Here is a 140,950-nt window from a genome sequence, read left to right as displayed (position 1 = left end):
AGTCTTGAGTTCTGCCCTCCAGCTTAGTAGGCTCTCTCATAGCTGCAACATGGCTGCCGTACCAGCCCTCAGCAGTACACCTACCCAGCCAGGAACAAAGGCATGAAGGAAGGCAGCCACCAGCATAGTGAGAACAGTGCTAAGCCTCCCTAGACACCTCCCCTTTCAGAGCGATTGCAGGCAAGAGGAATGGAGATTGCTTTCATTTTCTTGGACCAGCCGTCTCTCCTGTCCTGGGCATGTGGCTGCTCAAACAAAATTGGGTTCTCTCAGCACAATAGGAGGGTGGGCTGGTAGGGAGGACCCAGGGTGCCTGCCACTCTCCACTTCCCAATGCCAAGCTCTTCAGCCCTAGAAGGACCAGACTTTCTCTCCTCAACAAAACAGCTGGTTAAGAAACCACTGCTGATGAATGTGTGTGAGTGTGGTTTGTGGACTGACAGGGTCCCAGGAGGAAGAGGACAGCATGCTCACATGGGATATCTCAGAGAGTTTAGTAAAGGGATCATTTGCAAAGTGGGCAGGGAACAGGGAAATCATAGGGCTGATTTGTACCTGATAAGTACCCTGAGCTGGCACCAGAGGTGAGCTGTTCCTCCCACCCTGGCCTTGAGGTGCAAGGGAGCCAAATGGAAACCAGAAGAGCCAATACTGGAGAGAGGGCTGTCCTAGGGAAGCTGTGTCCCTGGCAACTCCATAGGGGGAGAGTTGGAGGAATCCTTTCCCCCATCTTCTGTGGGGCTCCCCATTGTCAAAATCCTGGGAGCCAGGGGGCCCAGGAACCCAGATGATGCGGTCCACCCAGGTCGGTCTCCCAGGACACAGAGCAGGGAGGAAGGGGACAGAAAGGGCCTTAGGGAAAATAAAGACACCCAGCCCCGGATTTCTTCCCTAACGTGTTTTCAATGACACAGGAACCAGTTGCCCTGAAACATGCTGTTGGGCACGGAGAACTGGGCACCTGAAAGAGACAAAATGGCTCCACCTAACCATTTGCCAGCTCGTTCTTCAGTGCAACTTGCACCCTGTACTCCACGCTGGACAGATCCCAGATACTGGGCTGCCAGACCTGTGCCGGACACACCAGTCATGGCTGCACGAAATCCAACAATTGTGAGATGGAGACACTGAAAATTCCGTTTTACAGATGGGCTGACTGAAACTCCGATGCTTGCCTAACCACCTCTCAAGACTTCCTAACAACCACCCTGTTTATATGCTGCATGCTAAGCATTCTCCCCACATGATCTACATAGGCCTCTGACACAAACCAGCCAAGGGAGACACATTAGTTCTATCTTCCAGATGAAGAAACCGAGGCTTAGCAAGAAGTGACTTGTCTGGGTCTTGCTGAGGTAAAGTGGAAAAACTCTGCCTCCCTTGCTGCCCCAAATGAATGAGCAGGACTGACTCTCAGGGAATGTGAAGAAATGAAATAATGCTCCCCTCACCACCAAGCCTTTATATAGACTGTTCCCTCTGCCTGGAACACCCTCCCTTTTACCTGAAACCTTATCTTCCTTCAGGGCTCACACCCAGACAGTCATCTCTGAACCTTTAAGCTGGATCGGGAGCCTCTTCTGGGCTCCCATGAGCTCCCTGAGTTTTCTCTATTACAGTTTGGATCACTTTGCCTGTGCATTCCCCATCACAGCCTTGGTCATTCTGGGTTGTCACTGGTGGGTCTGTCTCCTTCACGGACTAAGTTATGTGCTCATTTATAACATTGAGCTAGACCTGGCCTATAGCTGGAGTTCAGGAAATTGCTGAGTGGATAAATGAGAGAAAGTAACTGCAGAGAATATTCAAAATCCTTAACCAGTGGTTAAGGGGTCAGACGATGATCAGTCTAGAACACAGACAAGACAGAGTGTTAGGGTGGGGTTCTGGGAGCCCCTGGCTGTGTCACGTGACCCCCTTTGGTTCCTGGACTGTGGGAGAGTGGGGGAGTAGTGTCCCAGGCAATCACTAGGAGCTGGACTATTAACACACCAATATTTTAATTTTTTTTTTTTAACATTTATTTATTCTCAAGACAGAGAGAGACAGAGCATGAACGGGGGAGGGGCAGAGAGAGAGGGAGACACAGAATCGGAAGCAGGCTCCAGGCTCTGAGCCATCAGCCCAGAGCCTGACTCGAGGCTCGAACTCACGGACCGCGAGATCGTGACCTGAGCCGAAGTCGGACGCTCAACCGACTGAGCCACCCAGGCGCCCCAACACACCAATATTTTAAAATCTGTTACATCTGAACAGTGTTTCTGGCTGAACGTCAGTTCTTGGCATCTAATAATCAGAGGTGGAGCTTCCTGCTGGAAGATACACAGCCCGTGTCCTCACTTTGTCCTTACCTACTGGACCCTGCTGTTCCTCCACCCTCTGGAGCAAGCAATCACAGCCACCACCCCCCTCTCCTGCTTCTCAGACAGCTGCTGTGATTTGAATAACCAAGCAGGTTGTTGGATGTCCGGTGGTGACTGATTTGCCTGGCAAACAGACCCCTCAGGTCCTTGGCCCAGCTGCTACTTTGAGAAGACAGCCTTCCTGGAGTCTCTTTTTCTTTTCCCCACATGCAGCAGCTAGCTAGGCTCTAATCTTGCCCTTGCTTGACCTTCTGGGGGGGGGGGTCCCAGCACTTGGCTGCCCCTGGTGGCTGGAGAGTGCCCTCAGGAACCTGGTGTAGGAGAAGGGGGAGGAATGGTAGGTCCCATCTGAGGCAGAGGTAACTGGAGCCAGCTAAGTCCCTGGGCTTGTCACAAAATTTGCATGGAGAGAATGCAGGTCCTCTGTGGCTCCCCCTTCCCTTCCCTCTTCCCTCCTAGTCATCCTGGGGCTGAGGTGTGACCACAGGTGGAGGAGGCAGTCGTGCGTGGAGTGCCATCTCACCATTCCGGGAGGTGATGCCCCGTGTCTTCCTGGTCAGGAGTCGGCGTCCACAGCCATCCAACTGGGGCCACTTGCCTGACCAGCTCCGGGGAGATGCCTATGTCCCAGGTGGGCCCCTCACTGGGCCTGGAGGCGAGGGGCAGGTAAGACACAAAGCATCACCGTGTCTGGCTTCTCTCCTCAGACTGCAGCAACCAGCGGGGCCCATCAGCACACCAGTCTTCTGGCCTTGGGGACTCTTGGGCAGCGGTGAGTCTGCAGCTGGACCACAAGACCCTGCTTCGTTTCATCCCTACCCACTCTCAGCCTGACTGCCTCTCACTCCCTTGAGCCCATTTGCTCATGCCCCCTTCACCCCCCCAGCCTCAGGACCTTTCCACCTGTTGTTCTCACTGCTGGAAATGCCTTTGCTTTCTTGGTAGAGATGTTAGGCTTCATCCCAGGCACCCTTTCCCTAAGCTGGGCAGCCACATTTCCTATCCCCAGAGATCTCTCTGTCCAGTGGGAGCAGAACAAGATTCAAGCCAAGTGGATGGTGATTTCCTTTATGTCAGGATCAGACAAGGTGACAGGAGCAAGGATGGGGGAAGACTAGGGACTCTCAGAAGGGATATTCAGCTGTGCATGCCCTGGAAGTAGGAAAACACTAGCCAGAAGATAAAGGTGACAGATTATTTCGGTATTTATTGAAAGCCAGGAACTGTTTTAGGCAATTGCTATTTAGCAAGAATAAGACAAAAATTCCTTCCTGGAGCTTATAATCTGTTGGGGGCTTGACAAGAAAACTAGAAAAAGGTCACGTTGGGAGATGTATAAATGGAGAAATAAAGCAAGGTAAAGGCAATGGGGGTCAGGGAAGGCCTCGGAGACAGGGTGGCATTTGCACACACAGTGTGCAAGATAGCAGGCAGTCTCTGGCCTTCCCAGACCTCCTTGGTTCCTGGTTCTAGTTTTTCCATTTGCTCCAGCCAGGGGGTCTAACTCCCATGTCCCTCCCACGGCCTATGCAGGGCAGTCTGGCCTCCACTCCCAGGGGCCCTGGGACACTTGGCTGCCCACTCTGCCCCAAGGCCTTCCCTTTGCAGCGCATGCTGACACGGCACCTCAAGTGCCACAGCCCTGCACGCCGCCACGTGTGCCGCTGCTGTGGCAAGGGCTTTCACGATGCCTTCGACCTCAAGCGCCACATGAGGACTCACACTGGTGAGGAGTGGCAGGGACAGAGAAGGGCAGCTGGGTCCCGGGAGGGTCTGGGATGAAATGAAGAGAGGTGCCCAGGATATGGAGTTTCCAGTGTTTGTGTATATGGGGTGGAGACTCAGCCATCAGGAGACTGATCCCAGTCGGGCGGGTGTACGGTGACGCGAGGGTAGAGGCGTGAACAACGAGGACAGTAGTGGATACATGGATCTAGATTGAAGGTGCAAGGTAAAGCCTCCTCCTTCGCCCCTGGGGAAGGAATATCCTGATGAGGAGGGTGGCAACACAGGTATCTGGTCCTGTTTGTAGCAGGTGGAGGTAGAAGATGGTGGGACAGACCGAGGAGTCCAGACAACTTGGAGTAGGAATGGGGGAATGCTCATGGAGGTTAAGGTGGGGAGACTTTAGCTTGGAGGCCATTGTCCTGTCTGTCCTCTCCCCCTCTGCCCACCTGTGCAGGGATCCGGCCATTCCGCTGTGGAGCTTGCGGGAAAGCATTTACTCAGCGCTGCTCACTTGAAGCTCATCTTGCTAAGGTGCACGGGCAGCCAGCCAGCTACGCTTATCGTGAGCGCCGGGAGAAGCTGCATGTGTGTGAGGACTGTGGCTTCACATGCTCGCGGCCTGACACCTATGTGCAGCATCGTGCCCTGCACTGTGTTGAGACTGTGCACCCACACAACACATGAGAGGCAAATAAATGCAGGAAATGCACGCACAGAACACAGTATTTATTACACGTGGGAAAGGATGATTCACTCGGTCCAGCGGTGGCCACAGTGTGGGGCCGTGCACACATAGTACAAGCGCATGGCGTCCTGGCAGAAAGGTTGCCCGGTTAGGAAGGGTACAACATGGAACCTCCATCCAGCAGAGCCTCACCCCAAGATAACAGGCAAAGGGGCTTTCCCCATTGGTAATGATCCAGCTCAGTATGCCAGGAAGGGCAGGGTCCCCCCAAATGTTGGTATCCCCACCCCCGGTAAGGACCAAGCTTGGGATACCCAGAAAGCCTTCCTCCTGCCACTCACCTCGGCACGGGCACTATGTGACTGGAAGAACACCGCCTCCTTGTGGCCACACCTGAGAGGGCAGTCAGCCACTCAGCCTACCATCCCCTTCCCTCCTCCCTTCACCCAGTGAGGACGAGCCACTCTCCATCCCCAATATGAACGGCGCGCTCACTTTTGGCACGGGTGGTCCTCGGTCCGCGGCAACGTGGGGTCCTGGGACACGTCAGCGATGATCTGGGTCAGTTCGCTGAGGGAACAGAGAGCGAATAATTATGCCCAGACCAGGTCTCTCAAGCCAACAACCCCTTCCCCAGACTCTGAGTCCTGCCACTCACTCCACTTCGTGCGTGATTTTGTTGACGTAGATGCAGCTGTTGTCGGCTTCCTGCTGGTAATCACAATTCCGGCACTACGAAAGGGCAAGGGTTGCGGGAAAGGGCTTTACGGGGAGGTCTCGGAAGGGTTTGGAAGGGAAGGCTGGGTCTTCCCCAGAGGGAATTACTATAGTATGGAGTTTCGAAGCTGGAATAATGGGGTATACCGAGAATCACCTCGGGGATGGACAAGACAGTGGGGGTTAACTCGTGGGACAGTCAGGAGGCAAGACCAAAACACGTAAGGGGCGTAAAAAGAAGTAAGGGTCATGTGGAGTAAGATGGGGCCACGCTGGGAACATGTGGATCCCTCTGGAAAGACCCCGGCGCTCCGTGGGCTCGTGCTCACCGCGTAGAGCAGAATGCGGTTCTCCTTGTCCTCCTTGGGGTAAAGCATGTTGTTACTGCGGGGAGGGAGGAGACAGAGGTCAGTCCTGGGGCCACTACTTGCCCCCCTTACACACTCGCAGCCCCGGCCTCACCATTCCTGGCAGAATCGAATACCCACGAAACCCGGCTCATAGGTCCCGTCCGGTTCCATAGCTACGCACCGCCCGCCAAGCCTTCCGCGCTTGCTCCACCGCGCGACCGGTCGCGGGAAGGATCAAGCCTAGTTGCTTCGCCAAGAGAGGGGCGGAGCTGCGCACATGCTCTGGCTTCCAGCTGCTTTGTGCTTGTCTCTGTGCTCCGAGGTTCGATTAATAACTTGCTTCAGTTTTTTGATATTCTGCAGTAACTGCTTCCAATTTCTGGGCCTTACTTCCCCAGTTTGTACAACAGTATGGTACGAGAGCCAAGAATACGATGCTTCACGTAATTTGCAAAGCGCCGACCATAAATGAAGCCACGGCTCTTTGCAGGCTGAAGGCCAGTGCACATGCGCGGATGGGGTACCTCCTGCCAGTCCTTCCCCTGGGCTTCACCCTTCTCCCGCCTGGGCCGTTTCCCGGGCTGCTATTGGAAGAACTGCGCACATGGAAGACCTCTCAGGATTGGCTGGGGCTACCCAAGAACACGGGAGATCCCTCTTCCTGGCGTGGAAAAGAGACGGCGGCGATTGGTGGACCCTGCTTGGGGGAGAGTATGGATTGGCTAGGTCGTGAGCAGGGGGAGGGGCTGATATCCCAGAAGCGGCGGCGGCGGCTGCGGAGCCGGTGTGAGGCGACTAACCTGGCTGCGGACCCCTGCAGGAAGCGGCGAGATGGAGGTGACGGGCTTGTCGGCGCCCACAGTGACCGTTTTCATCAGCAGCTCTCTCAACAGCTTCCGCTCTGAGAAGCGGTACAGTCGCAGCCTCACCATAGCTGAGTTCAAGGTGTGGCCGTGGGGGCGGGGCCCGGGGGCGGGGCAAGGAAGAAATGGAGGGGCTTTCCGAACGCGGGGAGGGGCCAGAGATAAACAGAGGTTGGACAGATTGGGGACGGGACCCGGCTGGGTGGGCCCAGAGGGAGTCTGAGTATTCAGAAATTGGGGACGATGCCAGGAAAATCAGAGGTTGCATAGGGCATGACCAAAGATAACCAGGTGTGTCCTAAATTGTGTCTTAGAGGAGCAAGGATGGGGTAATGGTTATTGTCACAACGGGTGGAGCCTCGGGGCTCCTGACTGGTTCAGTTGGTAGAGCCCGCGACTCTTGATCTCGGGTTCGTGAGTTCGAGCCCCGTGTTAGGCTTAGCGTTTACTTAAAAAAAAAATTTAATTTGCAAGTACGTACCTTAAAAAGGGGGGGGGGGTGGAGCCCCAGGGCAGAGGGTGGGATCGCTGACAGCCTTTCACCGACTGCTCTCTGCGCAGTGTAAACTAGAGCTGGTGGTGGGCAGTCCCGCTTCTTGCATGGAACTGGAGCTGTATGGAGCTGATGACAAGTTCTACAGCAAGCTGGATCAGGAGGATGCACTGCTGGGCTCATACCCCGTAGACGACGGCTGCCGCATCCACGTGAGGCCTCCCCGCCATTTATTTATTTGTTGAACAAATACTTGCTGTACGTTGCCCTGTGTGATAACCAAGATAGGCCCTACTTTCATTGAGCCCCCAGTCCTGCATGGAGAGAGACAGAGCCATCACGGGGCAGTGACAGCCAGAGTGGTGTGGGCAAAGCCCAGGGGACTGGGGATGCCCAGCGAGGTGCCTGACTCCTGGAAGTATGAGAAGGGGCTTCTTGAAGGAAGGGACGCCTGAGCTGAGACCTGAAGGATGAGGAAAGGTGACTTAGGGTAAGGGGTGGGAGGGGTATGCCAGGTGGGGGGAACAGTGTACAGAGGTATAGAGTGTGAGGTGGGTCAGGTGAGTGATGAGACTGGACATGTTGGGAGAAGTTGAGGACCTCTGCATTCATCAACTCACATCATTCTCTCTCCTCCCCTTATTCCTCAGACATCCCAGCATCCCAGGTGGGTTCCACTTCTGGGCCTTTGCAAGTGGTTCTTTTTTATATGGCTTCACATGGCTCACTCCTCCCTTCCAGTCTTTACTTAAATGTCACCCTCCAAGTGTGAGGGCTTCATTGACCTCAGTATAAAATTTAAATCTCTTCTCTTTTCCATTTTATTTGATTTTTGTCTTTAGCTCCTAGCACCCCGTGACATACTGTGCATTTCCTCCAGCACCTGGAATAATGCCTAGTACTGAGAAGATGCCCAGTGAATCATTGTTGAATACTGAGCTGAGTCCATAAAATAAGACTTGGAAGATGGTGTAATTAACCCCATTTTGCAGAAGACAAAACAGCTTCAGGATGGAACTTACTTTCCTAAGGATGAACTGTAGTTAGAATTTTCACCTCAGTCTGCATGACTCTGCAAGTCAGTGTGCTCAGAGAACTGGTCCATAACTTTGTGTTATGCCAGGGGTATAGCTGTGAGCCAAGTCTGAAGAGGCCTCTGTTTTAGTTCTGTACAGTGTATGAGGTAGATGTTAGCTAAATATTCATAGGAACAAATATGAAATGTCAGAGACATGAAGGCCATATAGGAAGAGATCACAGAGCTGGGAGAGCCGGTACTGGGAGGACTTCCTGGAGAGGGTGATGCCTGAGCAGAGTCCTGAAGAATAGGAAGAATTAACTGAAAAAGGGAAAAGAGCACTCCAGCAAAAGAGCACACCATGTGCAAACACTGAGGTGGAAGGGAGCACAGTTAGGTACAGGCACTGAGGAGTGGCCTCTCCTTTGGCAGGAGGAAGTGAGAGCCAGGGGAGGGCTTTGAGCCAGGAAGGTCTTAGTCTGACCCAGGTGCTCACAGGCTCCCTTTGACTGTGTGTGGGAAGACAGGAAGAGTAGGGAGACCAGGGAGGAGGCTGCTTCCATAGTCCAGGTGGTGTGGTAGGTACTGGATCATAGTGGGAACTGGTCAGGGTAGTGCTGGGCCCACGGACTGAGACTTTGGGCTGACGCAGGCAGCCTCAGCCCCCAGATGCTAGTGGGTCAGGCATAGGATGGCATAGGGCCATCCTCAAACAGGAGGTTTTCACACATGGGTTCAGGTGTAGACAGGCCTCTAACTTCTGAGGTCATTTAAGAAAGGTTTCCCAGGGGCACCTGGGTGGCTCAGCTGGTTGAGCGTCCGACTTCGGCTCAGGTCATGATCTCGCAGTTTGTGAGTTCGGGCCCCGCGTTGGGCTCTGTGCTGACAGCTGGGAGCCTGCAGCCTGCAGCCTGCTTAGAGTTCTGTGTCTCCCTCTCTCTCTGTGCCCCTCCCCTGCTCATACTCTGCCTCTCTCTGTCTCTCAAAAATAAGTAAATGTTTAAAAAAAATTTTTTTTTAAAAGAAAGGTTTCCCAGAAGTGGAGCCTCTAGAGAATTTGTTTTGCACTATTTTCCTCTTTATGAATATTACCTGTATTTGAAATGCCTGGCTGGCTCGGTCGGTAGAGCATATGATTCTTGATTTCAGGGTTGTAAGTTCAAGCCCCACATTGGGCATAAAGTTTACTTAGAAAAAAATTATATGTTTAACATATATGTGTTGTTTAAAATAATAGTAACCTCAAACTTACAAAATCCTTAATACACAAAGTAGAAATTCATAGTGATCCTGACCAGAGATAAGGGCCATTTCTATTTTGCTATGTTAGGCCAATGGCTCAGGCCAAACTACCTTAGAGTCTTTGCTGACCCCTCTGTTTACCTCACACCCACATCCCATCCAACAGCAAATCCTGTGGACTCCACCTACAAAATCTGTCTAGAGTCTACACTCGTCTCCCCCACAACCCCTGCCCTGACCCAGCCTCCATCCTCCCTCTCCTGGACACCACAGCAGCCTGTCCCTGGCCCCGCTCAGTCTGCTACCCACCTGCAGCCAGAGGGAGCCTGTGATGCCCTGAATCAGGTCAGGCTCTCCTGGCCCAGAGCCTCCCCTGGGTAAAATGCCCCATGGCTTTTCTCATTACTCAAAGCCAGATGCCCCTGGCTTTTACTTATTCTGGGTAAAAGCCAAAGTCTGTAGTGATCTGTTGTGTCTCCACTGTTCCCTGTCTGTCTCCGCTTCAGCCGTGATGGCTTCCATGAAGCCATCCTTCCTGAAAAGGGTTAAGGACATTTCTGCACCCGAGACTTGGTGCCATATGTTCCTTCTTAGCCTTTAGGCCTTGGCTCAGACATCCCCTCCTTTCAGAAGCCTTCTCTGACCACCTTCTCATGCTCCTTAAACCTCTTTGTGGTATTTATCTACATAGGACCTTGTCGTCATCTGGTGTAATGCATGCACATGTTTGTTTATGGTTGGTGTCCCAGCAGAATGAGCACTCCTTGAGGGCAAGTGTTTATCTGTTTTTGCACTGTGTCCCTAGCACCCAGCACAGAGCCCAGCTGGGTGCTGTGGAAGAGCTTAGCAAGCAATGAGTGAATGAATATTGGGGGTGGTACAGGAAGAGATGCTTCAGAGTCTGGAGGTTGGGGCCAGCTTAGGAGGGTCCCAGAGGCCCAGAGAGGACAGATGTGCTGCCTAAAAGTCTTGTGAGGAAGACCTGAGCTCTGCCCTTCAGTTCCAGTGACTTAGAGATCATCACTGATGGTGGTGGCACCATGTGGGGATTGTCTGGGGGACGATCCAGCCTCTTAAGGAGGGGTGGGGGTGAAGAACGGGAGATGGCCAGTGTGGACACTTGTTCTCATTCCTTCTGCTAGGCTCAGGAGAGGGGAGAAGGTCTGGGTAAAGGTGAGGGTAAAGGAGTAAAGGAATGTGGTTTTTCCGAGACAGAGAGACTTAAATCTAGGGAATACTCCAATGTACAGCCCCCTGCCCCCAGCATCCCAAGCCTCCCAGTCCAGACCTTATCCCCACTGACCTCCCTCCCCTCACTATAGGTCATTGACCACAGTGGTGCCCGCCTTGGGGAGTATGAGGATGTGTCCAAGGTGGAGAAATACCAGATCTCACAAGAAGCCTATGACCAGAGGCAAGGTACAGGCACATAACGATGGATGAGGGCATACGGGGGCCAGAGGGAGTGTGTGCAGGTGGGCAGAGGTTGGGGGGCAGACAGGGACACTGGGAGGAGGTCGGTGGTGTGATCAGTGCAGGCACACAGACCTGGGCGAGTAGAGGGCATGGATAAGGTTGGTGTGTGGACAGATGGGGTTTGGGGAACAGCTGTAGGGACACAAGTGTGGGGTATGAATAGGTGCTGGGAGATGTGAGGGAATGTAGGCAGGCAGACGGCCTGAGAGGGAAGTCTGGGAGGGAGGGTTAATGTGGGGGGAGGTAGTGAGTTATCACATGGGGGCATGAGCAGAACAGATCAGAATGTGTAGACACTGGTAAGAATGGTAAGACAAGGAGAGGCTGGGCAGAGGGAATGTAATACTGAAGGGACATGGGAAGAAGGGGTGATACCATGACTGGAAGCAGGCATCTTCCTTTTAGGTTCTGGATTATGGGGAGGCCCCAGGGGTTCTGGGGAGAAGCCAGGGCTATAGTGGGAGATTTGGGGGGCTTGGGCAGTAGCCCTCCAACACAGAGCAGAGGAGTTTCTCTCTGAATGTTGGTTCTGTGTGGGTGGAAGGTTATCTCATCAGGCCAGGGGCCACACCAGGAAAACCATGTCTAACCCTGTCCCCCACCCCACTCTCAGACTCCGTCCGCTCCTTCCTGAAGCGCAGCAAGCTAGGCCGATACAATGAAGAGGAGCGGGCACAGCAAGAGGCGGAGGCCACCCAGCGCCTGAACGAGGAGAAGACCCAGGCCAGTGCCATCTCTGTGGGCAGCCGCTGTGAAGTGCGGGCGCCTGGGCAGCCCCCTCGCCGGGGCACCGTCATGTATGTAGGTACGTGGCCCACTGAGGCCTTCTGCCCTGGCCTGGGATGGACAGTGCTGGGGACCCAGCCCTCGAGGAGATCCCAGTGCAGTGGGGGAGACTGACCCAGCAATGACAGTGACAGCCCAGAGTGTTCATGGCAGGGAAGTGGGAAGCAGAGGCAGAACAATGTGGGTTGTGATGGCGGAGGCAGAGGCCAGAGGGATTAGTTCTGAGGTGAAAGCACAGGGCACAGTGTCAGGGCTGAGATGGGGAAGGCACGGGCCAAAGTGATGAGGGCAGGGATGTGGGAAGCTTGGGGGGGCTGTGTGAGCTGAGAGGCAGTACCAGAACCTTCCTCGAGAGTGATCCAGCAGGCTTCCTAGGGGAAGGATTGTCTGAAGGAAAGGGTGAAAGGGGGAAGAGTGTTCCAGCCAGAGGGCATGGTGAGTGCAAAGGGCATGAGCAAGAATAGGCTGGGCCTGTCTGAGGCAGCATGGCTAGTGGGGAGGAAATGAGGTGAGACGTAATAAGTGAGGTCTGGACATGGGCAAGGCCGGACCGTGCAGGGCCTTGAAGACAGTGGAGAGCAGTGTGGGGTTTTTTTTTCTTAGAACAGCTTTATTGAGATATAATTCACATACCATAAAACTTATCCCCTTAAAGTACACAATTCATTGGTTTTAAGTGTGTTCACAGAATTGTTCAGCCATCATCCCAGAAAGAAACTCCATAACCATTATTAGCCACTCCCCATTTCTGAAACTCCGATGCCCCCCCCCCCCACCCAGTCCTAGGCAGATCTTGTCTCTATAGATCTGCCTATTTTGGACGTTTCCTATAAATGGAATCATATAATATGTGTAATCCATATAAATGGAATCATGTAAACCATGTAATCCATGGTCTTTTGTGACTGGCTTGTTTCACTTAGCATAATGTTCTCAAAATTCATCTGTGTTGTAGCGTGTGTCAATGCTTCACTTCTTTTTATAGTCAGATACTACCACATTGATTGGCTCTGCCACATCTTACATACTTGTTCTTCAGTGGATGGATGTTTGGGTCCTTTCCACTTTTTGTCTATTATGAAAAATACTGCTGTGGACTTTCTTGTATAAGTTTTTGTGTGGACACATATTTTCATGTTTCTACACAAAGGAGTGGAATTGTTGGTCCCATGGTAACTCTGTTTAACCTTTTGAGGAACTACCACATTGTTTTCCACAGCAGCTACACCATGTGTATTCCCACCATGTGTATTCCCACCATGTGTATTCCCACCATGTGTATTCCCACCAGCAGTGTGTGAGGGCTCCAGTTTCTCAAATCCTCGCCAACACTTACTGTGTGTCTTTTTAATTACTAGCCATTTTAGTGGCTATGACATGGGACAGCATTGTGGGCTTGATTTGCATTTCTTTGATGGCTAATGATATTAACCATATTTATTTTATTTTGAGAACTGTCCAGATCCTTTGCCCATTTTTTAATTGGGTTGTTTGTTTTTAGTTTTTTGTAATAATATTTATTCATTTTTGAGAGAGAGAGAGGGAGAGAGAGACAGAATGTGAGTGAGGGAGGAACAGAGAGACAGGGAGACACAGAATCCAAAGCAGGTTCCAGGCTCTGAGCTGCCAGCACAGAGCCCGACGCGGGACTCCAACTCATGAACCCTGAGTTCATGACCTGAGCCAAAATCAGATGCTTAACCTACTGAGCCACCCAGGCGCCCCAAGGATTGTTTAGTTTTTGTTGTTGGTGTATTTTCTGGCGCTGCCATAACAAAGTAACCACACACCGGGTGGCTTAAACAACAAAAATTTATGTCTCTCATTTCTGGACGCTGAAGTCCCAATATCAAGGCGTTGGCAGGTTTGGGTTCTTCCGAGGCCTCTCTGCTTGGCTTGCAGATGGCTGCCTTCTTGCCGTGGCTTCACATAGTCTTCCCTCTGGGTGCGGGCACATCCCTGGTGTCTCTTTGTGTGTCCAAATGTTTCCTCCTCTTACAAAGACACCAATCAGATCAGATTCACTTAATCTTAATTAACTTAATCACCTTTTTAAAGGCCCAGTCTCCAAATACAGTCACATTCTGAGGTACTGAAGGTTAGGGTGCCAACAGTGAATTTTGGCACAGTTCAGCCCATAAGTTCTAAGAGTTCTTTACGTATTCTACATACAATTCCCTTATCAAATACATGATTTGAAAATATTTTCTCGCATTCTGGGGATCTGTTGCCTTTTTACTTTTCTTGATAGTGTCCTTTGAAACATAACATTTTTTAATTTTTTTGAAGCCCAATTCATTTTTTCTTTTGTCGCTTATGCTTTTGGTATTGTATCTAAGAAACCAGTGCCTAATGTAAGGTCACAAAGGTTTACTCCTGTATTTTCTTCTAGGAGTTTTATAGTGTTATGTTTTACATACAGGTCTTAGGCCCATTTTGAGTTAATTGTATGTAATGTGAGATAGGAGTCCAACTTCCTTCACTTGCGTGTGGATATCTAGTCGTCCCAGAACTACTTGTTGAAAAGCCTATTCTTTCCTCGTTGAATAGTCTTGGCACCCTTGTCAAAAATCATTTGTGGGGCGCCAGAGTGGCTCAGCCAGTTAAGTGTCTGACTTTTGATTTCGGCTCAGGTCACGATCTCATGATTTGTGAGTTTGATCCCCACATCTTGCTCTGTGCTGACAGTCCAGAGCCTCCTTGGGATTCTCTAACTCCCCTCTCTCTCTGTCCCTACCCCTCTTGTTCTCTAAGTTAAATAAATAACTTAAAAAAAAAAAAAAAAAACTTAAAAAAATAGTTTGTTCATAAGCAGTGTGGATTTTATGCTGAGTGGGATGGGCAGCCTTTGAGGAATTTAGGGCAAGGTAGCAGTGCTGTTTCCTTTAGATTTTTAGAAAGACTCCTCTGACTGGGGGTATTGAGTAAATAGGGGATCCGGGCTAGGAACAGCAAGACCAGTGAAGGGGGCTACTGTGTTAGTTTGGGCAGGAGATGGAGATGGTCCTGGGTGGTAGCAAGGAGTGTTTTTTGCCAGGACAGGTTTTATACTCAGTGGGTAGGCATGAATCTGGAGTGATTCAGAGGTTTTGTTGGAATTTCCTCCCTGGGCAGGACTCACAGATTTCAAGCGTGGCTACTGGATTGGCGTCCGCTATGATGAGCCACTAGGGAAAAACGATGGCAGGTAATGAGTGGTCTGGTTCAGCCATCTGTGTGTGTGTCTGTGCCCATGTCTGTACATGCGTATGTGTGCTTCTGTGTCTAAGTGCATATGGTGAGCCTGTCCATCTTAGCATCTGGGGTGGGAGCCGTGTTGGGGCCCCTCTGACAACTGCCTCACTCCTCATGCCCTGCAGCGTGAATGGGAAACGCTACTTCGAATGCCAGGCCAAGTACGGTGCCTTCGTCAAGCCTTCGGTTGTGACAGTGGGGGACTTTCCCGAGGAAGACTACGGGTTGGATGAGATGTGACACCCAAGGAAAGGCATCCCCCTGCTCCAACTAACTCGACTTCTTCTTGCCCTTCCCTGTGTGTGCCCATGGCCCTATTTCCTGAGCCCATTTTTATTTTATTCACCTTGTCATTGACTTTTGAGACTCATGCATTAAATTTGCTGGAAACCAGGAAGTGTTGGAGGACTTAATGATAATAGGAGGGATTGGAGGTGGCTGTCTAGGTGAGGGTGAAATAGGAGGTGGGTAAAGTAGAGGTTGGGCAGGATGAAGCTTTATCCCTTAGCTAGTAGCTGGGGGCCCATGAGACTATTTTTCGTCCTAATAACTTACTATAATGTTTTGTTGCTATAACAAAGGGGCCCAAAATATAATAGTAGCTTAAACAAGGTAGTTTTGGTTTTTTTTTTTAAATAGGCTCCACACCCATTGAGGTGCTTTAACTCATGACCCTGAGATTAAGACCTGAGCTGAGATCAAGAGTTGGACACTTAACCAACTGAGCCACCCAGGTACTTCTTATTCAAGGTAGTTTATTTCTCCTGTAAAGTCTCATGTAATCACCAGCACTGGTATGGTGATCCTTCTGTGTCAGAGGCCAGTCTCCATCTATATATCTTGTTGCTGTCCCATCTCCTTCTCATGATTCCCACATCATCTGCTACAGGCACCAGGGAGAGGGGAAGGGGAAGGATACCTCTTGCCTTTAAGGACTACGTGTGACTCAGGGTGCCTGGGTGGCTCAGTCGGTTAAGCACCCAATTCTTCATTTCAGCTCAGGTCATGATCTTGTCATTGGTGGGATCGAGCCCCACATTAGGCTTTGTGCTGGTAGTGTAGAGCCTGTTTGGGATTCTCTCTCCCTTTGTCTCTGCCGCTCTGCCTGCTTGTGCACATGCACTTGCTCACTCTCTAAATACACATTAAAAAAAAAAAAAAAAAGGAATATGTGCAACTCAAAACTTGTTTCTATTTCCAGGGCACTTGGGTGGTTCAATTGGTTAAGCATCTGACTCTGATTTCAGCTCAGGTCCTGATCTCACAGTTGTGAGATTGAGCCCCACATCAGGTTCCACACCGAGTGTGGAGTCTGCTTGAGAGTCTCTCTCAAAATAAATAAATAAATAAATCCAAAAAACTAAAAACAAAACAAATAACTTGTTTCTATTTCATTGGCCAGAATTTTGTCTCATGGCCACTTGTAGTTGCAAAGGTGACTGGGAAATGTAGTTTTTATTCTGGGCAGCATGTTCCTAGCCAAGTATCAGAAGTTCCTATATTACAGAAGATGGGGAGAAGGCATGTTGGGGTCAATAAGTAGTTCTACCACAGTTTCTGTGGGTGGGAGATCCTAATTATTCACTTAATAATACTTCTATTGTACATGCAGAAGCCCCTTGTTAGCTCCTTGAAGTAATTCCTGGTGGGGTGCCTATCTGGGGGATTCTACTTAATTGTTGCAATTACTTAATTATAACTTCTAGAGAAAGAGTTGGCAGCAGCAGGCATAACCACAGTGAGAAGAATGAGGTTGAACTGTTTAAGAGTTGAGGGGATCCTCAGGGAAAACTGCTGACATCCACAAACAGCTTGTTATATACATACTTTGATGCCCACCATAATGGACACAGACACTTACATACACAGACAACACACACCTGGACTCACAAACACTGGAGACATACTCAAAACACAGAGACTCATACTCAAACATGAGAGGTTATAGTGCACACAGATTCTCTCACACATGGGGAAGCCACACAGGAAACATTGAGACTCACATCAGACACCCACCAGTTATAGATCTGCACCTATACATACACACACATCACTGAAATGGTCAATGTACAAAAAAAAGAACCAAAAAAACATCAGTTTAGAAAAAGATCCCAAGGCTTAGGCCCCTGTGGTGTCAGGGAATTGTCAGAGTGAGGAGCCTTAGAGGGGGTGTCCCCCAACTTCCCAACCAGTACCTACCAGCTTGAGTTCAGCCAGAGTCCGTGAACCTTGGTTTCATAAGACCTCAGTTCATTGCAAATGAAAGACAGTAAATATCCAATATTCTACATTTTTTGAGCCTCCACTGTATGTCAGGCCTGATATGGAGAACATATTCATTAATTGGACACAGTCCTTGCTTGGGAGTTAAAGACAGACAAATAGATAATTACAAAGCATTGTCTCTTTTTTTAAACTGTGATACTTAACAATGAATAAGGTTGAAAAAAAAAATAATGAATAAGGTTGCTGGCAGTGGGGGAAGGAGAACAAAATCACTAAATCCCCCAGGTGGTCCTGGTATGAGAGAAAGAATGGGGTAGGGACATTTGAATAGAAATCACCTGAACAAAAAGGGATTGGGCTTTGTAGGCCTGATATAACCCCTTTGGTGATTCATGTCCATCAGGAACCTGATCACTGTGCTCAACACAAACTTAGGCTGAATGCAACCTTTGTCCTGGAGCTGAGCTACATCAGTAACTGAACATGCTTAATGGCCTGCGGGAGTTGATTCATGTACCAGTTACAAATTTGGATTATTCAGTAGGTTAAGAGAGGTGGTATAACCTTACTGAGGAAGAGCACAGGCTCTGAAGCCAGGAAGCCTGGATTCAAACCCCAGCTCTTTCACGCAGCCACTGGGTGACTGAACAGGTATTCCTCTGTGGGTTTGAGCTTCATTCCTATAAAGTGGGTCTGAATACATTACTTCCCCGAAACGATTGGTTGTGAGCATTAAATGAGCTAATATATATTAAGCGCTTAAATCAACTCCAGCCATATAGGTAAATGCTTAGTATTAGCTGTAAATATTATAATAACTACATGCATCCAACATTAGTAATGCTGACTTTATTTAATCCTCAAAGCGGGACCTGCCACTAATTTCTTCACCTTAATTTCTTACTTCACCCCATCTTTCCACGTCTGGCGTCATCCTCTCTGGAAGGGATTCCCAGAGGTTCCCAGACCCACACTAGCTTCCCAAGTCCCTGCAACCTCAGGCGTCCCTAGCTTCGGCACCATCCCAGACACGGGCAATAACCACTCAGCCGCCACGTGGGGGCAGCAGTGCACCGCTCAGCGAACTTCATTTCCCAGAAAACCATGCGACAACCTTAGCCTCATTTTGCTCCTGTCTGGAAGCGCAAGTCTTGCTCCCTCCCAGCTGCGCGAGGAATTGAGGGGCGAAGGGATTTGGGCTTTTCCGTGGAGGACGATGTTGCGCAGGCGTGGAGGGCTGCAGAGCCCGTCTGAGTTTAATCGCAGAATGGGAACCGATGTCCCGGTGGGGGCGCCAGAGCTGACTTTCTGGCTTCTTGGAAGAACCAAGAACAGGTCACTTTGTGGCTGGGAGTTGGCTGGGCCATCTTCCCTCCTTCCTGCTTTCCTGCATCTCGACCGGTTGGTCATTCACTCTCCAGGCTTGTGGTCGGCAATCAAGCCAGGTGAAGGCGCTCATATCTTAAATGAAACAATATCCCCTTTACCTTCTTTTCTCTCTCCCAAACAGTTAAATCTTTTCCCCCAACATATTAAGGGATTTTAAATTAGAATGGTTAAGGATTTCTCAAGTACCCATCACCCAGCTGTATGTTTGTCAAACATATGGCCGTGTTTTATTTACTCGGCTTTCTCTTCTCCTCTCCCATTTTAAAGCAAATCTCACGCAATATATCATCTCATTTGGAAGTGTTTCTGTATGTATCTCTCTAAAAGATAGTTTCAATTACACCAAAATTATCTAATATAATTATTTAATATTGTGTAATATAAATAATTATTTAATATCTAATATAGGTCAGTATTCAGAAGTCCCTGGTTGTTTCATAAATCTTTTTTTTTTAATGTTTATTTATTTTTGAGAGAGAGAGAGAGAAAAAGAGAGACAGGGCATGAGTGGGGGAGGGGCAGAGAGAGGGAGCCACAGAATCCAAAGCAGGCTCCAGGCTCTGAGCTGTCAGTACAGAGACCATCCTGGGGCTAGAACCCATGAAAGGTAAGATTGTGACCTGAGCCAAAGTCCCATGCTTAACCGGCTGAGCCACCTGGTTGCCCCATTCATAAATGTCTTTTTACTGTTGATTTGTTCAAATCAGAATCCAGACAAGGTTCACACACAGCATTTGATTGACATCTAAGTCTCTTGTTCTATAACATTTCCTCCTCCCTCTCAATCTTCTTGTGGGATTTCTTACAGTCTGATTTGGCTGGTTGTACCTCTTGGTATCCTTCCATATGTTCTTCTATTCCGGTGTGTTCTATAAACTGCTTGGTTCGAAAACTGGGTTAGATGCAGGTTCAATTTTCCAGGTAAATACACTTCCTGGATGGTGTTTGAGTTCTTCCATCAGGAGGTACCTACGTGCCTCTTGAGTTTGCAACTCCTGTTGTGTTGGTCCTAAAATATGTTTACAGGGGTGTCTGGGTGGCTCAGATGGTTAAGCGTCCTACTCTTGATTGCAGCTCAGGTCACAACCTCATGGTTTGTGAGTTTTAGCCCGGCCTCTGGCTCTGCGCTGACATCACAGAGCCTTCTTGGGATTCGCTCTCTCCCTCTCTGTCTGCCTCTCCCCTGTTCACACACTCTCTCTCTCAAAATAACTAAAGTTTTTTTAAAAAGTTTTTAAAAATCTTAAAGTAAAATATGTTCATAAGTTCTTTGGCACTTCTCTTTTTTTTAATTTTTTTTTAACATTTTTATCTTTCTGTGAGAGACAGAGAGCAGGAGTGGGGTAGGGGCAAAGAGAGAGAGACACACAGAATCCAAAGCAGGTCCAGGCTCTGAGCTGTCAGCACAGGGCCCCACACAGGGCTCAAACTCACAAACCGATCATGACCTGAGCTGAAGTCGGATGCTCAAACGACTGAGCCACCCAGGCGCCCCTTGACACTTGTCTTTTTAAGAGCCCTCCCCTTGAGTGTGGATTGGACTTAGTGCCCCACTTCTAAGGAAGAGAGCATGGCAGAAGTAATGGTGTATGACTTTCATGTTTTTTTGTTTTTTGTTTCTTGTTTTTTGAGAGCTAGAGAACAAGCAGGGGAGGGGCAAAGAGAGAGGGAGACAGAGAATCCCAAACAGGTCCCACGCCTGTCAGCGCAGAGCCTGACACCGGGCTTAAACCCAGCAACCGGGAGATCACAACCTGAGCCAAAATCAAGAGTCAGACGCCTAACCTACTGAGCCACCCAGGCATCCCAGTGCATGACTTCTAAGACCAGGTCATAAAAGCCATTGTATCAGGATCACTTGCTTGGGGAGAAGCCAGCTGCCCATAATTGTGATGACACTTATGCAGCCCTATAGGGAAGTCCATGTGGCAAGGAACCGAGGTCTGTGAAGGGTCTGCAAGGAATTGAGGCCCCGTCTTGGAAGCTGATCTTCCACACTAGTCAAGCCAAGAGGTAACTGCAGTCCTGACCAACAACCCAACTGCATCCCATGAGAGATCCCGAGCCAGAATCACCCAGTTATGCCACTCCTGAATTCGTGACCCAAAGAAAATGAGATCATAGGTTGTTTTAAGCTGTTAAATTTTCAGGGTACCTGGATGACTCAGTTGGAAGAGCCTGCAGCTCTGGATCTCAGGGTTGTGAGTTCAAGCCCCATATTGGGTGAAGAGATTACATATATACGTAAGCTTTAAGCCTTTAAATTTTGGTTTTAATTTGTTAGCAGCAATAGGTACTTAATGCACCTGTGTTCTAATTACCTATTGTTGGATTAAGTATTACCTAAACCTCAGCAACTTAAAACAGACATTATGTTTTTCCTACATTTTTGCAGATGACAAATTTAGGAAGGGGGTGCCTTGATGGCTCAGGAGGTTAAGCATCTTGCTATCGATTTCAGCTCAGGTCATGATCTCGTGACTGGTAGGATTGACCCCCCACATCAGGCCCTGCACTGATAGTGCAGAGCCTGCTTGGGATTCTCTCTCTCACTCTCTCTCTCTCTCTCTCTCTCTCTCTGCCCTTCCCCCATGCACACACGTGCATGCGTGCCTGCATGCTCTCTCTCTCAAAATACATAACATCTAAAAATAAAGAATTTATGAGGCACCTGGGTGGCTCAGTCGGTTAGGCATCCAACTTCGGCTTAGGTCATGATCTCACAGTTTGTGGGTTCAAGCCCCGCTTCAGGCTCTGTGCTGACAGCTCATAGCCTGGAGCCTGTTTCAGATTCTGTGTCTCCCTCTCTCTCTGCCCCTCCCCCACTTGTGCTCTGTCTCTCTCACTCTCAAAAATAAATAAACATTAAAAATTAAAAAAAAAAAAGAATTTAGGAGGGGCTTGACTTAAGATCTCTCATGTATTTGAGTCAGAAGTTGGCTGGGATTGGAGTCATCTCAAGGCTTGACTAAGCTGGATGTCCAAAGTGACTCAGCAACTTGGCCGACAGTGACACTGGCTGTTGGCAGGGAGCTCAGCAGGAACTAAAAACAGAGCACCTCTATACCAAAGCACCTCTACATGGCCTTCCAGCACTGCAGTCTCAGGGTAGGTGGATTTTTACATGGTAGCTGGCTTTCTTCAGAGTGTTCTAGGAGAACCAGGCAAAGCTGCATGGTCTTTTCTGACCTTAGAAGTCACATAGTGTCACTCTGCTGCTATCTCTTGATCTAAGTGAACACAAACCCACCCAGATTCAAGAGGAAGCCACGTAGTTTCCAATTCTTGATGCAAGGAATGTGAAGGCTTTGGTGGTCAAGTTTTTAAAACAGTTTCACCTTGCTATACAGAACTTTTTTTTTTTTTGGTAATGTCTATACCCAACATGGGGCTGGAACTCACAACCCTGAGATCAAGAGTCACATCCTCTTCTGACTGAGTCAGCCAGGTTCCCCTATAAAAAACATTCTTTAAGGCACTAACTTGGGTCCTTTTCTCTCCTCATTCTACACATTCTTCTCTGATCTATTCTTGTGACTTTGATCGCCATCTACATGCAATTCCCAGGTCTGTCTCCAGCCTAGATACTTTCCTGATGTACATAGTGGTTGCCAACAGGACAGCTCCCTGCTCCTGCATTAGATGTTGCTTAGATACCTTAAAGACCAGGCTGTGCCAGTGTAAGTTCCTGAGCCACAGAATCATGAAAAATAACAAAAAAATTATTGTTGCTTTTTTTTTAATGTCTATTTATTTTTGAGAGAGAGAGAGAGAGCATGAGCAGGGGAAAGGGAGAGAGAGAGGGAGACACAGAATCTGAAGCAGGCTACAGGCTCTGAGCTGTCAGCACAGAGTCCGATGTGGGGCTTGAACTCACGAACTATGAGGTCATGACCTGAGCTGAATTCAGATGCTCAACTGACTGAACCATCCAGGTGCCCCTAAAATTATTGTTGCTTTAAGCTACTAATTTTGGGTAATTTGTTATGCAGCAAAGGCTAACTGATACACGATTAAGGAAATGTTTCCTGTCTACCTGTGGGTTTTGCAAAAGGGACTATATGTTTTTCACAACATAAACAATCACAATGCCAGCACAGGGCCTGGCATATTGTATTCATTCACCCATCCATCTACTCATTCAATCATGTATTCATTTATTCATTCATTCAACACATATTTATTGAGATCCTGCCATGTTGCAGGAACCTTACTAGGTACTGTTGCTACGGCAGTACCAAAACAGACAAAGTCCCTGTCCTCATGGAGTTCACATAACTTAAAGCGTTTATTTGGGGGAAAATAGCAGTTTGGAATCCCATTTTACATGCTATGACAAAATAGATTCCAATTGGATTTGAGCAATATGTGTGTGGGGTAATTGCATGAAAATGTAAAGGTTTTTAACAGCAAATACTGAATGACCTCCGTATGGAGAAAGATGTTCTGAACTTCAACATAGTGGGGGAACAGACCATCAAGGAAAAGACTGATGAATTTGGCTATACAAAGAGCTGAATATTTTATATGTCCAAAAAAGGCATAGGCAAAATTAAAGTAAATATGCATTAGAGAAGTATATTTGCAACAAAAGTGATAGGCAATTGATTAACACCCTTAATGAATGGAGATATTAACAAAGTAATGTGAAATTAACATGAAAAGCCAATAAATGAAAATGGGCATAGAATATGAAAAGACAATTTGTAAAAGAAATATCAATGGCCAAAAAAATCATGAAAGCCATGTTCACCCAAAAATGTTACTTAAAAATACTGGGACACCTCTTTTTTTAAAAGATTTTATTTTTTTAAGTAATCTGTATACCCAATGTGGGGCTCAAACTTAAAACCCCAAGATCAAGAGTCACATGCTCCACTGACTGAGCTAGCCAGGTGCCCTGAAGGACACCTTTTTTTGTCTGACAAATCAGCAAAGATGCTTAAACTATGGTTCCGCAAGGCTGAAGACAATTCAGGGCAATAAGAAATTCCATCCACCAAGGTTGGGATGTGAGTGGCAACAACCTTTCTGGAGAATGACAGAGATGAATCCAAAGCCTGAAAATATGGACATCTATTGATCCATCACTGACATTCCTAGGAATTTAGCCCCTGAAAATAATGAGGGAAGTGGGTAAATATTTTACTGAAAGGATTTTCATGGCACCATATATATAATTTTATTATTATAAAAAAGAAAGAGGGGTGCATGGATGGCTTAGTCAGTTGAGCATCTGACTTTGGTTCGGGTCATGATCTCACAGTTTGGTTCATGAGTTCAAGCCTCACATTGGGCTCTCTGCTGCCAGCACAGAGCCTGCTCTGGATCCTCTGTCTCCCTCTCTCTCTGCCCCTCCCCAGCTCACACGTTTTTGTTTTTTGTTTTCTCTCTCTCTCTCTCTCTCTCTCTCAAAAATAAGTAAATATAAAAGAAGGAAGGAAGGAAAGAAAGAAAGAAAGAAAGAAAGAAAGAAAGAAAGAAAGAAAGAAAGAAATTCTGTTTAAGCAGAATTTAACAATGTTATAGGAAGTGTTACAAATGCTCAAATATTAAAGGGTTCCTTGATAAAAGAAATGTGGATTTTGCTGGCTTAAACAAAGATGAGCTGCCTTATTATAAGAATTTTCATTAATATGATAGATTCCATGATAATATACGAGAGGGAATATCCTAGGCATTATTTTCTGAATTTATTTGGTCATGGAGCCTGTAACAGCTACTGCTGTGTAACAAACCACACCCAAATTTCGTGGCTCAAAACAATAACCATTTATTATTCTCACAAATCTATGCTGAGTGGTTCTGCTGATCTGGGTCTGGCATAGTTGATCTTGGCTGAGCCTTCTTGTCGACCTGTTTTCATGGAGGAGCTAGAATCCAGACAGTGAAAGAGAGGGAAAACATAGGCTTCTTGAGGCCTAGGCTGGGAAGTATTACACTGTTCTTTCACCTCACTCTGTTGGTCAATGACAAGGCCAGTGTAGCTTCAAGGCGTTGGGAAATAGACTTCAGCCCTTGACATGAGAAGCTACAGAGTCATTTTGTACAAGGTAAGGGGGGAGGGGGGCGGTGAGGAATGGAAAATGAGGCAGTTTTTGCAGTCTACCACAGAGCCCTTTCTTCATGCACTACATTAATTAAATTCAATAAAGCTAGCTGCTGTTAACTGAAGAACCTCCAAAACTCAGTGGCTTAATAAATTAATTTTTTTAATTCACACCATAGTCCAATGCAAGTCAGTGGGGTCACTCTGCTCCACAGAGTCTTTTAGAGACCCAGCCTCTTTCTATCTTTTGTCTTGGCCCCCCTCTAGGTTCTCAGAGTCCTTCCTGTTGAGCCAGTGGGTATTTTTGTTTGTTGTTTTTTTTTAATGTTTATTTTTGAGAGAAAGAGACAGAATGCCAGTGGGTTAAGAGCAGAGAAGGGGAGACACAGAAGCAGAAGCCGGCTCCAGGCTCCGAGCTGTCAGCACAGAGCCTGAAGCAGGGCTCGAACTCACGAGCTGCGAGATCATGACCTGAGCCGAAGTTGGATGCTCAACCGACTGAGCCACCCAGGCGCCCCTGTTTGTTTGGTTTTTAAGTAGGCTCCACACCCAACATAGGGCTTGAACTCATGACCCTGAGATCAAGGGGCACCTGGGTGGCTCAGTTTGTTGGGTGTCTGACTTCGGCTCAGGTCACAATCTCACAGCTTGTGAGTTTGAGCCCTACATCAGGCTCTGTGCCAACAGCTCAGAGCCTGCACCCTGCTTGGGATTCTTTGGCTCCCTTTCTCTCTGCCCCTCCCCCGCTCACGTTTTGTCTCTCTCCTTCAAAAATAGATAAACATTAAAAAAAATTAAAAAGAAAAAAAGAAGAGTCACATGGTCTAGGTCTCAGCCAGCCGGGAACCACCCCCCACCCCCAATGTGGGAGGTTTTTAAGGTCAGGCCTGGAGATTGAACACCACACATGCCATTGGCTAGAAGTCAGTTATAGGTCCATATAAAATTGCAAGGGACAATAGGAAATATAGTTCAGCTGTGTGTGAAAAAACAAAGGGAAGCAGTTTTGGTGAGCATTTAGCTAATCTCTGCCACACGTTTTGGGACATGCTATATCTGAAAATAGAGATGGGTTATGTTTGTTTCCTTGTTCATTGCCTGTCTCCCTCTATTAGGATATGACCATTACATCCCCATCACTTATCCAGGGGTATGGGCATGGATATAGTAAGCACTCAATGAACATGTGTAGAATAAATGAATGAAAAAAATTCTAGTAATTTTCAGATGATGCAATATTTTGGACACACTAAAAATGATATTTTTAGGAACATGGGAATTGCTCAGGGTATAATGGGCACTGTGGATTAGATAGAATTTAATATAAGCCCTCTAACAGAACTCAGTAGGGCAGCAGAGGCTTAAATAAAATTAAGTGTTCTTTCTTTCCCATGGTAGCCTGATGTAAGCAGTCCTGGGCTGATAACAAAGCTTAGTATCAGATACCCAGACAGCTTCAATCGATGGCCCTGCCATCCCTAGGGGAGTGCCCTGGCCTGCATGGTCCAAGATGGCTCCCACCACATCCACATTCCAGGCAGTGAGAAAGAGAAAGAGGAAATGAAAACTCACTCTGATGCTTCTTCAGAGCACAACCAAGAAATGAAATCCTAGTTTTAGTGTTTAATTTATTCTGCCTTATGGAGTATGACAGTCATCTCCTTGGTTACTTTTCAGGGCAAAAGCTGTTAGAGCTGATGTCTAACAATGAGGTCGGGTCACGGGTGAGCAATCGAAGGGAACATAGCTGCAAGCTCCAGGTTAATACAAGTTGTTTGCAAGTTGATGAGCAGGATGCAAATTGCATATGCAAATTTTTTACATTATTAGAAATATATAAAAATAATTCCAGGACAAAAAATCAAATGAGAAATATAACTACATAGAAGTTGTCTTTGAGGGGCATCTGGGTGGCTCAGTCGTTAAGCATCTGACTTCAGCTCAGGTCATGATCTCACAGTTCTTGAGCTTGAGTCCTACATCGGGTTGAGCTTCAGCCCCCCTTTGGGTGAGCCTGCTTCTCTCTCTGTCTCTGTCTCTCTCTCTCTCTCTCTCTCTCTCTCCCCCCCCCCCCCTTTCTCCCTCTGCCCCTCCTCGGATTCTCTCTCTCTCTCTCTCTCTGCCCCTTGCTCACTTGCAGCCTCCCCTCTCTTAAATAAATAAATAAATAAATAAATAAATAAATAAATAAATAAAACAAAACAAAAAAATGTTGTCTTTGAAAAGTGGGTGAATTTTTCCTTTTAATTTTTCTCTTGCTGTATTTTGTACATTTTCTACAATGGGCAGGCATGACCAGGTATTTTAAATATTTTTAATTATGAAATATAGCACACCTACAGAGAAAAAATAAGGATGCACAGTGTACAGGATCATTTTAACGTGAACACCCAAGTATCAGAGTGATCAGGCTGGATAGGGGTGGAAAGCCGGAGAAAGTACCTGCTTTAGCTGGAGCAGGAGGTAGGAGGGAATTACCAAGGAAAGCTTTAGGGAGGGGAGCCATCTGAACCATGAGGAAGCCTCAAAGATGAGGAAGGTTTGTTGTGCAACCATGAAAGCACCTACTCTATTGACTGGTTTTCATTCTAATGAGGAAGTCTGAATTATATAAATAATCCCCCAAAGGATGATGATGATGATGATGAATAGCTAAGAATTATTGGGGCGCCTGGGTGGCTCAGTTGGTTAAGCGGCCGACTTCGGCTCAGGTCATGATCTCACGGTCCATGAGTTCGAGCCCCGCGTCGGGCTTTGCGCTGACAGCTCAGAGCCTGGAGCCTGTTTCAGATTCTGTGTCTCCCTCTCTCTGACCCTCCCCCATTCATGCTCTGTCTCTCTCTGTCTCAAAAATAAATAAACGTTAAAAAAAAAAATTAAAAAAAGAATTATTGACCATGTGTCCCATGCCTAGCTTTGAGCTGGGTGATGCTGGGGACATAGTGGTCCCTAAGATAGCCCTGCCCTCCATCATAAAGCCTTCAATCCAGTCCAGGAAACAAACATTGATCACTACTGATTTTAATTTGTTATGATGTCTGGGGGAAGAAGTTTGGGGAATCTTAGGAGCATATAACAGGCAACCTGCTCCAGTCTGCGATAGGGGAGGTCAAGAAAGACTTCTTTGATGAAGTGCAATCACCGAAACAACTCCAAAGCAAAAAGGGTAGGAGAGCAGTCCCTGGGTGGCTCAGTTGGTTAAGCATCCAACTCTTGGTTTTGGCTCAGGTCATGATCTCACGGTTTCATGGGTTCAAGCCCTACGTCGAGCTCTGTGCTGGCATTGTGGAGCTTGCTTGGGATCCTCTCTCTCCCTCTCTCTGCCCCTCCCCCACTCACACTGTCTCTGTCTCTCTCAAATAAACAAACAAACAAACTTACAAAAAGGGGAGGGGTGGTACGAGAAACGTTCCTGCAGGGACACAGCCTATGCAAGAGCCTGGGAGCAGGGAGTCTGGGAAGAAGAGTGGGGATAGAATGATGGTTAATTTTTTCTGTCTGGCATACAGAGTTCCTCCATATTTGCTGTGTCTGTGAGGGTGTTTCCAAGCAAGATTATCATCTGAATCGGTAGACTGACTAAAGCAAACTGCCCTCCCCAATGCTTGGAGGCATACTCTAAATCTTTGAGGGTCTGAGTAGAACCAGAGACTGCTGAAGGAATAAGTTGAGTTCTGCCTGACTGTGGCACTGGAACATTGGTCTTCTGCACTCAGACTGGGATTTATACCATTGGCTCCCCGGGTTTGTGGACCTCCAGACTTGGACCAGGACTTAAACCACTGGCTGTCCTGGGTCTCCAGCTTGTAGACAGCAGACTGTGGGACTTCTCAGCCACCGTAATAGTGTGCCGATTCCTTATAATAAATCTCTTTCTCCTATTTGTTCTATATATTCTGTTTCTCTGGAGAATCCTAATACACCATTAAACAAAGGGCAACGGAGGGACATTAGTCTGGATTAGTCATCACATAACTATTTGGCATCAACCATGCTTGGGTTTAGACTCTGCCATCCCCTCAGGCGGGTGACACCACCTCTCTGAACCTCCACTTCCTCCTGCTCGTTCCTTCAGCAGAGTTGTGAGCAGCCCTCCAATACCTGCCTGCACAGCAGTTACCCCAGCTGGGTCATCAAGGCCTCAGGAGGTATTAGCTGGGTTATGGCTATTGTCCGTTTATTCACTGGTGGCATCGTAACACGAACATCGTTAAGGCAGCAAATTGTGAGGATTAAAAGCATGAGCTACAGAGCCAGCCTTCCTGAGTTCAGATCTTTTTTTTTTTTTAAATAGGCTGTACACCCAGCGAGGCTTGAACTCACAACCCCAAGATCAAGAGTCACATGCTCTAGCAACTGAGCCAGACAGGCACCCTGCTGAGTTCAAATCTTGACTCTGGCACTCACTAGCTGTGTGATCTTGGGCAAGTAATCCCATCTCTCCCCTCATTGACATGATATAGTAACACTTCTACCTGGATCAGTCAGAATAGGCTGGAATATGCTGTGGTAAGAAATGAGCCCTAGACCTTAGTGGACTAACTCCTCAAATTTTATTTCTTGCACATAGAAACAGGCATGTCCTCCATGCCATGGCTTAGTGACCCAGTTAGCTTCCTTCATGTGGCACCTCTGTGCTTGCCTGACTCCCAGTGTTGCCTAGGCAGGAGATGAGAGCATAGAGTATCCTGTATTGGCTTTTAGATTTATTTATTTATTTATTATTATATTATTATTATTATTATTATTATTATTATTATTTTACATCAGACAAGTAATGTGCCAACATTGTAACAAGGTTTAAGGGTGGCTGGCACATGTCACATAACAGCATGAACATCCAATCATCACACCTATGAACTACAAAAGGATCTAAATGCTACATTTAAAAGTGACATTCCTGGGGCACCTGGCTGGCTTAGTCTGTAGAGCATGTGAGTCTGCGCTGTTTGCTCTCTGGGCCATGAGTACGAGCCCCACACTGGGTACAGAGATTACTTAAAAAATCAAATAAGGGGTGCTTGGCTGGCTTAGTGGGTGGAGCACGTGACTCTTGATCTCAGGGATGTAAATATAAGCCCCATGTTGGGTATAGAGATTACTTAAAAATAAAATCTTTAAATATTAAATAAAGGCACCTGGGTGGCTCAGTTGGTTAAGCATCCGACTCTTGATTTCGGCTCAGGTTGTAATCTCAAGGTCATGAGATCGGACTCTGCATTCGGCTCCATGCTAACCATGGAGCCTGCTTGGGATTCTCTCTCTTCCACTCTCTCTGCCCTTCTCCCACTTGCATTTTTTCTCTCTCTGTAAAAAATAAATAGGCATTTAAAGAAAATAAAAATAAAACAAAATTAAAAAATAAGTAAAAGTGACACTCCCAATATTTCCATTCATATTTTATTGGCCAAAACAAGTCACATAACCATGCCTAAGGTCAAAGAAATCTGGAAGATGGTGGAAGACTTTAGTAACGCTTGCTGTACTATCTCATTGATGGTGCTGAAATTCAATGAGAAAACTCACACAAAACATTTCATTCTTCAACAAATATTTACTGAGTACCAAAGACGTGCCAGGCACTGTTCTAGGAACCAGGTACACAGCAGTGAGCAAGAGACAGAAATCCTTTGAGGAGCTAATATTCTAGTGGGAGAGAAAGACAAGGAACAGGATAAATAAGTAAACTATACACTATGTTAGCAGATGATAAATGATAAAGGCAGTGGGGGGTGGGATGGGGAGTGTGGGGGGGGGGTGAAATCAGAGATCTGAAAGGACCTTCCTGAGACCACTATGTGTGCAGACTTGAGGCACTGAGAGGTGAGGCACTTAAGGTGCAGCTAGAGAGGGCCTTGGTAATGGGGTAGCAGCCCTCAAGTGCACCAGGAAACAGGCTGTTTGGATATGGCTGCACTCACTTGCCGAGCCTCCCTGTCTGTGTTCAGCTGGGAACATCCAGGGTAAGCTGTCAGTAGGGCTTCTTCTCACTTTCTTAAGAGAGGTAACAGGACAGATCACTAGCATGAGGACTTTGACTTTTACCAGGAGAGAGGTACAGCCAGAGGAGGACTCAGTCAGGAGGGCCCAGTCAGGTCAGGGCCTGACTCAGGGTGTCACAGGCTCCGTCTGGCTCTGGGTGGGATGGCCACTGTGAGGGCAGGCATGGAAGCAGGGAGCCTGGGGAGGGGCTACTGTGGTGACCAGGAAGGGGAGGGTGGAGGCCTAGCCAGGGCAGGGGCAGTGCAGGGGAAAAGAGTTTAGATTCTGTTGGTGGAGTCAACAAGGTTTCCTGACAGGGTGGAGTAGGTGTGAAAGAGAGGTCAGGGATGATCTGGGGGTGTCTAGTCTCAGTCACTGGAAGGACAGGGAAGGTGGGGAGGGAGTATATTTGGGAGGAAGTCAGAAGCTTAGTTTAGGATGTGTGCAGTTTGAGACAATTATAAGACAGCACCCCCCACCACCACCCCCCCACACCCCCCCGGAAGGTGAGTAGCATGCAGGTTGTAGGAGCCTGATGTCTGGGTTGAAGACAGAAATTTGGATATTAATAGCCTAGAGATGGAATTTAAACCATGCATGTGGGGCAGATCCTCTATGACATGAGTGGGATCCAGAGGAGCAAGGCCTGAGACTTGGAACTTGCCAGGATTAAGAGGTCAGGGAGACAGACCTAGGTGACAACAAATGGGATAAGATGGCAGTGTATGTTACAAGGAAGTATAAGTTACAAGCAGGTGACAGCAAGCCTCACCTAGTCATGGGTGGGGGTGGAGACTGGGAGTGCTTCCTAGAAGAGGTGACTCCTGAGCCGACACCAAAGCCTGAGTACATACATCACCGGGCAAAAAAGGCAGGAGTGTTCCAAGTAGAGGTCACAGCCCATGCAAAGGCTGGCAGCAAGTGAGCCGCTGGAGAGGGCAGAGAACGGAAGCTTTCCAGTCTGGCAGGGAAGGGTGCGGTGAGAAGGGAATCCGGATTAGTCATCATCAAGTTTTGGCATTAGCCAAGCCCAGGTTCACACCTGGTCCTGCCATCCTCTGTGACCCGAGGCAAGTGACCCGGCCTCTATGTTCTCTCCAAGTTCCTGCCTCATAGGCAAGTCTTGTATAGCAATTCTTTGGCTTGGCTGCAACTGCATTTTTGTCTGTTGTGATCTTGTTATCTGAGATATTATCCTATTAATTACATTATTTATTTTTTTTTTTTTTAGTAATCTCTACACCCAGTGTGGGGCTCAAACTCATGACCCCGAGATCAAGAGTTACAGGCTCTTCCAACTCAGCCAGCTAGGCGCCCCAATATTAATTATATTACAGAAGAGTCAAATACATTAAGGTAGTGGTTAAGGTTACAGGCTAGGGAGTTTATGCTCAGTTTATTTCTTTGTAAAATGGAAATACTGAATTCACCCATTCCATAGGACTGTTGTGAAGGCATATGAAGATATACATAAAGTGCTTAGGAGAGTGCTTGGCCTGTATTTTTATCAGTGTTGTCTAAAGATGAGTCAGTCAACCACCTGAGGAATCCAGGTGGGCTACAGGAGGGAACAGCATGGGTACAGACACACAAAATTACTCTTTACTAAGCGTTTAGCCACTTAATTCTGAAGGGAGCTTGGGAACACTTTTACTCATTTTAAAGATTAAAGACTTTAAATCATTAAAGATTTTAAATATTAAAAAAATCCTTAAAAAAAATAAAATCCTTGCTCAGAGCCCAAAGGATCCGTTAGGAAATGGCAGAGTCAGGATTCAAACTCAAGCTAAGCCAGACTCCAGGGGAGATTCTAAACGCTAGACGTGGGATTAAACTCCATCTGAGTAGCCCTGAAATTTGGAGGTTGGAGCCTGAGAAAGGTCACCAAAGGAGACTTCAGTCGCTATTTTCCCGGCCAGCTTCTGCATTCCCCCCACCTCTCACTCTTAACCCGCTCTTGGGAACATCTAGCCTCAAAAGCCAAGACGTGGCCAGAGGGACTCTTCCTGTGCCCGGGCCCCTCTTTAGAGATGGGAAGAATGAGGCGACACTTGGTGACCCTGACTCGGGATAAGAGGGTGCGGGGTTGGAGGAGGCAGAGGCAGCTTTTGCAGGCGGCAAAGTCCTACCCGCACCGACTGACCGCCATCCGGGCTGCTGCAGGGTCCCGGGCGAGCCTTAGCCCCTACCCCAAATGCGGGCGCTTGTCCCCGGGCTGTGGGTCATACAAAATTCAGGGTCTCCGGATGTTTTGTCGCGACAAGGCTAGGAGCCGAGGACTAGAGTCCCTTTTCCAGCGGACCGAAAATCGCACCCGTGGCCGCGTGGAGGCTGGCTTTGGGATGAAAACTCACACTGCAACACTAGGGTGTGATCTCGGGCACGGTGACTGCAATCCCCCCGGATTTCTTCAACAGAGCCGGAGACTAGGGTAAGACCTCACAGCTGTGAAGCCAGGGCGGGGACGGAACCCACCGTCCTGGAAACTAGCAGGGCGGAGCTGTGGCCGCCGCATCTCGTTACGTGAGGCGGATCCGGATCACGCACGCGCAGCTTCAATGCCGGCGCTAGGACCGCGCGGATGCATGCTTGGCCAAGCCGCAGTGCTTAACCCGGTCCAGGCCGCCTGAGTCACGAGCCCCGCCCTACGGAGCCGGACGCGGCCGGAGGCCCGGGAGCAGCACAGGCGAACGGACCCGCGGACGTGTGAGCTAGGCGGTGAGCGCCCGATTTGGATTATCCCTGTGCTCTGTAATCCCGGCCCTTGCGGCCTCAGATTCCACGAGACCCTTAAATCTCGGCATCAGGGGTCTTCCAGACCCATGATCTCAGACTTGAAGCCCCAGTCTGTCCGATCCCTATCCCGCCCCGGGGACTTTTCCACCCTCAGTTTTAGGGTGGAAATTCTGATCAGGGTGGGATCTCCAGAACCACGATCCTTACTTAGATCCGTGCTCCCAATTCTAATGGGAACCCTGTTATCCCGGGCCCCGGGATTCACGTCCACAATTTTGACCCGAGCCCACAGAACCAGCGGTGACACTGTAATCCCTCTCCTGGGAATACCTAAACCCTCAAGCCCACATTCTGGATATCCTAAACCCTGACCCGGAAGCCTCCGGGTCGGGAATCTCTGATCCGCGCCCCTGACCCGCCCAAGATCCCGAAGTCCAGTTCTGAGGCTCAAGTCTCAGATTCGAGTGGCCAGACACGTCAAACTTGTGGCCCTCATCTTGAGAACCCCACCAGAACCGGGACCTCTACCCTTAATGATGCCTATGCATAGACTCAGTCCAGGGTCCTTCAAGCCAGACAGAGATCCTTTGGACCCCGAGGGGATTTCATGATCCTCCTTCCCTATCCCACTCCTCCGAGAACTACCTTCCTCCGGAAGCCCAGACCCCATCCCAAATGGACCTTCAAGTCCCAGCGGGAGGATAAGTTCCCGCCCGGAGGCCTCATATTACTACCCCAAGTGCAGCTGCCAGAAATGCCTATTTTTATGGGGAGGGAGCGGGCTCAATGGCGATGCGGCCTTTTGACCCTTTTTTTCTCCCTCAGGAATCTAAATTCGCAGCCATGTTCCTGGTTAACTCGTTCTTGAAGGGAGGCGGCGGCGGGGGAGGTGGGGGCCTGGGCGGAGGCCTGGGGAATGTGATCGGAGGCCTGATCAGCGGGGCCGGAGGAGGAGGCGGCGGCGGCGGCGGCGGCGGCGGCGGCGGAGGAGGCGGTGGCGGTGGCGGAACTGCCATGCGCATCCTGGGCGGGGTTATTAGTGCCATCAGGTAAGGGGGGGGCCTGAGGAGGGGAGGGGCCTGGCGGAGGAGCATGTCCCACCGGCATAGATTGAGGTAGTCTGGAGACTGACCTGCATCCTTAATTAGGCTGGGCGGGGCCTGGGCTGGGGTTAGAGGAGGGCCCCTCCCGAGGGGGCGGGCCGTAGTGAGGCTAATGGCAGTTCAGGAGGCGGGGCTTGGCATGGGCGGAGTCTGACAGTTGAGGGGATACTGTGATGGGACGCGGCTGGGTTTTGGGAGGTGGGGCTTAGTGGGTCTGGGCGAGGCCCGCTTCCCGCTAGCCTGGAAATGAACGTTAAGAGGGTGGAGCCAATGAGGCTGGGAGTGGCTTCATGGGGGCAAGGCTTGTCTTAGGTTTGCGGCAAGGCCGTCGTAGGTGTGTCAGTGAGGAAGTAGACGCAGAAGAGGCCGAGGCCTGATGGGATAGGGGAAATGTTCTTGAAGGGGCTGGGTCCGTCTGGGAACTGGCTGGATTAAAACAGAAATACGTCCTGGTGGAGGTAGAGCAGGTTGTCGTTAGGTGCCATTAGGCCCCTAACCTTGGCCACCCCTCGAAGGGGTGGGAACTCGTGGAGCTGGGGTGGGATGTTGGGAAGACACGGGGGTTTAGGAAGCCAGGGGATGGAGTAGGTTCCTAGACAGAAAGGACCTGAGGAGGTTGGCTAACCCGGGAAGCTGGGTTAGCGCTTCTGTGAAGCAGCCCTCAAAGGGGCTGGGTCTATTGAGGTATCTGCTATAGGGCAGTGTGCTCTGGCAGGAGCGGGACCTACTGTGGGGGGCGGGCCTGTAGGTTTCCTGCCAGGTGCAACCAGGGTAGCAAAGACAGGGGTAGATGAAGACAAGGACAGATGAGGCAGGCAGAGGGGGCAGGTATGGAGAGTGGTGGTAGGGAGGTTGAAGGGTTGGGGCGTGGGGTCTGGCACTGTCTATGGAGGCCCCGCCCCCTGGTGCTAACTCCCTTACTCCTCTCTCCAGTGAGGCAGCTGCACAATACAACCCAGAGCCTCCGGTAAGTCACCCTCCACAATCAAAGACCTTGCTTCTCACTCCAAGGCCTTTTTCATCACCCATCCTTGTCCCCTTTGTCTTATAAAATTCTTCTCATTTAGTTTCTCCCTTGTTGTGTCCCCGAATTTAGTCATGGGTCTTAGCTATATCCACTCCCTCTTCACTGACCACCTCTCATTCCTTTGATCATCCAGTCACCCAGCCCACTCTGACTTTCCCACCTAGGGCTGTTCTGGCCAGGGCACCCCTCCCCCACTTGCTCTGAGATCTCCTCCCTCTACAGCCTCCACGCACCCATTACTCCAACATTGAGGCCAATGAGAGTGAGGAGGTCCGGCAGTTCCGGAGGCTCTTTGCCCAGCTGGCTGGAGATGTAAGTAACCCTGGGCTCCCATCCTTGTCCTAACTCCCATGCCTTCCTTTGGGCTGCCCTTGCATGCACACTCAACAACTGCAATATCCAAAGAATCCCCATTCTGCCTCATGACACTCTTCCCTTTTAACCATCCCCGGCTTCTCCCTACAGGACATGGAGGTCAGTGCTACAGAACTCATGAACATTCTCAACAAGGTCGTAACCCGACGTGAGTGATTGGGGTCAACACACAGGGCAGGTTTAAAGTCATGGGTGCTGGCTGGGGTAGCTGTGTCCTCTGGCCTCTGACTTTCAACCTGTCTCCCACAGACCCTGATCTGAAAACTGATGGTTTTGGCATTGACACATGTCGCAGCATGGTGGCCGTGATGGATGTATCCTTGGGGCAATCTAGAGGAAGTTTTGGATGAAGAAGGAGTTTTGTGGGAGCACAGTTGGGACAGTCAGGGTGTAGCTTTCATACCCACAATGTGGACATGCATATATATCAGAACACACATCCACTACCACACATCCACACATGTGGCAATAAATAGTAACATCACCTGTCACAGCTGGCACTTCACAGCCATCCTGTTAAACAGGCAGAATTGTTATAGTCCATTTTATAGATGAAGAAACTGAGACTCAGAGAGAGGCAATCATTTGTCTGAAGTTATAAGTAAAGGGTAAGTGCCAGGATAGGAATTTGGACTCAGGTCTTTTAGGCTTGAGGATCCAAGCTTATTTCTTGCCTTCCTGCCTTCCTTCCTTTTTTCATTTTTATTTATTTTAGAGAGAGAGAGAGAGCAGGGGAGATGGGCAGAGGGAGAGAGAAAATCCCAAGCAGACTCTGCACTCAGTGCATAGCCTGGGATTGTGGCCTGAGCCAAAACCAAGAGTCAGACATTCAACTGATTGAGCCACCCAGGCGCCCCTCTTTTTTTTTTTTTTTTTTTAAAGTAAGCACTATACCCAGTGTGGGGCTTGAACTCATGACTCTGAGATCAAGAGTAGCATGCTCTACCGACTGAGCCAGCCAGGTGTCCCAAGAACCCAAGCTTATAACTGTTATAGTTGTGCCCATATACATGTACATGTATACAAGGGCATACCCGTATACATGAAGATATGTGAAGGCATGGTCACAGGAACACATGCATGTTTACACATGGGCCAGTCATTAGCTGATCTTGGATATGTGCACGCTCAGCTCATAGGGAAAATGTAAACACACGTCCTGTCATGTGATCACATACATGTGTTGCACAGTTACATAATCTTGGCTGTGCCATTTAACAAGGTTACTGAGCCTCTCTGTGCCTCAGTCTGCTTGTCTATAAAATGAGGTAAATGATTATGGTGACACCTGATTTGGAGCGCCACCCAAAGGTTTAGCACACTGCATAGCACTTAGTACTAAATGGTCTGTACACATTAGCTGCTACTGTGATCTTCTGTAGATTTTCATCTCTGAATCTGTTTCTTTCTCTGTGACTGGGGAATAATACTAGTAGGCCAGTGTCTTAAGAATTTAGTGAGAAAAGTAATGTTCCTGAGAAGCTTAGCACTGCCTGGCATGTGTTAGGTAACTTGATAAAGTCTTGGCTGTCATTGTTATTGAGAGTTTATCAAATACTAGCCTCTGAGCTAAGGGCTTTATCTCATTCTGTTTTTATCACAAACCCAGCGGGTGTTTATTATCACCTTTCCTTAGAATTCTAAGACCCTTGTTTTTCACATGTCCTGACATTTATGAAATTGAATTGCTATTACGAATTTTATAAATGAGGAGTTAGCAACTATTTTCAGGTAAGGAATTTATAGTTTAGAGAAGTTCAATATAATTCCCCATGGTTATGTTTAAATTAGAAATATAGGGGCACCTGGCTAGATCAGTTAGTGGAGCATGTGACTTTTGATCTTGGGGTTGTAAATTCGAGCCCCATGTTAGGTGTAGAGATGACTTAAAAGTAAAATCTTGAGGCACCTGGGTGGCTCAGTTGGTTAAGTGTCTGACTTGCTCAGATCACGATCTCACAATTTGTGAGTTCGAGCCCCATGTCGGGCTCTGTGCTAACAGCTCAGAGCCTGGAGCCTTCTTCAGATTCTGTGTCTCCCTCCCTCTGCCCCTCCCCCACTCACATTCTGTTTCTGTCTCTCTCTCTCTCTCTCTCTCTCTCAAAAAATAAATAAACATTAAAAAAATAAAAAATAAAATCTTAAAAAATATATGAACTAAACTACGTATGGATAAAAAGAAAAGTAAAACCATATCCAGGGTGACATGACTGGGGTGGGATGGGAGCTAGGGTTTTAGCCCAGGTCCCCCTGCTTGGTCATTATTCCATTGCATACAGTGCATGCCTCTGGGTACAACCATCACACTATTCTTAACACCCTTCTACCAGAGTGACACCACAGGCAAGCTGGGCTTCCAGGAATTCAAGTACTTGTGGAACAACATCAAAAAGTGGCAGGTGCGTGGTAACCTCACACTCCTAGCATAGAGACCCTCAAGCCATGAAGATGCCATGCCCCACGATGTTCAGTTGACTTCTTCCCTCCCTGTCCCCACAGGCCATATATAAACAGTTTGATGTTGACCGTTCAGGTACCATTGGCAGCAGTGAACTCCCAGCAGCCTTTGAGGCAGCAGGTATGGCTGGCAGGGACATGGTTGGACTGGGTGGGGGGATGGGTAAGACAGCCCCTAGTGCGCTGGTCTGAGGGTGAGTCCCAGGGGTCACACCTTGTGGGCCTCACACCTGAGAAATGAAACCATTCTCAGGGTTCCACCTGAATGAACATCTCTACAACATGATCATCCGGCGCTACTCAGATGAAGGAGGGAACATGGATTTTGACAACTTCATCAGCTGCCTGGTCAGGCTGGATGCTATGTTCCGTGAGTGGTATACCCCAGCTCTCTTCCTGGGTGGGGATTTGTTCTACCTCCTATGGGCGAGGTCTTCTCTGAGTCTGGCCCTGAGGCAAGCAGCTCCAGTGAGCGAAACACCCCCAGTTCCCACCCTCACGTCACTCACAGTCCACTGGAGGAGAGGCAAATCACCAGACAGTGACAGCTCAGAATGGTTACATTTGGGGTAGGGAAGCTCAGGGCAGAGTGATGGAGCGTGAGAGGAGAAGCTCAGGGCCAAGTGGGTTTATAGATTTATGAATGGGGAAGGCCAGTGGACTATTTGAACCTAGGAGGTACCCGATGCAGACTAAGGGATCAAGAGAGCTTCCTGGAGGAAGACACATGTGAATTGGGGCCTGAGGGACAAGGAATAACTCTAGGGGTAGAGGGGAGACAAGTGTTGCTCTTGGAATAACTCATGCAAAGGCCAACAAGGGAAGGTGCTTTTGGTGTTTTTTGTTGAATTCCATTCTCAATGCTGGAAAGGGGGTAGGGTGCAGAGGCAAAGGCTGGGAGGGGTTAGCAGGGGCTAGATTGTGAGGGCTCTTATGACCATGATTGCATTGAATCCTTAAGACTATCCTGAGAAATGGGAGTTACTGGCCCCATTTTCTGGAGGAGGAACCTGGGGTTCAAGGAGGCAAAACTGCTTGCTCACAGCCACTCAGCTAGGAAGTTGCAAAGCCAAAATTTGAACTTGGATCTGAGAGAACTGAGTGAAAGGAAGTAGAGCAGTGGGCATGGTCAGGCCATGCAGGGCTGTGAGTGTCACGTTCAGGGGTGTTCAGACATTACTGGGGGGCATTGGAGAGCTATAACAGGTTCTAGACAGAGGAAGGACAGGGCCAGATTTGGTTTTAGGAAGATCCTCTAGCCTCATGAGAGCCCAGGAAGGGCAAAGCATTAAAACCTTGGGCAGAGAAAAAGGGGCAGGTATGTCAGGGACATGAAGGGGAAGGTGGGAATGGACAATAAGGGCAGATGATTCCAAAAGTCACATATGAGAAGGCTTAAGAAATGGCTATTGGCAGTAGTAACTGTAGTGAGTGCAGTGTCTGGGATACTACGTGTGTGGACACCTGAGGGTATAACTGAGTGGTGAATGAGAGAGGGAGCACAGACAGTGTAGGCTCAGGATTGCTTAGGTTTGGCTATGGGTGGGGAACATGAGTCAGGTTTCAGGGCAGGAGTGGGGACCATACCAGACTGTAAGAGCAGGAAGAGGAGGAGAGCTAGGCCCTTAGAGGTTTATGCAAGGCTGGGGCTTGGGCAGAGGTGGGGCACAGGTCATATGGAGGCCATTATTGAGGGGGCTCACCACCTGGGTTCCAATCCTGATGTTCCTAGGGTGCATTACTTCACACATCTCTGGCCCTGTTAGAAAATGACAATCTGGGCACCTGGGTGGTTCAGTCAGTTGAGCATCTGACTTTGGCTCATCATGATCTCTGGGTTGGTGACTTTGAGCCCCACATCAGGCTCTCTGCTGTCAGCCTGTCAGTGCAGAGCCTGCTTTTGAATCCTCTGTCCTTCCTCCACTCATGCTCTTTCTCTCAAAAAATAAATAAAACAAAAAAAATGACACCTCAGAAAATTTAATTAAATGAATTAATACATGGAAAGCACTTTATGCAGTGCTTGGCACAGAGTAAGAACTCAATAAGTGCTTGCCATTATTTTTTTCACGTGTGTGTGTGTGTGTGTATTATTGAGTAAATGACATCCAATGTGGGGGCTTGAACTCATGCCCCTGAAATGCTGCAGTCAAGAGTCAAATGCTCCACCAACTGAACCAGCCAGGGGCCCCAAGTGCTAGTATCATCATCTCATATATTAGTATATTTTTATCCTTTTTTTTAAAGATTTTGTTATTTTTCTAATGTTTATTTACTTTTTGAGAGAGACAGCAAGAGAGCATGCAAGTGGGGGAGGGGCAGAGAGAGAAGGAGACAGATAATCTGAAGTAGGCTCCACACTATCAGCGCAGAGCCTGACTCAGGGCTCCAGCTCACGAGCCGTGAGAGCATGACCCGAGCCAAACACAACTGACTGAGCCACCCAGCCACTCCTAAGATTTTACTTTTTATTTATTTATTTATTTTTTTAAATTTTTTTCTTAATGTTTTTATTTATTTTTGAGACAGAGCATGAGCAGGGAAGGGGCAGAGAGAGAGGGAGACACAGAATCGGAAGCAGGCTCCAGGCTCTGAGCCATCAGCACAGAGCTCGATATGGGGCTCGAACTCACAGACTGTGAGATCATGACCTGAGCCGAAGTCGGACGCTCAACTGACTGAGCCACCCAGGCGCCCCACCTAAGATTTTATTTTTAAGTTATCTCCACACCCAACATGGGGCTCGAACTCAGAATCCCAAGATCAAGAGTCGCGTGCTCTACTGACCGACCCAGGCTGTATATTTTTATCCTAAAAGCCAAATTCCCATCCCTTTCCTTCTCTAGGTGCCTTCAAATCTCTTGACAAGGATGGCACTGGACAAATTCAAGTGAACATCCAGGAGGTAAGAACCCCCATTCTGGGATGTGGGTGTCTGGCAGGGGACTCCCTCTTCTCAACCCCATGTACCAGCTCTGAGCTTGGACTCCCGCCCTCCTATTTTCCCAACAACCCCAGGGTCAAACCAGAGAATGTGTCTGCTAGTATTCCGTTCTCTGCTCCTCACTCTGCCTTTCTCTCCCCAGTGGCTGCAGCTGACGATGTATTCCTGAATGAGAACCCCAGACCTGCCCCCTCATTGCCTTGCTATAGGAGTCCCCTTGGATTCTTCCGTCTCTCCCAGGGCTGAGCCAGTCTGCAGTGTCGCCTTCATGGGTCCTACTGGCCCACAGGTCTTTCGGTTCCCCCAGCCCTTGGCACTCGGCTTTTCAGTCAACAGCCAGGGCCCGACATGCCCCGACGTGCCATGCCCTGAGTTACCCCTGGCTCTGAGACACTCTAACACACCCTGCTCCAAGGGTTACCCCACGCCTAGCACACCCATCCCACACCCACTCCATAACCCCTCTCATGTACATGTGCCAAACCCAACAGTTATGTTGCTTCCACACCCCAAGGGCCCTTCCCTCAGTTCTGGGAGGCTCCCTCCAGTCCTTACACACTCTGGCACACCTGTTCACAGTTACTACCCCGGCCGAACTCCAGGCCATAATAGGCCCAGGCGCCCCTGTGCCTTTGTCTCTACTCTGCTCTCAGCCTGCCAGGCCCAGGAGGAAATAAAAGCACCCCAGTTGCTGCTGTCTCTGAGATCTGCCTCCTGTTTTGAGAGTTGAGTGGTGGCTCTGTCTCTATCAGGGGCAGAGGGAAGTCTAGGTCCTAGGAGGCAGGGGTGGTTTTGTCTGTCTCCCATGTCTGTCCCCAGGCCTGGATCTGCATGTTTCCTAGTCCTTTTCTTATCTATGTCTTTTTTCTCATACTGGATTCTAGTTGAGCCGGAGCCTCATTCTTGCTGAGATCTCTCACAGATCCTGTGGAGACTGAGACTGGGACCCATAAGCCTGGGCAATCTCTGCTTCTGCTGCAAGAGCCAGGCTCTTGGGAGGTCTCAGTACCACCCCTGGCTCTGTCCCCCAAGGCCATGTTTGCCCCCTCTCTGCTCTGTCCTGAGTGAGTCTGCCCTCAGTTGCCTCTGCCTCTGTTGTGTCATGGGCCAAACTCAGTATCTTCCTTCCCACCCTCAAGCCTCTGCAGGGAGAGGGGCTGCCATCCCAGAATCCAGAGGCCCTGTCGAACAGGGGACACAACCCCAGACTCCCAGGTCCGGAGAGGCAGCCCAGGGGTGCTGTTTGGGGTCCCCAGCCCCTCAGGAGGGCTGAGAGGCGGCGACATCATAGGAGTAGGCTTGTAGTAGCAGTAATCCTCTAGCATGAGGGACTCCAGGCTGGGACAATGTGCTGTCCACAGTGTAGAGATTCCTTGCTGGTGGGAAAATGGGTATGGGGGGCATACAAACAGAGGCCACGGTTGGGCTGGGTTCCCCAAGAAGCCAGCACATTTATTGATGCTTGTTCAGGTCCTGCAGGCTTCTTGTCTCACTTGTTGTGAGGGAAGGAGGCCCAGCCAAGGCAGTACAGGCTATAGACGGTGCCTAGAGAGGGAGTATGGTGACAAAGAGTGAGATCCTCATTGCTTCCCTGAACCCCATCTCAGGCTTTGAAGGCCCTATGTAGGCTCCTTATCACCAGCCTGGATCCTATCCCCAGATCAGGCTCCAGCTCTCTTCCTAAACTGCACTTCAGGTACAGAATCCCCTAGCCTTGATCCAGACCAGGCTTCCAGCTTTCTCCACAATTCCTGCCTTGCCCCCCCCCCTCCCCAACACCCGCTCCTGGGACAGGAGCCCAAGCTCTAGGTGCTACCTTCCTATATGCCAGCGTGGACTCCTGGACAATCCCCAAACCTGGCCAGCCCAGAACCCAATCCCCCTCCCTAAGCCCCTGCCCAGTCACACCGAAACCAGCCCGTTTCTCACTCCAGCTCAAGCCCCGCGCCCTTCCCCCCGCCCATCCCTCCTTGCGCAGTTCAGGCCCACAAGGCCCTGCACTCACCCCCTAGACACAGGCCCATGGTCAGTCGATACAGGATGTTGTCTGTTGCCCCGCCCTTCAAGTGTACTGGGAGGTCATTGTCCGCCTGGGTGGTGGGAGCGACCAATGAGGAAGGGGTGCACGTTGCTCTGTGGACTGTATTCCCCGGCTGCCCCTACTCGGCTCAAGGACCGAGCTTGGGGGTCAGGGTTCTTCCCTTCGCCCGCCCCCGCTCCGCCTACCTGGAAGACTTTCTGTTTCTCAGCCACTCGGTTCTCAAAGCGGTTCCGGGCGGTTGAGCTGAAAGAGCGAACCAGTGCTTGGGAGACCTGGCAGGGGAGGGAGTGGATGGGTATTGGAAACACCTGAAAGGGCGCCCCGAAGGGGTCCAGCTGTTGGGGGGTGGGGTGAAGAGTCGGGCTTTCAAGAGGCCCGACACTGGGACGGCTCTATTCCTTGCGAGAGTCTCAAAAGCTAGATGAGAACCGCCAGCACGAGGAAAGGAAGGGGTCCCGTCAAGAAAGCCCAGAAAAAAGGGCTCGCGCCTAGAGGGTCTGACTGAGAGGTTTCCGGATTGTTTAGAGGGTCCTGGAAGAGGGGGGAGGGGGGCAGATGGGAGACTTGTTCTGCGTGTCCAAGTCCGGGGGTGTTTTTGGGGGCGAGGGTTTCCTGGATTAATGGGAGGAGCCCAGGTCCCAGGAATGATCCACTCCTGGATCTGGGTGCCTAGTGGGGATTCCATACTGCCTAAGAAGTGAGGGGGAGGGGAAGCGGTGTTAAGTTCCCAGGGCCTAGGTCCGAGATGTTAAAGGAAGCCTAGACGAAGGAAAGAAGCTCAAACGGGGGCATTGGGCCATGTTGGGGGTTCCCGGTTGTCTCAGAACCCCTTGGATTAGAAGTTGAGGGTCCCAGACTGTTTAGGAGGTAGTCCCAAAGTCTGAAGGGGGCTCACGTTCCAACGCCCCAGATCCCGGGATGTTCAGTGAGTCTCGTTATAGGGGCGAGGGCTTTCGGGTTGGGGTCCCCGGCCCAGCTCTTGGGGGCCCTCACCCGCAGGGCCCTCATTCTGCGTCCTTCTCTTCGGCCGGAGTCACCTCCCCTCTCAGCCCAAGGACACACAGGGCCCTCCCCTCCCCGGGAATTGCAGGCCACGCCCTCGGCACGCCGCGGGACTGCTGGTCCCGGGGTCAGAGGTGGCGGGCGGGGTGTGGGAGAAGTCGAACAAATCCGGCAGCCAGATTCGCCTTTGTCCAACAGACGGTCGGAGAAGAGGCTCCAATCCCGCCCCGTACCAAAATGTTTAAAGCATTCTCTGTTCCTTGGAATTTCTACTGGTCCAAGTGGAGAGGAAAACGGAATGTGTTTTTGGTTTGTTTCTTCGGAGATACTCGTCCAGGGCAAGTGCAATTCCTCCCCCAGGGTCTCTCAGATCCATCCTAATTGGGTGATGGCACCTCAGAGCCTTACTTAGCCTATCTGTAAAATGGGGACTAAGTCTGGATCTTCCTCAAAGGTTTGTCAAGATCATTAAATGAACTCCTAGAACAGCGTAACTGAGCTAACAGTTATAATTGAGGTAATAACTTGCAAAATTATTGCATAACTGGACTAATAACTATTGCACAGAAACAAATAAGACCTTACTCTTACTATTTTCTAGCGGTAAGCTTGTTAAAAAATTTAACCTCGTAAATTTGAAGATCTGAAAGACTTTCATTAAACGATTCATGAATTGGGCAGCATCCTAACAGGTTTATGTATCAAATATTTTTATACTTAGCTAATTTTCATTTTACCATGGAAAATTTCAAACAGAAAAAAGCAGAGAGAAAGGTACAATGAACCTCCATTTGGACCCATCACCTGCTTCAACAATTACCACCATTATGTATTTGCCCCATTCACCTCCTTTTTTCCCTTTCTTGAAGTATTTTAAAGCAAATTTCAAGATTCAAGATCATATTTCATATTTACATATGCATCTCTAACAGCTAAGGGCTTGAAAAAAAGGAAAAACCTGACAATCCACAATTTATGGGTTGAATGTTGGATTAGGAAAAATCATTTAAATTGTTTTCTTTTTATTTGTGGGACTGTGGGTAAATTTTCAAAAAGGTCTGTGGATTAAACAATAATATTGTGTCAGTGTTAATTTCCTGATTTTGATAATTGTGCAGCAGTTATAGGATGTCCTTGTTTTTAGGAAATACATGCTGAAGTATTTGGGAGTAAAGGGTTTCATATCTAACTTATTACCCTAAGATGGTTAAGAAGCAAATTATATGTCTATATTCATATCTATTTGACCCTGATGTGCTGCCAGAGTTAACTACAGTTGCCCTAATGGTTTTAGTCATTGATGAAGGTTTGGGGTGATGGTGGGGTGGTCCAGAGCCAACGACCAACAAAGAATTCTTGAAGACATTTTTCCTGCCAAAAAAGGTGATCGTAATAAAGCATGGGGACAGGACCCATAGGTAGGAAGAGCTGAACTGGGGTTGTGACAGGTAAGTCATTATATACCCTCAGGTTGGGAGGGGGTCAGAGATAGAGTAAGTTTCTAAGGAATTTTGGAAGCAAGGTTTCCAGGACCTTGAGGGACTAGCTGTTGCTAGGGAAACACCATTTATTACTGTTTAATAAAACTTCAGTCCTGAGACCCTTTAGATGCATGGGGAGGGACATAAGTTTGGAGTCTGATTGCCAGCATATATCTTGGGGCAACTGAGATAAAGGAAGTAGATTTACAGGATCCTCAAGGTTGGGATAATGTTAAGCCAAGGTTCTCTTTTGCCCCCAGCAAAGTGTCATCCTTGAGGCGGCTGAGCTCCTAGAGGGAGGTCACTCTGCTGGTCTCAAGGACTTGTCAGTGGGCAGTAAAGGAATTTAATTTTTCATTTGCCTTTGTTTCCCACATCACCATGGCAAGCTCTTAAAAACCCTTTCCTTTGTTTTTGGCTAACCAGGGGTGTCTGAGGATTATCGCACGTATTCCACTTGGGGCGTGCACGTGTGCTCTTGTTCCAGCCTATAATTTGCCCTCAGCTTGCCCGGAGCTCCCTCATCAGTCATGATTGTGGTATAGTCTAAAAGGGTTTAACACTGGGGCGCCTGGGTGGCGCAGTCGTTAAGCGTCCGACTTCAGCCAGGTCACGATCTCGCGGTCCGTGAGTTCGAGCCCCGCGTCGGGCTCTGGGCTGATGGCCCGGAGCCTGGAGCCTGTTTCCGATTCTGTGTCTCCCTCTCTTTCTGCCCCTCCCCCGTTCATGCTCTGTCTCTCTCTGTCCCAAAAATAAATAAAAAACGTTGAAAAAAAATTAAAAAAAAAAAAAAAAAGGGTTTAACAACCTCTTTTAAAGAACACCTTTACAACAATTAAATTCCCTTAACATTTTCAAACGAGGCTTGTAAATTTAATACGTTAGATGTTTCCATTTAAGAGCCACAGTAGGCTAATTTACCAGATGAAGCTTTGCTCAATACTTAATATAAGCTTTATGACTTTAGAATTATAAACTTATAAATGTGTTAAATATTATATTCCATTAATCATTCCAATAGTGTATGTAAACAGTAAGGTTTCAACTAAAAGTCAGTCTTAGACATTAACTGGATTCCATATTTTAAGTTGGAATTATAAAGCTGACCTGTTATTTGAATAGGCCAATTTATCTTAGTATTATAAATACTTAAAATACTAAATATTAACAGATTACCTAAAACAAAACAATTTAATACCATGGTTTTGACTGTCTTCAATATTTCTTTTTTTTAAGTGTTTCTTAAAGTAACATTTATTTATTTATTTATTTATTTATTTAAAGTTTATTTATTTTTGAGAGAGAGAGGGAAATAGGGAGAGAGAAGGGGAGGGGCGGAGAGAGCAGGGGAGAGAGAGAGAGAGAATCCTTAGCAGTCTCCTGACAGTGTGGAGCCTGATGCAGGGCTTGAACTCACGAACCTCGAGATCTTGACCTGAGCTGAAATCAAGAATTGGAGGTTTAACCAACTGAGGCACCAGGTGCCCTAAAAGTAACACTTAAAAAAAAAAAAAAGCTGGGGTACCTGGTGGCTCAGTTGGTTAAGCGTCTGACTTTGGCTCAGGTCATGATCTCACAGTTTGTGAGTTTGAGCCCCACATCAAGCTCTGTGCTGACAGCTCAGAGCCTGGAACCTGATTGAGATTCTGTGTCTCCCTCTCTTTCTCCCTCTCTCTCCCCTGCTCACACTCTGTCTCTCTCTGTCTCCCAATAACAAACATTTAAAAAAAATTTTTTAAAAGCATATTTATTTATTGAGGGAAAGAGCACAGGGGAGGGGCCAAGAGAAAGGGAGAGAGAATCTCAAGCAGGCTCCATGCTGTCAGCACAGAGCCCAATTTGGGGCTTGATTTCCTAAACTGTGTGATCATGACCAGAGCAGAGATCAAGAGTTGGACACTTAACCGACTGAGCTACCCAGGCACTCCATTAAATATTTCTTTACATAATATTTCTATACCTATTTTTTATTAATTCAAAATCTTCCCAAGGTTAGACAATGCTTACCTACATTGTAAGATGCTTGATATCACACTATCATGCATCATAAGGGAAATGCAAATTAAAGTTTATTTATTTTGAAAGAGAGAGTGTGAGCAGGGGAGGGGCAGGGAGAGAGAGGATCCTAAGCAGGCTCTGTGCTACCAGCATAGACCCCAACACAGGCTCGAACCTAGGAACCGTGAGATCATGACGTGAGCCAAAGCCAAGAGTCAGACGCTCAACTGACTGAACCACCCAGGTGCCCTGGGAAATGCAAATTAAAACCACAATGGGATACCACCACATACCTACTGGATGGCCAAGATGAAAAAGACTGATGATACCAAATGCTAATGAGGATGTGGAACAATTTTAATTCTCATGCGTTGCTGTCCATTCAGGACATTAATTCACTAGGTTAAAAAGGGAAATTTAATATAAAGAATTATTGGGGCGCCTGAGTGGCTCAGTTGAGCATCTGACTTTGGCTCAGGTCATGATCTCATGGTTTGTGAGTTCGAGCCCCACATTGGGCTCTCTGCTGTCAGTGAAGAACCCGCTTCAGATCCTCTGTCTCCCTCTCTCTCTGCCACTCTCTCACTCATGCTCTCTCTCTCAAAAATAAATAAACATTAAAAAAAATTTTAAAGAATTATTAACTATGATAAAAGAGTATATGATCTAAGGAAACCCTATATGGTACCCTAGAAATGGAGGAAGAGTAACCAAAGAAAGAGAAAGTCAGAAGGAGAAGTCTTGTGGGAGAAGGCATGATTTGGCCATGGGATGGATGGTGGAGAAGTTTGCCAGCTCATATCTAAGGAGTGGTTGGCTGGCTCAGTAGAGCACAAGACTCTTAATCTCAGGGTTGTGAGTTTAAGCCCTGAGGTTAAGGTTGGGCATGGAACCTACTTAAAATAAAATAACTCATATCTAAAAGTATTTTTAAAAGGGAGGGGGGTGGTGTCTGGGTGGCTCAGTGGTTTGTCTTAGGTCATGATCCCAGGGTGTGGGATCGAGTCCCACATCTGGCTCCTCACTGAGTGTGGAGTCTACGTAAGATTCTCTCCCTTTCCCTCTGCCCCCTCTCCCTGATTTGATCTCTCTTCCTCTAAAAAAAAATTAAGAGGGAGGGGAGCAGAAGAAGAGAATGGTTAGAATAAAAACCTTCATGTCACACGTGTAGAGGAAATATGCAAAGTTTTCCTTTCTGTAGTTGGTCAGATGATGAGAGTTGATGTCCAAAGCTTTCTTCTTTTATTTTAAATGTTTACTTATTTGTTTTTGAGAGAGAGAGAGAGAGAGAGAGCAGGGAAGGGGCAGAGGGAGAGGGAGAGAGAATCCCACGGGTCTTGAACCCATGAACTGTGAGACTATGACCTGAGCCAAAACCAAGAGTCAGATGCTTAACCAACTGAGCCACCCAGGTGCCCCTCAAAACTTTTTTCTTTACTTATCCTTTCCATCTTTCCCTGGCCCTGAGCAACAACCTCAACTGCTCTGGGTTCTTTAAAAATTTTTTTTTAACCTTTTATTTTTTTTAAGAGACAGAGAGGGACAGAGCATGAGTAGGGGAGGGGCAGAGAGAGAGGGAGACACAGATTCCAAAGCAGGCTCCAGGCTCTGAGACGTCAGCACAGAGCCCGATGCGGGGCTGGAACCCACTAACTGTGAGTGTTACCTGAGCCGAAGTCAGATGCTCAACTGACTGAGCGACCCAGGCGCCTCAGTCAACTGCTCTGGGGTCTTTACATGGTAGAGCTGAAGTTGACCCAAACTTTCATTCCCAAAGGATTTGAGCGTCCTGTTTTTTCAGTTGTAATTTTACATTAACCTTTACTATTGGGCATGGAAGTACTAAGAGGCCCCAGAGAATCCCCTGGAATCCAGACATAGTCTTCCTTGCCTCCGTTGTGTAGAAGCAGCCCAGTTTCACCTGGGTAATTGGGATCAATCATTCCAGCCAATAGATTAGCCACCTTCCTCTCTTTTTGTTTTTGCCCACTGGTTCAGTGGCACAGGGTCCCAAAATGTCCAGGTGGCAGTCTTATCTTCTAACTCAGTGAATCCACTGTGGGCACAGCATGACTCCCTGTGGGGACTAAGATCTCCAAACTAGCAGAGCTTGAAGTTGTAGAGGAGAGAAGCAAACATTCTTCTCTTCAAGTGAGTTCTTACTTACCATTGTGAGAGGAGCCTTTCCAATTCACTTCCTCCACTTGATTCCCAGACCCATAGATTCTGGCTGTGGGACAAACAGCACCATGCGGCGGTCTCTGATTCAAAGCATGCAGTGCTTCCTGTAAGACGGACAGGGTAGTGTTTCCCACTTGGCTCTGTCGCTGAGTCATTAAGTCATTCCACTTTTCTTTTTTGTTTTTAAGTTTATTTATTTTGAGAGAGAGGGAGAGGGAGAGGGAGAGAAGCACACATGACCCGGGAGGCGCAGAGAGAAAGGGAGAAAGAGAATCCCAAGCAAATCCCACAAACTGTGGGATCCTGACCCAAGCTGAAATCAACAGTCAGATGCTCAACTGACTGAGCCACCCAGGGGCCCCAAATCATTGTACTTTTCAGTTAGGCAAGTTGCAACTGGGAGTAGGGGTATCTATAAGACCAGTTTGTTCCATGGGCATGAGCCTGTTGCTGCATTTCCTTCATTTTTTTTTTAAGTTTATTTATTTATTTATTTTGAGAGAGAACCAGTGTGGAAAGGACAGAGAGAGAGGGGGACAGAGGATCCAAAGCAGGCTCGTATTCTGAGAAGTCCATCCATACGCTTCATCCCCAAACTTCCTTGTCCCTAATCTTTCAATCTTGTCCCTTCTAAGTTCTGACCATCCATCCAAACCATTGGTAAATGCCCATAAATTAGTACACATCCATAATCCCGGCCACTTCTCATTCCGGACAATGAACAAGCAAATGTACTCTTTCACGTTTTGCTCTCTGTCCTTCAGGTTCATCCCTGAGTGAGCCTAGCCTGCTGCAGCTGTCCCCTTTCCGGTGGTACCAGCATCTTGTGAAGACAGTAAACCAGGTTCACATTGGTTCCTCAGTTAGCTGGTCACCAGGGACACACCAGAGGACAAGGCTTGGGTTCAGGAAGAGGAGGCAATGCAATAAGAGTTAGTGTTGAAGTAATAGAACAATTTGTACTACATACTGTTGACAACAGAGCGGGGAGAGGGGCACAGGGAGAAAGAGAATCTTTTTTTAAAATTTTATTTTTTTTAATTTTTTAATTTAAAAAAATTTTTTTTTCAACATTTTTTATTTATTTTTGGGACAGAGAGAGACAGAGCATGAACGGGGGAGGGGCAGAGAGAGAGGGAGACACAGAATCGGAAACGGGCTCCAGGCTCCGAGCCGTCAGCCCAGAGCCTGACGCGGGGCTCGAACTCACGGACCGCGAGATCGTGACCTGGCTGAAGTCGGACGCTTAACCGACTGCGCCACCCAGGCGCCCCTAAAATTTTATTTTTAACATTTATTCGTTTTTGAGAGTGAGAGAGACAGACCATGAGCGGGGGAGGGACAGAGAGAGAGGGAGACACAGAATCCGAAGCAGGCTCCAGGCTCTGAGCTCTCAGCACAGAGCCCAATGCGGTACTTGAGTAGTTGACAACATAGTGCTTTGACAATTCTATACATTGCTTGATGCTCACCTTTTTTTTTTTTTTTTTCCTCAGAGCTGGGGGAGGCATAGAAGGAGAGACAGAGAATGTTGTTGGTTTTTTTTTTTTTTAATGTTTATTTTATTTTTGAACAAGCATGGGAGAGGCAGCGAGGGAGGCAGAATATGAAGCAGGCTCCACACCTGAGCTGTCAGCACAGAGCCCGACGCGGGGCTCAAATTTACAAACCATGAGATCATGACTTGAGCCCGAAGTCAGGTGCTTAACCGAATGAACCAACCAGGTGCATGCATTTCCACCTCCCTGAAGTCCCCACCAGCCCCTTATGCCTATTTCACTTGTTCATATTCTTTGCCCTGTCCTCATAGGTATGTGAATTTGCCCCTCAGGGGATAGGGCTTGGCGTGGCTGCTTCCAACTTTAGGGTTGCTTCCTGCTTCTCCATTCATAATTCCTGAGGAGGAATCCTGGGTCTCCCTTCCATCCACCTCTTTTCCCCAGCACCTTCACCTTGGTCCAGGCCACCATGTCATCTCCCTCCTGGTTCATTGCACCGGTCCCCCGGCATTGATCTGTAGGCACAGAGCTGCCTCTTTCTCATTTTTAAGCAGAGAAAAATTTTTCTTTGTCTCTTGCCCATGGGCTGTCCAGCTGCTCCCATAGGACAACTGACCTGGTTTCATCACATCACCCTAAGAGTAAGGACTAGGGCAAAGGGAGCTGATGTACTTATTTACTTTGAGGTATTTAATAAGAAATCTATCTCTGACCCATCATACTCATATGCACATTCACAATAAAATTAATAAAGATGAATATTAAAAACCCAACAATGTGATTCAGTCACATTCTACATTATCTGCTTCTTTCTGTCCTGAAACCAACAAGGTCTGCTTATTTCTCATTTCTGCTGTCCTCTAATGTTGGCTTGCAGTTATCTCTTTAGTGACCCTTGTGGCATGATCTGTTAAGTTTCAGATTATAATAGTCTACTGACCAGCCTTTCCTACAGTTTTTGTTCAAAATGCTGAGAGAGAGGACTTGATTGTTTCAGACTATCTTTCTGTGTGAGGCCTTGTCATTGGTCTCCAGCAGCCTAGGAATGGCTAACTCCAGTCAGCACTGACAGGATGTCTCAACTACTAGGCAGCAGGAAAGGTGGGAGTGGGGGTGGGGTGCAAAGCAAGCAATGATTGGCTCCTTTAGCACAGTGGAGTCTCCTTTTACCTGGATTTGTTCACATCAGTGCCTGAGGTGAAAATAGTGTATAGTTAACACTTCCTTGAAAATATCTAGGGACACCTGGGTGGCTCAGCTGGTTGAGTGTCCAACTCTTGATCTCAGCTCAGGTCATGATCCCAGGGGTTGTGGAATCCAGAGCCCCATCGGGCTCTCCGGTGAGCGTGGAGCCTGCGTAAGATTCTCTCTCTTTTGGGGCGCTGGGTGGCTCATTCAGTTGAGTATCCAACTTCGGCTCAGGTCACGATCTCACAGTTTGTGGATTTAAGTGCCATGTCAGGCTCTGTGCTGACAGTTCAGAGCCTGGAGCCTGCTTCAGATTCTCTGTCTCCCTCTCTGCTGCTCAGCTGTTCACACTTTCTCTTTCTCTCTCTCTCTCTCTCAAAAATAAATAAAACATTAAAAAAAAAAAAAGATTCTCTCTCTTTATCCCCGTGCCTCTCTCCCCGGCTCGTGTTTTCTCTCTAAAATAATTTAAGAATCGGGGCGCCTAGGTGGCTCCGTTGGTTAAGGGTCCGACTTCAGCTCAGGTCACCATCTCTCAGTCCATGAGTTCGAGCCCCGTGTCGGGCTCTGGGCTGATGGCTCGGAGCCTGGAGCCTGTTTCCGATTGTGTGTCTCCCTCTCTCTCTGCCCCTCCCCCGTTCATGCTCTGTCTCTCTCTGTCTCAAAAATAAATAAAAACATTAAAAAAAATAATGGAGCCTGGGTGGCTCCGTCGGTTGGGCGTCCGACTTCGGCTTAGGTCATGATCTTGCAGTTTGTGAGTTCGAGCCCCGTATCGGGCTCTGTGCTGACAGACAGCTCGGAGCCTGGAGCCTGCTTCGGATTCTGTGTCTCTCCTCTCAGTCCCTCCCCTGCTCATGCTCTGTGTCTTTCTCTCAATAATGAATAAACATTAAAAAAAATTTTTTTAATAAAATAAAATAATTTAAGAATAAAATAAAAATTTTAAAAAGAAAGAAAGAAAATACCTTAAGATAACACCATATTGGGGTGCCTGGGTGGCTTAGTCGGTTAAGCGTCCAACTTCGGCTCAGGTCATGATCTCACAGTTCGTGGGTTTGAGGCCCTGCATCGGGCTCTGTGCTGACAGCTCAGAGCCTGGAGCCTGCTTCAGATTCTGTGTCTCCCTCTCTCTCTGCCCCTCCCCCACTTGCACTCTGTCTCTCAAAAATAAATAAACGTTAAAAAAATATATATATGATACCATATTGGAAGGTAAGATACCATTTTTATTGTGTCAAGCACAGTCCTTTTTTTATTGTGTCAAGCAACATGGGAGGCCATGGTGAAACAGATTGCTGTGACTTTGGCTAACCATCAGTGTCAGGTTTGGATTTAGGGACCATGTTGTATGAAAAATATACTCAACTCACACTCATCCGGGTGAGATATGGGAACCAAGAAAACAGTAGATTATGTCCATATCTTATACTCACTCGGGAGTATATGCTGTTCACTCACTGACTGGAATGGAGGTCAGCATAATTTTTCTTGTTTAATTGGGTATTCTTTTTTTTTTTACATTTATTTTTGAGAAACAGAGTGAGACAAAGCGTGAGCAGCAGAGGGGCAGAGAGAGGAGACGCAGAATCTGAAGCCGGCTCTAGGCTCCAAGCTGTCAGCACAGAGCCCAACGTGGGGCTCGAACCCACAAACCGTGAGATCATGACCTGAGCTGAAGTCGGGTGCTCAACCGACTAAGCCACCCAGGCGCCCCTAAACGGGTATTCTTTTATGATTTTTTGGTTTATTGTGAATCCATATTGTTGACCCCACACTTGTCAAACATGCATACAAAATTACTCAGCTTCATAGCAACTGTCTTTGCTGCTTCCTATCTTACCCCCGTCTCTGAGCTCAATTTGTCCCCCTGGAAAACAGTGTAGTTGTTCTATTTATCTATCTGTTGACTTTAGACTCCGTTGCATCCCCAGCATCTGGCACATGGGTGAACTTGGTAAATATTTGTTGAAGGAAATATAATCCAAATGTTCTCTAATTTGATCACTCCCACCCATTCAATAAAGAAGGCCCTCTCTGCCTCTCTTTCAGCTGTCTCCTAGATATTCCTGGGTGTCCCCAGGGAGTGGCCACATTTGTGCCACTCACCCAGCTGTCCACTGTCATCTGCAGCTGTAGTGTCAGTGTTCAGGAAAGAAAATAGAAATTGATGTAGGGTTGGGGCGCCTGGGTGGCTCAGTTGGCTGTGCGTCTGACTTCGGCTGAGGTCATGATCTCTTGATTCGTGAGTTCGAGCCCTGAGTTGGGCTCTGTGCTGACAGCTCAGAGCCTGGAGCCTGCTTCAGATTCTGTGTCTCCCTCTCTCTCTGCCCCTCCGCTGCTCATGCTCTGTCTCTCTCTCTCTCTCAAAAATAAATACATGTTTAAAAAAATTAAAAAAAAAAAAAGAAATTGATGTAGGGGCTGACTACCAGAAAGGTTGGATACACTGAGGAGTGTCTTCTACTCAGGATTCCTGCCTAATTTGTGGAGACTCTGCAAAATGAAAATATGGGACCCTTTGAAACAGCAGGAAGAAATTAAAATACGAATAATATTTTAGTATTAAAATAAAAATATTAAAATACCATTAAAAATACTAATACATAGGGGCGCCTGGGTGGCTCAGTCGAATGAGTGTCAGACTCTTAATTTTGGCTCAGGTTATAATCTTGTGCTCATGTGGTTGTGGGATTGAGTCCCATGTTGGGCTCTGCGCAGACAGCATGGAGCCTGCTTGGGATTCTGTCTCCCTCTCTCTGCCTCTCCCCTGCTCATTCTCTCTCTCTCTTAAAAATAAACATTTAAGGGGCGCCTGGGTGGCGCAGTCGGTTAAGCGTCCGACTTCAGCCAGGTCACGATCTCGCGGTCCGTGAGTTCGAGCCCCGCGTCAGGCTCTGGGCTGGGCTGATGGCCCAGAGCCTGGAGCTCGTTTCCGATTCTGTGTCTCCCTCTCTCTCTGACCCTTCCCCGTTCATGCTATGTCTCTCTCTGTCCCAAAAAAAATAAATTAAAAAGTTGAAAAAAAAAATAAAAAAAAAAAAATAAATAAACATTTAAAAAATAGTAATATATAAAGCTTTTTTCTTTCTTCCATGATCTCTGTCAACCTGTGGTGGTCTTTTAAATTTGCTATTTAGGGGCGCCTGGGTGACTCAGTCAGTTGCGCGTCTGACTTTGACTCAGGTCATGATCTTACAGTTCGTGAGTTCACGTCCCGCATCGGGCTCTATGCTGACAGCTCGGAGACTGCTTTGGATTCTGTGTCTTCCTCTCTCTGCCCTACCCCGACTTGTGCATGCACATGCTCTTTGTCTCTCTCTCTCAAAAATAAAATAAAATAAAAATAAAAATCAACAGGGAAGTAAATAAATAGTAACTAAGTAAGTAAGTAAATTTGCTACTTAATGCTGTGGTCCATAGGGCAGTGGATACTCCTGGGGTGAGCACAAACACAGGCATCTGGGGCATCTGCCGTGCAGCTTTATGTATGCCTACAAATGTGCCTAATGACAGCATTTGTCATTAACCAGACTGCCCACTGGCTTCTGGTTTCCCTCCTCCCCACCAGCCACTGGACCAGCTCCTTGTGGACTTGGCCAGAGATGAAGTCGAACCAGGCATCTCTCCTTCCCATGGGCTTGGTGTCCAGGGTAATGCAACTTGTGTGCCAAGAAGAGCCAGGGATCAAGGTGGACCAAACATCCCTTCCTGCTGGGTTACCTGCTGAATGTGTGCCATGGCATGCTGACTGCAGAGAGGGGAGCTGTCACCCTGCCCTGCCCTCAAAGGTTATAGACAATGGATGGTATTGGACCTTGATTTTCCCTATGCCCTTGCATGGGCCCTCAGGCCCCCGGGCCCAGGGAGGCAGAACAGGCCAAGAGCCTGACTCAGGGAGAGTGGTGGGAGGAGAGCACACACAGGAGTCAGGCCCCAGGTCCCCGGTGCAGGCTCTACGGTCCCATCAGATTTCACTTACAAACATATTTAAAGATGCCATTATTCAGAACTTCAAAACAGCAACTTCAGAGCATTAACCCCCCAAGCACGGAGCCCTTCTGAGTGTGGGGCCCTGTGCAACTGCCCTGAACACGTCTTGTTTCCAGGCTAGCGACCTGGGAATGACTCGACATCTAAAAGCTGACCTTGGAAAGCTGCTGCTGTAAAGTGGCCCCTGCAGGGATGAGGTTGAGAACACACCCCTGTAGCCCTCACCTGGAGTCAGGAAGTCCAGATCAAGAAGCTGTCACTGCTGCCCTTGCTCAGATCTCCTTCAGGAATGGTTTTGTCAACTTGAAGTCCAACTCCTGGTTTTGGCTCAGGTCATGATCTCACAGTTCATGAGTTCAAGCCCCCATTCAGGCTCTGCTGGTGGGGAGCCTGCTTGGGATTCTCTCCTTCTCCCTCTCTGCCCCTCCGCCCACCCTCTTAAATAAATAAACTTTAAAAAAAAAAGGGGGGGGGGGCTCAAACTCTGGATAAAGAGCCAGCTGGGGATATAAACTATGCTGCCCTGTATTAGCTAGCATGAAGACTTTGTTTCTAATCCTGTGGTTTAAAGCACGCAACTTAATATACCAGCCAAACTCCGTATGTAGACCTTATTTGGATCTTGATATGAACAAACAGTAAAAGAAAAAATTGTGGCATTTTTGAGACAATTGGAAACTTGAACAATGATTGACTTTCCCCTCAACATTTTATTACCCCAAATTTCAAAGATACAGAAAGGGTGAGGCATCTTAGAGTGAACACTCATATATTTACCACCTAGATTCTACAACAAACATTTTGCTACATTTGCTTTATCATACAACTAGCCATCTATACCTCTATCAATCCATAGCTTTTTTGATGTATTTCAAAGTAGATTGCAGATATCAGTATTCTTTCCCCAAATACTTCAGCGTGTATCACCAACTGGACTGCCTGGATATTTCATCATAGAAATAATTTGAAATTTTTATATGTGTTAGGGTTACTGTGGTTATGTTTTTTAAAAAGTCTGTATTTTAGAAATATATACTTCGGGGTGCCTGGCTGGCTCTATTAGTGGAGCATGTGAGTCTTGGTCTCCAGGTTGTGAGTTTGAGCCCCGCATTGGGTGTAGAGATGACTTAAAAAAATAAAAATCTTAAAAAAAAATACTGAAATATTTTTTGGTACCCCAAAATGTAGCAGCTTCAAACAACACTTATTATCTTACAGTTTTTATGGATCAGGAATCTGGGGATGGTTTAGCCAAGCCATAGTCAACTGCTCAGGGTAAAGATGGGCCAGGAACCCACCAGTATTTGCCAGTTGTGGGTGGGGAAGGAGACTGACCCACACTTTCCAGGGTCCAGAAATAATCTTTGGTGTCATTCTGCTGCCATCTTGTGGCAGACCTGGAACCATCGCCCCTCCCTTCTAGACCTTCCCACACTAATCCTGTTGGATGCAGTTTTAGGACTTGATTCTTGAAACCTGTAACTTTTAGGTGCGCCTGGCTGGCTCGGTTGGTAGAGCATGTGGCTCTTGATCTCGGGATTGTGAGCTCAAGCCCCCCATTGGGTGTAGAGATTACTTAAAAATAAAATCTTGGGGCGCCTGGGTGGCTCAGTCGGTTAGGCATCCGGCTTCGGCTCAGGTCATGATCTCACGGTCCATGAGTTCAAGCCCCGTGTCAGGCTCTGTGCTGACAGCTCAGAGCCTGGAGCCTGTTTCAGATTCTGTGTCTCCCTCTCTCTCTGCCCCTCCCCTGTTCATGTTCTGTCTCTCTCTGTCTCAAAAATAAATAAACGTTAAAAAATAAATAAATAAAATAAAAATAAAATAAAATCTTTCAGGGGGCACTTGGGTGGCTCAATCGTTAAACATCAGACTCTCGGTTTCGGCTCAGGTCATGATCTCAGTTTTGTGAATTTGAGCCCCACATGAGGTTCTGCGCTGGCAGCGTGGAGCCTGCTTGGGATTCTCTTTCTCTACCCCTCCCTCACTTGCACTGTCTTTCTCAAAATAAATAAATACACTTAAAAAAATAATATCTTTAGGGGCACCTTTTGGCTCAGGTCATGATCTCGCAGTTAGGAGACTGAGCCCCACATTGGGCTCTGTGCTGACAGTGTGGAGCCTGCTTGGGATTCTCTTTCTCTCCATCTCTTCTCTGCCCCTCACATAGGCACACTCTCTCCCCAAATAGATAAACTTTAAAAAATCTTTTAAGGGGCACCTGGGTGTCTCGGTTGTGCATCTGACTTCGGCTCAGGTCATGATCTCATGGTTTGTGAGTTGGAGCCCCGCATCAGGCTCTGTACTGACAGCTCAGAGCCTGGAGCCTACTTCAGATTCTGTGTCTCCCCCTCTCTGCCTCTCCCCCACTCACTCTCTGTCTCTCCCAAAAATAAACAAACATTTATTTTTTATTTTTATCCCCCCCACCAAATAAACAAACATTTAAAAAAATCTTTTAAAAAATAAAAATAAATCTTTAGAAAAAAACACTTTTAACTTTTATTTACCCAATTGCTGAATAGATCATAAATTCACATGGCTTAAAAAAAATAAGGGTGAATAGGGAGAGAAATATTTTTCTCCTGAGAACTCCTGAGTTCCTCTCCAGGTGGACAATTCCATGTTATTTGTATCTCGTATCTCCTCCCAGGGAAATTTTATGTGTATATGAAAAACAGAAGCAAAAAAAAAAAAAAAGAAAATCCAGCACCCCCCAAAAACACAATAACGACACCCCCAAAATATACTCAGCCTTCCCAAGCATAAAAGAATACTTCATTCCTAAAATCAGCAGATTCATTCAACAATATTAGTGCTGATTTGAACAAACAATATGCATATGTTTTCAACTAACAAAAAACAGAAAAATACATGTGATCCGATGAGGAAATGTGAACATTGCCTGGATATTTTATTGTATTAACAAATTAATGTTAATCGTTTAGGTGCGATAGGGAGTTATCGCTTAAAGATGCAATCTGAAGTACTTATGGATGAAATGGTATGATGTCTTGGTTTGATCTGAAACCCATCATGGGGGAAAAGTGAGTGGGAGTGTAGATGAAGCAAGTTTGCTGAGGCTGGGTAATAGAAATGGGGAAGGGGTGTTCATTATTCTGTTTGCTCTAGGTTTGTGTATGTTTGAAATTTTCCACGATGAAAAATTGAAGTATATTTCCTGACTGCCTACTGTGTGCTGGGCACTGTTGTAGACACAGCAGTGAAGAAAACAGAAAAAAAACCCATCATTCACGTAGCTTACATTCTGGTGGGATAATGATAGCTAACATTCATTGAGGACTTACCAAACGCTAGACTGTTGTAAACTTGTTGGAGTACCTATCAGTACATAAATACCTTCCTCACTCCTGGTGTTGCTTTACAAGGTGCCTTGTATTCAGTGTATGGATCCTCCACAATTCATTTTGCTAAGATTAGGTGGACAGACAGGATTTTAAACAATATTTGCTGTTGTATTTCATTCAAACTACCTTAACATTGTTCTTTTCCATATATTGCAATAAAGCTGGTGATTGCTGTTGTTTTGCTTGTCATAATAATTTCCTTTGGAGTCCTTGACTATATTGCACATGTTGAAACATATCATTTCCCCTTGTACTTTCAGTGCAATCCATTAAGAATGCCAAGAGTAGGGGTGCCTGGGTGGCTCAGTCAGTTAAGCCTCCGACTCTTGATTTCGGCTCAGGTCATGACCTCAGGGTTCATGAGTTCCAGCCCCGAATCAGGCTCTCTGCTGTCAGCACAGAGACTGCTTCAGATCCTCTGTCCCTCTCTTTCTCTGCCCGTCCCCTGCTCTCTTTCTCCCTCTCAAAAATAAATAAACTTAAAAAAAATGCCAAGAGTAACAGTTAAATGTGCCAATTTTGTTTGCCAAACAGCAGCTTTGAAAATATTTGTCAAATGAAATTACTTTTAAAAAAATGTTTTTTTAACATTTATTCATATTTTGAGAGGCAGAGTATGAGTGGGGGAGGGGCAAAGAGAGAGGGAGACAGAATCCAAAGAAGGCTCCAGGCTCTGAACTGACAGCACAGAGCCCGACGCAGGGCTCGAACTCACAGACTGTGAGATCATGACCTGAGCTGAAGTTGGACTCTTAACCGACTGAGGCACCCAGTAATTTCATGGTCCCATGAAATTACTCTTCAAGTAGGAAAATGTGTAACTCATTACTGAGTTCAGTTCACCTACTTTGTATTGTCCCTCATGACAATTATATTCAGGAGGGTGGTAGCTCCAATCTTTGAACAAAATACATTATTTCAAAAATTCAGCTCTTTGATGAGCTTTATTTGAGCAATTCTTGCTGAATTTTCAAAGCCATTAATGAGATTCAATAGAATCTCTTTGGGTGCCAAAGCCTTGTTATATGAAGAATTGAGACTACAATTCTTCCAACAATTTAATACTTCCACTGTGTTTTCTGGTTATGCTTGTAGGTCCGTCCCTTGTAATTCTTTTACAAATTTGCCAGTTTAATGTATACTGATTAACAATGTCTTTTCTAATCCTATTTAAGTATATTCAGTCTTGTGAATATGAGGTTAAATTTAAATACAATTAAACTTCCATCAAATTTATCTTGCCTGATATGTTACATTAGTGGAAGGTATTGTGAAGTGTGGAGTGTTAGTGCTCTAAGGAGACTCTAAGTGTTCTAAGACTATCAAATCAGACTAAGACTATCAGACTTCATTGCCTAAAAAGAATTGTGTATATTCACAAGAATTGGGATGCTGGCTTATTATCAAATGGTAGCCTAGAGATGATAGATACAGTCATCACTGAGAGGTAGAGTTTTATCAGTTGATTTATCACTGAAAAATTATACACATCATTAAATATACCAAAATCGGGGTGCCTGAGTGGCTCAGTTAGTTAAGCGTACATCTGACTTCGACTCAGGTCATGATCTCACGGTTTGTGAATTCAAGCCCCACATCGGGCTCTCTGCTGTCAGCACGGAGCCCGCTTCAGATCCTCTGTCCACTTCTCTCTTTGCTCCTCCCCCACTCATGCTCTCACTCTCTCAAAATAAATAAACTTTATTAAGGGCTTTAAAAGTAAATAAATGAATAAACAAACAAGCCAAAATACTGACTAATAATAAATAAATATTGACTGGTATCTTGCCATGCCAAATGCAAATAAATACAATAAAAACAAGACTTTTTTCATTAACAGTCATAACACAATTAAAATATTGAGCTTAGGGGCACCTGGGTGGCTCAGTTGGGTTAAGCATCTGACTCTTCATTTCTGCTCAGGTCATGGTCTCACGGTTTGTGAGTTTGAGCCCCACCCACACCGGGCTCTGTGCTGGCAGTGTGGAGGCTGCTTGGGATTCTCTCTCTCCCCACCTCTCTCTCTCTCTCTCTCTCAAAATAAATACATAGCTTTTTAAAAAATTAAAAAATAAAATTAAAAAAAATTGAGCTGAGAACGTTGATCTTTTTCTTCCTCTGAAAATATTATTGGAAAGGCTCATGGTCCACAGAAAGCAGACTTTAAGAGGTCTACATTCAGGATGTTTGACAGGTAGTGCCACAGAATCGGCATCTGTTGGGAGAATGAAGGCAACAGAACTGGGTGGGGGCAGAAGTCCAGTTGCAATGCAACAGCCACAAGGCCTTAGTAACCCCCCACAAGTCTCCGTGGAACTGGGATGGGATGGCCCTGCAGAGCTGCCCATGGGCAGTAGGGCTGAGCCTTTACATCTGTACCCATGGGATGAGGGCCATTATTGCAGGAAGGGCTAAGTGGAAGTTCCCACAACTTCTATTCCCTTCCAAGACAGTAAATGGCAAGCAATACTGCACCCTTGAGGGAATTATAGAAAGTAATCCTGCAATTAAAGACCTGAGAGAATGGGTCGCCTAGGTGGCTCAGTCGTTGGGCATCTGTTTTCAATTCAGGTCATGATCTCACAGTTGGTGAGTTCCAGCCCCATGTCAGGCTCTGTGCTGACAGCTCAGAACCTGGAGCCTGCTACAGATTCTGTGTCTCCCTCTCTTTCTGCTCCTCCCCCACTCACCCTCTGTCTCTCTCTCTCTCTCTCTCAAAAATTAAATAAATGTTAAGAAAATTAAAAAAATCAAAAAGACCTGAGAGAAGCAAGGGTGGTGATACCTATCACATCTTCATTTAATTCACCAGTTTGGCTGCATTGTCAACTTAACCTGATGGTGGCTCCAACGGTAGCTCCTGGCCCACACGCAGTATTTTTACTAGAAAAAAAAAAAGTCAACATATCCCCAGGTACTTGGGCTGCAGCTATTGACCTGGCTAATGCCTTTTTCTCTATACCAATTTGGAAGAACTACCAGAAGCAATTTTCTTTTACCTTTATAATACCTTCACAGCGTTGCCTCAGGGTTATGTCAACTCTCCTGCTCTTTGACATAAAATAGTTTGCAGAACTTGATCATCCTGACATTCCACAAAAGATCATCCAGGTGCCCTCCATAGTAACTTTTTAGTCAGTCAGTATTTATTTATTTATTTATGTCAGTTAGTAATTTTTTAAGTAGACTTCATGCCCAGTGCAGAGTCCAATGCAGGGCTTGAATTCAGGACCCTGAGGTCAAGACTTGAGCTGAGATCAAGAGTTGGATGCTCAACTAACTGAGCCACCCAGGTGCCCTTCCAAGTGTGGAATTTTATGTCTGTAACTAGCTTAAAAATTGTGGGGGGGGGGGGGTTTGGTAAAGTGAAGGTTTCCCACCTGGATATTCCCACAAAAATATTCTATCATTTGCTTAATTTATTAATTCAAATTTTCTACCTATTATTATTATTTGTTCAACAAATATCTGACTGCCTCTTAGGAGCAAAGTAGCAGATACAATTCTCAACACATCAATGATTTAGAATTATGGTAAGAGTTGTGCGAATTCAGTCAACTTTTAAAAAATACAAACAGGGGCACCTGGGTGGCTCAGTCGACTTCGGCTTGGGTCATCATCTTGCGGTTTGTGAGTTTGAGCCCTGCTTTGGGCTCTGTGCTGACAGCTCAGAGCCTGGAGCCTGCTTTGGATTCTGTCTTCCTCTCTTTGTCCCTCCCCCATTCACACTGTGTCTGTCTCTCTCTCAAAAATAAACATTAAAAAAAAATTTTTTTTTAACTTATAAGCTAAGAGGAAACATGCAAAAATGATAACATTCATGTTTGAGTGAAGGTACTAAAAATGTTTTCTCCTTATAGTTTTCTATACTCTCTGTATTCTTCTATTGAGCATTTTTACTTTTTATAAGGACAAGACAAAAAATTGTTTTAAAGATTCCTATTAAGAAAAAAAACGATTCTTAAAACCTTTCATACTTTTGTTCCTAGCATTGCCACTTTTTGTGTTAGGACCATGCATTTTACAGATTACCTGAAAAAACACGATTTTTCCTTTTCACAGCCACACATTTGTGAAGTTGTACGGGCACATGAAACTCTGCCCTATCTTGCCCTTGTAATTTAGGATTCTTCATTTATGAGGCCTTGGACAAGCTACTTAATTTCTTTGACTCTCAATTTCTTTATCTTTTAAAGTAGGGGGGAAAAAAAGAAGTGAAGCCAGAGACATAAATGACAATGTATCCAAATAACAAGGCAGGGAACACTTGGTGAATTTCAGGCACTGTGCTAGGAACTTTACACACATTTGTTCATCTCAAAAATAGCTCTTTTAAGTAAGAAGAATATGGCCAGTCCATTATTAAATGAACAAAGGATATGAACATACAATTTATTTATTTAACAAATATTTATTGAGCAGCTACTATGTTTCAGGCACCATGGAAAAAGCAATACTAATGGTCAGTAAATACATGAACAAATGGTCATCTATCTTAATCATAGTGAATGGAATACAAGTGAAAACCAAGGTAACTTACATTTTTCACCCATCAAATGGTCTACACATTTAAAATAAAATGTTTTCTCCAGGATTAGATGAATGTGGTGTTTTGGGATCTCTGCTACTGTGGGCAGATGCATGGAGGCATAATTTTCTTGAAGGCACTTAAGCAATGTGTCTAAACCAGCTGTCTAAAAATGTCCAACCAGAGAATGAAGCACTCCTAGTCATTTGTGGCTTCTGTATATCACTTGGGAATGTACCAAAACAAAACCAAAACAAAACAAAACAAAATAACAACAACAACACAAAAATGACTCCTTGGAAAATGGCTACTTCAAGGTGGGAGGTAGGGTATGAACAAGGTGAGCCTGGAACATTTGTAGCAGACTGCAAGCAAGTGATCAAAGACTACTGCGGTCATATCAAAAGGACAGAGGAGCCAGGGGAAGGCGCTCCCACATTCCAAACATGGAACAATTTGAGTATCAATGAGAGTACAACCTAATTGTATTTAAATATATTAAATATGCTACACACACAGACCTAAACTCATAGGTTATCATGGCAGAATGCTAGGGAACCAACTTATTATTTTGAAACCAGCAAAGAGAAAGAAAGAAGCGTTTATCTCGCCTTTACTTACGGTAATAGGGAAAATCACGTAGCAGTTAAAGGGGAGTTTTTCTTCATAAAAATATCCTGGCTAATAAAAGAAGAAATAGGATACCATTCTGTAATCCTTAGTGGATTAATAGATCAATTGAACAATGGTTCTAACATCATAAAAAGACACCTCAATGTTGTGTCTCAATACTAACCACCTGTAAATAGTCTTAGCCAAACACCACAGAACACCTCTTCAATCTGATCAAGCCTCTAGATACCAACTACCAATTTATAGGCAATACCAATAATAGAGGAGCATGTTAAACTACACCAGGGATTCAGTCAGCAAAAACTAGGCTCTGAGAAAATCTACAAGGCAAATGATCTAGTTTCTTCATAAAATAAATTACCAGGGGGGTAAAAAAGGATAAGGAAGAATGCACTGACAGAGACTTAAGAGATGTAACAACTGCAATTTGTAGACATAACTTGGACCTCAATTAACTTAAAAAAATTTTTGTTTTTACATTTATTTATTTTCGAGAGACAGAGACAGAACGTGAGCAGGGGAGGGGTAAAGAGAAAAGGAGATGCAGAATCTGAAGCAGGCTCCAGCCTCTGAGCAAGCTGTCAGCACAGAACCTGACGTGGGGCTCAAACCCACGAACTGTGAGATCATGACCTGAGCCGAAGTTGAACACTTGACTGACTGAGCCACCCAGGTGCCCCTCAATTAACTTTAAAAAAAAAATTGACATTTATGAAACAATTAGAAATGGGAACACTGACCATCATCGTATGTGTAATGACAGTATTGCCATTTTTTTTAAGGAGTGAAAATCGTCTCTCGAGTTGTGATATACTGTAGATACATACTGAAATATTTATAGATTAAATGATGTTGCCGGGATTTACTTCAAAACTAACATGAGGGTGGAGGAGTGGGTGGAGATACAGACACAACAAGATGGGCCATGGGCTAATAATTACTGAAGCTGGTGATGGGGGCACTGGAGGTACATTATAAGATTTTGTGTAAACAGAGAGTTTTAAAAATGTATATACATTTTGATCGAGCACTTCCACTTTCAGGAATGTATCTTAAAGAGATATCACACATATAGAAAATAATTTATGTGCAAGGATATTTATTATACAATTGTTTGAAAGCAAAAATAATGGAAAAAACTAAATTGACAGGATAAATTATGAAACACATATACTATGCAGCTGTTAAGGAAGAATAAGGCAGCTATATATGTATCAATATGATCCAATTTCAAGGTGTATGGATAAGCAAAAATAACAAGTATAGAAATTTGCTACCATTTATGTAAAAATCTTTTTTATAAAGAGTGTTATGTGTATGTCTACACTTAGGCAAACATAAAAATCAGGCAGTACACACAAGAACTTGACAGCAGTGATAGGTACATAGAGTAACAGCAGAGATGGAGTAGAGATTATATACCAAATTGTAACTTTAAGATATTTATCCTATGAGTGTGCTGTTACTATTCAAAGCGACACTTTTTAACGTCATAGCTTTGAACTCCTCCAAATGTACACTGTAATCGTTAAACCACTTAAAGTAAAATGACATACAGAACACTACTTCCTAATCCTGTGTAGGCAGTGACACACGCAGAAAATACAGGTGCTTTAGTCAACAGTCTGGATGACTGAGAAGATGGATGGCATCGGGACACAACAGGCCCTGTGCCCCAGCCACTGCCTGGACTGAGGGGATGTTTCCTTAAGATTCCCCAGATTCATTCACAGGCTCTGATCCATTTACCACTAGGGTTGGATCAGGGCTCTCTCCCCTACCATTGTCATCTCCTGGAGTTATATCAAAATTCTGAAAACATAATTAATCCACGACAGGTGAAATTCTAGACATTCTATTTAAAATTAGCTTCTAACTTTAGCCCCATGTCAGGCTCTGTGCTGACAGCTCAGATCCTGGAGCCTGCTTCAGATTCTCTCTCTCTCTCTCTCTCTCTGTCCCTTCTCCACTCGCACTCTTTCTCAAAAATAAACATTAATTTTTTTAAATTAGCTTCTAACTTTGAAGAGATTGGATTCAATTAGCAGCAATTTTATTTATATTTATTTTCACAAATGATGATCATCTACAATTTGTTTCTTGGGAGCTATCCTTTTTTTTTTTTTTTATCATAGTTTTATTTAGCCTTGGAAATGAACTGGCAAGCTTCTCTCAGGGATTATCTATCTGTTCCTTGAAGTTTTAGTAGGCTAAACTGTTTTTAAAGGGAAGAGCTTTGATGTCTTTTTATGTCCTTCTACAATCATTCAGGTATTCCATGTCTTCTTAAACCAGTTTTGATACTTTTGTAAAAATCCATTCTCTTTAAATTTCCAAATACATTAAAGCCAGGCATAGTAGCTATTTAAAAGAAATACCCACCCCTTCCTTACTCATAAGGCTAAATGTTTTTCTTCTAGTTCAGAGTTGTCAGTCTTCCATCTTATAATATTGTTAAATAAACAACCTTCAGATTCAGCCTACTGTTGTTTTTTACTTCTTATTTTTAATTATCATTCTTACTATTGATACGGGTTTATGTGGTAATTTCCCTCTAATTTTTAGAGTTGACCATTCATCCATTCAATAGGCTTAGTATGTGACTGGCAATGAGTAAGTGCTGGAGATCTACATTTGGAGAACAAAGCCCTTACCTTCAATCCTGGGGTGACAGGAACATAGCTTTGGCTGTACGGAACTGGTTTTGATGTATAGAATTTTTTGACTGCTCTTGAGTTATACTTGGAAGTGGCTTTAGATTTCTAAGTGGGTCGATTTCTTTTGGCTACTCTTCTGTTAATTTCTAATCTTGTGACTTCCTAGCTTTCAATATCATGAAGACCTTCTTATGCTAATTATACTTTACTACTGTTTTCCAGAATGAATTATTGTTAGCAAGTGGTTATGAAGGCTTTTTGTTATTTGGCACATTCATAAGGCCCTTCTCTTACATGAACTCCTTAACAGTAATACTGTTATAAATTAACAACAATAACTAATATTTATTGAACTATATATAGGGTTTATAAAAAATATCTGATAGTCCTCAGGAGAACTCTATCAGGTAAGTATAATGATTACTGCTTAAAAATAAGTAAACTGAGAAACAGGAAGATTGCATAATTTGTTCAATGCTATACAGTCGGTAACTGGTGGAACTGAGATAATACTAAATAATATGTATATCATGGTAAAAGGCACATTCAGAAAATACCTTAATAGGGTCATTTTCTCTTAGGAATTCTCAGAAGTTTAACACATTTTGTGTGGCAACAGAAAGGTTTTCTATAGTCACATTAATATTTTTTTCAGCATAAGTTTTCTGATGCTTAGTAAGCAGTGAGTGTGAGGCAAAAAGAATTCCTGCATTTATTGAATTTTCTTCTGGTAGGAATAATCCCATGTTCCGTAATGGAAATGACAAGTGAGGGTTTTCTGACATTAATCACATTACATTACACATTACCTAATATTGAGTCAGGTGTGAAATCCATGTAAAGGCTTTCCTATACCCTTAACATTCAAGGCTTTCTAACCAGTATGGATCCTGTAGTGTTCGATGAGCTGCGAGCCAAGAATAAAGGCCTGCCCACATTCTCTACATTCATAAGGTTTGATACCAGGATGAATTCTCTGATGTTCAGTAAGTTGTGAACTACGAATAAAGGCCATTCCACATTCCCTACACTGATAGGGTTTCTCACAAGTATGAATTCGTTGATGATGAGTCAGTTGTGAAACACGGATAAAGGCTTTCCCACATTCCTTACATTCATAGGGTTTGTCACCTGTATGAATTCTTTGATGTTGAATAAGGTATGAACTACGACTAAAGGCCTTCCCACAGTCCTTACATTCATAGGGTCTGTCACCAGTATGAACCCTCTGATGTCGTGTAAGCTGTGCATGTTGTCTAAAAGCCTTCCCACATTCCTTACATTCGTAGGGTTTCTCCCCAGAATGAATTCTTTGATGTCGAGTAACTTCTGAGCTATGAATAAAGCCCTTCCCACATTCCTTACACTCATAGGGTTTCTCACCAGTATGAATCCTCTGGTGGACAGTAAGCTGTGAATGCTGTCTGAAGGCTTTCCCACATTCTTTACACTGATAGGGTCTTGCACCCGTATGAATTCTCCGATGAACAGTAAGTTGTGAGCCACGAATAAAAGCCTTCCCACAGTCTTTACACACATAGGGTTTCTCACCTGTGTGAGTTCTTTGATGCAGAATAAGTTGTGAATGCTGTCTAAAGGTCTTTCCACATTCTTTACATTCATAGGGTTTGACACCAGTATGAAGTCTTTGATGTAGAATAAGTTCTGAAGTACGACCAAAGGCCTTCCCACATTCCTTACAATCATAAGGTTTCTCACCTGTATGAATTCTCTGATGTTGAACAAGGTGTGAGGCACGACTAAAGGCCTTCCCACATTCCTTACAGTCAAATGGTTTTTCACCAGTATGAGTTTTCTGATGCTGAATAAGGTGTGAGCCACGGCTAAATGCTTTCCCACACTCATTACATTCGATCAGTTTCTCACCAATCTCATTGTTCTGATGTAAAGGGAGGGATGTATGATGCTCAAAAGTGGGCATGTTTTCATATGTGATTTTTACTTGCTTGAAACAGCATTCCTGAGTTACTCGTTGTCTTTCAAATTGGCCTTTGCATTCCCAGTCATCTCCAAAACTGGAGCCCTCAAAATCACAGCATTTAAGGCTTTCCATGATCTCCCAATTGAATGACTCTACTTCAAAAATATCTTTTTGTGGAAATTTCTCACACCTGGACTCCAGCTCTGAAAAAGAAAAAAAGAAAGAAAGAAAAGAAAAGAAAAGAAAAAAAAGAAAAGAAAATACAAGCAAGCTTCATTAAGAGAAACAAAAAATTTTATAGCTGACTAGAGAGACAAAATGAAAATAACCTTAAAAAGTGAATGGCTTATGTAAGTCTCAAATATTGCTGTGCAATTTCCAAAGAGTACATGAAAGCACAAATATGATGAGGTGCCAGAAGGGAGCAAAAGAAATTAAGCTGGGTGTTCTTAATTTTTATATAGGTCTCTCTTCCACATCTTGCACCTGCCTTCATAATACTTTTATCAGTTGTAATTAGATTTTCATTTACTTATTCATCTGTTGATCTTTTTGTTTTGTTCCTCCTAAATATCCCCAAAGGTAAAAATACAGCCTTTCTCACTAGCTTTTGTAACCAAACCCTAGTATATAATAAACTTTTAATAATGGGTTATTTGATGAACAAATACTGCATTCTAGAGACAGATAAGTAGAACACAATAGAAAGCCAGAAAGAGACTGGAGTTTATATGGAAATTGAATTTATTATAAAGGTGGTATTTCAAAGGGGAAAAGGATAATTTTTGTAATAAATAAAGTTGGACAACAGGATACTCATTTGGAAAAAGATAAAAGTGTATCCATCACCAAAAACCATAAAATACCTAAGAATAAACCTAACCAAAGAGGTGAAAAATCTATACACTGAAAACTATAGAAAGCTTATGAAAGAAATTGAAGAAGACACACACAAAAAAAGGAAAAACATTCCATGCTCATGGGTGGGAAGAACAAATATTGTTAAAATGCCAATACAAAGCAAACTACATATCCAATGCAATCCCTATCAAAATAACACCAGCATTCTTCACAGAGCTAGAACAGACATCCTAAAATTTGCATGGAATCAGAAAATACCCCGAATAGTCAAAGCGATCCTGAAAAAGAAAACCAAATCTGGAGGCATCACAATCCCGGACTTCAAGCTGTATTACAAAGCTTGACAAGTACCATCAAGTACCATCAAGACAGTATGGAACTGGCACAAGAACAGACACATAGACCAATGAAGTACATAGATCTCTACAGAACAGAGAACCCAGAAATGGACCCACAAACATTTGGCCAACTAATCTTTGACAAAGCAGGGAAGAATATCCAATGGAAAAGAGACACTCTCTTCAGCAAATGGTGTTGGGAAAACTGGAGAGCAACATGCAGAAGAATGAACAAGGGCCACTTTCTTACACCATACACAAAAATAAACTCAAAATGGAGGAAAGACCTAAACATAAGACAGGAAGCCATCAAAATCCTAGAGGAGAAAACAGGCAACAACCTGTTTGACCTCAGCCACAGCAACTTCTTTTTTTTTTTTTTTTTTTAATTTTTTTTTTTCCAACGTTTTTTTTTTTTATTTATTTTTGGGACAGAGAGAGACAGAGCATGAACGGGGGAGGGGCAGAGAGAGAGGGAGACACAGAATCGGAAACAGGCTCCAGGCTCCGAGCCATCAGCCCAGAGCCTGACGCGGGGCTCGAACTCACGGACCGCGAGATCGTGACCTGGCTGAAGTCGGACGCTTAACCGACTGCGCCACCCAGGCGCCCCAACACAGCAACTTCTTATGTGACATGTCTACAGAGACAAGGGAAATGAAAGCAAAAATGAACTGTTGGGGCCTCATCAAGACAAAAAGCTTCTGCACAGTGAAGGAAACAATCAGCAAAACTAAAAGGCAAACAATGGAATGGGAGAAGATATTTGCAAATGACATATCAAATAAAGGGTTATTATCCAAAATCTATAAAGAATTTATCAAACTCAACACCCAAAAAACAAATAATCCAGTAAAGAAATAGGCAAAAGACATGAATAGACACTTTTCCAAAGAAGACATCCAGAGGGCTAATAGACACATTAAAAGATGCTCAACATCACTCATCATCAGGGAAATAAAAATCAAAACCACAATTAGATATCACCTCACACCTGTCAGAATGGCCAAAATTAACAACTCAGGCAACAACAGATGTTGGTGAGGATACAGAGAAAAAGGAACCCTTTTGCACTGCTGGTGGGGATGCAAACTGGTGCAGCTACTTTGGAAAACAGTATGGAGGTTCCTCAAAAAATTAAAAATAGAACTACCCTATGACCCAGCAATTACACTACTAGGTGCTTATCCAAAGGATACAGGAGTGCTGTTCCAAAGGGGCACATGCACCATCGACAATAGCCAAAGTATGGAAAGAACCCAAATGTCCACTGACTGATGAATGGATAAAGAAGATGTGGTGTGTATACACAATGGAATATTACTCGGCAATCAAAAAAAAAAAAAAAAAAGAAAAGAAATCTTGCCATTTGCAACAATGTGGATGGAGCTAGAGTGTATTTTAAAAAAACTTTTTTTTTTTAACATTTATTTATTATTGAGAAACAGAGAGAGACAGAGCATGAGTATGGGAGGGGCAGAGAGAAGGGGAGACAGAATCTGAAGCAGGCTCCAAGCTCTGAGCTGTCAGCACAGAGCCTGACGCGGAGCTTGAACTTGCGAACTGCGAGATCATGACCTGAGCTGAAGTCAGATACTTAACTGACTGAGCCACCCAGGTGCCCTAGAGTATATTATGTTAAGCAAAATAAGTCAGTTAGAGAAAGACAAATATCATATGATTTCACTCATATGTGGAATTTAAGATATAAAACAGATGAACATAAAGGAAGGGAAGCAAAAATAATATAAAAACAGGAGAGAGACAAACCATAAGAGACAAATGCAGAGAACAAACTGAGGGTTGCTAGAGGGGTTTTGGGTGGGGGGATGGGCTAAATGGGCTAAGGAGGATGAGAACTGGGTGTTATATGTAAGTGATGAATCACTAAATTCTATTCCTGAAATAATTATTACACTATAAGTTAACTTGGATGTAAATTTAAAAAAATAAAAATAAATAAATTGGATACAAATTTGTCATTAAAAAAAAAAATGTATCCATATGTTATGCCACCATATACCAGAACAAACTTCCAAGTAGAGTTTTAATGTTAAAAGAAAATGGAAACCATACAAATACTAGGAGGAAACAAAGTAGATACTTTATAACCTAGGTATGGGGAAACCTAACAATGAAACGACTCAAAATTCAAAAGGAACCAAAGCAAAGACTAGTAAATTCCATATGTAAAGGTGAAAAACAAAAGAAAAAAACTTGCACATGAACAAAAAACACCAAAAGTAAAATCAAAAAACAAGTGACAGGAAAATACTTAAAACTTAAAAAAAATTTTTTTTAAATGTTTATTTATTTTTGAGAGATAGAGTGAAGTAGAGGAGGGGCAGAGAGAGAGGGAGACTGAAGCAGGCTCTAGGCTCTGAGCTGTCAGCACAGAGCCCAACATGGGGCTCGAACCCATGAACCATGAGATCATGACCTGAGCCAAAGTCGGACGCTCAACCAACTGAGCTATCCAGGTACCCCCTTAAACTTATATGGCAGGTAATGGGATAATCTTTATGATTTATGAAAAGTTCTTTAAAAATTGAGAAAATATTCCCAAAAAAGTTAATCATACAATTATCATCTGATCCAACAATCCCACTCTTAGGTATATACCCAAAAGAAGTGAAAACAGGCACTTAAATACTTGTATATCCATGGTCACAGGAACATTATTCACAATAGCCAAAAGGTGGAAAGAACCCAAGCATCCATCAACAGACAAATGGATAAACAGAATGTGGTATATACACACAATGGAAAACACTCAGCTTTTCTAAAAATTCTGGTAAGTGTTACAACACGGATGAACCTTGAAAACATTATGCTACATGAAATACATGAGATAACCTAGAATAGTCACATTTATAAAGACAGGAAGTAGAACAGAGGTAACTAGGGGCTGGGAGAAAGGGAAAATAGACAGTCATTGTTTCATGGATTGAGTTTTTATTTGGGATAATGAGTAAGTTCTGGGGTAGTGGTGATGGGTGCCCAACACTGGGAATGTAATTAATGCTACTGGATTGTATACTTAAAAATGGCTAGGGAAGCCTGGGTGGCTCAGTTGGTTAAGCATCTGACTCTTTGATTTCGTCTCAGGTCATGATCTCATGGTTTGTGGGTTCAAGCCTCATGCTGGGCTCTGCGCTGTCAGCATGGAGCCTGCTTGGGATTCTCTCTCCCTCTCTCTCTGCCCCTCCCCTGCTTGCGCATGTGCATGCTCTGTCTCTCTCTCAAAATAAATAAATAGGGGTGCCTGGGTGCCCCAGCTGGTTAAACATCTGACTTCGGCTCAGGTCATGATCTCACGGTTCATGGGTTTGAGCCCCGAATCAGGCTCTGTGCTGACAGCTCAGAGCCTGGAGCCTGCTGTGGATTCTTGGTCTCCCTCTCTCTCTGCTCCCACCAGGTTCTCCCTCTCCCTCCCTCCCTCCCTCCCTCTCTCTCTCTCTCTCAAAAATAAAAAAATAAAACATTAAAAAAAATAATAAATTTATGAAATATAAGAACAACAATAGTATGAAACTAGAATTCCAGATCATTAAAACAAAATCAGAATGGGGTGAGGGTGAGGATGAATCTAGGCAAGGGCCAACAAACTTTTTCTGGAAAGGACCAGATAGTAAATGTTTTAGGCCTTGTGGACCACATAAGGTGTCTGTAGCATATGCATGCATGGTGTGTGTGTGTCCCTCTGTCTATCTATCTTTAAGCCCTATCTATCTATCTATCTATCTATCTCTCTATCTAACTATCTATCTACCTACCTACCTACCTTTAAGCCCTTTCAAAATGTAGAAACTATTCTTAGTTTGTAGGTGGTACAAGAAGTGGCCACGGGTTGGATCTGACCCACTGATTGTAGTCTGCCAAACCCTGGTAAGGCACAGGGAAGTAAAATATGGTAAAAGTCTTACTTTGCTCAGAAAAGACATTCAAAGATGCTATTCCATACCATTCTCCAATAAAAGAAACCAGGGCTTCTTTGAGGAATGGCTGGGGCAGGAAAAATACAAGATAAACCTGAAACATGCTGTGGTAAAATAAGGAAGTCCTCAAAACAGAATGAGGACATGTCAAGAGAACCCAGGAACAACCTGAAGGTGTTCCCAATGGCCAAAGCTTGCATAATTTGAACAACAAGATAAATAATGTATTTATTTATTTAATAATAAATAAATATTTATTTATTTAATAATAAATACATTATTTATTTTGTTCAATTGTACTGGGCTACAACCCATAGAATAAATACCCATGAGCCCATATTAATAAAAATAAATCACTGAATAAATAAATGAATGGGAGAGGGAGAAGGGACAGCTTTTTCTTACAGGAGAATTCCAATTAATAAATTTAGAAGGAATAAGGTACAAAGAAAATCAACACGAGGCAACACTATTGTAATGACTGCTACAGAGAAGATCCACCAATGGATGCTAAAATCAGTAGGCAAAATGTATATTCTCAAAGTATCTCCCCCCAAGATAATTACCAATTACAGATGGAAAAATAGTAACTTTATAGGGACAAACACGAGAGACACTACCTTAACCAAGTGATCAAGTTTAACACTACCAGTATTAAATCATGTTAATACCAAGTACTCTCCACAATAGTACTCATCAAAAGTATCAAGGTCACGAAAGACTGAAGAACTATCACAGATTAGAAGATGCTAAGGAGACACAATAACTAAATGTAACAGGGGATCTGGGACTGGATCCTAGGACAGAAAGAGAACATTAGGGGAAAATCTGACAAAATTCTAATAACATCTATATTGGTTAATACTACTGTACCAATGGTAATTTCCTAGTTTTGATAACTGTACTATGGTTATGTAAAATGTTAACATTCGTGGAAGCTGGGGGAAAGGCATATGGGAATTCTAACAATTTTGCTAGTTTTCTATAAGCCTAAAAATTATTCAAAATAAAAAAGTTAAACACTTTACTAAAAAGAAAAAAATTCTATTTCAGTCTTGAGGTAAAGAAACACAGTTTTAAGTACATTTTAAATTTATTATTATTTATTTATTTATTTATTTAGTGAGCGCTCATACATGCAAGTGGGGCAGGGGCAGAGAGAGAGGGAGAGAAAGAACCCCAAGCAGGCTCTACACACAGCAAGGAGCCCTAAGCAGGGCTCAATCTCACTACTGGGATGTCACGGCCTGAGACAGTATCAAGAGTCAGATGCTTAACCTACGGAACCACCAAGGTACCCCAATTTTTAAAAGTCCTATTAAAGACTATTCTTTCAAAGCAATACGAAGTACAACTTTAAAATCATTTGAGGGTAGAAAGAGGGATAATCAAAGGTGAGCAGAATGGAAATAGCCAGAAATAGAAGTGAAGAACAGAACATATGAAATAAAATGACAGGAATAAGAATAGACACATTAGTCATTACAATAATGAGAATAGATTGAATCCCCTTATTAAAGTGCAAGAATCTTGGATTGATTCAAAGAAGAAACTCTAACAGAATCTTGAGTACATGGACACACTTCAAGTGGCTGTGACTTTTTAAAAAAAGGATACGCAAAGATATGTCATAATTTTTAGACCAAAAAAAGAGGGCATTTGATGGAATATCAGAAAAAATATAATTCAAGTTTTACAAAAATGTAAAATACAATAACATTACATATAATACAAGAAACAGTTCTTAGAACTTCATCGCACCAGTACAGAGAAAGTTAAAAGGACATGCAGATTTGAGCGCCTAAGTGGCTCAGTTGGTTAAGTGTCTGACTTCGGCTCAGGTCATTATCTCACAGTTTGTGGGTTCAAGCCCTGCATTAGGCTCTCTGCTGTCAGCACAGAGCCCTCTTTGAATCCTCTTCACCCTCCCTTTGTGCCCTTCCCCAGCATAAATAAACATTAAAAAAAAAAAAAAAAAAAGGACATGCAGATTCTAAATCATATAATCAAAACGATGAGAGATAAACAGAGAGGCATTTCCTTTCCAAGTAACACTAGTTTTAAATATATGTAGGGGTGCCTGGGTGGCTCAGTTGGTGAAGCGTCTGACTTCGGCTCAGTTCACGACCTTGCAGCTTGTGAGTTCGAGTCCTGCGTCGGGCTCTGTGCTGACACCTCAGAGCCTGGAGCCTGCTTCCAATTCTGGGTGTCCCTCTCTCACTACCCCTCCCCCACTCTCTTACTCTCTTTCAAAAATAAATAAACATTAAAAATTAAAAAAATAAATAAATATATGTAGAGAACATTTTCCAAAATTGGAACAACTTGACCTAGTGATGACATTGGAAGAGAAAAGTCAGTGGTAGGATTTCTTCTTTGGAAAATTCCTGCTAACACATTAATTCCATTCTCATTTAAAATATCCTACTGGCTGGTTCAGTCAGTATAGCATGGGAATCTTGATCTCAGGGTTGTGATTCCAGCCCTATGTTGAGGGTAGAGATTACTTAAAAATTAAATCTTTAAAATGAAACAAACAAATACATAAAATATCCTATGAGAAAGAAGGTAAAGACCTTTTTTGTTTTGTTTTGTTTTGAGGGAGAGTATGAACACAAGTGAGGAGGGGCAGAGAGACAGGGAGAGAGAAAAAAATCTGTGCTGTCACAACAAAGCCTGATGTGGGGCTCGATCCCACAAACTGTGAGATCATGACCAGAGTTGAGATCAAGAGTCAGACACTTAACCCACTGAACCACCCAGTCTCCCCAAAGACATTTTCATATGGTCAAAAACAGAATTTATTGAACAGACCTACATAAAAGGAAATTTTTAGGTGTTCTTTAGATAGAGAAAAAAATAATCCCAATGAAAATAAATAAATAACAACAACAGAGGAGTTGGGGGGGGGGGGTTAACTGATAAGTATTCAAAGATACCAGTATTGCCCAGCAAGTGTCAATTAATAATACTTGATAACTTTTATTTAATGGTCACTACTGCCTGGCATTGTTCTGGGCATTTCACATTATTAACTCCTATAACAACCATAATAATTACACGAAGGGGGCTCTATTTTTATCTCATTTGCAAAGGAGAAAACTGAAGCACAGAGATTTTAAGCAATTTACCTAAACTCACAGATCCAGTAATTGGCAGAGCTAAGATTTAAACTCAATCTGATTCCCAAGTCGGTCCCTTAGCCATTACATGACCTTATCTCTCAAACATTTAGAGAATGAATTGCTGAATTGGGTAAAATGAGCTGTTTTAAGAAAATAAGTATTTTTAAAAATTTTTTAATGTTTCTTTTTGAAAGAAAGAGAATGAGAGTGGGGGAGGGGCAGAGAGAGAGGGAGACACAGAATCTGAAGCAGGTTCCAGGCTCTGAGCTGTCAGCACAGATCCCAACCCTGAGCTCGAAACCACAAACCGGGAGATCATGACCTGAGCTGAAGTTGGACGCTTAGCCGACTGAGCCACCCAGGCGCCCCGAAAGTATTTTTTAAGGGAGGAAGATGCTTGCAGGAAAAAGAATCCAAAGTACAGGTAAAAGTGGAGCAAAAGGGGAAAAAGGGAGCATGTTCTTTTTGAAGTGGGAGGAAAATATGCAAGAAGAAAGGATAATGGGGGTAAGGGCAAGGTTCCCTTGGGAGCTGAGGCTGACACAATCTCTGCTCTTTGTGTCTTCATGTCTCAGGCTGTTCTACAGTTTTCAGTACACCTTGGAGGGGAGCCTCTCAGTAATGACTTAAGTTACTGCTGTCAGTTGACTCACCTACTGGCTATTATCATTCCCAATGACCTCCCCCACTAGATCACCCCTCACTCACCTGGACACCATGGTCCTGTCTTATCATTTGCAGTCATCCAGGGTTCTCTCCCTTGCTCCAGTAAGGAAATGAGGTCAGGCTTAGAAATGGAAAGTCCTGTTAATAGGAAAAGAAATGGAGCATAATTGTCCTGTTCCAAAATTCAAACACAGTCCCTTGGTCACCAAGGAAAGAGACAATTATGAAGGAAGGAATGAAGGAAGGTGTAAAGTTTGTCCAAAGGACAGGAAGACAGAGGTGCTAATGGAACTACCCGTTTGCACATCCATAAACCACAAAGAATTCCCTTGGAAACAGAGAGCAGAAATTTAGCCAGAAACCTATAGGTCTCCCTAGAAATTCACTGTGAAGAAACCAGAAATTCCAGAAGGCTAGTCCTGAGTTATTTAGAGTAGATAGCTATGGTGGTCATTCTCCATTTGCCCTCTCCTCCCCACTCAATCCATTCCTTGCTCTGTGCCCCACACAGCTTACCTGGAGGGACTGTACTATCCTGGCTCTGTGGTTTCTCCTTGGGTTTGGCATATGGAAGCATCAGCAGAAGGCCAGTGGGTAGGATGAGAGAGCTCAGGGTATTTATCCTTCTCCCTCTCTCCTCTGACCCAGGAGTTTTGGAGGCAGCTACAGTTGCTGCCAGCCAGGCCCTTCTCCATGACTCTAGCTCTCACCGTTGTCCAGGGGCAGTTTCCTCCCTTTACCTTTTCCTGCCAGAGGTGATAACAACCTACCACTGTTACAGTCCTTGGAAGCTTCGTTTCCTGTCTGGCCCTAGATTATATAACATCCTTACCTAGTGACACCAAGTTACTGAAGTTCTCCAGAGTCACATCCCTGTACAAGTTTCTCTGGGCAGGTTCCAGGCACTTCCATTCTTCCTGAGAAAACTCTATGGCCACATCCCTGAATGTTACCAACCCCTGAAATAATAAACCCATGCATTACTAGTAAATGAGAGGGCTTTTATTTTTTACATTTATTACAAAATTTTTCAAAAAATGTACCAAAGTATACAGAGTGGTATGACCCCCATGAATCCATTGCTCTGCTTCAACAATTAGTAAGACTTTGCAAGACTTTTCAAATCTTGTTTTATTTCCTTTTTTTTTTTAACCCCTCATGTATTTTGAGGCAGATCTTACATACCAAATACCAAACATCATAGTATTTTATCCATAAATACTTTAGTACCTAGCAGATTAGCCCTTTTTTTTAAAAAAAGCATAACAACCAGAATATCGTTATTATACTTAATAAAATTAACAATAACTTCCTAATAACCAGATCAAGTTTCAAATTGCCCCAATCTTCTCAAAAGTAATTTTTTTTTTTTTTTTTAATTTTTTTTTTCAACATTTTTTATTTTATTTTTGGGACAGAGAGAGACAGAGCATGAACGGGGGAGGGGCAGAGAGAGAGGGAGACACAGAATCGGAAACAGGCTCCAGGCTCCGAGCCGTCAGCCCAGAGCCTGACGCGGGGCTCGAACTCACGGACCGCGAGATCGTGACCTGGCTGAAGTCGGACGCTTAACCGACTGCGCCACCCAGGCGCCCCTCAAAAGTAATTTTTTACAGTTGGTTTGTTCAAATCAAGATTCAAATTAAATCCACACATTGCATTTAGTGAGTAGGTTTCCTTAAGTCTCTAGAATCTATAAGAGCCCCTAGAAACCCTTCAAAAATTTTTATTGCTATTTATTTATTAATTAAAGAAACATTTGAATCAGTAGAATCTCCCACATTCTTGGCTGATTGCATCTTCATGGAACAGTTTAAAATGTTGCTTTACTTCCATACTATCTGTGAAAAGGTAGTTAGATCTGGAGGCCTGATTCACATTGTTTTTGGGAGGGGCAGGAATATGTCAGAGGTGGTGCTGGGTACTTCCTATAGCTTCCATCAGGAGGCACATAATAACTGTACCATTTTTAATGAGGTTAAAATTGATGAGTAGGTTCAGGTATTGACAACCTGACTCATCCAGGAAAACGTCTGTAGGATAGAGAAGATATGGAGAAGAGCACTGTAGGAAGGAGGTGATCAAGCAAGCAAGCTATGGAGGAGTGCCTATGCCATGAAGGTAGTATAATAAGCACATTTATTTGGCTAGAGGCCTACATTCATTTCAATATTCCTGTAACTGGAACTAAAACCTCTTTCATACAGTAGGACTCTTCTATAGTCTACAAGGGCCTGGGAACGAACAAAATCTAGCTAAGTGGGATCTTACAAATAAACAAAATAGCATATACAAAATACACAGCAAACAAAAGCCTTGCCAATAATAAAGGCTTTTAAAAATGAATCCTTGGGGCGCCTGGGTGGCTCAGTCGGTTAAGCGGCCGACTTCGGCTCAGGTCATGATCTCGCGGTCCGGGAGTTCGAGCCCCGTGTCGGGCTCTGTGCTGACAGCTCAGAGCCTGGAGCCTGTTTCAGATTCTGTGTCTCCCTCTCTCTGACCCTCCCCTGTTCATGCTCTGTCTCTCCCTGTCTCAAAAATAAATAAAACGTTAAAAAAAAAAAATTTAAAAAAAAAAAATAAATAAATAAATAAAAAATAAAAATGAATCCTTTACCCTTTCTCCATGGAGAGAGAGAAAAAAAAAAAGATAGGATCCAAAATGTCTTATAAATCTCTATCTTAAAATATAGGACTGGGATGCAGATTACTTAAAAAAAAAAAAAAAAAAAGTAAAAATCCAAACCACAAAATTGGGAGAAAATATTTACAAATCTTATAATTGATAAGGATCCAGTATATATAAAGAAGTCTTACAATTCAACAATAAAAAAAAATATTAAAAACTAAGCAAAGAATTTGATTTCTCCAAAGAAGATATACAGATGGCCAATAAGCATATGAAAAGATGTTCAATACCACTAATCATTAGGGAAATGAAAATCAAAATAACAATAAGATGCCACTTCATGTCCTTTAGGATGGCTATTACCAAAAAAGACAAAAGAACACATGTTGGTGAGGATGTGGAGAAATCAGAACACATTGCTGACAGGTATGTAAAATGCGGCAGCCACTTTGGAAAAGTTTTGGCAGTTTCTCAAAATGTTAAACATAGAATGATGTAGGTATAGAGAAACGAAAACGTTATGTCCACCCCAAAACCCTGGTATACACCAATGTTCACAGCAGCGTTATTCATGATAGCCAAAAAGCAGAAATAACCCAAATGTCCATAAACTGATGAACTAAAGAAAAAAGTAAACTAAATAAACTAAAGAATAAAATTTGGTATAAAAATGAATGAAGTACTGATAAATGTTACAACATGGATGAAGCTTGAAAACATACTACATGAAAAAAGCCAGACACAAAAGAGCAAATACTGTAAGATTCTACTCATAGGAAATCTCCCGAATAGGCAAATCCATAGAGATAGAAAAGTAAATTAGCAGTTGCCAGTGGATGAGGAGGAGTGGTTGAGAGGGACTAATGCAAATGGGATTTCTTTTGGGGGTAATAAAAATGTTCTAAAATGGATTGTGCTGATGGTTGTAGAACTCTGTAAATACACTAAACAGCACAGAACTTTACACTTACATGGGTGAATTTCCTTGTACAAAATTATATATACAATAAATAAAACTGTTAGGGGCAGAGAAAGAGGGAGAGAGAGAGAATCCTAAGCAGACTCTGTGCTGACAGCAGGGCTCAATCCAATGAACTGTGAGATCATGACCTGAGCTGATACCAAGAGTCGGATGTTTAACCGCCTGAGCCACCCAGGGACCCCTCAGAGAACTCTGTTAATGCTGGCTATATTTATCGATAATTACCAGGTTAGAAATTAAAAGTGAGAAATTTAAAAATATTAATTTATTAATTTATTTAAGTAACCAATAATAAACCTGTTACATGTTAACATAACATACAATTTATGAAAAAAAAATTATTGTCAAAAAAACTTAATAGCTTTGTTTTACATTTTTGCAATCTCTTTAATGACTGGCTGAATAAAAGACACTTGGATTTTCACATCTACTTCTGCATTCAGTCTGTTGGGATAACATATATCATATAGCTTCTAAGAAACTCCATTGTACAGTAATTGGAGAGTATGAGTCAGAAAGGCAAATAACATGTTGGTATTATCTCTTGAGAGGGTGTCAGAGTCTTCCTGGACCATGCTTGGAGAACTGCTAATCTAGTGCTACACAATTTAACACGAATGATTTGAAAGCACATTGTGTTGAATGAAAAAAATCTGGTCAAAAACATAGAGTAAGATAACTTCACAAAAATTTGAAAACAGAACACTCAACAGTATATTGCTTAGTATGCATTCATATGTGGTAAAACTATTATAAAAATCAAAGGACTGGGGGCGCCTGGGTGGCTCGGTCGGTTAAGCGTCCGACTTCAGCTCAGGTCATGATCTCGCAGTCCGTGAGTTCGAGCCCCGCATCGGGCTCTGTGCTGACAGCTCAGAGCCTGGAGCCTGCTTCCAATTCTGTGTCTCCCTCTCTCTCTGACCCTCCCCCGTTCATGCTCTGTCTCTCTCTGTCTCAAAAATAAATAAACGTTAAAAAAAAAAATTAAAAAAAAAAAAAAAGGACTGATAAACACAAAATCGAAGGCAAGCATAACCATTGGTAGGAACAGTAATGCAGTGTGGAAAGGAATACGATCTGGGAAGGGAATATGGGATGCTTAGATAGTACATTAGTCTAAGTAATGAGTACATCAATACTTTTTTTATTACTTTTAAGGTTTATCTATTTTGAGAGAGAGAGAGAGAGAGAGAGTGCATTAGCAAGTGGGGGAGGGACAGAAAGAGGAGGAGAGAGAGGATCCCAAGCAGGCTCTGTGCTGACAGGGCTCGAACCCACAAGCTGGGAGATCACAACCTGAGCCAAAGATGGATGCTTAATCAACTGAGCTACCCAGGCACCCCAATACTTTATTATTTTTTATTATTTTTTACACCATATACATGTTATATGTTTTTATATATATTCTTATGTTTTTATATATATTCTTTGGTAGTATGAAATATCTATGACATTTATTTATTTATTTTTATGATTTTTAAAGATGTAACATTTAAAAATAAAGGAAACCACCTAGATTAATGGAAAAGATCAAAGTTATCTCATCTTTGGCCCTACTCAGCCAGGGTTCTGATAAAGGGGGCTCTCACATTTCTTATAAGACAATATATTTCTGCTCCACTGTTGCTCTGGTAAGAGCCATGTGTCCATATGTCTACACTGTTGGAGAAGAGAGAGCCACTAAGGGAAGTGGAACACCATCACCCATCCCTGGAATGGAGGAACTGGGAACAAGAATGGGGCTCAGTGAGATAGGGAAGTTTCAGGATAAAGAACACAAATCATGTTCACATGATTTGAAAGGAAGAGAGATTATTTCAAGGATAGAGGAAATTTCAGCTTACCTGTGCCATGGCTTTCAGAACTACCTGGGCTGCTCTGATTTCTTTAGATTCTTCTCTTGGACAAGTGCAGAGTCCTGAAAAAGCAGCGTAGGGGGGAAAAAGGGGAAATCTCTCATAAACTAAGCTTGCCTGAGACTCCTAAATAGACGACCTTAACACAACTGTACTTCCAATGTCCTGTTCTGCTTGCCTTGTCCTCCCCCTTGTCCCACCACACAACACTAATATCAAGAACTACAGAGTTAACAAAACCCAGCCCCTCCCTAAACTCCAGGGAAACTAAAAAATGGATTCAAAGAAGATACGCTCCAGCACTCACATAGAATCCAACCACCTCAGCAGGAGGGATTCCAGCCTGAACATTCCCCCATCTTGCTGATGCTAATCTATACCCTACACGGGGACTAGTTGGCTCCCACCTGTTCCAAGCTGATCTTCCTCTACAGCTGCTGCAAAGAGTGTCAAGACTCAGACTTGCTTACTTTATCCTCTAAAGATGAGGACAGTACCCACAGGTTACAAACATAGCATACCTGTGCAGGCCAAACCTTGAGAAAAAGATATCCCTAAAACTAAGTCTTCCTGCTTCTCTGAGCTCAACAGGCAAAACCTCTTGGGTACTTCTTTGGCTCTACTTCCTCCTTCTAAGTCTAGAAAGGAACACCACCTACACCAGAGGCCTCATCAAAGACTCCAGCCCTGCCCAGACTCACCAGACAGGAGGAAGAAAATCATAGTAAACAGGTATCTGACAAGCACACCTGCATATCCAGAGTATTGACCTAAATGGGAGCTCAATTTATAGAAGCCTCTTGGGCCAGCACCCCTAATCTTCCATCTAAGCCTTCCCTACTGCTTTCCTGCAGAATATCACCTCTAGTATTTGTTAAGGGTGGAGTTCTATGGAAAATGGCCTGTACCTCAAAGTAATGAGAACTCAGGTTTTTTTTTTTAAGTTTATTTATTTTGAGAGAGAGAGAGAGAGAGAGAGCACACGTGCAAGCGAGCACGGGGGAGGGGCAGAGAGACAGGAAGAGAGAGAGAATCTTAAGCATGTTCCAAGTTGTTAGTGCAGAGCTGGATATGGGGCTCGATCTCGCAAACTGTGACATCATGACCTGAACTGAGATCGAGTTGGACACTTAACCAACTGAATCTCCCAGGTACCCTGAGAACTCAGGGGTTTTAAGGAGGATAGTAATGCTGGTTCTAATCAGAGGTGCAAAAAGCTTCCCATGGTTTGTGGGTGGGGTGGGTGAGAAGGAAGACTAATTTTCTCAATGCAGTGGGGTCAAGGAAAATGTCCTCTACGTTGTAGAATGTGAATTGGGACTTCAAAATCAGAGAATTTTAATAGGCAGAAGAGGTACAGAAGAGTATTCTGATCTATGAATAAAAGTGACAAAAATAGTGGACCAAAAGTATATGGTGTATTTGGGGAGCAGAGAATAATTTGGAATGACTTGTGTAGTTTGGGGAAAGGTCTAGACTAGTGCTGTCCACCAAATCTTTCTGTGATGATGGAAATCTTCACATCTGTACCCTCAATAATTTGGCATTAGCCACATGCACTAAGTATGTAAAAAGTGCCTAGTAGGACTGAGGAACTGGATTTTTCTCTAAATTTTTAATTATATTTAAATTTAATTAGTTTTAGAATCTAGAGGAAGTTTATGCTGGAGATGACATCAGGGGTTGGAAAATGAAGGCGAATGAGTGAAATAAGATAACAATGAGGACGAAGACCAGGCATCATCATCACTGTGACTGGCACCTGCCATGCTGTCTGGAGGAGAAGGGTCCAATGACTACTAACTGAATATATAAATGTTTGTTTTTCACCCATTAATGAATGGAAGGCCACTGAAGAATTTAAAGAGGGAAATGATAGGGTCAATATGGCCAGAATATTTTATTGGAGAGGAGTAAAACTGGATACAGAGAGATCAACTGAGAGGTGCTTATACTTTTGCAAGCAAACAAAGGACCTGATGAAGGATAATGGCAGTGAAGATAAAAAGGAAGGTATAATTTCAAGGTGTACAGAAGTAAAATCAACAAGCTCTGGCATCTGATTAGATATGGAGATGGAGAAAGAGGAGTCAAAAATTCTTTCAGATTTACTGAGCTCCTACCTCAATTGGCATGGTTCTAGGTGTGAGGAAGATAATAAATCCAGTCCCTGTCCCAGTGGATCTCACATTCTAATGGAAAGAGACAATAACAAATATTGATATACTGACATTGATACTCGTATTTATGTCAGGTGGCCCAAATTCTATGTAAAAAAATTAAGAAGCGTTAGAGGATAGGGAGCTTTGGGGAAATGGAAGGTGGCCTGAGAAGGCTTTTCATTGAGAAGGTGATATGTAAGCACCGAGTGAGTGGAGTGATAAATGCAGGCAGGTATCTAAGAGTATAGGGAACAGTAACTGCAAAGGCCTCAAGGCAGGAGCAGACTTTCTTTGATTAATAAAGGGGATTAGGGTGGCTGGAATGGAGTGTGCAAGAGAAAGTCAGCAGCTCATTTGGGTGACAGAGGTGTCTGGAAGCTGATCACGTGGGGCTTGTGGGCCACTGTAAGAACTTTGCTTTTTATTCTTGAATAAGACAGGAAGCCATTAAAGATTTAAGACAAGGAATGGCATACTCTGATTTACATTTAAAGGGATCATGCAAAGAAAGTGAAGGAAGAAGACAAGGGGAGGGAAGCAGGGGGACCAGTGAGAAGGTAGGTAACTGCAGTAATCCAGGCAAGGGGTGAGGGTGGCTTGCATTAGGGATGGTGGTGGGGGGGGAGTGATGAGACCTGATCAGATTAGACATTCTCTGAAGGTAGAGCTGATGGGATTTGTTGATTTTAGGTATAAAAGGGGGGGAAAAAAAAAGGAGGAAGAAGCCATAATGATGCTAAGGTATTTGGCTTGAGGAAATGGAAGTATGAAGTTGTCATTTTTTAACACAAAGAACCCTGAGAGGAGCAGGTCTGAATAAACCAATTATGAGTTCCGTTTCAGACTCTAATACTTGAGATTATTATAACATATCACAGACACAGTGGGCTCTAGCTGTGTAAACTTCCAACAAGGCAATGTTAACAGAAATTAAACTATGTATGTCCTCTGATGAAGCAATTCCACAGCTGAGACTATCCAAAAGATGTATGTGGGCTACATGATGGAGACACTGCTGACACTGGAAACAACTTGGAAAAGAACTTAAAAAGGAGGATTGGTTAAATAAATAAGTTACAGTATATCCACACAGTGGGAACACTGTTGCCACAAAATGAACACATATATTTGTTGGTGTTAAGATGTTAAACAATGCTGGACAAAAAAGGTAGTTAATGAAGTAGTATGTGTAGTGTAATCCTATTTTTATAGGAAAAATATACATATGTTCTATATATGCATGTGTGTGTGCACAGAAGATGGACTGAAAGAATTTTCAATTACGTTTTTACATTTGTCTCTGTGTGTATAATTACAGGGGGAATCTTGTTTTTTTTCTATATTTTCAAGTTTTCCCTTAAGCATATGTTTTATAATCATAAATAATTTATACCTTCCTCTTTGTTCAGGGGGGTGAATTATAAAAGGAAATATGAATGGAATGATTCATGAGTGACAGTGAGGTGTTTTGGGGAACTTATATGCTGAAGGAGATTGATTTTCTCTATAGTTCTACGGCCTTTTAGGGGCTTGTTCTCAAACAATAACTTAAAGCTCCTGACTGCCCACAGAAGTGAGCTTTCATATGAAAGCCTTCCATTTTTGTTAGTCTGCTCACTCACCTGTGCACAGACCTCTTGTCAACCCTCAATCCAGGATATCCTCCTTGCTCCAAAGAGAAATCACATTTAATTTACAGAAGCAACTTCCTACACACACAAAAAGAAATGGGTCTTAGTCAGTGTGGCAGACATTAATTTAATTACTATTATTTCCCCATTATTCAGTTTTCCTCTCCTTCTGGGTACATAGATGACATGTTCCAGACTCTTGCAGTTAGGCAAGGCCAATAACTGGTTTTGGCCAATGGAATCTGAGCTGCGGTGATGTGTGTCACTTCAATCTGAGGCACTGGCAGGATTGCATAATTCTCTAGTTTTTCTATTCCCTGATGTGTGGCCAGGGGGACCATGTGTTTCAGATGGTATAACTATAGATTGGTGGAATCTACTTTGGTCTGGGACTCTGCCTACATGGATGCATGTGGACATCCATGGGGACGCCTGAGTGGCTCAGTCAGTTAGGTGTCCAACTTTGGCTCAGGTCATGATCTCACAGTTCATAGGTTTGAGCCCCGCATTGGGCTCTGTGCTGACAGCCCAGATCCTGGAGCCTGCTTCAGATTCTGTGTTTCCCCCTCTCTCTGCCCCTCCCTCGCTTATGCTCTGTCTCTCTCTCGAAAGTAAATAAACGTTACCAAAAAAAAAAAAAAAAAAAAAAAAAGTCAGAGGAAACTTCAGAAATAACAGAGCAGAGCTGTTAATTTCCAACTCCATACACCTCAAAGGGATTTTTCACAAACATATAATGTGAAACACAAGGCCCCAAAGAGAGAGATTATGAGTTATAGGCTAAGTTGATCTTGACCTAGCAAAACCATGCTTCTCCAGATCCTACCATCAAATCTTTGTACAATTCTTCTGAGCAAAGTTTAGCCATCCATATACCACTTGGTGAAGCTTGAAGCTACATCCCTGGATTTTCTCTATCTAAATTGATAGACATTCTTATTCTTTAGAGGCCAGAGGTCCCACATCACACAGGGACTGGGAGAAGTTGCCAGGTCATGAGAATTAGACATATAGAGGTATCTCCACCTTAACATTAGTAATCTATTCCTAAAAAGCAATCATTCTGTGCAAGAACTCTAACCAGAGCCTTTTTCCCACTATTTAAAATGTGAAAAATATAATGCATCACATTTTAACACAAAGCACAAATAATTTCCTAAAACATAATTGAACACACAAAAAAATCTACATATAATAAAGTACTGTATTAGGGGCGCCTGGGTGGCTCAGTCGGTTAAGCGTCCAACTTCAGCTCAGGTCATGATCTTGGGGTCTGTGAGTTCGAGCCCCACATTAGCCTCTGTGCTGACAGCTCAGAGCCTGGAGCCTGCTTCAGATTCTGTGTCTCCCTGTCTCTCTGCCCCTCCCTGGCTCAACTCTGTCTCTCTCTCTCTCAAAAATAAATAAACATTAAAAAAATTAAAAAAAAATATTGTATTAGATTGTAATTTTAAAACATTACTTCTTGATCACCAATTATTAACAACTAGTTGCTCTGAGCATCATGAACATCAGCATATCCCTTTTGTTAACACACCAATATATGTACCTGTCAAAATATTTGCATGATTGATGTTTTATTAATTGTATTTCTTTTTTTCTTTAATGTTTATTTTATTTTTGAGAGAGAGAGAGAGAGCATGAGTAGGGGAGGGATAGAGAGAGAGGGGGACAGAATCCCAAGCAGGCTCCAGGTTCTGAGCTGTTAGCACAGAGCCTGACACAGGGCTCTAACCCACGAACTGCAAGATTGTGACCTGAGCTGAAGTCAAACGTCCAACTGATCGAGCTGCCCAGGCACACCCTTATATGCTATATTTTAAATGATGTATTGAATTTTATTGATGTAAACATACATTTCCCCAGTATAAACATCAACCAAAAATCATGACAATGAGATGTATACATTTTCAGGCAATATTCAGTTTTCTGAGTAAGACAAGAGCAGGGAGTTTAACTAAATGAAAGATTTCTATGAAACAGTAATTCTAAGTACTCACAAATTTAGTAGTAATATAATAGCTAATAACGACATAAAAATGTTGCAGGTATGGTTAAATGGAAAAAAAAAGGTTACAAATGTGCTCATGTGCTCCTATCTGTAAAATACACAGATACATCAATACGGACAATATAGACAGACAAATTACATGAAAAATGTCTAGGAAGTTTTGTCTTTAAAGATTACTTTGGTTATTTCGGGCTGTGATCTTCAATGTTCTTCATTTTACTAAAGTGTATGTTTTTTCAATAATTATGTATTAGTTTTTAAATTATTTTTAAGTTCTGTTAAATGTAAGCTATCCCTAAGTAGCAGATAAAAAAGAAAATACTTACCTTTTTTTTTAAGCAATCTTCCCTTGAACATAAAATAATAGCTTAGGATATTCTAAAAATAGTTGTATTTTCACAGAATCGCTTTTGTTTTTGCTTTGTCAGCTCCCAGTAGTTGCAAACTTCTTGATTTGGTAACTATATTCATGTATGCTGTAGTCCTGCGTGGAAAAGAATGAAAAGTCATTAGTATATTACATACATATATATATTATGTATAATGGTATATAACAGTGTGTAACAGTGCTTCCTTTCAGCTCTTCTTGCCAGATGAGTCTATTATGCTTCTGTACCTGCCCCACTGTTCTCTAAACAGCTACAAACTTAGCTTGCCCCATTGGTCATACTTTGGATTTCTGACGATTAGAATGATGAAAACTACAAGTCTTGGGGTGCCTGGGTGGCTCAGTTGGTGAAGTGTCTGACTTCGGCTCAGGTCATGATCTCATGGCTTGTGGGTTTGAGTCCTGCATTGGGCTCTGCACCGACAGAATGAAAAGCTTGCTTTGGATCCTCTCTCTCCCTTTCTCTCTGCCCCTCCCCTGCTCACTCATGCTTGTTCTCTCTCTCTCTCTCAAAATAAATATTAAAAAAAAATTTTTTTAAATAAAAAAACTGCACGTCTTGTATAGGACTCAAGAAAACTAATTTACCTCCACAGAGCTCTTACGAGATCAGTTTGACTTAGACATGGTTAATATGACAATGGTCAATAATATGGTCATGGTCATGGTCAATAAGACAATGACTGTTCTGGTCATACAAGTTATCTCCCTCTTATGAATTATACAGCATTACTATCAGGATAAAATAGTGCTCTTTATCATCCTTTACTTTGAATATCTGTATACTACTTTTGTCTCACCTATTATGTTATTTGCACTTTAAAAGTAAATAAAGACTATAACTTTTATTTTTTCCCTTAAGTAATCTCCACACCCAACATGGTGCTCGAACTCACAGCCCTGAGATCAAGAGTCGAATGCTCCACCAACTAAGCTAGCCAGGCACACAGAGACTACGACTTAAAAAAAAAAAAAAAAAAAAAAAAAAAAATTTTAAGTTTATTTATTTTGAGAGAAAGAGTGAGAGAGCGAGAGAGAGAGAGTGGTGTCTGGGAGAGGCAGAGAGAGAAGCCCAAGTAGGCTTCATGCTGTTGGTGAGGAGCCCAACACAGGATTGCAACTCTCAAACCATGAGAGTATGACCTGAGCCGAAATCAAGAGTCAGATGCTTAACCAACTGAGCCACCCAGGAGCCCCGAGACTATAACTTTTAAAAAGCAATTTGTCTCCCTGAGTTCTAGATTAGGATTTTGCACCTTTGAAAATTCTTAATAAATTTCTAATGTCCCAAAGGAATCCATTATAAAAATATGTGAGTGGTAGGGGCACCTGGGTGGCTCAGTTGGTTGAGCGTCTGACTTGCTCAGGTCATGATCTTGTGGTCCGTGAGTTTAAGCCCCTCATTGGGCTCTGTGCTGACAGCTCAGAGCCTGGAGCCTGCTTCAGAATCTGTGTCTCCCTCTCTCTGCCCCTCCCTCACTCATGCTCTGTCTCTCTCTCTCTCTGTGAAAAAGAAATAAACTTGAAAACTATGTGAGTGGCATGCACAAAAACACTTTTGGGAATAGCTCATAACTAAATTATAGAAATACAAATTCTCTTTAGTAGGCAAAAATGAAAAAATTAGGGTTATCTTGATAATGAAATACTAACGTTTATTTACTTTTGAGAGACAGAGCTCAAGCGGGGAGGGGGAGAGAGAGGGAGACACAGAATCTGAAGCAGGCTCCAGGTTCTGAGCTGTCAGCACATGTCCCGACGTGGGGCTCAAACTCACAGACTGTGAGATCATGACCTGAGCCGAAGTTGGACACTTAACCGACTGAGCCACCCAGGTTCCCCCATGTAATGAAATACTACATAGTGACTATAAAATACAACATTACCATGTAATACATTATTAAATAATAAAGGCAGGTTACAGAATTTATACACAAGTGATACCCCTCTATAAAATCCCACAGAAAAATATTTGAAGTATATCCACCAAAATATTAAGAATATTTATTTCTGGATGAAGGAATTTTTAGCAAATTTCTATTTTTACATTCACCTTATATTTTTCACAAGAAAAATCATAAAAATATTGTTTCCATTGAAAAATAAATAACCAGGGGCGCCTGGGTGGCTCAGCCACTTAAGCTTCAGACACTTGATTTCGGCTCAAGTCATGATCTCACAGTTTTGAGACTGAGCTCTGTGTGGGGCCCCTGCATTGAGCTCTGGCACTGGGTACAGAGCATGTTTAAGATTCTCCTTCTCCCTCCGCCCTTCCCCACCGTGTCTCTCTCTCTCTCTCTCTCTCTCTCTCTCAAAAAAAAAAAACAAAAAACAAAAAAACCCCACCAAACCAAACCAAAAATAAATAACCATAGTTGTAGATAGTATTTATTTTCCTGGTAGTAGAAAAAATTAGGAAATATTGAGACAACGTTTATGACATGAATGGGATCAAGGAAAGAAATTAGTGTGATTGAAACCAATAACAACTAAAAGTTCTTTAACGGTCCTTTAAATGTTGATTCATATTTCTTGATACATTGGTAGAGCTTCATTATCAAAAATATTCTGTGAATGACCAATTTTCAAGAAATTCAAATCAAATAAAACAGCATATGTAAAGTAGAAAGAATGGTGCCAGACACACAGCGAGCTTCTCCATTCAATCACTAATTAGAAGATTTTTGGGTAGGATCTTTGCAAAACCTGAGCACTTTGTAATTTATCATTTTGTTTATGACATCCTTTTCATTGTTCTCATTAAAGCTTTGTAAGCACATTGTTTATTAGCTGGATGAATATAATAGATGATGGAACATTCCTCTTCTCTTTCCCTACTGTTGGGTGCAAATTTGAGACATCTCAAAGGCTATTATCAGGTATTATTATCCTTGGTTTTAAATTTTCAGGGGTCATGAGTATCTTTGAAAATCTTCTGGAATATGGCACCTAGGTGGTTCAGTTGGTTGGGCGTCCAATTCTTGATTTCGGCTCAGGTCATGATCTCAGGGTTATGGGATTGAGCCCCTCATTGGGTTCCATGCTGAGTGTGGAGCCTGTCTAAGATTTCCCCCTCCCCACCAGAATTGAGTCATCCACCCCCAATTCATGTGTTGAAGTCCTAACCCCTAATGTCACTGTATTCGAAGACAGGGCCATTGTGGAAGACACACCAGAGCTTGTTTTTTCTCTTTCTCTGTGAAGATACAGCAAGATGGTGGACAACTGTAAGCCAAAAAGAGAGCCCAACTAGAAACTATCTATGCTGACATCCTGATCTCAGAATTCCAGCTTCCATAACTGTGAACAGTCTCAGCTGATCAAGATAGATGTCAATATTGCCTAACGTGATACACAGAGTCAATGGAATCCTTATCAAAACCCAATGATATTATTTTTTGCAGAAATAGAAAAATTCATCATAAAATACACACAGAATCTGAAGGAGCAGTCTTTTTTGGTTTTGTTTTTGAGAAAGAGTGGGCGCAAGTGAACAAGAGGCAGAGAAAGAGGGAGAGAGAGAGGGAGAGAGAGAGAGAGAATCCCATGAGGGTCAGAGAGAGAATCCCACGCTGACAGCACAGAGCCTGAAGTGAGGCTCCTTCGAGCTTACCCAAAGTGGGGCTCCTCTGAGCCCACCTGAAGTGGGGCCTGAACTCACGAACTGTGAGATCATGACCTGATCCAAAGTTGGATACTTAATGGACTGAGCCACCTATATGCCCTTGAAGGTACAGTCTTGAAAAACAACAAAGTTGGAGGTCTCTCCTGATTTCAAAACTTATTACAAAGCTATGGTATTCAAAACAGTGTGGTACTGCCACGAAGTCAGATACCTAGACCAGTGACATAGAATGGAAACCCTCACATATATGGTCAAATAGTTTTCAACAAGAAGACCCAAGACCATTCAATGGGAAAAAGGACAGTCTTTTCAACAAATAGTATTGGGAAAACTGGATATCCGTATGCAAAAGAATGAAGTTGGATCCCTACCTAATACCATATACAAAAACTAACTCAAAATGTATAACAGTTCCAAACATAAGAACTAAAACTATAAAACTCTTTGAAGAAACATAAGGAAAAATTTTCACAATATTGGATTTAATTAATTAATTTAATGATTTATTGGGTATGACAAAGAAAGCACAGACAACAAAAGAAAAAATAGATATATTGTGGACTTTATCAAAATTAAAAAACTTCTGTGCATCAAAGGACACTATTAAGAGTAAAAAGGCAATCCATGGACTGGGAACAAATGTCTATAAGTCATGTATCTAAAAAGGGATTGATACTTACAATTGATACTTACTTACAAAACTCCTACAATGTAGCAAGGAAATGAAATCTGATTACAATTAAATCTTTCTCCAAAGATATTCAAATGACCGATAAACACATAAAAAGATCACCAACATCATCAATTGTTAGGAAAAGGCACATCAAAACCACAGTGAGGGGGGCACCTGGGTGGCTCAGTTGGTTAAGCCTCAGAGTTCCACTCAGGTCATGATCTCACGGTGGAGTTTGAGTGCTGAGTGCTGTGTGCTGACAGCTCGGAGCCTGGAGCTCACTTCTGATTCTCTGTCTCTCTCTCTCAAAAATAAATAAAAATTAAAAAACAAAAAACACTGCAATGATGGGTGACTGGCTGGCCTAGTCACAGAGCACGGGACTCTTGATCTTAGGATCGTGAGTTTGAGCCCCACACTGGATGTAGAGACAGTTAAAAAAAAATAAGTGACTGTAAGCAAACTGAGTGACTGCGTAGATCTTTTGTCTAATTATGGCTTTTAGAACCATGGTAATGTTTCATGCACTCAAAAAATAATTACAATCAACCAGGATGTATGTGTGTGTGTAAATCCAAAATAAAATACAAAAAGTAACAAATGAATTTATCTATGTTATGAATGAGTAACGTCACCATGCAGAAAGGTGTAGGGAAAGGTGTCCTTTTACCATATACTGTAAGACTAAAAATAAAAAGAGGTATATGAGGTATGGGAGTGTAGATTAGCAATCTTTTAAAAATGTTTTATATACTTTTGAGTGTGCGAGAGAGAGAGAGAGAGAGAGAGAGAGAGAGAGAGAACACAAGCAGGCCAGGGGCAGAGAGAGAGGGGAACAGAGGATCCAAAGCAGACTCCATGCTGACAGAAGACAGCCTGACAAGGGGCTCAAACTCATGAAATCATGACTGTGAAATCATGACCTGAGCTGAAATCAAGAGTAGGATGCTAAACCAAGCCACCCAGGCACCCCTCTAAATATGATTTTCTAATAAAAGGAGCCAGTTTTCTCTGGGAAATGTGCATGTTCCAGAACTGGGGCTGGGACAGTATAAGCAGAAAGAGTTAGGGGTCCCTGGGGAAAAAAGAGACAGACATAGCTTCTTTGCTATAAGAAAAGTCATTTCAGGCTCCTGGCCATCTTGTGAAAGAACAGCCACTATCAGGCCAGGAGATAACTTAATCATATCAGGGACAACAAATTGGCTGGTAAAACTAACAGTGCTCATTCAAAAGTGAAGAAAACTAACTTGATGTATACATTCTTGGGTTATATTTTCAGGATTTAAACCCTTTTGAGAACTCAGATACCAGACCAATTGATGATGCCGTCCTTTGCCAGCCCTCACGACTTTGACCTACACTCTTTGTTTTTAATGTTTGTTTATTTTTGAGACAGAGAGAGACATACAGAGTGGGAGCACAGGAGGGCCAGAGAGAGAGGGACACAGAATCCAAAGCAGGCTCTAGGCTCTGAGCTGTCAGCACAGAGCCTAACGTAGGGCTTGAACTCACAAACCGGGATTCATGACCTGAGCCAATCAGATGCTCACCCGACCGAACCACCCAGGTGCCCCTGGACTCAGTCATTTTTTTTTTTTTTAATTTTTTTTTTAACATTTATTTATTTTTGAGACAGAGAGAGAGAGAGAGAGAGAGAGAGAGAGAGAGACAATGAACGGGGGAGGGGCAGAGAGAGAGGGAGACACAGAATCGGAAGCAGGCTCCAGGCTGTGAGCCATCAGCCCAGAGCCCGATGTAGGGCTCGAACTCACGGACCGCAAGATCGTGACCTGAGCTGAAGTCGGACGCTTAACCGACTGAGCCACCCAGGCGCCCCTGGACTCAGTCATTTTAAGATGACTTTTACCCCAATTCCATGCTATATTCCCCATTGTACAAGGCCCTTAAGATGTATGCACCCTTAGTGTAAAACTTCCCCCGGGGGACACTGCTTTGGGGAAGATCCCTGGTGTTCTCCTTTACTTAGCAGAAGTAAAACTCTTCCTTCTCCTATTTTTTGGCTGGTTGTGTGTTTTGGCCTGACACCCACCAACAGGTAAACCCAGTTTCGGATACCAAAATAGCCTGCAACATCTTGTGGTACCAGAAAATATGGCAGTACTAAAAAAAAACAATAAAGGGAACACACTGAAAGGACACACTAAAAAGTCAACTTGAAGGAGCTCCCAGTGGCCAAATCTCGAGTTATTTAAGGAATAAAATAGTGATAGTAATGAAATGCAACCTACAGAATTAAAAAAAAAAAATCCAATCTATACTTACATAAATAATTTAGTAAATAAATAAGTCAGGGAGAAGGAATATCTCCTTCTGACAGTAGTATTCTACTTGGCAAATGTAGAAGGAAGGATGGAAATTTGGGGGGCACCTGGGTGGCTCAGTCGGTTAAGCATCTGACTTTGGCTCAGGTTTGTGGGTTTGAGTACCACAACAGGCTCTGTGCTGACAACTTAGAGCCTGTCTTGGATTCCGTGTCTCCCTCTCTCTGCCCCACTCCTGCTCATGCGCTCTCTCCCTCTCTCTCTCTCTCTCAAAAATAAATAAACATTAAAAATTTTTTTCTTAAATTTTTTTGGTGTTTATTTATTTTTGAGACAGAGACAGAGCACAAGCAGGGGAGGGACAGAGAGAGAGGGAGACATAGAATCTGAAGCAGGCTCCAGGCTGAGCTGTCAGCACAGAGCCCGACGTGGGGCTTGAACTCACAAACCTGCAAGATCATGACGTGAGCCGAAGCCAGATGCTTAACTGACTGAGCCACCCAGGCACCCCAAAAAATTTTTTTAAGTCACCATTTGGCAAATAGCCGGTAATGACATTTTCAGGGGAAAATTATCAATGAGTTTTAAGATTTGCAGGTGGAAGTAGGATGAGAAACAGGATATTTATATAGGCTTAAGGTATTTCTCAAGACACATATTAATTACAATGGGAAAAATGGCAACTTTGCAGTGGAGAAATCAGGCAGAAACCACTTTAACCAAGTGATTAAAGTTACCACTCACTAGTAATGAGGCAAATTGATCTCTTAGGTCTCCCAATAGGATGTCTTGAGAACACATCACTTTTGGGGTATGCTTGTCCCAAAAGCATAACCTGAATTTAATTACAAGGAAGCATGTGACAACCTCAAATAGGGGAACATTCTATGTTGCATAATTTATAAAACAAATGGCCAATACCTTTTAAGTGTCAAGGTCAAGTGAGACAAAGACTGAGGAACTGTGCCAGAACAAAGAAGACTAAGAAGACTTATCGACTAGCTGCAACATATGATCCTGGATTGGATCCTTGTGCAGAAAAAGGACACTAAGGGACACTGATGAAATTTGAATAAAGTTTGTAGATGAGTTAGTAGTAATGTATCAATGTTAATCTCCTGGTTTTTATCATATATTGTGATTATGTAAAATGGTAATGATGTAGAGAACAAAGGCAAAAGAAATGTAGATAAAATTAAATTTCCTTATAACTTGCAGCCCATTGACAAATACCTGAGGCGGGTGGGTATAACATTCCTCCAGGAAACTCCTGATCTTAATGTTAATGCCTTGCTGGAGAGAAAAACCACCTTAGTTTGACAATAGTCAGGTTTCCATGATCCTGTAAGTCTTAACATATGAAAATCCTTTCGGAAACTTCCTTTGTCTTTACCTTCCCCAACTCCACAGTGTATAATCAATTGCTCCTCACAATCCCAGTGCAGCTCTTTCTACCCATGGGTCCTATCTCTGTGCTATAATAAAACCACCTTTTTGTACTTCATGTTTCAAGAATTCTTTCTTGACCATTCCCTCATGAACCCCCTTCAAATGGAGAAGTAGGTTAAGAGTATGTGGGAATTCTATTTTTGCAACAGTTTTAAGTCTAAAACTAATTCAAAATGAAAAGTTAAAAAAATGTTTAATGAACATTAGGTGTGCAGGGAATAGGGGGTATATGAACCTTTCAGTTCATTTCGAAGGCTCCCAATAATTTACTCCAATGGCATATACTGGAGACCAGGTCACTTTGTGGGGGGGGTGGGGGTGGGGGTGGGAAGTTAGGCAAGAAGTTTCAGAACAAAAAAAGAATGTCATGAAAAACAAGGGTCTCAGGGAAAGAAGAACACCTAATGCACCTTGAACTTCGCTTTTGGATGTTCAATAGCAATTTTTTCCTTTTCCTCTCAACATCTCTCTTGGAGAAGACTTAGAAAAAAAAAGGGGGGGGGGGATAATGAGTAAGCAGGACATTTTGACCTCCACACAAGAGACAGAAGTCGGGTAAGACTGGATAACTGTCCAATACCAGTGTCACTGGGAGAGGCTGAGGCAATCACTGTCCAGGGCCACAATCTGTTCTAACTTCACAGGTTCTGCAAGGGTCAGAACGCTGGAGTTACAGGCACCTCCTGCCAGCACATTTGGTGCTACACAAATGGTGTCACACAAACACACATCCACTCTTGAAACATACAAGACACAACCACACAATCACAGACATCTCCATGCCCTTATTCTCACCCACTAAAAAGACACACACAGTCACACAATCTATTAACCACCATGACACACAGTCACTCATATAGTCACAGCTTGCCCACACCATTACTCGCAAATGTCTCACACAATCACATACCCCCTTGGGGGATATGCATAATCACTGGCACTCCGGCCCAACCAACGTCATAATTGAACATTCACTCCGGAGACACAGTCACATTCACACAGGCAAACACACGTTACCCTCAAACACACAGCACCACACACTGCCACCGTTTCATAGACACACTCCATGGGACACAAGAGGGATACACACACGCGTTGTCACCACACAGTCACAGACACACAACTACACAAACTACCACACGTGGCTACAATATCATGCAACCAAAACCATACGATCACCTTGGAGACATATAATCATAACCGCACAGACGCCTTCACCTGTCTCAGTCACAACCACACTCACATCCCCCCAAGAACAAGGCGTACAGTCACAAGCAGTTATCACCCCCCACAGTCGCAAGGACCCCACACCCCAACACACAGTATCACACATGGTTACACAAACACCAGACTTACACCCTGGAGACAGGCGGCCACAGCCACACAATCACAGTCACCCACCCCTGGTCACGCAGCCCCAAAGACTCATTCTCAATCCGGCATTCTCAACCCGCTCCCGCCAGCGCGCACAGACCAGAGGCTCTGGACACGCCCCGTCCCCGCCCCGGACTCCCAGACCCCTCACCTTCTGCCTCCCCTTGGTCGCGTCCGGGTCCCTGCGGAGCTAACGATCTCGCCACGACGTCAAGGAAAGCGTAACGTCGGCCGCTTTGGACTCTGGGAAACGTAGTCCAAAGCCAGACCAGACACATGCAAGATGGTGTCCTCATACCTCAGGGCCTGAGTTTGGCCCGTTTGATACTGCGCTCGCGGAGCTTCAAAGACGGACTCCCTCCTCCAAACCTCCCACCAGGCTTGAACTGATTTTTTTCCAAAGCGGGACTACTCACCCCGCGAACCCCATAATCACAGGAAAAGGCAGCCAAGTTCATGTGGGACAGAGTGCTGACCAGCAAAGCCTTAAGGGAAATGTAGTTCAAGGCCGGAAAAGCGGCCTTGCTGTTAACAGAAGGTAATCAAATACCAGCCTGGGCCAGGCCGCGGTGACCGTGTGGGCCGCGTCGCGGAGACTTCTGGGAGCTCTTGCTCGCCATCGGAGTGCGCAGGCGCAGCGCGCCGAGTGGACATTTTGGTCTTTGTCCGCGGGTCAGTCCGGCCCCTGGGTCCACGTGGCGCGAAAGTAGGAGGTGGGATGTGGGCGTCTTGGGCCGGTCGGGTCGGGGAGGTTGAAGGGGAGGTTTCTGAATCTATTGGGGCGCGGCGCGGGGATGGGGAGTGGGTTTTAGAGCTTCTGGCCTACATGTGGGGTGGGGGTGGGGGTCTCTGAGGAGGGTTCGAGCGTGTGTGACCCTGAGTTTGTCCGCAAGTTTGACTGGATGTTGGGATTATTGAGAAACTGTGGGTGCAGGATTGTATATGGCTGCATCTGAGGGGGAGATATAGACCACCATTGAGGTAATACTGAGTCGCACTTCCCTTGTCGAAAGTGCTGGTAAATACGGTGCCATCTTCGCGGAGTATGTTTATTTGAATGTTTAAAGGGGGAAAAAAACTAAGTGGTAAATTAAAAGTGAGTTTTTACATAAAAAGGCATTTACTTTTAATTGGAGCAGAATGTAGATCACCGTGATTTCTTATTTTTTAAGCAAACAAGAATATTTCAAAGGCACTTTTTGTTGTGAGGGAGCTGCAGGCGATCTCAAATCCTCTGATCTTCAGGTTATTTTAATAGGGCTACTATTAAGTACTAGACTAAATATCGACGTTACACTTTGAGCAGCAGTGTCGTATGATACAGAAAGCCTAGGATTAGAGTCAAGGGTTTGGAGTTCTAGGCTAGCCACAGTTATCCTCATTCTTTGAGGAAAATTTAGTTGTTGCAATGTTTATCCGTTAGTCTGACCTAGATTCGAAGTGTCAACTCCTAAATGAATCGAGGTGTTCCCAGATTGAGTGGATTCTGTAAAGAAATAAAGACAATTCGATCTGCAAAGATGCTTTTTCTAAGGAATCCCCACGGTCCTCCTTAGCGTAATAATAAATGAGATTTAAAGTTATTGGGCACCAATTTAATATCTACAAATCGATAGTATTCAAATAGACAACAGCCAGTTAGAAGACCTAATAGAAGAAAACTATTTACAATAGCAATAAAAAAATTGAGAAATAATGTGCAAGGCTATTAGAACTCTAAAAAGTGCTAAGAGGCATAACATGTGATGTTATTTAATAGATACATCGTGTGTTTCAACAGGAAGATGTCCTAAAGAAGCGTGTGTAGATTTAAGTGAATGTATTAATTCAGTGTGATCCTAATAATAGTATCTATGGCTTTTTGGGGGGTGGGGGAGAACTAGATAAGCTGATTCTGTACTTCACGTGGAAAAATAAAGTAGAATAGAGAGTAAAACTCTGAAAAAGAAAAGCAGGGTGTGGGGAGGCAGGAGTCCAGTGCTAATGTATTTTTATTTTTAATTCCAGTATAGTTAACATACAGTGTTACATGTTTCAGGTGTACAATATAGTGATTCAGTAATTCTGTGTATTACTCAGTGCTCATCAAGATAAGTGTACTCTTAATCCCTTTCAGTTATTTCACCCATCCCCCACCCACCCACCTCCCCTCTGGTAACCATCTGTTTGTTCTCTATAGTTAAGAATCTGTTTTTTGGTTTGTCTCTTTTTTTTCCCCTTTGTTCCTTTGTTTTGTTTCTTAAATTCCACAGATAAGTGAAATCATATGGTATTTGTCTTTCTCTGACTTATTTGGCTTAGCATTATACTCTCAAAATCCATCCATCTAATGGTAATGTATTTTAAGATATAAATCCTCAGAAATTAAAATCGTGTTGGTGTTAGCATGAAGCAGGCCGATGAAGGGAAATTCGGCAACATCTATACTAACTACAAATGTATTTTCTTTTTGACGTGTCTATTTCACATCTGGAAATTAATCCTACAAGTATACATACCTGCATTTGCTTAAAATGATACAGGTACAATCTTGCTCATTGCTGCAGTGTTTGGTATAGGAAAAGATGAGCGAGCCATCACTAAGAGATTGGTTTGAAAAATTAGATCCACCTATACAATAGAATAATACACAGGTATACGAAAGAATAAGGAGGAAGCTTTCTGTATACTGACACTGAAGTAACTAAGATGCCTGATGTATGGTATGCTTCATCTGAAGTAAGAAGGGGCAGAAATAAGAATATATATTTGTATTTGTTTCCATTAGAAAACTCAAAAGATACACAAGAAACTAATAAATGGCTATCTCTGTTTGGGGTAGTAGTACTGGGATAGATGGGGCAAGGGCAAATACCCTTTTATGTTTGTTTTCTAAGTATATGAATTTAGTATTTAAAAGTTAAAGTCTTTCTTTTTTTTTTCCTTTAAAGGAGGACATAGGCTGTAGAGCCAGACTGTTAGTTCTTTCCTGTGCCACTTTGCACCTCGGTTTACTTAAGCCTGTGCCTGTTTGTCATTTGATAATATAGAGAAAAATAATAGTATCTGATTCACAGGGTGGTTGGTTGTGCAGATTGAGGAGTTCTGAGTGCCTGGTGTGTAGTAAGCAATGGCTAAGGGTTAAATAGCAGTATTATTACTATCTGCAAAATAATAGTTCCTTAGAAATAGTACAGCCACTGGTACTATTTCTGGTAGGAATTTCTTAAAGATTCTGATATATAGATGTTCTTTTTTTATTTCCATGTTTATTTAATTTTATTTAAAAAAATTTTTTAATGTTTATTCATTTTTGAGAGAGACACACCACTGCAAGTGGGGGAGGGGCAGAGGGAGAGGGAGACATAAAATCGAAGCAGGCTCCAGGCTCTGAGCTATCAGCACAGAACCCAACATGGGGCCTGAGTCGAACCTGAACCCACGAGGCATGAGCGGAAGTCGGACGCTCAAACTGACTGAGGCACTCCAGGGGCCCTTTATTTTTTAAATGTTTATTTTTGAGAGTGAGAGTTCATGCGAAAGAGTGTGGGGGAGGGGCACGGAGAGAGAGGGACAGAGGATCCCCTGCGATCTGTGCTGACGGCAGACAGCTCGATAGGGGCTGGAACTCAAGAACTGTGAGATCATGACCGAAGTTGGATCCTTAACCTACTGAGCCACTCAGGTGCCCCTGTTTTATTTTTTTAATGTTTATTTTTGAGAGAGAGAGAGAGAGTTCCTGCACACAAATGGGGAAGGGGCAGAGAGAGAGAGAGGGAGACAGAATCTGATGCAGGCTCCAGGCTCCCTGTCACCTTGGCTGGAACTCACGAATCTTGAGATCATGACCTGAACCAAAGTCGACCGCTTAACTGACTGAGCTACCCGGGAGCCCCTATTTCCGTGTTTAAACTTTTTTTTTTTTTAACATTTCAATTTACAACTGGAATGAAGAAGTTAGATTTCTGTGTTCAAGTTATATTCATCTGTAGAAAACCATCATTATTTTTTTCATGAGAATGTTCTTTGATTTCTGTGATGGTTACTTTCTCATGGTTCTAATTCAGAATCTGTGATGATATTTATTAAAAATCGCAATTGTGACATTTTTGGCCAGAGTGTATCAGAGATGATCTTCAAATTGCATAACATCAGGAGAGACATAGGATATGACGACTGGTCCATCATTAGTGATTGCATTTTCCCCCAACTGTAATCTGTATGGATTTACTTTGGTACCATACTAATGTTCATTTCCCATCAATTTAGTAGATAGGTTTTACTCTGATAAATAATCCTTGGTTAAATCAGTTTCTTCAGGGGTTGAAAAGTGATGATTTTCTAGTTTTTTTAAATTTCTTTTAGGGGCGCCTGGGTGGCGCAGTCGGTTAAGCGTCCGACTTCAGCCGGGTCACGATCTCGCGGTCCGTGAGTTCGAGCCCCGCGTCAGGCTCTGTCTGGGCTGATGGCTCGGAGCCTGCAGCCTGTTTCCGATTCTGTGTCTCCCTCTCTCTCTGCCCCTCCCCCGTTCATGCTCTGTCTCTCTCTGTCCCAAAAATAAATAAAAAACGTTGAAAAAAAAATAAATTTCTTTTCCATTTATTTGCTGACCTCAAATTGTTTCAAATTTTTCTGACCTTTAAGCATCATTACAAAGTGTTGTAGTAACTGCAACGAATTTTCTTTCTGATACTCCTATTACCACAGTTTTAGCTGATGGGCGGTCCTCCAAGCTCCTGCTGGTTCATTTTGACTTGTTGCTGTTTAACTTTGAAACTTTTATGCACTCCAAGCCCACTTTGTACCTTCCCTGTTACATTTGGAATTGGCCATTTCTCACAAGGAGCTCTCGTTCCCTTTATTAGAGGATGGTATTAGAGATGTTCTCATTTCTGCAGGGGTAATGTTCCAAGGCATTTCAGTGATGGAGCTAGAAAATCCATTTGTAAAAATACAGGTTTGTATAAGTTTCTAATTCAAGTTAAATTGTATGATATTTTTACCTAATAATTAGCTCCTAATTGTATTGTATAATAAAAATTTTGAAACATGTTAACATAATTTCTTATTTTCTTTGTTTTATCTTGCAGTAAAAGAAACATGGTTTCAAAATAACATTACTGGTAGTAGTAGTAACCATGAATAACATACTTCATCACATGAAAAATTTCTTTGTAGCTATTTTTGTCCCTAGACTGTATTCCATTAAAGATGTATAGTTAGTTTTTTGTTCTAAAGCCTTTTGAAATAAATTCTTTCTTTGAGGAACTATTTTACCAAGTTAATGTATAGTTGGGTTCATTTGTTTCAATTTGCCTTCCTGTTCAGGGACTGCTTTTTATTTATTTTTTTAAGTTTAATTTTTTTTTAATGTTTATTCATTTTTGAGACAGAGAGACAATGTGAGCAGGGGAGGGGCAGAGAGAGGGAGACACAGAACTTGAAGCAGGCTCCAGGTTCTGCCCTGTCAGCACAGAGCCCAACATGGGGCTCGAACTCAGGAACCGTGAGATTATGACCCGAGCTAAATAAAGTCGGATGTTTAACCCACTGGAGCCACCCAGGCACCCCCAGGGACTGCCTTTTAAAAAATGGATTTATTTTAAAAAGTAACTAATGGCTAAAGCCAGTAACTACCTGGCTGGCTCAGTAGAGCATGTGACCCTTGATCTTGGAATTGTGAGTATGAACCCTACTCTGGGTGTAGAGATTACATTTTTTAAAATCTTAAATAAATAAAAACTAAAAATAAAAAGAAACTAATGTGTTTCTGTGATTCAACAAAAAAATAAATCTCACAGAGATACCTCATCTATTCTGCCCTCCCCCATCACATTCTTCTTTGTCTCATTCAAGTATAGTTTCTTGTTTATCCTTTAAGTGGATTTTTTGTTTGTTGAGCCACTAGTTCCCTCCTACCCGCACCCTCCTTTCATAAAAGATAGCATACTATATGCATCTTACTCCTCACTTAACCACATGTCTTGGAGATCTTTCTTAATCACGTGGTTTCTTTGTGTTTTTGTTTTTTCATTTTAACTGCTATATAAATAAGATACCATTTGTGCATTTACCATGGTTAATTCAGTTGTTGGACATCTGTTCAACATTAGGGTTGTTTTCAATCTTTTGCTGTTACTAACTGCAATAATGAATAATTTTGCTGTGTCATTTTGTACTTAATGCAGGAGTATCTCTAAACTAGATTGCTGTTAAGTGGAATACCATATAGCTAGGTATTTACACTGCCACTAGCAATGTACAAGAGCACCTTCTCTGCTAGAACCTTACCATTGGAGTGTAGTGTTGAATACTTTTTGCCAAAGGCATAACTGAAAATTGGTATCTCAGTATAGGTCTTATTATATCCTTTATGAGGGAGGCTGAATATCTTCCATATGCTTAATAAGGGTTTCATGTATTTTTCTGGGAAGTGTCTGTTCATATCCTTTTCCTCATTTTTCTGTGGGGGTCCCATTTTCTTCTAGTAGCTGTACATTAGATAGGTTAGCCCTATGTTGAATGAGTTGTAATTTTCAAGTTAAAAAATTTGTTTTGACATTGTTCATTTATTTTTTAAAAGATTTTATTTTTTTAATGTTTATTCATTTATTTTTGAGAGAGAGAGCACAAGCGGGGGAGGGACAGAGAGAGAGACGCAGAATGTGAAGTAGGCTCCAGGCTCTGAGCTGAGCCAGGAACCGTGAGATCATGACCTGAGTGGAAGTCAGACACTGAGCTACCCAGGTGCACTTTAAAGATTTTATTTTTAAGTAATCTCTACACCCAATGTGGGGCTCAAACTCACAACTCTGAAATCAAGAGTTGTATACTCTACTGACTGATCCCGCCAGGTGCCCCAAGATGTCCATTCTTAATTCTGCTTTCTTTTCATTCCCTCCTTTTGAGTGACCTTTTCGTTACTCAGTGTCTCTTTTAATTATTTTCTTTTTTTAAATTTTTTGTAATTTCAAGATATTATTTAAATTCCAGACTTCACCACTTTAATATATAACATCCAGTGCTCATCACAGTAAGTGCCCACCTTAATAGCCATCACCCATTTAACCCATTCTCCCCCCTCCTCTCCAGCAACCTTCACTCTGTTCTCTATAGTTGAGTTTTTTGTTTTTTGGTTTTTTTTTTAAATTTTTTTTCAACGTTTTTTATTTATTTTTTGGGACAGAGAGAGACAGAGCATGAACGGGGGAGGGGCAGAGAGAGAGGGAGACACAGAATCGGAAACAGGCTCCAGGCTCTGAGCCATCAGCCCAGAGCCTGACGCGGGGCTCGAACTCACGGACCGCGAGATCGTGACCTGGCTGAAGTCGGACGCTTAACCGACTGCTCCACCCAGGCGCCCCAATGTTTTTTGGTTTTTTAATGTTTATTTTTGAGAGAGAGAGAGTGCACACGGGAGGGGCCGGGGGGGGGGGGGGACAGAATCCAAAGTGGGCTCTGCGCTGACAGTGGTGAGCCCGATGTGGGATTTGAACTCAAAAACCATGAGATCATGACCTGAGCCAAAGTCGAATGCTTAACCGGCGAACCGCCCAGGCGCCCCAAGAGTCTATTTTTGTTGTTGTGTTCTTTATATAGCTTTGTTAGCTTATTTTATTTTAGAGTGTGAGCAGGGGAGAGTGGCAGAGATAGAGAATATTAAGTGGGCTCCATGCTCAGTGTGGAGCCCAACATGGGGCTCAATCCCATGACCCTGGCATGACCTGAGCCAAAATCAAGAGTCGGACGCCCAACTGACTGAGCCACCCAGGTGGCCCAGCTTTGCTTCCTTTTTAAAGTTTTTGTCTTTTGGAAAAATTCATTTTGTTTTCATTTCTTAATTGCTTTGTGGCAGTTATTTTTCAGGTGAGTTTGCTCAACTGTTGGAAATTGTGCTGTTTGTTTTCCCTCTTTTTGTTATAGTATCCTTATATGGATACAATTATTTTGTTTACTTATGTTTGTGAGAAATTTTCTGAGACCAGTACCAGGAAAAAGGAAGCATAGGAGCATTTTATGCTTCAGAGCTCACCTGCCTCTTTTAGTGTTAAAAACAAAGGAGTTCCTTACCTCCTCTGGCTCAATGACCCTAACCTGGTCTGCCTCTTTCCCATAATTCTTCACAGTATTTGCCTTCTAGGATGATATATTCACCTTTAGAAGTTGCTAAATCTGGGGATGCCCTACTCCCAAGTATTTTTTAAGCCTACTCCTTTCCCCACAGTCGTTTTCTGTTTAATCTAGGTCTTGCTTTCATCAGTTTCCTTTAGGGTGAGGCCTTACTCATTCAGTAAAGAATTACTAGCTGAAGATTTCTGAGCTTTTTAAGTTCTTGGAATCCCCTGAAGAATTCCCAGTTTTTCCTAGGCTTCTTTGCAACTTCCTATGTAAGCTTCTTTTTTGGTTCTACATGGAATTGCGAGGGGTTTTTTGGTCCCTGGTTTTGTTGTTCATTATTAGACTGAGTTGTAACAGTTCTCACTGCCATTCTGAGAATGAGTATTTGCTAATTATTTCTGAGATCTTTTCTCTCAAAGATTTCTTACCATTGTGTAGTCTTTTTTGCTGTACCTACCATGGTGTTGTAGTTCCTGTACCATATTTGTTATTTTGGGTGTTTGGGGCTACACATATATAATTTGGAGTGAAGAGATTCTACTAGTTTTACAGCCCCATTATTCTTGATATATTGTATGGTTTTCAGGAGAAGCACTTGAAAGACTCAAAACTAATCAGCTACCATGCTCTTTGAAAACCTTTCTTTGCCTCCTCCATTGTTGGTGTTCATAGGATTCTGTCCTTGACTATCTTTTTCATATACTGTGTATATTCTCTAAGCAGTCACAGTCACATTCTACCTCTGTCTTCAGCAGCACTGGTATTCTGACAGCTGATAAATTGCCATTTCCTTCCTCAGCCTATCTGAGCTCCTTATGTATGTGTGCAGTTGCCTAATGGATATACCTGCCTGCATGTTGCTTAGAAACCTGACACTCTGGATGTCCAGAATATCAAACTTGATCTCCTTTCTCCTGCAAGGTTGTCTTCAGCCAACTCACCTTCTCCTATTTCTCTCTGTGTACATTAATGTTTAAATCACTTTCTTGGGGCGCCTGGGTGGCGCAGTCGGTTAAGCGTCCGACTTCAGCCAGGTCACGATCTCACGGTCTGTGAGTTCGAGCCCCGCGTCAGGCTCTGGGCTGAGGGCTCGGAGCCTGGAGCCTGTTTCCGATTCTGTGTCTCCCTCTCTCTCTGCCCCTCCCCCGTTCATGCTCTGTCTCTCTCTGTCCCCCAAAAAAAAAAAAAAAAAAAAAATCACTTTCTTAGCCTTCCATCTCTGCCACAACCCAGCACAAATTGGTGACCAAGCCTTTTCAACATACATAGTAATAGTGTGTATGTGTGTAAGTAGTAACTTACGTTTTTTAGGATTTTGTCTTTTTAAAAAAATGTTTATTTATTTTGAGAGAGAGAGCAGGGGAGGGGCAGAGAGAGAGGGGGAGAGAGAATCCTAAGCAAGCTGTGCAGTGTGTGCGCAGAGCCTGACTCGGGGCTTGAATCCATGAACTGTGAGATCATGACCTGAGCTGAAAGCAAGAGTCTGACGCTTAACTAAGTCACCCAGGTGCCCCTGCCTTTTTTTTTTTTTTTTTTTTTAACTTATTTTGAGAGACAGTGCATGAGTGGGGAGAAGAGTAGAGAGAGAGAGAATCCCAAGCGGGCTCCAGGCTCTGTGTGAAGCTCGATGTGGGGCTAGATCCCATAACTGTGAGATCACGACCTGAGCCAACATCAAGAGTTGGCTCCTTATCCAACTGAGCCACCCAGGTGCTTCAGGATTTTGCTTTTTTTTTTTTATATGATTTCAACTCTATAGAAAAGTTGGATTAGTTCAGAAAGTCCCATATACTCTCCCCAGATTTACCATTCACTTTTCAGTTTTTTGCTTTATTTGTCCTTCTCTCTCAAAATATGTGTGTATAATTTTTTTAACCATTTGAGACTAAATTGCACACGTGCTTCCTTTGTAAGTACTTCAGCAAGAATTTGCTAAGACCAAGGACATTGTTTTTCGTAACCACGGTGTAGTAACCAAAATTAGAAAATTTTAACATAGACACATTGCTATTACTTAATCCAAAGTCATGTTCAAATTTTGTCAGTTGTCTTAATGTTCTTAAAAATGTTTTTTTGAATGAATGGATGAACATCTATAGGACATTTCTAATATATGGTTTTACTCAGATTATAACACAAAGTAAATATTAGGACTCTAGGAAAACTTTCTGCAACCTTATTCTTGAATAGTGTAAGAACAATTTCCTACATATTGTATCCTGATGATTTAGTTCTAATAGGCATTCGCTGCTGTTGTCATAGAGATGAGTGTTAAATTCATGCAGGAATAAGGGCCGTGGTTAAAATCCACTCAGGAGCCCATGTGGGAATGTGGTGCAACAGAACAATAGCAACCAGTCATATAAAGTGTGAACAGCTTTTCTTTGTAAGTAAAATTCTGAGAAATAATTCTGTCTTTTGTGTCCCATTTCTGGATGTGTGGAAACTGAAATGGTTTAATGAGTATCGCTTTGAAATTCAGGATTCAAATAGTCTTAGTCCCTTTGCTTATATAATCGTGTGCGCTTTAATCTCTAAGGCAAAAGGTCATTACTTCGTTCTTTTTCACAGGGCCGCTTCCTTGTGCATCCCTGGAGACTGCACCTTTTTCATCATTCAGAAGGCCTGGAGGCCCCAGGGCTGAGTTCTAGGATGGTACTTTGGCCCCCAGCATTAATATTCTAGTGCTGTGTCATTTCCCCAATAGCAGGTTATAAACCAACTACACCGTATGTGATCCTCTGTTGGAACAAGAAGACAAACTCTGGATGGTGGAGAACAAAGTGGAAAGGAAATTTGTTCAGGTGAGTGAATGACAAGGCAGGTCACAGTTGTTCAGGCAGCACTGACACCTCTGAAATACTCTTAAGATGTTTTCTTACACGCCCTAGACTTTAAGTATTTACTTGGTATGAATTCTTTAGAGACCTGAGTTGCATTTACAGTCATCATTTTTTTTTTGCTTCAATACTCTATTTAATTAGATTCTAAAGGGCCAGATGCCCCGCTTATCTCTATTCTGGATGTCAGCACTTCATACTTTATTTGTACTGCGTCTGTGATTGTTCTCTCTTTCATTGATACCCTCAGTTTCATACCTCCTAATGTGTATAGACTCCTTTCCTCATGCAGTGTCTTTTATAGGTCTTAAGTCTTTATGTATTGTCTGACATTTAGGTTCCTTTTTCTTATTTCCCATCTTCTTTCATTCTTTCAGTGGTTAAGTGCCTCCAAATTATATTTTACATCTGTAGTCATGCTTCCTATTGTCTTCTTTTCCACTTCCCCCATTATGTATCAACAAACTCCTGCCTCCCTTTCTTCTGCCCCCATATACCTCTTTCAGAAGTTGTTGCCTTAGAAATCACTTCTTTTTGGCTGTGTGTGTGTATGTGTGCATATGAATGTGATGAGTCTGTTTTTAATGTAATACATGAGCTTTCAAAAATTTTGAACATCCGGGTATACAATGGAAAGGTCGTCTCTTACCTTTGACCTTCAGTCTTAAGTTTTTTTTCAAAGATGCAGTTATAAGAGTTTCACGTGTATCCTTCTTGAGGTAATCTATGAATAAACTAGCATGTATTATATATCTGTGCTGTAAATATGAATATATATGTATATAAGCCCTTAGTTTTCCTTTTCATACAAATGGTGGTATGTATTCTATTGTGTCCATAGTTTTGTTTTGTTTTGTTTTGTTTTGTTTTTTCTGGGAGAGATTCTCTATCAACACATTTATTTAACCTGTCTCCTATTTATGGACATTTAGGTCGTTTCCAGACTTATGCTTTTGAACACACAAGTGTTCCTGAGGAAGGAAGAGGAAGACAGACTTGTGAGTAAATAAGTAAAAATATATATTCTATTAGATGGTGGTGAGTGCTTGGAGAAAATTAAAGTAAGGAAAACCAGCGTAGACCAGGCTAGTTGGCCATTATAATTTTAAATCTGTTGGTCAGGGAAAGGTCTCTAAGAGGGTGACATTTGAAAAAAAGATCTGGAGAATGTGCAAAGGGGGCATGCAGTATTTGATGGGAGAGCATTCATCCAGAAAGAATCAAAAGTGTTAAAAGCACTGAGGCTGGAGCTTGCTATTCAAGAAATTGACCAGGGCAGAGTACCTGGCACAGAGTGAGCAAAAGGGAAAAGGAATATGTTTGGTTAAGTAACAGGCTAAGTCTTAGACTTTGGCTTTTATTTTGAGTGATTTGGGAGACCATCAAAGGGTCTTGAGCAGAGGAGTAATAAGATCAGAATTATATTTTGGCTGCTGTATAGAGAAAATAAGGTATAGGGGGGCCAAGGCTAGGAGATTAATCAGAGGCTATTGCAGAAATCTAGCTAGGAAAATACTAGTAGTTGAGCTAGTGACAAGGCAGATTCTTGAGATACTTTAAAGAAAGAGCTGACAGGATTGGCTGATAAAGTGTGTTGGTTATAAGAGGAAGAGGAATCACTGATAACTCCCAAGGTTTTATCTAGAAGAGAATGAGTTAACATTTACTGAGATAGGAAGACTTCAGGAATTTTGGCAGATCAAGAGGTTTCTTGTTGATTTTGACGTGTCTTCTGATCATCTAAGTCCATATTCATATAGGCAGTTAGATACACAAGTCAGGAATTTAGGGACATAGAAAGTTGTGACCTTCTGTTTTGCTGTACTAATAAGCTACTTTATTCACTGATGGTATGTCTGTATTGTCCTGCTGAGTCCTACTTTTCCTACCATTTTTTGATGCTGGTGGGTCCACCAAATCTTCTGCATTCAGCCTATGTTCCTGGATTCTGTTAAAAACAAGGTGATGATTTGCCCTTGAGGCTGTTCCTTATGTTTTCAGAGAGCATTGTACAAGAGAGCTCTTCCTAAAAACAGCAATGGCAGCTGCCTGCTAACATCCTTTCTCATAAGACATTAGAATTATACCTGTTTCCTACTCTTATCAACAATGCAGTTTCCCCCTTTTTTCCTGTTTTTCTTTATCCTTCACAGATGTCAAAAGTGGGCAGAAATGTTCTTATTTTACCATTTAGAAGAAAGGATCTATTTATGCCATGTTTGAGTCACCCTTGTAGGAATTCTCTCCTACTTCTTGATTGGTACTGTGATGACCTGAGATACTACTTTATCTAAGTGTTTTTCTTGTCTTTGCTTTTTTTTTCTTTTCCCTCTTACTGGAGGTGGCTCCTAGAACACAGCATTCTGCTTTTCCTCCTCCTCTCTTTTTTTGTTTTTTAAAGTTTATTTTATTTTTGAGAGAGAGAACGTGCACCCACGTGCGGGCAGAGAGAGGAAGACAGAGGATCCAAAGTGGGCTCTGCACTGGCAGCAGAGAGCCAATTGTGGGGCTTGAACTCACAAACCGTGAGATCATGACCTGAGCCAGAGTCCAAAGCTTAACCGACTGAGCCATCAGGTGCCCCTAAAGTTTATTTTGAGACAGAGATAGAGCCGGGAAGGGGCAGAGAGAGGGTAAGAGAGAGACACTCAAACAGGCTTCCCACTGTCAGTGCAGAGCCCCATGTGGGGCTCAACCCCATGAACTGTGAGATCATATGACCTGAGCTGAAATCAAGAATTGGACACTTAACCCACTGAGCCACCCAGGCGCCCCTCAGGGCTCCTCCTCTTTATAAATTAAATCCCAGTGAAGACTCATTCTGAAGTTAGAAGTAGCTCTATAGTATCAGTTTTTATTTTGGCACCTCCAGCCTTTTTGTCTTTCCCACCGTAATTTTACCTATTTATAGGATAAACAACTGTCTAACTTGCTTCATTCTTTTTGTGTCAGACAGTGAATTCATTAATATAATACCCAAATTGGAGATTTCAATTCATTATTTTAAGGTCCAAATATTACCTAAAACCAATTTCATAAAATGTCTTGATTGTTTCTTTGCTCATGGTCCTTGAGATAGGGTCAGCCAAGACTTTAAAAAGATACACTTCAATATAATCAAGAGAGGACATATTAACTAACCGTAAATGTAAATGTGAACACATTTTCTCCTCTTTATAAAATGCTTTGAATCTTGGCTTTTGATTATGAAATGTTTTACCTCTTCAGGTCTTACTTATCATTTAAACGTGTTCCCCTTTTATTGACCTTCCCTTTGTCCATCCTATCTCACATTTTCATGGAAATTCAAAAGTCCTGAGTAAATTCTTAGATATTTTTATATTTTGATGTCTGGAGTCTGTATTATAAACGTGTCGAGGGGTGCCTGGGTGGCTCAGTCAGTTAAGTGTCCACCTTCAGCTCAGGTCATGATCTCGCGGTTCATGAGTTTGAGCCCCATGTCAGGATCTGTGCTGACAGCTTGGTGCCTGGAGCCTGCTTCGGATTCTGTGACTTCTCTCTCTCTGCCCCTCCCTTGCTCACACTCTGTCTCTGTCTCTCAAAAAATAAATAAACGTTAAAAAAAATGTTTTTAAATGTGTTGAAAGGAAGGCCCATGTTCTTTCTGTTTCCAGTTTTGATTAAATATGAGATACTTGTTAAACCTGTGAATTGTGGGAGGGTTGTTACTATTTATCAATTCTTTTTCAGTTTTTTGTCTTAATAAATATTTTCAAATATTAAAAACTTTTAAAGAGGAGTTCATCATTCTCTTATATACCCACTATGTAGATTCAGTAATTATTTTGCCATGTCTGTTGTATATGTGTGTCTATATTCCTATGTATGCATATTTACATATGCTGAAACATATGACCCTTCACCTCTAAAAAATTATGTATTTTCTAAAAAGAATGTTATCTGTCTACATAACCAAAATATCATTACTCCTTAGATGGATTAACCATAATGCCCTAAAATTATGTAATAATCAGTCCATATTTAGATTTCCCCAGGATCTCTAAAATACTTTTTGTTTGTTTATTTTTTGAGAGGGAGAGGGAGAGAGAGACAGAATGTGAGCAGGGGAGGGGCAGAAAAAGGAGGCACAGAATCTGAAGCAGGTTCCAGGCTCTGAGCTGTCAGCACAGAGCCCCTTCCACTCTGTGAGATCGTGACCTGAGCTAAAAGTTGGCTGCCAGTTGAACCACCCAGGAGCTCCTGAGGCCATTCTATTTAAAATTGAAACTCAGGGCGCCTGGGTGGCTCAGTCAGTTGAGCATCCGACTTCGGCTCAGGTCATGATCTCATGGTCCGTGCATTTGAGTCCCGTGTCGGGCTCTGTGCTGACAGCTCAGAGCCTGAAGCCTGCTTCCGATTCTGTGTCTCCCTCTCTCTCTGACCCTCCCCCGTTCATGCTCTGTCTCTCTGTGTCTCAAAAATAAATAAAACATTAAAAAAAATTTTTTTTTTTGTAAATTGAAACTCTACCCTGTTCCCTGATTTTTTTTTTTTTTTCTCCCTAGCACTTAAAGCTTTTTAACAAACCAACTCCTTTATCTGTCCACTAGAATGTAATCTTGATGAGGATAGCAAATTTTTTCAGTTTTGGTCAGTACTGTTTATCCCTAGAGCTTAGTAATGGGCCAGAAAGAAAAAGGTATTTGTCGAATGAGTAATGAGAAATGTTTGGAGTAGCAGTTCTCAAAATTTCACTTTTTTTAAAATAACAGCTTATTTACATAAAATTCACATAATACAAAATCCATCCTTTTTCAGAGTGTACAATTCAGTGGTTTTAAGTAATATTTGTAAGTTGTACAGTCATCACTACTAATTCCAGAACATTTTCATCCCTACAGAAGGAATCCTGCTACCCATTAGTAGTCACCTTTACACTCTTACAACTTGAAGACCACCTGAATCTTAAAATTTCTCATAGCAAGAAAAAGATCTATGTATGTGTATGGTGACAGAGGTTAACTAGACTTATTGTGATCATTTTGCAATATATACAAATATCTAATCATGTTGTACATCTGAACCTAATGTTATGTCAATTATACCTCAGTTTTAAAAATTAAAAAAAAGGTTAGTGGTAAATTTTATGTCATGTGAGTTTTGCCACAATTGGAATAATAAATAGACTTGAGGACCTTATGGTTTATGAGGATTTTAGTGATATTTACCTTATTTAAAAGTAAAATTGGGAGGCAAAGCTGGTTAAGTGCCCAACTTTGGCTCAGGTCATGTTTCCGGGCCAATGAGTTTGAGCCCCGTGTTGGGCTCTGTGCTTACAGCTCAGAGCCTGAAGCCTGCTTCAGATTCTGTCTCTCTCTCTCTCTCTTTCTGCCCCTCCCTCATTCATGCGCGCGCGCGCTCTCTCTCTCTCTCTCTCTCTCTCTCTCTCTCAAAAATAAACATTTAAAAAAACAGTAAAATTGAGAAGCTTTAAAAAATGTATTTATTTAAAAATAATCTCATTACATATAAACCTAAATTATATTTCTTAATAAAAATAATTTTCCAAAGTGAAAAAAGTTGAGTGAGAAGAGTGACAGATGTTTTTCATATCTGTAAGTATCTTTAATGTCTGGTTTATAGAAGATAGCTAGATTCTCATTTCTGCTCTTATAACATGTTATTTTGGTTAAAGTGTACAACAGAATTGTGGCTTCACACAAATGAAGTTAGAAAGGAAGAAATACTTCAGTAGGCATCTTTTCAAATAATTGTGGATATTCTTTGGTACTATGCCAATATGTGACAAATAATTTTTCAAGATTAGCTACAATATGGAATTTGAAACTCTATATTTTTTTGTTCTCTTAGATAGTCTTTTAGTCTGTGTTAAAATTTGAGTGGATCTCTTACCCTTGCATGACTTCTGTAACATCATGCATTTGTCAATTGAGTTATACAGATCTTTGAAATATTTGATATTATCTTACCGAATATTTGATATATGGTGTCTCACCATATAATATCAAAACATATTTGTTAACATCACCACCAGTTTCATTAGAAAAGTCTTTTAAATATTGGGAAGCTATCGATCTCATGGTGGAGAATACAGGTTTTCCAAAATTCTAATGAAAAAAATGTTTATTTTTGAGAGAGAGAGAGAGAGAGAGTAGGAACAGGGGAGACAGGCAGAGAGGGGAGGACGGAGGATCCAAAGCAGGCTCTGTGCTGACAGCAGAGAGCCCGATGCAGGGCTCGAATTCACAAACAGTAAGATCATGACCCGAGCTGAAATCAGACGCTTAACTGACTGAGCCACCCAGGCTTTACAAATTTCTCATTTTGGTTGAAAATTCAAATTTTGTTGTGCTGTCAGTTGTTTTCCTTGAAATGGTTGTCTCAATTGGTTCTGTCTCAAGAAAGTACCTGCTGAATAATACCCAAGTCTGAATAACCGTACTTTGTAAGGCAGTCATTAATTTATTAAAGTTAATTAATGGTGCTCTATGAAAAAAGTGCCCGGTGAAATAAAGTAAAAATGGTGCTCCATGAAACAAGTGCCTAGTTTACTCATAACTTAAATAACTTTAAGACATCACCTTCAGGGGCACCTGGGTGGCTCAGTCCGTTAAGTGTCTGACTTTGGCTCAGGTCAAGCCCCGTGCTGGGCTTTGTGCTGACAGCTTGGAGCCTGGAGCCTGCTTCATATTCTGTCTCCATCTCTCTTTCTGCCCCTCCCCTGCCTGTGCACTGTCTCACTCTCTCTCTCAAATATAAATAAACATTAAAAAAAATTTTTTAAAGACATCATCCTGAGACCACTATCATCCTTTCATGTACAACAGAAGTATATGTGCACATGTATAGAATGTTATTTATCATTATACTTTGTTTCTTTTCATGGAATTTATATTTGTCATACTTTTGTTTGCTTGGTTTTCTGTACTTAGCACAGACTCCTTTGGAGACCTTAGAATAGTTAAAAAGCCTTCTAAAACCTAGTTTCCACATGGCCAAATGCATGGAGAAATTTCTTTCCATTTTTTTCCCATGGAGATTTACTTGTAGAATTTTTGTCCTCCTTCTCGAGGCTGAACTGGCTGTACTTTGACCTGATAGCTCTTATCTTGTTTTTCGTCACCATTATCAAAGACCTTTTTTCATTGTTTTTCCCGTATTATAACCCCTCTTTTATGGATTCTGTATCTATTGCCTTCTGTGTATACTTTTAGTGGAGCACATCTAGCAAGATCCTCAGGAAAGGTGCATTGAGGTAAAATTTTTTAACATTTGCATATCTGAAAAAATGCCTTTTCCCCTTTAGATTGGTAGACTAAGCTTAGAATTTTCCTTCAGAATTTTGTCTTGTAGCTTCTTGTGTTTCTGTTGAGATATTTGGTGCCATTCTATTCGTGTTCCTTTGGGTGATAATATATGTGTGTGTAGTTGGGTGATATGTGTACCTATATATTGTAGTTTGGTTTCTTTTAATTTATGTTCCCTTTTTCTTTTGAAAAGTCTTGGTGCTATGTCTAGGTATGTGCATCTTTTATTATTCATCATGCAAGATACTAAGTGTGTCCTTTATTTTTTATTTACTTAAAAAAAATTTTTTTAATGTTTATTTTCAAGAGAGAGAGAGAGTGAGCGAGGGAGGGGCAGAGAGAGGGAGACCCAGAATCTGAAGCAGGCTCCAGGCTCTGAGCTGTATGCACAGAGCCTGACACGGAGCTCGAACCCACAAACTGTGAGATCATGACCTGAGCCAAAGTTGGACGTTTAACCGACTGAGCCACCCAAGCGCCCATAAGTGTGCCCTTTAAGTCTAGAGATTCATGACTTAGAAGAGAGGAAGTTTTTTTGTTGTTTTTTTTAATGTTTCCCTCTAATCAGTTTTCTCCTTTTTTTTTTTTTCTGGAACTTACTTCACTCAGCTAATATATTGCCTTGGTTTACGCTCTGAATTTGTCTTTTTAAAAAAAATTTCTTAAAGTGTAATTGGCATACATTATATTAGTTTTAGGTGTATATAACAATAATTTGATATTCGTATATACTATGAAATGACCATCAGAGTAAGTTTAAGCCATACAGTAGTTCCCATGCTGTACATTACATTCTCATGACTTATTTTATAACTGAAAATTGTACTTTTGACCTTTTTCACCTATTTTGCCCACCCCATCTCTGGCAACCATCAGTCTGTTCTCTGTCTATGATCTTGTTTTGTTGTTTGTTGGTTTGTTTAAGAATCCACATATAAATGAGATCATACATTATTTGTCTTTCTCTGACTGACTTCTTTCACTTACCATAATGCCCTCAAGTTCCATCCAGGCTGTTGCAAATGGCAAGACTTCATTCTTTTTTTTTTTTTTTTTTTTTTAATGGCTGAATAATACTCCATTGTATATAGGTACCATATTTGTCTATTTGTTCATCTATTGATGGACATTTAGATTGTTTCCATATCTCAGGTATTGTAAATAATGCTGCAGTGAACATGGGAGTGCATATTTTTGTCTTAGTGTTTTCATTTTTGGAGATATTCCCAGAAGTGAAATTGCTGGATCATACGGTTCTGTTTTTAATTTTTTGAGTAACTGGCATTGAGTTTGTCATTTTTTTTTTTTTAAGACATTGAATTTGTCTTTTTTTTTTTTTTTTTTTTAAGATTATTTTTAAGTAATCTCTACACACAACGTGGGGCTCGAACTCACACCCCAGAGATCAGGAGTTGCATACCCACTGACTGAACCAGCCAGATGCCCCCAAATTTGTCTTCTTAAAGCTTCTACCAGGAAATACTTACCATTGTGCTTATATTTCATTGGCCAAACAAGGTAGGTGGCCATGCTTGAGTTTACTAGGGTGAAGCAACATAATCCTTCTGCATTAAAATGACCCTGTTATTAGTGAATAATAACAATCTACCTTCCCACTCTCCATCTTAAGATAAAAGCAACTTTTTGTTTCTTGCTTACAGAACCTTGTTATTGTTTCACTGATAAAATATCTTCTATCTGATTGGCTTTAGGTTTTGTTGCTGTGTGCTGTGCCTTGCCTTTATTTCCTCAAACTTTCTTTATTTTTCTTCTTCTTTTTTTAATGTTTTAAGTTTACTTATATTTGAGAGAGAAAGAAAAAATGTGAGTGGGGAGAGGGAGAGAGAGAATCCCAAGTGGGGTCTGTAGTGTCAGCATAGAGCCTGACGTGGGGCTTGATCCCACAAACCATGAGATCATGACTTGAGCCGAAACCAAGAGTCAGATGCTCAACCAACTGAGCCACCCAGGCGCCCTTCTTTTTCTTTTGATGTTGATCTGTCTTATTAGTAGGGGTTCCTCAAATGTGTGGAATATTGGCTGTACAGTCATATTTAAGACTGATTCAGGGGCGCCTGGGTGGCGCAGTCGGTTAAGCGTCCGACTTCAGCCAGGTCACGATCTCACGGTCCGTGAGTTCGAGCCCCGCGTCAGGCTCTGGGCTGATGGCTCGGAGCCTGGAGCCTGTTTCCGATTCTGTGTCTCCCTCTCTCTCTGCCCCTCACCCGTTCATGCTCTGTCTCTCTCTGTCCCAAAAATAAATAAAAAACGTTGAAAAAAAAAAAATTAAGACTGATTCATTAAGATTATCATAAGCTCTTTAATGCCTGGTTGCTTTTAGTCATCTGGTAGGTTTCAGTGAATCAAAAGTAAAATGCAGCTGTTCCTTAAGCAGCCTGAGGTGATCTCCAAAAATGGTTTGTTATTCACTTGACCCAGAAAACCCTACAAAATCATGCAAATCAAGAGGTTCAAACCTTGTGTTCACTTTAAGAACACCTGTGAAACTGCTGAGGCCATCAAGGGTATGCATATCAGAAAAGCCACCAAGTGTCTGAAAGAGGTCACTTTGCAGAAGCAATGTGTGTCATTCTGTCACTACAATGGTAGAGTTGGTAGGTGTGCCCAGGCCAAGCAGTGGGGCTGACACAGGGTCAGTGGCCCAAAACGAGTGCTGAATTTTTACTACATAAGCTTAAAAATGCAGAGAACAATATTGAACTTAAAGGTTTAGATGTAGATTCTCTGGTCATTTAGCACATCTAGGTGAACAAAGCCCCCAAGATGCAACATAGAACTTACAGGGCTCATGGTTGGATTAACCTGTGTTAATCCACCCTGCCATATTGAGATGATCCCTACTGAAAAAGAGCAGATTGTTCCTAATCCAGAAGAGGAGGTTGCACAGAAGGAAAAGATATCCTAGGGGTGTCTAGGTGGCTCAGTTAGTTGAGCATCCAGCTCTTGATTTCTACTCAGATCGTGATCCCATGGTTCGTGAGATTGAGGCTCACATTGACATTGCTTGGGATTCTCTCTCTGCCCTTCACCTGCTCATTCTCTTTCTCAAAATAAATAAACTTAAAAAAAAAAAAAAAAAGTAAGTAAGTAAGTAAAAGATACCCCAGAAGAAACTGAAGAAACAAAAACTTAATGGCTGGGGAGTAAATTCTGCATAAAATAATGCAAATAAAAGTTTAAAAAAAAAAATGTTGGGCTTCTGGATGGCTCAGTTGGTTAAGCATCCGACTTTGGCTCAGATCATGATCTCATGGCTTGTGAGTTTAAGCCCCATGTCGGGCTCTGTGCTGACAGCTCAGAGCCTGGAGCCTGCTTTGGATTCTGTCTCCCTCTCTCCCTGCCCTCCCCTGCTCTCTGTCTCTCAAAATAAATGTTAAAAAAAAAAATTCAGAATTCACTACTCTATATAAAAGAAAAAAAATAAAATGCCACAAGGTGCCTGGCTGGCTTTGTTGATGGGCGTGCGACTCTTGATCTTAGGGTTGTGACTTTGAGCTTCATATTCGGTGTAGAGATTACTTAAAAATAAAATCTTAAAAAAAAAAAGGTAAAATGCCTTATGGACCCAGGATCCCTGAATGATTATACTGCTTTACACAAACCCTGCTGGCCAGGTCCTTTGTTTTAGCTTAAACAAACAAAAAAATGACTACAAATGACAACCATCTTGGAAGGGTATCCTGCTGAGGTTTTTCATGTGCCTTTCAGGTTCTCCTGGTGTATTTACCTGGTTGACAGCATTTTTTGGCATTAGCTGCAGAATATCTTGGGACATTCCACCATATTATGTATAGATTTAATCCCATTGATTTCTGTGTAGCACCTTTCCCTTGTCCTTTCATTTGCTGGGTGTCCTGGGTTCTGGAGCTTCTCTGAATAAATTTCTGCATCGAATAATTTCCATTCATGCAAAGGAGTGGTCCTTTGTCTTCCTGACAGGGAAAGTAGTGCTCCAATGGCAACTTACATGATCTTTTTTTCAGCTACCATCCTTTATTCCTTCTTTTGAGGTACTTGATTCCCTCCATTTCCTGAGTCTTTCTGATATCTTGTGGCATAAATTGGCTTACTTGACATCGGCATCTTCTTCTGCAGCACCTTTACATACTTGAACTTCCTCAGCTCTGCTGCGTTGAAAATTTTCTGTGTGCTTTTGTTATTGGAAAATTTGTTGATGTCTGTGTACACTGATGTCTCTGATCATACCTTTTTTTCTTGTGAGCTTGTACCCTTGTCTGTTTAATGAGATTTTGGAAGGAAGCAGTTACTGGTTAATTCCTTCCCTTTTCTTAGGTATCCTGGGAGACTTTCTCAATTTTATGTCATCTTTTTATCCTACTTGTTAATTCTTCATTGTTTGTGACATTCAATTTGCTGAGCTAATTAATGGGAAAGATTATTTTTCAAGAGTAATCCTTAAGCTTTGTGTGTTACTTTGAACGTTAATTTTCTATGAAGATACCTCCACAAAGGTTTTCTTCTCAAAAGTTACGTGGTGACATTGGTCATGAGGCTTTTTTCTTACTGTGAGATGGGCTTCCAAAGTTCATCCCACAGCACAATCCATAATTTTATTACTAGTAATGGGAAAACTTATAAATAATGATAACGTAAAGCTAACATTATTGAGTGCTTATCATTTGCAGCCACAGGACTAAGCATTTTATACATTAACTCCATTGAATGATGATTCTTTGTACTCCGTTTTAGAAGAAGCCTGAGAAGATGATGAGCAGATAGAGAGGCAACAAGATTTGGGAGGCAAGTTGCATCCATCTCCAATAAAGTACAGACTGAGGAAAAAAAGCAGTGAACTAAGAAAATTGGAAGGATACTTCTTCTGATCTCAGACCTTATATCTTTAAGGAAACACCTTTTTCAAATTACCTGGAAAGAGTGTGAAACAAAATTTAGACTTAATTGTGAGGGAAGTTGTGTAGGGGAGAATCATTAATTTAACTAGGAAATCCTGCCTCTGCTTGCTCCTTATGCTAATAACCCCCTTTAAATGTAAATCAGTGTGGAAATGTCTTCAGTTAAAACCATTTGAGCATAGAAAAACCCTATGAAATTACTGAATGTGGCAAAACTTTCACTTACATGTCACACCTCATTAAATGTAGAAGTCAGGCTTAAGAGAAACCCTGTTCTAAGGAATACTGAAGAGCCTTTAGGTAGATGATAGATCTCTGAGCAGAAGAAAATTTTTTACTGGAGAGAAACCAGTGAATATAACAAAACTTCGTTGATCATTAGAAAATTTGGACAGAAAGCTTTCAAATGTACTGAGTATGATATAGTCTTCTCTCAAACTTTATCCCTTCCTCTATATTTGAAAGGTCATACACAGAGAATCCTTACAAATGTAAGAAATATGGAAATTCCTTCAGCCAAAAGTAAATCCTAATTCATCAAAAAAATTCATACTGGAGAGAAACCTTGTGAATGTGGGAAAGCTTCCATTCAGATGTCACACCTCAGTCAGCAGAAAATTTGTAGTGGGGAAAACCCCTTTGCCTGTAAGGTATGTGGGAAAGTCTTCAGCCACAAATCAAATCTTACTGAGCATGAACATTTTCATAATAGAGAGAAACCTTTTGAATGTAACGAATGTGGAAAAGCCTTTAGCCAGAAGCAATATGTTATTAAACATCAGAACACCCATACCGGAGAGAAGCTTTTTGAATGTAATGAATGTGGAAAATCCTTCAGCCAGAAGGAAAACCTTCTCACCCATCAGAAAATTCACACTGGAGAGAAACCTTTTGAGTGTAAGGATTGTGGGAAAGCTTTCATTCAGAAGTCAAACCTCATCAGACACCAGAGAACTCACACAGGAGAGAAGCCTTTTGTATGTAAGGAATGTGGAAAAACCTTCAGTGGCAAATCTAACCTTACCGAGCATGAGAAAATTCATATTGGGGAGAAACCCTTTAAATGTAGTGAATGTGGAACAGCTTTTGGCCAGAAGAAGTACCTCATAAAACATCAAAACATTCACACTGGAGAGAAACCCTATGAATGTAATGAATGTGGAAAAGCCTTCTCTCAAAGAACATCACTTATCGTACATGTGAGAATTCATTCAGGTGATAAACCTTACGAATGCAATGTATGTGGAAAAGCCTTCTCTCAAAGTTCATCTCTCACTGTGCATGTGAGAAGCCATACAGGTGAGAAACCCTATGGTTGTAATGAATGTGGGAAAGCTTTCTCTCAATTCTCAACCCTTGCTCTGCATTTGAGAATACACACAGGTAAGAAGCCTTATCAATGTAGTGAATGTGGGAAAGCTTTTAGCCAGAAGTCACACCATATTAGACACCAGAAAATTCATACTCATTAAAAAACCCTGTAAATATCATAAAAATTGGAAAGTGTTCATCAGGAATTTAAACCTCATAGCACATCAGAAATGATCATACTGAAAGAATATATCACAAATGAGGAAAACAAAAGCTAAAAAGTTACTGGACACCATGGAATTTATACTGAAGAGAAAGACATTTATATGATAAAAATCCTGGGCCCCCAGAAAAGCTGATGGCCTAGGTAATGCTGGAACTTTAGACGCATTTCCACCAAACATGCTTCTTATTGCTGTCTGCATTTATCTGGAGATCTTCATCAACGTAATCAAAATATAAGTTTTAAGTATTGGCAAGGAAGAGACTTTTATGGTATTGATTTAGTAGAACAGAAGAGATTCTGGAAACACCTATGCATCTATTAAAATTTAGAATATGATAGAAATGACAATAGGAGGTGAGAAGATAATGGGACTATGTAAAAAGTGATTTGGAGGTAATTTGTTCTCCAAGGAAAAAACAGACCATGAACTATAAACAGAGGTAAGAACCAAGAGGATAAGAACAAGAATATAAGCTGTATACTGAAATGGTTATGACCTTGGGAGTAGGGAGACATTCCTTATAATAAGCTCAAAAATTCTCTGAATTTCTATGCTTAGGAAATATGTATCAGTCTGCTTACTGTGGCATGATTTGTAGTTAGCCATAAGTTGGAAACACCTTAAATGCCCATTGGGAGCAAAATGGAAAATACTTATGATGGAATACTGTATATCTGTAAAATTTAGCAAATGAGATCTATATTACAGAGAAAGATCTCAAAAATCATGTTGAAGAGGGAAAATGAAGTTGCAGAATAACATATATTACAATGCATTTTGTAAATTTTAACTAAAACTTTACTCACAAAATTCAGTACTATGTATTGGTAATGGATAAATATATGTATGTATGTTTTTAAAATGTTTTTGGAATGGATTGGAAGGATACAGACCAAACTCTTGATAGTGGTTGCTTGTGAAGAGTGGAGCAGGGAAGGGGATGAGTGTGGGAGGGATGGGATGGGGACTGTTTAAAGGGGGGTTTCATTTTTATATATAAATATCCATTTCTCTTAAAAACTAAAGACTGCAAGTAAATATATCAAAATACTGGATAATTCTGATTGTGGTATATGGATATCTTGTCTTATTTTTTGTACTTTTCTGTATTTTTAAATTTTCTCAAAATTAATAAGAATGGGGGTGAGGATGGGAACACTGTACCTATAGAAATCATGTTCTAATGGATTCATTCCCAATCAAGTACTAAACTTTTTATAGAAAATATTTCTAAAATTTTATCAATGATGAGTGGATGGACTTGCTCTCTATGTAATATGAAATTATCTATTTTATTAAAATTAAAAATGATCACATAATCCAAATCTGCTTTGTTTTTACATGTTAATGGCGTACACTGTATGGTCTGTCTGTACATTTCTAACATTTTGCAACATCATTTGAGCTTAGAAATTTTTAAGAACTTTTAGTTAAGGGTACATGCACATACTTTTTATAACATGTCTTTTTCAGGTAAGCTGATCTTAGAATATCAGTTTTCCTGTCCTGTACATTTCCAGAAGAACAGCATATGCATCAAAATTTAAGGTTTTGGGGATGCCTGAGTGGTTCAGTCGGTTAAGTGTCCGACTCTTGATTTCGACTCCAGTCATGATCTCACTGTTCCTGAGATCAAGGCCCAGATCAGGCTCTGCACTGACTGTGGAGCCTGCTTGGGATATATTCTCTCTCTCTCTCTCTCTCTCTCTCTGTCTCTCTGTCTCTCTGTCTCTCTGTCTGTGTCTCTGTCTCTCCCCCAAAACGAATAAACGTAAAAATATATGTAAAGTTTTTTGGGGCACCTGGCTGGCTCAGTCAGTAGGTCATGCAACTCTTGAGCTCAGGATTGTGAGTTTAAGCCCCACGTAGGGTGTAGGGCTTACTTTAAAAAATAATTTAGGGGTGCCTGGGTGGCGCAGTCGGTTAAGCGTCCGACTTCAGCCAGGTCATGATCTCACGGTCCATGAGTTCGAGCCCCGCGTCAGGCTCTGGGCTGATGGCTCGGAGCCTGGAGCCTGTTTCCGATTCTGCGTCTCCCTCTCTCTCTGCCCCTCCCCCGTTCATGCTCTGTCTCTCTCTGTCCCAAAAATAAATAAAAAACGTTGAAAAAATTTTTTTTTAAAAAAATAAAAAAAAATTTAAAAAATTGTTTTTGATCCATTTTTTTATGTTTATTTTTTTAAGAGAGAAAACATGAGTGGGGGAGGGGCAGAGAGAGGGAGATAGAGCATCAGAAGCAGGCTCTGTGCCGTCAGTGCAGAGCCCCTGCTGCAGGGCTCAAACTCCCAAACCAGAAGACCATGACCTGAGCTGAAGTCAGACACTTAACCAGCTAAACCACGTAGGTGTCCCTGATTGTTCTATTTTTAAAAAACCATTCAACTTCCCGAACTTTCACTTGGGGTATGTTAGATTTGAAAAGCTTGCTTGACACCACTAAGGGGAAATCAGAGGTGACAACTCACTTTGGAACCCTAAGCCTTCAGATAGTATTAATGATAGTGTAGGATAAGATTACTCGGGGAAAGCATATGTTTAGAGAAAACAAGCTTAGTTTGCAGACTTGGCACTCCAACGTTTAGAAGGCATGGAGAGGAATGAAAAGTAGCCAATCTGCTATACTGATGAGAAAGGGAAATATATCAGGATGCCTGGGTGGCTCAGTTGGTTAACCGTCCGTCTTGGTTTCAGCTCAGGTCATGATCTGATTCATGGGTTCTAGCCCCGCATCAGGCTGCATGCTGGCAGTGTGGAGCCTGCTTGTGATTTTCTCTGTCTCTGTTTGCCCCTCCCCCCACTCATGCTCTCTATCCCTCTATCAAAATAAATATTTTAAATTTTTTTTTTTAACGTTTATTTTTGAGACAGAGCATGAACGGGGGAGGGTCAGAGAGAGGGAGACACAGAATCTGAAACAGGCTCTAGGCTCTGAGCTGTCAGCACAGAGCCCAACGTGGGGCTTGAACTCATGGACCGCGAGATCATGACCTGAGCTGAAGTCGGCCGCTTAACCGACTGAGCCACCCAGGCGCCCCTATCAAAATATTTTTTTTAAAAAGGATATCTAGTCTAGAGTTTGGTGTCTCAGAAGCCAAGATGTCTAAGTGTGTGAATATAGTCATTCTGTTGATTGCTTCTACAAAAGTGAATAGGATGAGCACAATGTCCTTTAGATTTGGCAATATGTAGGTCATTGTAGACCTTTTGAAAAGCCTTTCTGGTTGACTGCTTGGGTCCTAAACCAGACTGGAGCAGCATAGGATAAATTGGCAAGAGTATGGCTCTGCTATCTGCCTAATTTTAAAATCTGGTCCTGCCACTTTTTTGAGGCTTTCTGCAAGTTTTGTAACAGTTGTGCCTCAGTTGCCTTATCTCTGGTGCATCATCTTCTACAGTTGTGATTAAGTAATAATTGACATTAAAGGAAATCTTAGTGATCTATACATAATAAATGCTCAAATTAGACTCAGTGAACAAAGATAGGAAGAGGTGACAGCAAGTATAGACCACTCAAAATGTCTTACTGGAAGCCCAGAGTCCAGCTTGAGGCAGATTTGAGATTAAGGAAGGGATTATTGGTTTGTTACTAAAGATAGAATATATAGCGTATATTTGTAAACTGGTGAAAATGACCCAGTAAGATAACTTCAGGACAAAAGTATCTGAAATTAGAAGACAAACTTGCATAGATGACCGAATTAGTGGTTGATAGGAACTGGCTTACTTTAGCTGAACAGGAGGGAAGAGAGAATAAAAGCATCAGTGCAAGCAGATCTGAAAATTTGGTGGTGGGGAAAATAAAAAATGTTCTTATCTGATTAATTATATTTTCTCAATGAACTATCAGATAAAGTTGTTTAGTTAGAATGAAAGCCAGAATGTGAGATTCAAGGAGTAAGAGGAGGCATGTGGTTCTTAAGAGTTGAAGCATGTTCCTAAGTCCCCAGTAAAATGAAGCCTCTGAAATTTTTCACTAAAAATCCCCTTTTCCTTGTCAGCAAACTTTATTTCAGACATCCCTAAGATGTGTCCAGTTTGAACTTAATTGCCCTGGGGGTTTTATGGAGTTGACCAAGAACAAACATGGTGGCTTCTCTCCAGTGATTTGAGATGTTACTACATTTGAGAAGCTTAGTCAGATACTCTGCTAAGTGAGAGGGAATTATGAGAGTCGTTACTGAATGAAAGTTCTATACAATGAGATTATCATCCTACAGAACTAAATATAAAATGCAGATGTTTGGAGGATTGAATGCTAGGGCAATCAGCATTAACTGGGTAGAATTAATTAACATGAAGCCATGTTACATCAGGAATCTTGTAGAAAATAGGTTGATACGTGAAACAAATACTGGAGACCAGACAAAACATACCAAGGGTTAAATATTTATGGGAAAAAATTTATGGGATGCCTGGGTGACTCAGTCAGTTGAGTGTCCAACTCTTGATTTTGGCTCAGGTCATGATCCCAGGGTCATGGGATCTAGCCACTATGCCGGGCTCTGCATTGAGTGTGGAGCCTGCTCAGGATTTTCTCTCCCTCTCTCCCCCCCCCCCCGCCCCCACCCCGCCCCGTCTCTCTCTCTTCCCTCCACCTCCTCCTCCTCTCTCTCTCCCCCTCCCTCCCTCCACCCCTCTCCCCTGCTCATGCTTAAACTCTTTTCTCTCTCAAAAAAAATAAATGTCTTAAGGAATAGTGACTATACAACAATGATAATGTCCACTTTGTGTAGTTAAGGAAAGAACTAAAGTTTTGAGAAGCAGGGGTACCTGGCTGGGTCAGTCAGTAGAGCATGTGACTCTTGATCTCAGGATCAGGAGTTTGAGCCCCACATTGGGCATAGAGTTTACTTAAATGTAAAATTAATTTTATTTTTTAATTTTTTTTAATGTTTATTTTTGACAGAGAGAGAGGCAGAGTGTGAGTGGGTGAGGGGCAGTGAGAGAGGGAGACACAGAATTCAAAGCAGGCTCCAGGCTCTGCTCTGAGAGTTCAGAGCCTGATGCGGGGCTCGAACTCACGAGTTGTGAGATCATGACCTGAGTTGAAGTTGGACGCCCAACCAACTGAGCCACCGAGGAACCCCTAATTAATTTTAAATTTAAATTTAATTTTAATTTTAAAATTAATTTTAATTAATTAATTTTAAATTAATTAATTAAAATTAATTTTAAAAAGTAAAGTTTTGAGAAACAAACTTCTGTGAGCAAGGTATTTGGTTTAAGGTCCTTTTATTACAAGAGGGTGGCAGACACACGGACTTAAGTGTGCCTATTAAAATAACCAGGGCAAGCCACTAAGAGAGGGAGGGAGGGGCAGCAGGGAAAGAGAACTTCTGAACTAGAAGGAAATGTAGTGAGAAGAAAATACAGGTGCACATGGCTGGCTCAGAAGAGCGTGTGACTCTTGATCTTGGGGTCGTTGAGTTTGGGCCCCATGTTGGGTCTAGAGATTACTAAAAAAATAAACTTAAAAAAAGGCAAGAAGGTGAAAAACAGTAAATGAAATAACTAGAAACCACAATGAATAGTTGAAATGAATCTAAATGCATCATTAATCCCAGTAAATGTAAATAGGCTCAACTTGTCAATTAGAAGCAAAGATTTTGAAATGATGGGCTTTGTTTTTTTTTTTTTTTTTTTTTTTGTTTTAAAACAGCTATAAACAGCTATATTTACCAGGGTCACATCTAAAAAGATAAGTACACAGGTGAAAAATACAAAAAAAGATATACTGGGCAGATAGTATACAATAAAAAGTTGTGTTTCAATACCAGACGAAATAGTCTTTAAGGCAAACACTGCTAGAGATAAAGTCACTAGAGAGTGGTAAAATTTTGAATTCACTAGTAAAGTTAAAAGATTCTAAACTTTTAAGTTTTTTAAGTAAAAGGAACTACCTATAGAAACTGACAAATTCACCAGATATTTTAAAATTGCCTGGAGCAGTCCGACTGACTCTTGATATTGGCTCAGGTCATGATCTCATGGTTCTCGAGTTCAAGCCCCACTTCAGGCTTCATGCTGTCAGCACAGGATTCTGTCTCTCTCTGCCCCTCCCCTGCTCTCACTTGCTCTCTCTCTCTCCCAAAATAAACATTTAAAAAAAAAAAAATTGGAGCAAAGCCAATTCAGTGTAAATTCATGATTTTTATCATCTTAAAATTCCTTAAGCGTCTACAAGGAGAGGAGATGGAGGTCTTTGGAAGAGATGGGAGCTGGGTCCCAAATTGTGTCATGGCATTGACCTTGCTTTTTTTACTCTATTTCCTCACCCATCAATTATGGATGACCTTTCAGGTCTGGCCTTCTAATTGGGCTATGTGTAAGTTGGAAGAGTTGCACCCTTTTTGAGAACACTTTCTCCTAGTGTACCTTCAAGCGGAAACCTTTCTGTTTCTTCTGATTCTAGGGAGTGATAAGCATGAATAGAGAGGGGAGGGAAAGTTACATGCACATACTTTTTATTACTCTCAGGTCACTTATTCTGCTTTTACATGTTTTTACAGTGCAATAAAATGGGCAATTTCCTAGGGTATGGTTGGGGAAGCCAATGACACAAGATATAAAATAACCATTTCTATACAAGGTACCACCCTTTCTGTGCACATTCAGAATAAAATAAGGAAGGATGGTTAGCAAATGCTAAGAGTGATAATCCTGAATAGCTGGGATTATATATGAGGTGTTTTTTTTTTTTAATTCCCCGCCCCCCATCTTTAAAAAAATGTACATGTAAGGGCTCCTGTCTGGCTCAATCAGTTGAGTGTCCAACTCTTGGTTTTGGCTTAGGTTGTGATCTCACGGTTTGTGAGTTTGAGCCCTGCATTGGGTTCTGCGCTGACAGGACAGAGTCTGCTTGGGATTCTCTCTCTCCCTCTCTCTCTCTGCCCCTCCCCAGCTTGCTATGTCTCTCTCTCTCTCTCTCTCTCTCTCTCTCAAAATAAACTTTTTTTTTTTTAACTACATGTGTTGTGTAATAAAAGTGTACAAAAGTCCATTTATTGAATTGCTTGTTGAATTCTTGCTTGGCCAACTTGGAGTCCTATTGGAATAGGTTTGATAGTTTTTAAAGCTTTCAAATCTGGCTGCATAAGTGAAACTGATATATACTTTCCCTTAAAACAAATTTTTTTTTAGGATTATTTATTTTGAGAGCACAAGCAGGGGAGGGGCAGAGAAAGAGAGAGAATCCCAAGCAGACTCTGCACTATCAACACAGCCCAATGCTGGGCTTGAACCCATGAAGCATGAGATCATGACCTGAACCAGAATCAAGAGTCAGATGCTTAACTAACTGAACCACTCAGGTGCCTCTGTACTTTCTGTTTTTAACTTAAGTTTGTAATACACATATGTTGGCATTCATCACTGATTTTACCACTGTGAGAATGAGAGAAGAGGACTGGCCAGCTGGGTTAAGTTTTCCATGCAGATGATGATGAGCTAAAGATAGAGAAAATTAAAAAACTAATAATGTTTTTGGTGAATGAGGAGTGTTTGTATTCTAGGGCTGCCATAGAAAAATACCACAAAACTTAAAACAAGCCATCAAGTATTTGGTTTGGGGTTCCGCACACCCCCCCCCCCAACTCCCTGTCAAGTATTTTGTTAATGAGCTACCACATTGTTGCTGTTCTCTCACCATTGTGGAAATAGAAGTCCAAAACCAGTTAGTGTGATGAGGACCATGCTCCCTTCTGAGGCTGTGGGGACGAATGCTTCCTTGCTTCTTATGGCCCCAGGCATTCCTTGTTTTGTGATTGCATCACTCCATTTTCTTCACATGGTCCCCTTCCCCTTGTCTCCTCTCTGCCTGCAAACCTCCCTCTCTTTATAAGGACATGAGTTATTGGATTTAGGGCTTACCTCGACTTTATTACATCTGCAAAGACCCTGTTACCAAATAAAGTCACATTCATGGCTACTAGGGTTAGGGCCTAAAATATCTTTTGGGGGACATAATACAACCCACAACCTGGAAATCAATAAACCTAACTGGAACAGCACTTTTTGTGAAAATAAGCTTAGACACATAGGTCCTTAAAATTGCCAGCACAAGGGGCGCCTGGGTGGCTCAGTCAGTTGAGCATCCGACTTCGGTCCAGGTCATGATCTCACAGCTTGTGAGTTCAAGCCCCATGTCGGGCTCTGTGCTGACAGCTCAGAGCCTGGAGCCTGCTTTGGATTCTGTGTCTCCCTCTGTCTCTGCCCCTAACCCACTCGCATCTTGTCTCTGTCTCTCTCAAAAATAAACATTAAAAAAATTTTTTTAATTGCCAGCATGAGTTTGAGCAAATCTACCTGGAATGCAACCAGTTTCTTTTTAAATGTTTACATCCATGAGTTTTTCCTCAAATCTAAATTCCCAGAATGAGTTTTGAACACGTTACAGTAGTTCAAAGTATAGGAAGGGGTATTAACATACAACATAGCTCCCAGCTCCCAGTCCCTGAGGGACTTTCATATGAGGATAAGGAATACAAATGTGTAGGCAACAAAGAATAATGACATCTGGGATCCATGGGAGATGAGGCATGGGGAATGAGCCACATCAACTCTAGTGGACTATAGGAGAAGAGAAATCCTTAGAAAAAGTTTGGCTAAGGTAAGGCAGAAAGTGGAGGTAGAACTTTTATAGTGTTGAGGTTTAGCACATTTGCAGTGTTTGTGATATGGTTGGCATTTTCAAAGGCAACGTGAAATGATAGGCCCAGACAGTAGTAGAGGGGAAGTGTGAGTTGGGATGGTTGACTGCAGTGGTTGTGCTGACATGTCTGAAAAGTGGGGCTGCAGAGGCCTCACAGTTCTGTTTGGCTTTCTTGTGTAAGGTCTCTGGACCATTGCAGACAGTCACATCCATCTTTTTCACCTGTAACCAGAACCAGTTTTAATTTTTTCTAACTTCATTTAAGTGGAAATAGTTAAATGTCTGGTTGCCTAGGCTACTGAGATAATTGAAAGATTCCCCTCAGGTACATATTCCAGGAAGGAAATGGCAGGAGAAACAAAGTTTTTAAGATGATAGAGTCATATAGAATGTGGTCATTGGATAAACATGCTATCTCCATTTATCGCTGGAGAAATCTGAAAGATGGCTTTGGTTATCTCATTGCCATACAAAGAATAAATGTCTATCATTCTTCATTCCTTGTAAAGAATAATCAGACCTCCTTATATCAACGTTCAAGGTCTTTCATGTGTTGTTCACTTTCTGCTTTTCTAGTTTTACCTATCACTAATTTAAAGCATGTGTTTTATGCATTAACTAAAAATAAATTGCTTGATGTCCCACATCTTGCTTTGCACTTTTCCACATTAGCAACATTTCTTATTCCTTTTCCTCTGCTTGGAATGTCCGTCCACCATAATTCTTTTTTTTTTTAAGGGTTTATTTATTTATTTTGAGAAAGAGTGTGTGTTTGCAGGGGTGAGGGGCAGAGAGAGAGAAGGAGAGAGAGAATCCCAAGTAGGCTCCACGCTGTCAGTGCAGAGCCCAAAACGGGGTTCGAATTCATGAACTGTGAGATCATGACCTGAGCCGAAATCAAGAATCAGATGCTTAACAGACTGAGCCACCCAGGTGCCCCCATCCACTATAATTCTTAGTTACCATCTATCAAAATGTGTTCATCATCAAATGTAGAGTTCAGCTGTTACTCTTCCATTGAGCCCTTCCTATTCCTGCCTTTGTACACTTGGAGATCATAGGTTTCTGAATAGTAACTACCAGTAATTAAGTCTTTAATATTTGCCAAACACTGTTTTGAAAACTTACAATGTGTCAAGTCTATGAAGTGTAGTCACTCATTTCGTTTTACAGATGAGGAAATAGAAATTTGCATAGCTAGCAATTAATTACTAGTTCTTAAACCATTATTATAATAGAGCATATTTAGAGATGAAAAGGAAGCTCAAGACTCTTCCAACCCCTTTTATTTTATTTTATTTTATTTTATTTTATTTTATTTTATTTTATTTTTCCAACCCCTTTATTTTATAAGTGAACAAACTGAAGCCAATAAAATGAAGCAATCTGACTGAAGAACTAAAATTAGCATAATGGATAGGCAGAGTAACAAATCAGTCAATCTTAACAGCTTGATAAGTTATCACAGGACCAAGAAAAATGACAGCTTGAAATAATGAAAGGGGGAAATATAAAAACAGATCTAGAGGGGCGCCTGGGTGGCTCAGTCAGTTAAGTGTCTAACATTAAAAATATTAAAAACTGGGGCGCCTGGGTGGCGCAGTCGGTTAAGCGTCCGACTTCAGCCAGGTCACGATCTCGCGGTCCGTGAGTTTGAGCCCCGCGTCAGGCTCTGGGCTGATGGCTCGGAGCCTGGAGCCTGCTTCCGATTCTGTGTCTACCTCTCTCTCTGCCCCTCCCCCGGTCATGCTCTGTCTCTCTCTGTCCCAAAAATAAATAAAAAACGTTGGAAAAAAAATTAAAAAAAAATATTAAAAACTAACATTAAAAAATAAATAAAAATAGATCTGGAATATCCTCTATATGCACAATAGACATTTAAATTAAAAAATGTTTTTAATGTTTATTTATTTTTGAAAGAGAGAGAGACAGAGTGTGAGCAGGGGAAGGGAAGAGAGAGAGGGAGACACAGAATCCGAAGCAGGCTCCAGGCTCCAAGCTGTCAGCACAGAGCCTGATGTGGGGCTCGAACTCAAGAACCCTGAGATCATGACCTTAGCCGAAGTTGGACGCTTAACCAACCCAGGCACCCCTACAACAGATATTTAAAAGGGCAAGAAGAAGACAGATGTACAAGGTGAAAGTAATATTTTTTTTTTAAATGGAGGATTTCCTGCCTCAGGATTGAGTAGAGGTACTTTCTCCCCTATTTCTCCTACTAATTACAAATAAAAACCCTGGATGTTTATAGAAAACAATCATAAGATTTTGAAAGTGGAAAGATGGCGGCAGGCAGGGTTGAGACCATGGGTCCAGTGGAATACGACAGTGGTGATATCCTTGGGTTTTTTGTTTGTTTGTTTGTTTTGGTTTGGGTTTTGGGTTTTTTATTATTTTTTTTATTTTTTTGCCCTACATATCCCTCATTTGGAGCTGAAGAAGCTGGCAACCCTGAAATACCAACTGGTGTTGACAAGAGCGGGGAAAAGCCCAGCAAAAGCCTGCTCTGTAACCAAAGAACAGGGAAACGGGCAGCTTACTAAGACAGGAAACTTTTACACAGTAACTGTTCTACTCCAGGCAAACGCCACAGGAAAAAAAAAAAAAATGGTTTTGCCCAGACCCACAAGGACTGCATGGGGAGCCTAGATTTCCACAATTGCCAGGTGCTCCAACTTTACCTGTGCTTCATAGAGGTATGGTCAGAAAAGAATACCACCCACTGGGTGTGAGACAGTACCCCTCCCTTCCATGGTGTCAATGTAAACCGTTTAGGGAGGTGAGATTTCTACCCCCACTCAGCAGTAATGAGGTACCCATACCCTTCAGAGAGGGGCCTCGTGTGAGACAGGCCTACAGGGAAGTCAGGAGTTTCACCACTGCCCAGTGTTAATGAGGTCACACACACTCCTATATTGTCAGAATAGACCACCTGGGAAACAGTAATAATACATTCCAATTTGTCCCAGCCAGGGAGGTTACCAGTGGATGCCTAATGAATGGAGAGCTGGAACTTTTATCCCTGTTCAGCAATAACTAGGAGGCTTTGTCCTTCTCAGGTATCAAAGAATCCTGAGTAGGGAACCTAGACTTCTTCCCACATTTGGCAGAGACAAGGTGGTATCTCTGATCTCTCAGCCATAACAATGTCAGAGGAAGCCAGCTAAAACTGCAGGTTTATAATTTTTTTTTTAAAGCTGGGGGCTGAGGAGCAGAGAGAGAAGGGGAGAGAGAGAATCCCAAGCAGGCTGTCTGCCATCAGCGCAGAGCCCGATGCAGGTTTCAGTCTCATGAACTGTGAGATCGTGACTTACGCCGAAACCAAGAGTCAGACATTCAACCAACTGAGCCACCTGGGAAAGAACATGAGCTGAGGAGAGGGGCAGAAAGAGAGAGAAAGAGAGACAGAGAGAATCTCGAGCAGGCTCCACACTCAGTGTGGGGCTCGATCCCACAACCCTAGGATCATAACCTTAGCCGAAATCAAGAGTTGAATACTCAACTGACTAAGCCACCCAGGTGCCCCAAAACTGAAGGTTTAAATAAGATCTAATACCCTAAATGTCCACATTTATTTTAAAAATAAAATATCAAAACCAGGAAAATCTCAACTTGAATAAAAAATCAATAGATATTTTGTCATGAGCCTAGAACTGCTCTAAAAATTAGTCTATTAAAAAGATAAATAAATAAAAAGATAAATAGATGCCAACACCAGATGACAGAGATCTTAGAATTATCTGACAAATATTTAAAGCAACCATCATAAATATGCTTTAATTAGCAATTACAAAAACATTTGAAACAAATGAAAAGTACAAAGCAAGTTTCAGCAAGAAATAGAAGACAGAAAGAGAACTAAATTGAAATTTTGGAATAGAAATATACAGTAACTGATATGGAAAAAAAAGAAAAGAAAACTCAGTGGATGGGCTGAACAGCAATATGGAAGGTACAGAGGAAAGATTCATTAAATTTGAAGAGAAACAATAGAAATTATTGTCTGACAGCAGAGAGAAACTAGACTGAAAGCAAAAACAGAGCCTCAGGTAAACCAACCAACCAACCAACCAAACAGAGCCTTAGAGACCTGTGAAATTAAAAGAAAAAAAATATATTTGTGACACAGGAGTCCCACAGGAGGGGAAAAGGAGGGCAGGGCTAAATAAGTAGTTGAGGAAATAATGGCTGAAAATGTCCCAAATATGGCAAAAGAAATACACCTACAACCTACAGATTTAAGAAGCTGAGCCAAACAGGGTGAAAAACCAAAGAAATCCAAGCCAACACACATTATAATCAAATTTCTGAGAACTATAAAGAAAAAAATCTTGAAGGCAGTGACAGAAATGAAACCTCTCTTTCTTTTTTTAATGTTTATTTATTTTTGAGAGAGAGAGAGAGAGAGAGAGAGAGAGAGAGAGAGACTGTGCATGGGGGAGGGGCAGAGAGAGAGGGAGACACAGAATCTGAAGCAGGCTCCAAGCTGTCAGCACAGAGCTAGATGCGGGGCTCAAACTCACGAACCAGGAGATCATGACCTGAGCCAAAGTCGGACACTTACCAACTGAGCCACCCAGGCGCCTCAAAATGACACCTTTCTTAAAGAAGGAAAACAATTTGAAAGACAGCAGATTTCTCATCAGACGTCATGGAGTCATGGAGGCACAACAGTTTTCAAATTAAAGAAAACTGTTCAACCCAGCATTTCCCCATCTAGGTAGATTTTAGCAGCAGTGAGCCACAGATCCCAGTTGGCCACACAATCATGAGGGTAAACAACCAATACACTTAGAACCATTCTGTTTTTCATTTTCAGTACAGTAATCAACAAAATATGAGATATTCAGCACTTTGTTATAAAATGGGCTTGTTAGATGATTTTGCCCAACTGGAGGCTAATGTGAGTGTTCTGAGCATGTTTAAGGTAGGCTGGGCTGAGCTATGATGTTTAGTCATTTAAGTGTATGAAATGCATTTTTGCCTTATGATGTTTTCATAAGTTTCAAAGTTTGGATGACTCCCCCTCCCCCAAGCTGTCACACAACTCTTTTGTGGCGAAATGTCAGAAGTAGAGAAAAAAATATATATAGACTCCCTTTGGATCCTATGGGCCTCTCTTCTTGGTTCTGTTGACACTACTGTAGTGGCAATGCAGCCTCATGACCAGTACTGGTGTTGGGGCAAAGTCAGTAGAGAAAAAAGAAGATAAGGGGGGAAGGAAGAAGGGAAATTTCACACCCCCTCCCATTCAGGAGCCTCTTTTTCTAGCTCTCTGGCTAGAAATAAGTGATTTCTTTCATAGCTTTTGCTGTTTGCACCAATTGCACAGTTCTGGGAAAATCCCTCCTTCCAGTCATAGCCAAGAGATAAAGAAGAAAAATACCCCAGTAAACATACCTCCGTATTGTTCACTCTTAAGTTATATTAAATGCAATTGATTATTTTTTTTAAGTTTTATTTTTATTTTTTAATTTGAGAGAGAGAGCGAGAGCATATGCAGGGGAGGGGCAGAGGGGGGAGAGAGAGAGAGAGAGAGAGAGTGAGAGAGAGAGAGAGAGAGAGAGAGAGAGAGAGAGAGAGAGAGAATCTTAAGCAAGCTCCACACTCAGCACAGAGCCTGAGGCAGGGCTCAATCCCACCACCCTGGGATCATGACCTGAGCTGAAATCAAGAGTCAGATGCTCAACAGACTGAGCCACCCAGGTGATTCTCTCTCTCTCTCTCTCTCTTTTTAAAAATAAGCCCTCCTTCCAAGGTGGGGCTTGAACTCAGAACCCTGTGATCAAGAGTCACATGTGCTACCACCAAGCCAGCAGGGAAGCTTCATCTTGTTCATTCTTCCATGTTTTTATCTGCCCCACTTCCACTTGCTTACATTTCTGAGTTCTTGGGTAGTTGCTTTTCGTATCTGGTCCAGAGTGTTAAATTGTTATTAGTGGGAGATAATGGTTTTACTCCATGTTGGCTAGTAGAAGTCAGCCATCCCTGATACTTTGATATTGTCTTATTACATGCCTTAGAATGGATTTTTTTCATTCACCCATGATTGGTACTTCATGTACTTTCATCTTATTGACTCGTGTCTGTCAATTATTTTCTTGTAGTGATATTTTTGACTATTTTATTTCCTCTGTTCTCTCTTTTCAAATTTTTTTTTTTCAACATTTTTTAATTTATTTTTGGGACAGAGAGAGACAGAGCATGAACGGGACAGAGCATGAACGGGGGAGGGGCAGAGAGAGAGGGAGACACAGAATCGGAAACAGGCTCCAGGCTCCGAGCCATCGGCCCAGAGCCTGACGCGGGGCTCGAACTCACGGACCGCGAGATCGTGACCTGGCTGAAGTCGGACGCTTAACCGACTGCGCCACCCAGGCGCCCCTGTTCTCTCTTTTCAAATTCCCGTTATCCTGTTCAGTGGCTAGAAAACTTCTGAAATTCTACTTCTCTTATCTGAAGTCCTGGTTTATTTCTTTTTAAAAATTAAGATATTATTTTTAAGTAATCTCTAAACCCAACGTGGGGCTTGAGCTCATATTCTCTATTTAGGTCAAGAGTCTAACGCTACACTGAGCCAGCCAGGCGCCCCCGTTTTCTTTCTTTTTGAGTTTCTGACTCACAGTCTGCTATGGAGCCTTCCTCGTCGCCCCTTACAGGCGTAATGTATCAGTATTTACACAGACTCCCGGGGTCTGTCGCTAAGGATCCCATACTCCCCTTTGAATCCCTCCGGCAGCTGACTCCCTCCACTCTTCCTGCCAGTTTAGAGCCGCACGGGTTTCCCCCTCCCCTGGGACTACCACACAGCACAGCTGCGCCCCGATTCTGGCCTAGGGGGCGTGAAGCGATCCCAGCCTACGCAAGAGGCCCGGTTCTGGGCGGAGGGGCCCGCTCTGCGCCTGGACAGCCACGGCAAGGTGGTAAGTCGTGGGGAGAGGAGCTCTGGCCAGGCGCGCGAGACTGGCGCTAGTCGCGACATTTCACGCGGTTCACCGCGCCTCTAGGTGACATCTAGCCCCACATTTCCTGGGACCTTCTCCTCCCTGAGGCCACCACCTGCCCCAGTTCGTGCTTTGGTTAAAATCGCTGGTGCCCAGGGTGAGTGAAACTCAGGGTCTCCTCAGGCCCCGCAGTTCAGGGCGCCTCGAGTCGCCGGGATGAATCTACCGCCCACCTTGGCGCGGTAAGAGGCTTGCGAGGCTCTGGGCTGCATTATCTAGAAGCCTCTGTGCCCAAGGGTGCTCTCCGTCCCAGTTCCTTCGCCTAGGAGCCGGGCTGTGGGCCTGGCGCCTGCGGTGGTCCAACGTCAGCGGGGTGCGGGGGAGCTTCGCTCGTGCAATTTGAAGCGGGCTAAACCAACCGCCGAGAGGCCGTGGGTGAGGAAGCCGGGAGCCCGGGGCCAGAATCTCAAGGCTGCGGGTGCCCAAGCCCGCGAAGGGGAGGCGCGCGCGCGCGCGCGTGGTTGTGTGCGCGCGCCGAGGAGCCGGGGTGGGGAGGAGGATACTGGCTGGCTGTGTGACTCTTGCCTGATCGTGACCGCGTGTGGCAGTGTGAACCGCGTTTACGTGGCTGTGTGTGTCTCTTGTCTGTGTTATTGACTGCGTTTTGGAGGTCGTCGGGATATCTGTATTGTCCAGCTAATGAGAGTGTAGTGGTAGGGCTGTGTGAATGTGATTACGTCACTGCATGTGACCGTTTATGTTATTTTTTTCTGGTGAGAGTTTGGCGGTGAAGGGAGGTGGAGATGGCATAAGCATATCTCCATACCTGGTTGTTTTTGTTTTTGTTTTAAGATTTTATTTTTAAATAATCTCTATACCCTAAGGAAGGCTGGAACTCACAATCCGGAAACCAAAAGTCACATGCTCTACCAACTGAGCCAGCCCAGCAC

General features: G+C 43.1%; 7 protein-coding genes, 1 long non-coding RNA gene and 1 other non-coding gene across 18 annotated transcripts; 5 read left to right on the top strand and 4 right to left on the bottom strand.

Annotated features, from left to right (window-relative positions):
* The first annotated feature begins 2,842 nt into the window (after nt 1-2,842).
* On the top strand, nt 2,843-4,809 carry OVOL3 (ovo like zinc finger 3). Its single transcript, XM_058706756.1, has 4 exons — nt 2,843-2,994; nt 3,071-3,134; nt 3,887-4,089; nt 4,546-4,809. Exons 1-4 carry the CDS (start codon nt 2,901-2,903, stop codon nt 4,773-4,775), a joined length of 591 nt encoding a protein of 196 aa, XP_058562739.1. The 5' UTR covers nt 2,843-2,900; the 3' UTR covers nt 4,776-4,809.
* POLR2I (RNA polymerase II subunit I) lies at nt 4,803-6,341 on the bottom strand. The gene is made up of 6 exons (XM_058706755.1): nt 5,956-6,341; nt 5,823-5,877; nt 5,435-5,508; nt 5,272-5,346; nt 5,118-5,169; nt 4,803-4,904 (listed from the first exon to the last, which is right to left on the bottom strand). The coding sequence occupies exons 1-6, from the start codon at nt 6,012-6,014 to the stop codon at nt 4,842-4,844; spliced, it is 378 nt and encodes a 125-aa protein (XP_058562738.1). The 5' UTR covers nt 6,015-6,341; the 3' UTR covers nt 4,803-4,841.
* A 244-nt stretch (nt 6,342-6,585) lies between these two features.
* Nucleotides 6,586-15,352, top strand: TBCB (tubulin folding cofactor B). 2 transcript variants are annotated; one of them, XM_058706752.1, is made up of 6 exons: nt 6,586-6,788; nt 7,268-7,411; nt 10,782-10,878; nt 11,549-11,740; nt 14,836-14,908; nt 15,081-15,352. In XM_058706752.1, the coding sequence occupies exons 1-6, from the start codon at nt 6,675-6,677 to the stop codon at nt 15,193-15,195; spliced, it is 735 nt and encodes a 244-aa protein (XP_058562735.1). In that variant the 5' UTR covers nt 6,586-6,674; the 3' UTR covers nt 15,196-15,352. The 2 variants fall into 2 exon arrangements, with proteins under 2 accessions (XP_058562735.1, XP_058562737.1); XM_058706754.1 differs by lacking the exon at nt 6,586-6,788 and adding an exon at nt 6,891-6,997.
* A 14,031-nt stretch (nt 15,353-29,383) lies between these two features.
* On the bottom strand, nt 29,384-29,491 carry LOC131500522 (small nucleolar RNA U13). The gene has a single exon (XR_009256337.1). It is a non-coding gene; the product is annotated as a small nucleolar RNA U13 (small nucleolar RNA).
* A 3,681-nt stretch (nt 29,492-33,172) lies between these two features.
* CAPNS1 (calpain small subunit 1) lies at nt 33,173-41,947 on the top strand. Its single transcript, XM_058706451.1, has 11 exons — nt 33,173-33,319; nt 34,163-34,386; nt 35,374-35,407; nt 35,690-35,779; nt 35,933-35,990; nt 36,092-36,156; nt 38,173-38,241; nt 38,342-38,420; nt 38,553-38,669; nt 41,146-41,204; nt 41,386-41,947. Exons 2-11 carry the CDS (start codon nt 34,181-34,183, stop codon nt 41,410-41,412), a joined length of 804 nt encoding a protein of 267 aa, XP_058562434.1. The 5' UTR covers nt 33,173-33,319; nt 34,163-34,180; the 3' UTR covers nt 41,413-41,947.
* A 723-nt stretch (nt 41,948-42,670) lies between these two features.
* LOC131498926 (cytochrome c oxidase subunit 7A1, mitochondrial) lies at nt 42,671-44,390 on the bottom strand. Of its 2 annotated transcripts, none has more exons than XM_058706454.1 (4): nt 44,278-44,390; nt 43,470-43,556; nt 43,249-43,333; nt 42,671-42,788 (listed from the first exon to the last, which is right to left on the bottom strand). In XM_058706454.1, exons 1-4 carry the CDS (start codon nt 44,290-44,292, stop codon nt 42,733-42,735), a joined length of 243 nt encoding a protein of 80 aa, XP_058562437.1. In that variant the 5' UTR covers nt 44,293-44,390; the 3' UTR covers nt 42,671-42,732. The 2 variants fall into 2 exon arrangements, with proteins under 2 accessions (XP_058562437.1, XP_058562435.1); XM_058706452.1 differs by having other exon boundaries at nt 43,470-43,527; nt 44,180-44,307.
* A 21,847-nt stretch (nt 44,391-66,237) lies between these two features.
* ZNF565 (zinc finger protein 565) lies at nt 66,238-100,037 on the bottom strand. Of its 3 annotated transcripts, none has more exons than XM_058709463.1 (8): nt 99,899-100,037; nt 90,280-90,437; nt 87,934-88,020; nt 86,273-86,341; nt 84,138-84,211; nt 79,515-79,641; nt 78,725-78,820; nt 66,238-69,957 (listed from the first exon to the last, which is right to left on the bottom strand). In XM_058709463.1, the coding sequence occupies exons 5-8, from the start codon at nt 84,144-84,146 to the stop codon at nt 68,687-68,689; spliced, it is 1,503 nt and encodes a 500-aa protein (XP_058565446.1). In that variant the 5' UTR covers nt 84,147-84,211; nt 86,273-86,341; nt 87,934-88,020; nt 90,280-90,437; nt 99,899-100,037; the 3' UTR covers nt 66,238-68,686. The 3 variants fall into 3 exon arrangements, with proteins under 3 accessions (XP_058565446.1, XP_058565447.1, XP_058565448.1); XM_058709464.1 differs by lacking the exon at nt 99,899-100,037 and adding an exon at nt 98,158-98,644; XM_058709465.1 differs by lacking the exon at nt 86,273-86,341.
* LOC131500347 (uncharacterized) lies at nt 96,327-138,510 on the top strand. Its single transcript, XR_009256252.1, has 2 exons — nt 96,327-96,397; nt 137,561-138,510. It is a non-coding gene; the product is annotated as an uncharacterized LOC131500347 (long non-coding RNA).
* Nucleotides 100,321-125,731, top strand: ZNF146 (zinc finger protein 146). 6 transcript variants are annotated; one of them, XM_058709481.1, is made up of 4 exons: nt 100,321-100,419; nt 110,416-110,648; nt 111,617-111,682; nt 122,705-125,731. In XM_058709481.1, exon 4 carries the CDS (start codon nt 123,462-123,464, stop codon nt 124,338-124,340), a length of 879 nt encoding a protein of 292 aa, XP_058565464.1. In that variant the 5' UTR covers nt 100,321-100,419; nt 110,416-110,648; nt 111,617-111,682; nt 122,705-123,461; the 3' UTR covers nt 124,341-125,731. The 6 variants fall into 6 exon arrangements, with proteins under 6 accessions (XP_058565464.1, XP_058565462.1, XP_058565465.1 ...); XM_058709479.1 differs by having other exon boundaries at nt 100,329-100,460; XM_058709480.1 differs by having other exon boundaries at nt 100,343-100,453.
* Nucleotides 138,511-140,950: the final 2,440 nt, after the last annotated feature.

This window comes from Neofelis nebulosa, chromosome 17, assembly GCF_028018385.1.
Source record: "Neofelis nebulosa isolate mNeoNeb1 chromosome 17, mNeoNeb1.pri, whole genome shotgun sequence".
Lineage (NCBI taxonomy): Eukaryota > Metazoa > Chordata > Mammalia > Carnivora > Felidae > Neofelis > Neofelis nebulosa.
The sequence above is the reverse complement of the archived record's forward strand: the minus strand, read 5'-3'. Positions and strand labels throughout refer to the sequence as shown.

Coding starts and splice junctions, on each gene's coding strand:
- OVOL3 (XM_058706756.1), top strand. CDS start 2,901: ATGCCCCGTGTCTTCCTGGTCAGGAGTCGGCGTCCACAGCCATCCAAC. Junction 2,995..3,070: donor GGGAGATGCCTATGTCCCAG/GTGGGCCCCTCA, acceptor TTCTCTCCTCAG/ACTGCAGCAACCAGCGGGGC. Junction 3,135..3,886: donor CTTGGGGACTCTTGGGCAGC/GGTGAGTCTGCA, acceptor GTCCCTCCCACG/GCCTATGCAGGGCAGTCTGG.
- POLR2I (XM_058706755.1), bottom strand. CDS start 6,014: ATGGAACCGGACGGGACCTATGAGCCGGGTTTCGTGGGTATTCGATTC. Junction 5,170..5,271: donor GAGGACCACCCGTGCCAAAA/GTGAGCGCGCCG, acceptor CTGCCCTCTCAG/GTGTGGCCACAAGGAGGCGG. Junction 4,905..5,117: donor CACATAGTGCCCGTGCCGAG/GTGAGTGGCAGG, acceptor CCTTTCTGCCAG/GACGCCATGCGCTTGTACTA.
- TBCB (XM_058706752.1), top strand. CDS start 6,675: ATGGAGGTGACGGGCTTGTCGGCGCCCACAGTGACCGTTTTCATCAGC. Junction 6,789..7,267: donor TCACCATAGCTGAGTTCAAG/GTGTGGCCGTGG, acceptor CTCTCTGCGCAG/TGTAAACTAGAGCTGGTGGT. Junction 14,909..15,080: donor CTAGGGAAAAACGATGGCAG/GTAATGAGTGGT, acceptor CATGCCCTGCAG/CGTGAATGGGAAACGCTACT.
- CAPNS1 (XM_058706451.1), top strand. CDS start 34,181: ATGTTCCTGGTTAACTCGTTCTTGAAGGGAGGCGGCGGCGGGGGAGGT. Junction 35,408..35,689: donor AATACAACCCAGAGCCTCCG/GTAAGTCACCCT, acceptor CTCCCTCTACAG/CCTCCACGCACCCATTACTC. Junction 35,780..35,932: donor TTGCCCAGCTGGCTGGAGAT/GTAAGTAACCCT, acceptor TTCTCCCTACAG/GACATGGAGGTCAGTGCTAC.
- LOC131498926 (XM_058706452.1), bottom strand. CDS start 44,292: ATGAGGGCCCTGCGGGTGAGGGCCCCCAAGAGCTGGGCCGGGGACCCC. Junction 43,528..44,179: donor GGGATCTGGGGCGTTGGAAC/GTGAGCCCCCTT, acceptor TCGCTCTTTCAG/CTCAACCGCCCGGAACCGCT. Junction 43,334..43,469: donor AGAAACAGAAAGTCTTCCAG/GTAGGCGGAGCG, acceptor CCCACCACCCAG/GCGGACAATGACCTCCCAGT.
- ZNF565 (XM_058709463.1), bottom strand. Junction 78,821..79,514: donor CAGTAACTTGGTGTCACTAG/GTAAGGATGTTA, acceptor TCCTATTAACAG/GACTTTCCATTTCTAAGCCT. Junction 69,958..78,724: donor GACAGGACCATGGTGTCCAG/GTGAGTGAGGGG, acceptor TTTCTTTTTCAG/AGCTGGAGTCCAGGTGTGAG.
- ZNF146 (XM_058709481.1), top strand. CDS start 123,462: ATGTCACACCTCAGTCAGCAGAAAATTTGTAGTGGGGAAAACCCCTTT.